Consider the following 144,179-nt stretch of genomic DNA (forward strand, 5'->3'; position numbering starts at 1 on the left):
ATATTTTATTTTAAAACACAACCTCAAAATCAATTACTGTAAGGTGACATTGGTTTAATGTTGGGAAATATTTTTAAGAAAAATAAAAAACTGAAATATCTTGCTCGCATAAGTATTCAACCCCCACATATTAATATTTGGTAGAGCCACCTTTCGCTGCAATAACAGCTTTAAGTCTTTTGGGGTAAGTATGTACCAGCTTTGCACACAGTGTCGGAGTGATTTTGGCCCATTCTTCTTGGCAGATTTGCGATTTTGGCCCATTCTTCTTGGCAGATTTGCTCCAAGTTTTTCAGGTTGGTTGGACGATGCTTGTGGACCGCAATTTTCAAATAGTGCCACAGATTCTCAATGGGATTGAGATCAGGACTTTGACTGGGCCACTGTAGGACATTCACCTTTTTGTTCTTGAGCCACTCCAATGTTGCTTTGGCCTTCTGCTTGGGATCATTGTCCTGCTGAAAGGTGAATTTCCTCCCAAGCTTCAGTTTTTTAGCGGACTGAAGCAGGTTCTCTTGCAGTATTTCCCTGTATTTTGCTCCATCCATTCTTCCTTCAATTTTAACAAGATGCCCAGTCCCTGCGGATGAGAAGCATCCCCACAGCATGATGCTGCCACCACCATACTTCACTGTAGGGATGGTGTGTCTTGAGGCATGGGCAGTGTTAGGTTTGCGCAACACATAGAGCTTTTTGGCCAAAACTCAAAGCCCTATCTTGGTCTCATCTGACCAAAAAACCTTTTCCCACATCGCAGCTGGGTCACTCTCATGCTTTCTGGCAAACTCCAGACGTGCTTTCAGATGGTACTTTTTGAGTAACGCTTCTTTCTTGCCACCCTCCCATACAGGCCAGTGTTATGCAGAGCTCTTGATACGGTTGACTGGTGCAACATTACTCCACTCCCAGCCACTGAACTCTGTAGCTCCTTCAAAGTGATTGTTTGCCTCTCTGTGGCTTCTCTCACAAAAGTCTCCTTCTTGTTTGAGCGCTGAGTTTTGAGAGACGGCCTTTTCTTGGCAGTGTCTGGGTGGTGTGATGCAGCTTCCACTTCCTGATTATTGATCCAACTGTGCTCACTGGGATATCCAAACACTTGGATATTATTTTGTACCCTTTCCCTATTCTATGCATTTGTATTACTTTATCTCTAACTTCTGTAGAATGCTCTTTGGTCTTCATTTTCCTTCAGATTCACAGCCTGACCAATGATCCTTCAACAGTGGGGTTTTTATCCAGCAAATGTGACAGCAACTTTAATGGTTCACAGGTGGGGGCCAATGGTAAGGTAACTGTGTCCTTGTTAGGGCAATTTCTTTCATCGGTGTAAACTGGGAGCTTCCACAGCACAGGGGTTGAATACTTATGCAAGCAAGATATTTCAGTTTTTTATTTTTCTTAAAAATATTTCCCAACATAAAACCAATGTCACCTTACAATACAATAAGATTTTGAGTTTCAGTGTTTTAAAATAAAATATCAAATTTCAATGTACCATTTGTAATTCAGTAATATGAGAGAATTGGTCAGGGGTCTGAATACTTTTGCAAGGCACTGTGTGTGTGTGTGTGTATATATATATATATATACATATTTTTTTTATTATTATTTATTTATCTATCTCTAGGGGCAGCGATTCCAAATAATTTATATAATAGGTCTGGCCTCAGAGAGAAATTCGATCTGAACTACCTCAGCAGGACAGTAAAATGCTGATAAAGGCTGCTCACATTCCCCATTAATGTCCAATTATAGAACTCGGCCATATCAAATTACATGCATCATACTGTACATTGATCCAACTCCAGGTGAATCACTGTGAGATTGCAATTGCTTTGTGCACTAGGTCATATCATTCCAAAGGTCCACTGCCACCTTGCTCCATACTGAAAAATCACCTTTAAACATTTAAAGTCTTTCTTAGAAGAATCAGCTTTACTAGCATAAATTCAAGATATTTCAATATGTCAAATACAACTACTGGTAATGCTGGTCTGATTGCAGACAAGCTATTGCAGTGAGTTTGAACAACACGTGATTAGGTACCAGGAAGCAGCATGCTTTCGTCTGTATTCCAAACTGAAGTATAAATACAATCAATAGCAGAAGGGCGGCCTCTGAATATTGCTTGTGCCAATAGGAGGTTCCTGGTGTATGCGTGTCTAAAGGCTGCCACACACTGGATGTGATGCAACACTGCTATGTGACACAAATAATAGAGCCTACTCTTCTGATAGGAACCTTTCACACCCTAGACTGCAACACGACTCTGGGGTGATGCAGCACCCTGTTTATTGTGAATATGTAGCACAATCACAGCTCATCCAGGAAGCGTCATTCATTATTAATTAAAATGAATGAAGAATTTTACTTTAAAATTAATCCAAGCTATGAAAGGGAATTACATTTACAAGTACGTTTCTTTTCAATCAGAGACTATGATGGTCATAGACAGTGTTTACATTCACGGATTATGAAACCAGAAGATGAGGTGAAACGTTTTCTATTGCAGGTTTTCGGTGCCGTGCCTGTCATTCCGTAGTGAAAGGGTTGGGTTGCCCCACCAGGATTTGCATGGTGTTTGGCGTGTGGGAGCCGTAAGCCATGTCCTACTATTGGCTCTTTTAGTGCAGCAGTAGTGCAGGGGAGCCTCAAGAGCCTGATTTAGCATCCCGTCCCAAGCGCACAGCATTCATTGCACCTTGATACAGCTTTGTGCATGGTTCTTTATTTTTAAAATAGATACCCAGCCAAATCCAGGATTACTTGATCATGCAGTGTGGACATGGGCTTAATACCAGTCTAAAGAGTACAATTCAGAGAGATGTTTCAATCCCTTACCATCACCATCAGGGTCAACAGCTCTAAAGTTCAGTTTGTTCTCCTTCACCGCCTCCTGGAAATGCTCCTCAGTCTTCTCCATGATCCATCGCTGCATCTCCTTAGCACTGACACTCTTATCCTTATTGATATCCACCCTGCACAGAGGTTAACAAACACCACATATGTATCAATCTGATACCAGGTCATTTGAAAAGTATACCATGGCAAAGGACAGTGTTAATATGCATTTCAAAGGTCTGATGACGTCTGTTACTTGCTATGTACAACCTACACTGGAAATACTGAAAACAATCTTCAACACCTGTGCCAGCAGAGTGCATTTCATTTGCAAAGACATGCATCCCTACAGTATTGTGGAAAACTGATACATACTTTGGAGACAATGCACACAAATCCTACCAGTCCTTATATTTACACATGCAATAGTTCCCCAAAACAGCAATCCAACCACGTGACCTTCAGCCAAGGTACCAGGCTGCAGCAGGTTTTCTTTATAGTTTTGTATTTGAAATATGAATAAAACATTTTTAATAACACAAAGAAAGAACCACAACATTCTCAGGAAGAATGCTAACAAAGCCAAAACATTTTATATGTTAAAGTATTGGCAGGTATGTGGTTACAATCCCATCCCTGCAAATACCACGTGCAGAATGTGGCCAGGTTCTAACTGATTGACTATCAAACAGACCTGTCCACACTATGAGACAGCAGCCAGTTCCTTTGTTCTGGGCTACTTCGTTTTGACAAAGGAACCGGAGCAGTAGGCTGTAGGCTGTGCTCTCTGTCCAAGCACCGTGACAGCCAGGGAGGTGGAATTAGAAAAATAGTACATAAAGTTGACAACGCATTTTATATTTTTTATTATTATTTTTGTCATTCCTTGCCATTGCTGTTTCTTCACAGTAAACAGTGGCCATCGACACGTTTTCATAAAGTAATAACATGAGGTTTACTTGTGCCTTTTATTGCTGAACAAACAAACTGAAATTTTACTTTAAACGCTTCAAAATAAAACAAATGTGGAAATGGCATTGTAATAAACATTCTGGTTTATTACATTCCACACAACAAAAAATATATAATATATACAATCTATATAAAAATCACTACACAACACTTCCAGCAAGCTGGGTACTGCTTAAGCGAGGCATTTCAGAATGACGTGCTTGCCTTTTTTCTGTCCCATGAGATTCTGGATTCTGACTCGCTCTAAAGCAGCACAACGCTTTTTTGACCCAGGTGGCTTTCCATAGAGATCACTATGCATGCATGGGCATAATCTGGTTTGTTTACTTTTTGCTGTCTGGAACTTTTAAATAGAGACTCAAGAGCTGCTGTGTGTTTTCTTATATATATATATATATATATATATATATATATATATATATAAATTGCACATATCACAGGGAGCTCTTTTTTATTTGCCATTTTTAAAACTGTCACGCAGCTTCTGGTGAGGCGGTAAATAAGTTCAAGGTATTTTGGTCACTTCTACCGAATACAAATATCAGATTTTTGTATCCGAATACACGTCAAAAGATATATGTTCGAATATTCAGATATTTGTCCGAGCACTAGTTTAAAGTAAAACGTGCCGTAGTGAGCAAACACTACAGTCCCTGGAATAGTTCCATGACATCAGCGTTTAAAAATTATGCTTTAAATTTGAATGAAGTGCAAGAAAAAAAAAATAAGACCTTCATCTTTCAACACGGGTTCACTCGCATTTTGGAGATGCTGCTGAACAGATTATACCCAAAACTGACAAAGCAGACAGGAACTATAGCTGAGTGAAACTGCACGTGAGCTAGTAGAAAGAAAACATAAAAAACCTTTGTGTATTGCACAGTGGAGATTTGCTTTGCAATGCAATGGAAATGTCAACAGGACACGTAACAACAGTCTGACAATGTTTTGTTTGACATTATGGAGGCATCACTGACATGCAGATCATGGAGGAAGAAGAGGGACAAAAGGCCAGGGTCAGATATCATTGGTAGATTACTGACCACTAGAAGAAGTGATTTGAGTGCTGTGTGCACAAAAGAAACCAGACTGCAAATTCAATCAGCCACATGACTGGAGGTGCCCAGCAATCACTTTTCAGAAACCAGAAACAAAAATGTGTAAATTAGAATGACATACTTGGAGAAAATGTCTTTCAGTTTCTTCCTGTTTCTCCTGGGCTCTGAATCCTCTTCAAATTCCTCCAACTCTTTACCAAGAAAGACTTCCTGGTGGAAATCTTTATTGAGGTGCCCGTCCATCTCCATCTTCAGCCCATTCAAGTGGTCCGGAGGCAGGATCTCATTCTCCTCCTTGCTGTTGGGGGATTTGTCTTTATGAGCCGACATATTGGCTGGCCTTGCGTTGACGTCCATCATCAGAAAGATTAACAGCAGGGCCAGGTACACTGAGCCCAGCTTGATAAGCAGTGCTTTTCCTAAGATCATTGTTGCTCTACTATATTCTGATCACTGTGTACTGCCTGAGGGGGGGGAAAGAAAAAAAAAAAGCTGCAGTTAAAACATTTTTTATACAGATACAATCCAGGTGATTTTCCACCACTTCTAACACATTAAAACACAAACATCTTAAAAGGAATGAACCGACTGAAATCTTTAAAATCTTAAAAGAAGTTAACCCTAAAATTACTATGAATGCAACACCCAAAACAGGACCAGACAGAAATTAGGTGGAGAAACATAGGACAGAGGAGACACTTCTTCACACACAGAGTGGCGAGGGTATGGAATGGGCGACTTAGTCATGTTGTTGAGGCTGAAATCACTTGAATCCACAAAGACGCAACTTGACAAAGTTTTGAGATCAATCAGCTACTAGGAACTGGACAAGCACAGATGGGCCGAATGGCAAATATCAGATATTGTACTACTTGAAGAGAAATCTGAAAACCTTACCTAGCCTGTATTCTACTGGGAGTTACGGGAGGTGTGTCAAATGATTATACAGTTATTCTGCAATCTTTCTTTTTTAAAGAATGTCAGAGTGACCTTATTACCTTACCTACAACCTTTTTTCTCATGGATTAAAATATAGTGATGATAAGTGTCAAAGGTAGGCACAGGTACCTGAAAACTTAGGTTCTAAGGCGATGCATCAATTTATCCATCGATAGTCAAGCCTGTGCATCGTTTGTGTGTAAAGGGTTTAAGCACAGGAACGTTTTTATTTTTTATTGAATTTGGAATCGTCAATTATTTTTTGCATTAAGCGCAGATTTTCTCTGCTCCCCTCAGGTCTAACTCACTGAATCTGCACGCGATTGAGCTCACCTTCTTTTTTTACCCTTTCATAATGTTGATAAATCGATGCATCTGCTTTTTTGGAGAACGATATATCGATAGTGTAAAATTAGGCCTCGCCCCAGCCTTACGAGGTTCCCACCCATTGAATGAAGGAATATTATGATGAGGTTGTATAATGCACTGGCGGGCTGCACATACTGTGTTCAATTCCACTAATCACATGATCAAAGGTACACTGCAGCCCTAGAGAGAGCCCTGAAACCCTGAAACGAAGAGCAACCAGACTGATTCCAGACCTTAAAGCAGTGTGCTTCCAGGACAGGCTGGAGGAACCGGGAACAAAGAGGAATTAGGGGGAACTTGAATGAAGATCTTAAAAGAGTTGATAAAGCACAGCACAGCAACCAGGACCAGCGGATTGATCTGGAAAGTGTGGAGATAGACTCAGGGTAGAGACTAATAGCACAATCTTTATCAGTAAAACTTTTTTTTTTTTTTTTTTTTTTTTTAAGTCAATTTTATGTAAAGCAGTTTTATTGTTAAAGCTGTATTTGCAGTTGTTGATTTACATAAAATCATGAGTCAAAGCAGCAGTTGCTGTGTGCTACCGCCTCCTGTTCAAAGCAAATAAGCTATTATATTATCATGACTACATTTAGTGTTAGCACACAGATTCCTGCTACTGTCTGTGTTTCAATCACCAAATGACTGCTGTAAATAATATTCCCTTCCATTATTTTTAATGTCACCATATAAACATACTGTAGAACAAGATGTCCTTTAGCAACTTTAAACAGTTATAAACCTTGAGGTGCTTTTATAGACTGCAAGGGAGTGTAGCTAAAGTGCCATTAAAGGCAGGGAACATTTTGGAAATTTCCAGTTGTTACTGGATGCAAACTCCTGACCTTTCTGATCCCCACATCCCTTTGCTATTTCATGCTACAGTAAATCTTAACAAGCCTGTCAGATTCCCTCACCACCGCTGTAAATTCAAAATATGAGCCATCAGTAACACCAGGGTTATCACCATTATCTATATCCACGGTATGAACTTGTAAAAGTACAGACAAACAAGGGGCCGCTATATACCAGCCCAGGTTCTGATAGTCTTCATAACCTGTGTCCAGTTTCATGACATTGGGTAAGCAGTTCTCTGGACAGACAGCCTCCTGTACACCCAGATTATGATACACTCAATGACTTGCTAAAGAAGGTTCTTAGCAAGTTTCATCACACTGGAAAAGTGGTTCTCTAGATATACAGTACTGTGCAAAAGTTTTAGGCAGGTGTGAAAAAATGCTGTAAAGTAAGAATGCTTTCAAAAATAGACATGTTAATAAATTATATTTATCAATGAACTAAATGCAAAGTGAGTGAACAGAAGAAAAATCTAAATCAAATCCATATTTGGTGTGACCACCCTTTGCCTTCAAAACAGCATCAGTTCTTCTAGGTACACTTGCACAAAGTCAGGGATTTTGTAGGCATATAGTCAGGTGTATGATTAAACAATTATACCAAACAGGTGCTAATTATCAATTCAATATGTAGGTTGAAACACAATCATTAACTGAAACAGAAACAGCTGTGTAGGAGGAATAAAACTGGGTGAGGAAGAGCCAAAGCCAGCTAACAAGGTGAGGTTGCTGAAGACAGTTTATTGTCAAAAGTCATACACCATGGTAAGACTGAGCACAGCAACAAGACACAAGGTAGTTATACTGCATCAGCAAGGTCTCTCCCAGGCAGAAATTTCAAGGCAGACAGGGGTTTCCAGATGTGCTGTCCAAGCTCTTTTGAAGAAGCACAAAGAAACGGGCAACGTTGAGGACTGTAGACGCAGTGGTCGGCCAAGGAAACTTACTGCAGCAGATGAAAGACACATCATGCTTACTTCCCTTCGCAATCGGAAGATGTCCAGCAGTGCCATCAGCTCAGAATTGGCAGAAAACCGTTGGGACCCTGGTACACCCATCTACTGTCCGGAGAAGTCTGGTCAGAAGTGGCCTTCATGGAAGACTTGCGGCCAAAAAGCCATACCTCCGACGTGGAAACAAGGCCAAGCGACTCGACTATGCACGAAAACACAGGAACTGGGGTGCAGAAAAATGGGCTGGAGAGCGGTACACGAATGAGTGTCTGCAGGCAACAGTGAAGCATGGTGGAGGTTCCTTGCAAGTTTGGGGCTGCATTTCTGCAAATGGAGTTGGGGATTTGGTCAGAATTAATGGTCTCCTCAATGCTGAGAAGTACAGGCAGATACTTATCCATCATGCAATACCATCAGGGAGGCATCTGATTGGCCCCAAATATATTCTGCAGCATGACAACGACCCCAAACATACAGCGAAAGTCATTAAGAACTATCTTCAGCGTAAAGAAGAACAAGGAGTCCTGGAAGTGATGGTATGGCCCCCACAGAGCCCTGATCTCAACATCATCGAGTCTGTCTGGGATTACATGAAGAGAGAGAAGCAACTGAGGCTGCCTAAATCCACAGAAGAACTGTGGTTAGTTCTCCAAGATGTTTGGGCCAACCTGCCGAGTTCCTTCAAAAACTGTGTGCAAGTGTACCTAGAAGAAATTATGCTGTTTTGAAGGCAAAGGGTGGTCACACCAAATATTGATTTGATGTAGATTTTTCTTCTGTTCACTCACTTTGCATTTTGTTAATTGATAAATATAAACTATTAACATGTCTATTTTTGAAAGCATTCTTACTTTACAGCATTTTTCACACCTGCCTAAAACTTTTGCACAGTACTGTATTTAACAATCTAAGCAGACAGGCAGCTTACATAAAACCAGAAATTCTGCGGCACTCAATTTGAGCTAAAGGTGGTCCTCCGCAACTTTCAGCACTATTGGGCAAGCAGGGGATGACTACAGTAAGACACAAGTAAAAACAAACAGTCTACTATTCAAAAGGGTCTAAAAAGGGTCTAGAGGACAGGTCCATCCCCTTACCTTTTTATTTTACTAGAAACAACAACTAGTCCGCTTCCCAGAAGTGCTCTCAAAATTAATAGTAAAACTGTGTGTCATTGAGTGCTCAATAACGATCCTCAACGGTTTACTTCCTCAAAGCAATGAAACATTGTATTATTTACAGTGGCACGACTTCCTCATTGTTGCAAAATATGTTTAAGCACACTGCTGAAAATAATGTTTGGCTATAGCTAAAGCAACAACCATTTTCAAACACAGATGTTGGACTATATTCATGAAAATGAAGTCTCTTAGATTAAACAGGGATTTGTAAAATGAAAATAAACGTACAGTTGCGAAAAGGTTTCATGAACTGCAAACTTGATTTAATTCAACAAAAAGTTCATTTAAAAAAATAGTGTGGTGCAAAGCATTCCTCAAATAGCATGTCCTGCTCGATTTAGACGTGCCACTAACACTGTATTTATACACATACATGTAGTCATATACAAAAGTAACTGCATCTTTTTAAATAGTTTCTGACTCATCCAGTAGAATGTAATGTATGGGTCACCAAGAACGAATCTGAATAATATCCATACTAAAATACTGTTCTCTTATTTAGAGGTTTGCAATTACACTTGTTTCTTATGTATTTCCTATTACAAGACTAAAAACGTTACTATAGTCATACACTGCATAACACAACACTAAGAGAGTTATATAGTAATCTTAAGAATATTTCTTAGGCTTCTGAATGTGGCCACGCTGAATGGATAGTAGCAGTTAATGTATCTTGAATACTATGTTCCCAATTGAATGTAAATATAACGACTTGCTGTTTCGTGGGGCTACATAGATTTTGCTTCTTCAAGAACCATAACATCCCACCCATTGTTGATGGCCTATTTAGTACTGATATACACGTAGTTCCTGGTTAAACACGCGACTGGTGAATATTAAAACACTGTGTTTGAATGGGAAGTTGGAGTTAGGAATAAACGGTATCGGATCTGTATTTGACAAAGCCGTGGCGATACACTACAATTTCCATGATGTTTGAACGTTAATTCCGGAGTTGTTTTTCTCCACCCTTCCCAGTACAAAGTAGACAAGTCTGCGTGACTTAACTACAGGTCAACAGAACGACAATCAGACAAACGTGTAGGTTTCAATCATGACGGTGACATTATAAAACAACGCTGATAGATTTTAAAATGACTAAATAATATGCATTAGATACAGCAAGCACTGTACTACAATAGCTCTACCTGTTTAACGTGTCCCAAATGGCGTCAGGCGCGTAGGCCAGGTATTGCTGTGCTTGTTCTTAGCTATGCCCTAGCTGATATGCATGGTATGTAAACAGACAGTATCCACGGCTCCTTGTTCGGATGGTTGTTCTCTTAGTCCTGAGGCTGTACACGTGGCTATTCCGCTGATGTTATGGACGAGTCCCTCCCCACTGTGCAGGATCCTATCTAACCACATTAACAGAGCAGAGAAAGCGAAGACACCTTTAACACAGTTCTCGTGTCTGAGGTTTATGACACAGACCCCGACCTTCTGCGCATGTGGTGCTTGATCGGTCCTCTATGAGCTTCTTTTTATGACGTATTTAACAGTAACTTCTGGCTGTTCTGCGCATGTAATAGTTTACAGTTTTGTCAAAAGCAATTATGGTAATTTATTCTGAACCATAGAAATTATTGCTACTCCAGTCCTCACGTATTATTATTATTATTATTATTATTATTAATAAACTAATTTACAAAGGCGTTATTATAAAGCATACTCAAAGTTTCAGTATATTTATGTTTTAAAGGCTGGATTGGTCTCTTAACCCTATGTAATGCAGTATTATAAAGAGCAAGTTGTCTTTGTTGAAGTTTTAAATCCAAGGATTTAAAGTTGGTTGCCTATTGCCGATTGCCGATTGCTTTTTCGTTTAAAGGCATTTCAGTGTACAAGGTGAGACTAATCGAGTTCAGATTTGCCGATTACTTTTTCAATTACAGATAGTGTGTAAGGAGAGACGAATATATTTAAGATTTGCGATTGCTTTTTCAGAGATTTCAGTTAACATGAAGAGAAAATAGATCAGATCCGTTTAGTAGTTTTGGTTAAATTACATAAAATGCGCTTTAAATAGTTTTAACCACTTCAAAAAAAGTTTTAGCCACCCAGGAACGTTCCTATTCACACTAATACATAGATAGTTTTAGCCACCCCAAGAAATTGACTAATCACACTATACATAGGAAAAATTAATGGAATCAGCTTTAAGTAGTTTTAGCCACTTCAAGACTAACTCCATTTTGATGTTTTTTGACTACAATCTTTATACCATTTATGCAATCTCTGTTTAATTAGAGACATATATGCAGTAATCAAAATTGCTGCATTTTCCAATTCCTTGAACGTTTGGTTGAATTGTTTATTTTTAATTTTAGCTGTTGGTTTTTTGGTGATATGTGGTTTGCAATGCTCAGCCAAACAATTTTACTGTTGAAATCCCAGTCTACTAGCTCTGTGTCACACATAATTGACTGTGCACAAAAAATCACAAAAACACCCCAATCACAACTGTTTTTCTGCTGTGCAATGGCAGCATGGACCAAGAACGACACCAGGACACCCCCTTCACCCAAATAGAGCGCTGGGCTCTACTTTTATGTGATGTGGCTGCTCCCAATTAGCACTTAATCATTCCATTAAGGAGCAGCCACATTCTCACATGTTTTTAGCAGGGATAGGAATTAACCCCGTCCATGCCAGCCACCACCAAAACACCCCACTTTACAAGCAGGGCCCTGCCCTGCCACACAGAGACATTCACAAGCTTCCATTCAGCCATAATTTACATTTAATACATCTAGATTATATTGCTGACTAATTTCCAAACATTTATAAATGAACAATGTACAAGTAGAGATGACCGCTTCCCCTTTAACAGATGACATGGTCTTCTCATAATATCGTTCAGACATTAGACACCAACTGATTGGAAACAAGTGTATTGTCTAATGGCAAGTTCCAATTATAGGTCCAGAATTTGAGCTAAGATACAGTATACTAATGGATTGTTCCAGTGATAATATATTCTCAGGTTGGGAATAAAGGGTCCAGGCTATTTTTGCCATTTTTTTTTTTTTTACTGTTGTTAGATTTGTGGCTATAACTCTTTAACTATAAAGGTTACAGGTACATGTTGTACATGAAATGGATGTGCACACACTAGGCTTCCATAAAGAAAGTGAAATAGTCTGAGACTCACCCTGTTTAATACAGATAACAAAAAACACAAAACAGAGGAGATGCTTTTTAGAAAAAAATCATTATTTATTGTTTCTAAAATTTATTTTAGCATGGCCAGCTCAAATCTGACAATGTACATTGAGACTTCAACATGATGGAAACATGGGAAAAACTGTGAACAAATTGGATAATAAATAAAAAAAAATATGGCTATATATACAAAAAGTACAAAAAAAAAAGAGAGAGAACAATTGAAAAATGTGCAAAATACAGTCGGTGCTGCTTTATCGGGACACCTCAGCAGAAGTAGAAATATCGCTCAGAACGATAGGTTGCGGATGCAACCCCGGTTCCCTGAAAGAGAAAATAACCATCAAGGTATGGGACATTGCCGTCAGGCAGTAGGGATTGGCTGAGCTTTATGTCAAAGCTGCCGATAGGCCTCCGCGCAAGCTGCCGTGTAAGCCCGCCCCCCTGGGAGCTTACTATACGCAACGCGCGGAGAGTCACTTCCTCTTTTGCCCTTCAGGCCATGAAGGCTTCCAGAGCGACCTCGCGGCTTGATGGTTATTTTCTCTTTCAGGGAACCGGGGTTGCATCCGCAAACTATCGTTCCATTTCATGTCGAAAATAACCATCAAGGTATGGGAACAGCGTACCCAAGCCGTCGCAAGGGAGGATTCTCAGCAGTAGGACAGACTTACGTCATAACGCAACTGCGTAGGCAGTACATCTACGCATATGCGGAGCTGCGCCTCAGCGTCTATGCTCGCAATGACACCTGTCCTAAGGTGGAATAGTCACACCATATTGTTAACCACTCTACACATCCGCAACCTGAGGCGTCATAGAGTGTAACACAGATGCTCCAAATGACGGAGCAGAGGATTCCAGTACATACAACCGGTAGAACCTTGTAAAAGTATGCAGTGTAACCCAACTGGCTGCAGCGCAAATGTCAGACATCGGCACCCCTCTAAAGAGGGCCCAGGATGTTGCCATACCCCTAGTGGAATGTGCCTTCAACTGCCCTCGTGGCGGAAGGCCCATAGAATCATATGCTAACTGAATAGCATCCACTATCCAATGAGAAAGGCGTTGCTTAGACAACGGCTGACCCAAAGTCTTAGAACCGTGGCATATGAACAGCTGTTCTGTTTGCCTCACAGTCCGTGTGCGGTCAATATAACACCTCAATGCCCGCACAGGGCAGAGCATGTGTAACCACTCTTCCTCTGGGGAAGAAAAAGGAGGAGGATGGAACGCCATCAACTCGACTGGTTGGTTCATATGAAACGGGGATATGACCTTGGGTAAAAAGGCCGGATTTGGACGCATGGAGACCTTAGAACAGTCTCCTGCGAAATGAGTACATGATGATTGCACCGAAAGTGCATGTAACTCGCCCACGCGTTTTGCTGATACCACTGATAGCGAAAACGCAGTCTTTATAGACACGAACTTCATATCCACACTGTGGAGAGGCTCGAACGGTGCCTTGGTAAGGGCTTCTAGCACCACATCAAGGCTCCATGACGATAAACTGGTCGTCCTTGGAGGCCGCAAGCATCTTGCGCCTTTTAGGAACTGAAGTGCCAGAAAATGGCAACCAGGTGATAACCCTTCAATGCGTACATGGCAAGCCGAAATGGCAGCTAAATACACTTCAGGTGTAGAGGGAGCTTTCCCTTAATCTAGCAGCTTCTGCAGAAACTGTAATATCACTGCCATAGGGCAGGAGACCGGGTCATGGCCCTCAGCCAGACACCAACTTTGAAACAATTGCCACTTATACGCATACTGCGACCTAGTAGAGGGCGCTCTCGCACTCTGAATAGTCGATATAACCGCCATCGAAAGCCCTAAGGCTGACAGGCGCTCCCGCTCAGGGGCCAAGCCCATAACTGCATGAGTTTGGGGTTTGGATGCCATAGCCCTCCTTGGGCTTGGGACAACAGGTCCGCTCGCAGAGGGAGCTCCCTCGGGCAACAACTGCACCAGGCTCGGAAACTATATTCTCCGAGGCCACAGAGGAGCGATCAGAATCACTGTCGCTTGCTCTACCCTGACCTTCTCCAAGAAGGCAGGGGGCATCGGAATCGGTGGAAATGCATACAGGAGCCCTGGCGACCATTCGCGAGCCAGTGCATCGACTCCTAGGGGGCTGTCGAGGTCCTTCACCGAGAACCATAGGGGACAGTGCGTGGTCTCTCGCGAAGCGAAGAGATCGATTTGCGCTGTGCCGAACCATTCCCAAATGCGCTCTACCACCCGAGGGTGAAGACGCCATTCGCCTGCAAGAGGACCTCCTCTGGACAGGAGATCTGCTGCGTAATTAACTCTGCCCGGTAGGTGAACCGCACGCAGAGAGGCTAAACGCGGTTGTGCCCAAAGCTACAGCCGTTTTACCATCCGCTGAAGACCGGGGGACCGCAAGCCGCCCTGGCGGTTGATATACGCCACTACCGTGGTGTTGTCTGACCGCACTAACACGTGCTTGCCTAGAAGCACTGGCAAGAAGTGCCGAAGGGCAAGGTCCACCGCTCTGAGTTCCAGAGCATTGATGTGGGCCGACCTCCAGGGTCCTGACCACACTCCGCGAGTCCCCGACCCGTTCCAGACTGCTCCCCAACCCTGGTTGGAAGCGTCGGTCGTAATAACCTCCCTTCGGAGGATGGGACCCAAGTGTACGCCCTGGCGGATGTTCGATGGAACTTTCCACCAGCGCAGTGCTTCCCAGCAGGTTCGGGATACCCTCAACCTGCGGTGTTTGTCTCTCCATGGATGCAACGCGAAGGCATTGAACCAGGCCTGCAGAGGTCTCTGGTGTAGTAAGCCCAAAGGAAGGTAAGGTGGTAAACCAGTCGCCGTGCCGGACAGACTGGACAATGTGCCTGTGCGTAAGCATCTTGAACGACAACACCCGTAGGTATTTGTTCAGTACCCGCAGATCTAAAATAGGACGGAGCCCGTCGCCCTTTTTTGGCACTAGAAATACTTGGAGTAGAACCCCTGGTCGGTCAGAGCAGGGTCTACTAGTTGAATGGCACGCTTCTTGAGCAATGCCTGTATTTCCACATTCAGAGCTGAGGACTGAACCGAGTCCTTCACTGCAGTTACCACCACTCCCCTGAAGGGGGGGGGGGGGGGGTTTAACTGGAACTGAAGGGTGTACCCGGTGAATATAGTTTTGCGCACCCAGATGTCATTGGTGCATTGTTGCCACAACAGGAGCTGTGGAACAGTGTAGGGGTGGGTTAACGACTGCCTGGGTTTCTCAGGGCTGCTTAGGCTGCGCTCGCTCACGAGGGGCCTGGCCAGAGCCGCCTTGGCTGGAAGGGTTTGCTTGGTCACATTTCTGCCAACTGCTGCGACGCCTCAAGCGCCTTGACAGAGCGTTGCAGCATCTCCTCAACCGCTGGGCCAAACGTGTGCCCCGGTGATATCGGAGCATCTAACAATGGGGCCTTATCAGGCTCCTGTACCCTCGCCTGCGACAGCCAGAGCTGCCTTCTTGCCACCACAAGAGAAGCAATGCTCCTGCCCTGTGCTCGCGCATTCAGTTCAGCCAGCTTAACCAATAGCTGCGCAACTGCACCCAGCTCGGTCCTAAGGGCAACAGATGGGCACTCAGGCAGATCACGGATGAGCGCCGCCTGGTAGACCGTCAGGAGGCTGGCCACGTTAGACAGCCTAACTGCCTCTGTAGCCGCGGCGTACCCCTTTTTTAGGTGGGCCTCCGTAATCCTACACTGCCTGTTAGGGCAGGAGGGGTCCTTAGCCAGCCCCGATAATGTTGGCGCCTTTACCAACGCGGCGAACGCAGCGCCCACTGGTGGAAAGGACGCTAACCCAGCTTCGCTCGCCCCGTGCATGGTGAAGGCCGAAGCCTTGCGAGAAGTTGCAGGTGCGGAGGCCGGGGCCCCCCAGGTGGACTGCACCTCCTTAATAAAATCAGGGAATGCCGGTAGCATCCCGGACTGAAGGGGCGGAGCTGATGGCGACTCAAATAGAGAGCATCGTGTTGGCTCTAACGCAGGCCAGTCCACGCCTAAGTGACGGGCTGCCCTCTCCACCACTGACCACATAGGGTCGTTAGTATCCAGCACTTCAGGGTCATCCTGTCCAGAGTGCTGGGATGCCACCTCAGGCTCCGTGCCCTCTTCAAATAGTGGCTCTGCGTCAGACGCGTCCCTTGAGACAGCATCGACATCCCACACTTCCTGGGGTTGGCCGTGAGGCACTGGTGGAGGAACCACCGGCTGACTAGCGATGGGCCCGCTTGTTAGCTCTGGAGCCCGAGGTGCCACATTCGCTAGGGTCATGAGGAGGGATTGCTGTCCCATCATGACCTCCATGAACTGTGACATTTTGGAGGTGAGCTCAGCCACTCCAAATGTGTCCTGATATCGCCTGCCCCTTCGAGGGGAGCGAGAGTGCCTTCTACGGCGAGGTGATCGAGATCTCGATCTAGACTCCCGACGGGGATGTGCCCCGCGAGAGGAGGGACTGCGGGAACGTTCCCGAGCACGTCTGGCTGGGGACCTCTGACCAGCTGTAAGCTGGGAGGATGGGCTCCGGGGGAACTGTGACGTCACCGGCGGCGTCAAAACAGATGACGGTGGGGCCGAGACGGTATGGGACGACCCCTAGGATGGGGAACGACCCCCAACCGCCTTCCTAGCTCTCTGGCGAAGGGTGCGTGTCTGGAACCCCGCACATAGATGGCAGTATGCCCTATCTGCCAGGGCAGATGCGGCATGGTCCGGCCACAAACATGTGGCGCAGTCCTCGTGTGGGTCACTGGCAGGCAACGTCGAGCGTCGAGCACCGAAGCGTCGAGCACCGAAGCGTCGATCACCGAGCGTCGAGCACCGAAGCGTCGAGCACCGAGCGTCGAGAACCAAAGCATCGAGCACCGAGCCCCAAGTGCAGAAGCACTAAGCACCAAGCACAGAAGCGCTGCACAAAGCGCCGAAGCGCTGCACCAATTTAGAAGCGCTGACACCAAAAGCGCCGGAGCGCGAGCACCGAAGCGCAGGTACCGAGCGTGGAACGCTAGCACAGCGCCTACGCGTCAGCTGACCCGCCAAGCGGAGACACCAAGTGCTGGTACAGTGTCTGATGCTGTGCAATACTTACCTGATGGTGCTGGGGATTTATCTTCCTCTGTATAGTGAAAGGGACATTTTTTTTTTTTTTTTTTTTTTTTTTTGGACGCTGCAGCAATATACAGAATAATATATAGCAAGAGGGTGTAGTATACAATTACCACGTGGCAGGTAGAACGCGCCGCGGTGGGGAAGGAAGACTGCAGAGCAGACTACACGCACACACACGGTCTAGCCTAAGTGAGACCGAGGATGCAGATATGCGCGTGGCCTAAGGCCAACGCAACACGCGTCCTAAACAAAAAATATATATACAATATATATAAACAATATATATTACACACAATATTTTACAAAAACCCAACACAATAATAATAATAAACAGAGGAAAGACGGGGAGACCAAGAAGAAACACGATGCCGAAGCAAAGCGTGAAGGAAATATATAATGTAAAAACAATATATAATCCTAAAATAATAATAATAATAATAATTACTCCGAAGAGTATAACTGAAATAAACTCGGAGAAGGGGATAAACCAGCTTCTCAAGCCGAAGTTTATTGAGTATAATCAGTTAACAGCTCTAAGTCCTACCGCTACTGAGGCTGAAGGCAAAAGAGGAAGTGGCTCTCTGCGCGTTGCGTATAGTAAGCTCCCAGGGGGGCGGGCTTACACGGCAGTTGCGCGGAGGCCTATCGGCAGCTTTGACATAAAGCTCAGCCAATCCCTACTGCCTGACGGCAATGTCCCATACCTTGATGGTTATTTTCGACTTGAAAGGGAACTACATTTCCCATCACCCTCCTGCTCACATATGTAACTGAGATGGATTTACCAGTGAGCAGGGGGATGATGAAATGTAGTTCTGAGAGGTCCATGCAGGTACGCGTGAAGCCATCTTGAGGCAGGGAATGCAGTTTAAAAGTTTAATAAAAAATAAAAATGAATTAAAATTAAAAAATACACACACCATACGTAAACAGTTGTAGCAACACATGGGAACATGTAACACAATAAAATAAAAAGGTCCTTATGTACCCTTTAAATCAATTAATTGAGGGATTATTTTACCTGGCGGATCTTTAATTGTCACAGACGATGCTTTAGGAATTTCTTTATAATCCACACATTTTAATGATTATATCGACTTTCAATTAGTTCTGTTGACGGGCAAAAAAGAAGGTTTTAAAAATATGATTTGCCAAAGATATCCCGTTTAAGGATAGTTGTTGTTTTTTGTTTGGGTGCTTAATAAAAGAAGCTGCATGAGCGCAACGAGAGCCGTAGTTGTATGTATGGTACAGCTGTATTTTGTTTTACTATATTTTTGTAAATAAGTTTAGAATTCTTTTTATTTTCACTTTTTTTTCTTTATATTAATAAACTTTCTCATTTCTGACAAGATCTTCCTGAACACTTCGATCTGCCCACAGAGAAACAAGAGCCTGCACTTCCTCAGCGTCCCAAGGCTGTACTTTCCTCTCATCACACTCGCTGCTTGACACGTTGTTTGTTGTTTGTCTTTGTGGAGTGTACTGACTGATGGAATGTAATGATGAAAATCCTTAACCCCGCCACTGGCCCAGCTCAGCTCCAAGCCAGATTCAGATGTCTTGTGAAGCTGGAGTTTCACTGTTTGATTCTCGCTCGGCTCGACAAATAGCCAGTGGAGAACCACCCGTACCCGTACAGTACCGAGCCTTCAAGGTCAGATGTGCCAGTGAAGAAGAGGTACATGATGCACCTTTAGCAGTACCTCAACAGGATGGACTTGCTGATGGGCAGTGTGGGATGACATTGTAAACAATGACTTTTTACATTGATGTTTCACATGAAAGATATGTCATTCTCCTACATCTTCATATACACAGCACACACACAAGTTAAATAAATAAACATTTGTGTTGGACTGTGGCAATGTGCCCTGCCCTTGTGTGCGTTTCTGTGCCAGCAGGTATAAACAAATAAATATGTGAAGCGTGTATTATAATACTCTATCTGGACATATAGTGTGTGTTTACTATCAAAATTCAAACAAGATATCTATGTTATGATTATTTAAATGTTACACCTTCACAGTAGGATCAAAATGATTCTAATATTTTGAATAAAAGTAATCCTGATCTCCTCTTTAAATTCAGTCGTTTTGAAAAACCCAATTTCACAATAGAATCCCGGTCAAATGCGGAAATCGATTATTGAAGTTTTGAAAAACCGTCCGTGTACTGTAAACGCTTACCCATTTCAAGTGGTAGCGTTTTTCTATACCTTGTATGAGCTACACAATTTTGTTTAGAGATTCCAGTTAATTAGAAAGCCGACTTTGTTGCTGTACAGGTTGAGCGGTATGTTTCAAATCATATGGGGGACACAGTGGGATATGTGGAAAAGGGTTAATGTGACAGGATGGACCGAGGTTTGAGACTCAGAGACAGTTGAAAGTTCAAAAATAAAGTTTTTAATAAACAAAAATAATCAAATAAATAGGCACAAGGGCCAAACAAAAAGATTTCAAACACAAAATACAAACACAAAACAAAAAACTTACAAAATAAAGTTTCCAGGCTGAGCGTTGCCTTCACTGGAACAGAAAAACACAGCACAAACAAAACACTCCTTCTCCTTCCAAAACTCTCTCTACAACTCTCCAACTCTCTCTCCTAGCCAGGGCCTCTCCCCTGGCTTTTATCCCCTGTGGCTGGAGCCCAATTATTCAATAATTACTGATTAGTCAATTAGGGCTCCAGCCACATTCTCACATGTTTTTCTGGCAGGGAGGAATTTTAACCCCCTCCCTGCCAGTCCCAACATTGATCATAAAGACGGGGCAGTACCCCGTCACATATCCCCCCCCTTGTGCCAAGCACAACATGGCCTAAATGGCCACCTCCCCCCTCAGTCTCAGTCCCGGAAGAGGGGGAAGCACAGTGTCCATGGGGGTGGCCATGGTGGGACGTCCGGCACCACCCAATTCTTCGTGGCCAGCAGCTCCCCTCCGTGGGGCTCCGGCCATAGTGTAGCGACCCCAGGCGAAGCAGGATCCCTGGCAACCCCAGGCGACGGCAGCAGCAGCGGACCCTCGGGAGGCGTCGGCAGCAGCAGCGGACCCTCGGGAGGCGACGGCAGCAGCAGCGGACCCTCGGGAGGCGACGGCAGCAGCAGCGGACCCTCGGGAGGCGACGGCAGCAGCAGCGGACCCTCGGGAGGCGACGGCAGCAGCAGCGGACCCTCGGGAGGCGACGGCAGCAGCAGCGGACCCTCGGGAGGCGACGGCAGCAGCAGCGGACCCTCGGGAGGCGGAGACGGGAACGGCGGCCCGGCTCCCTCTGGTGGCGGAGACGGGAACGGCAGCCCGGCTCCCTCTGGTGGCGGAGACGGGAACGGCGGCCCGGCTCCCTCTGGTGGCGGAGACGGGAACGGCGGCCCGGCTCCCTCTGGTGGCGGAGACGGGAACGGCGGCCCGGCTCCCTCTGGTGGCGGAGACGGGAACGGCGGCCCGGCTCCCTCTGGTGGCGGAGGCGGAAACAGCAACTCGTCTCCCTCTGCTGGCGGAGGCGGGAACGGCAGCTCGTCTCCCTCTGCTGGCGGAGGCGGAAACAGCAGCTCGTCTCCCTCTGCTGGCGGAGGCGGGAACGGCAGCTCGTCTCCCTCTGCTGGCGGAGGCGGGAACGGCAGCTCGTCTCCCTCTGCTGGCGGAGGCGGGAACGGCAGCTCGTCTCCCTCTGCTGGCGGAGGCGGGAACGGCAGCTCGTCTCCCTCTGCTGGCGGAGGCGGGAACGGCAACTCGTCTCCCTCTGCTGGCGGAGGCGGGAACAGCCTGTATTCTTCCCCTACAGGTCCCTTCAGCCCTAGGCCTGTGGGCTTCCCCTTCTCGGGCCGTTGACGCACCGACTCCTCCCTCTCGGGCTGTGGACGCACCGACTCCTCCCGCTCGGGCCGTGGACGCACCGACTCCTCCCGCTCGGGCTCCTCCCCCTCGGGCTGTGGACGTTCGGGCTCCTCCCTCTCGGGCTGTGGACGTTCGGGCTCCTCCCTCTCGGGCTGTGGACATTCGGGCTCCTCCCTCTCGGGCTGTGGACATTCGGGCTCCCCCTCTCTGGGCGACGGCAGCGGCCCCCATTCTGGCTCTCGGGACGGCGGATCCTCCCCTTCCGGCTCTCGGGACGGCAGCTCCTCCCCTTCTGGCTCTTGGGACGGCAGCTCCTCCCCTTCTGGCTCTCGGGACGGCGGCTCACCCCTCTCTGGCTCTCGGGACGACGGCTCACCCCTCTCTGGCTCTCGGGACGCCGGCTCCTTCCCTTCTGGCTCTCGGGACAACGGCTCCTCCCCTTCTGGCTCTCGGGACAGCGGCTCCTCCCCTTCTGGCTCTCGGGACAACGGCTCCTCCCCTTCTGGCTCTCGGGACAGCGGCTCCTCCCCTTCTGGCTCTCGGGACAGCGGCTCCTCCCCTTCTGGCTCTCGGGACAAAGGCTCACCCCTCTCTGGCTCTCGGGACAAAGGCTCACCCCTCTCTGGCTCTCGGGACGATGGCTCACCCCTCTCTGGCTCTCGGGACGATGGCTCACCCCTCTCTGGCTCTCGGGACGATGGCTCACCCCTCTCTGGCTCTCGGGACGACAGCTCCACCTTCTTTATTGGAATGATTGGGGCGTCTCCCATATCTACCGCCAGGTAATTAATGACCATCAGGGCCAGCTCTGCGAAGGACGCCGGGTGATGCTGTTCCTCCCACTTTTCCCACCTCCCCCCATCTCGACGCCACAGCGTGTTGACAACTATGGGGAGGTCGTGGGAGAGGTCTGCCTCAGGGTGCATCAACCAGTCCCATATTTCCTGGGATGGTGGTGAAGGCGGTGATGTAGGAAGTGGTGGGGTGGCTGCCGAGGACGGGGTTTGCAGCTGCTCCTGGTCCCGATTGTGGGGGCATCCTGCCCAGTTGTGGCCATCCACCTCACAGTACCCACACCAGTCAGCTGGTAGCCCATCTGGACAGGACCTCCACTGATGATCCTCCTTCCCGCACCAGGAGCACCAGGGGAAAAGACTGGCTGGGTCCTCCAGCTGGGGTGGCTGTTGTTGCAGCAGCCTACATTTCTTCGGCTGCTGCTTCTCCTGCCTTTGCCGCTGTCTGCTCTTCCCCATTTTCCAAAAAAAAAAAAAAACTCCCAAAATTCAAGAAAAAAAAAAAAAATTACTGCTCTGAGCCTCCAGGTGGCGCTCTCCCGTTTCTGACACCAACTGTGACAGGATGGACCGAGGTTTGAGACTCAGAGACAGTTGAAAGTTCAAAAATAAAGTTTTTAATAAACAAAAATAATCAAATAAATAGGCACAAGGGCCAAACAAAAAGATTTCAAACACAAAATACAAACACAAAACAAAAAACTTACAAAATAAAGTTTCCAGGCTGAGCGTTGCCTTCACTGGAACAGAAAAACACAGCACAAACAAAACACTCCTTCTCCTTCCAAAACTCTCTCTACAACTCTCCAACTCTCTCTCCTAGCCAGGGCCTCTCCCCTGGCTTTTATCCCCTGTGGCTGGAGCCCAATTATTCAATAATTACTGATTAGTCAATTAGGGCTCCAGCCACATTCTCACATGTTTTTCTGGCAGGGAGGAATTTTAACCCCCTCCCTGCCAGTCCCAACATTGATCATAAAGACGGGGCAGTACCCCGTCACAGTTAAGTTTTTAAATAGTTACTGATTCACTTCACTAGGAGTCAATGAACAAGTCAGCTCTTTGTTTATATTCATGGTTTGTAGAAATGATTTCAAAACTATCACGTGGGCTACTTATGTCTGACATATAGACCTACATTTTTATCAGTATACGAAACAAGAAGCATATGGAAAACGAGTTTGTTGCTTCACAATGACCCTCAGATGGCATTCATAAGCACCGGCTTTACCTGTTTAGTTTGAACGACTGTATTAAAAAGAGTGCACCCAAACTGGAACTGCAACATTGTTTTGTACACAATTGAGCGTGTCACTGCTTTAATTTAAAGATGTGAACAGCAGATAGGTTGAAGTTGGGCTGTAGTCGTGATCACGGCCCTTTAGGTATTACACCTAAAGAAAAATAGCATCCATTTTTTGGGACACAATGAACTTTATATTGGGCAGTGATCGAGTAGCTTCACAACACACACACAAAGTGAAGCAAGGAGTCAGAACCTTATATTAAAACCACAAGTTAAATTTAAAACAAATACCAAATGAATATTCCCCAAAAAAGAAGCAATATGTTCTTCAATAATTTTATTGTATTAACCACAAAAAAATGCAAACAATTAACACTGGGTAAAAGGATTTGAAGTCGGTTTTCAAAGAAATAGCACAAAAAGGATTCTTAGTAGGCTTTGTAAATAGCAAATAGTCAATAATACTTGTTTTGTGATTGGAAAGCGTTTTTATCTCTTGCCCCCCCACCCCCCCCCCGGGTTCTAAAGCAATGTTGATGCTGAATTCTTATAGAATTCTTATCTTTCACTGTATGTGTGAGTTTTACACTTTCCTGCAGAATACTTTGCAACGTTCAACTGTTAAAATCAGACCTGCATAGCGTAGCGTTTCACAGGAGGCAGACAAATAAAACAGACACGGTTCTTTCAAGGGCTTTATTTAGCACGCTTTTCTCTAGACACACAGAGTCCAGCCAGGCCCAGCCCCTTCTTATACCCCTCACTCCGATCCTTATTCAGATCAGGGTACCGGAGCTAACGCACATCCCATTGGTCCTCAGCTGCACACTAGGACCAATGAACACAGACAAACAACAGCCAATGGGCCAATGTTCGGATTACTTGTTTTGACAATGGTGATCACTTTACATTTTTAAATGAGTCTGTCGTTAGCTTTGACTTGATCGCACCATGCTAATGAAGTATTCATTAACCTTTCTCTCAATTTGTTTAAAATATTCCTTCAAGAAGGAATGTCCTTGGAGCTTAACGACACATGTCCGTTGTCTCTTATGAATGGCAATGGTGGTTGAAAAAGCATCTCTGGTGGAAATCCGATCATGTGCTCCTGTTTCCCCTTACGACAGCCGTTAACCCTTTATCAACAGACCCCTAAGGGAAAGCAGTGATTGGTACCTAAATGTGAGACAATGTCTAGCTTCTGGGAGTTTGAGTTCTTTTAAAGGGCATAAATAGCAAACATGTAGAATGTTTCTGTCTTTTTTACATTTTTTTTTTTTTTTTTTGGATAATATACATGTTTTAAACGTGCTGAGGGGAAGAGCCATTGCAAAATGGAAAAGGCCTCAGGATGTGATGAAGAGAAACAGAAAATGATGTACAAATTGATTCTTAAGAAGAAGCATTCATTAGTTAAGATACCCGTGATACTTTAGACCTGTACCAAACTACTTTTCTTTTTTTTTTTTTTTAAAGAAATTTGGAATTGACGATTGTATTTTAGCCCATTTTTTCCCCAATTTGTAAGCTGGCTCACTGCTGCAACCCCCGCACTGATTCGGGATAGATGAAGACGAATACACTGTACCCACTTTACAATGAAGCATCTTCTGAAGCATGTGCCGTCAGCCGTCTGCTTGTTTTCACTCTGCAGCCCCGCCATGCAGCTACCTCAGAGCTACAGCATCGGCGGACCACGCAGCTCTGGGCAGCTTGCAGGGGCCCAGCGAGTCTACAGGGGTTGCTGGTGCGCGGTGAGCCGAGGACACCCTGGCCAACCTAAGCCCCCCCCCCACTCGGGAGCCCCTCTAAACTACTCTTTAACATGTGTCTGTATTAACTGCTCAGCAAAATGATAAATCATAGTTCACCTTTACTTTGACCAGTTACTTTTATTAACCATATACATTCAATATTAATGATCACATTCATGTTGTATTTGCCTTAAAGGACATACAGCTAAAAAGATCAGTCCAGTAAATGTTAACGAATATGCATTACCATTACTTTGTGGTCCTGTAAGAAGATGCACATGTAATGGTAAATATTGTTTTGGTATTCTTGAATGAATAAAACTGTGCCGAGTGTACCCTGTCATGATCCTGCGGACTCCAGGCAATGGCATCTGTTTTGTAGTGCTGTTCAATTGCTGTTACAGTTGTTTCACTGACAAAAAACAAATGGATGATTGGAATGTTCTTCTGGAAGTACTTGAACATATCCATTGGGGTGAGAATTCGGTCATGATTTAGGAATGCCGTTGTCATCAAGGGAACACAGTGATTACATTGTTTCAACCCCATTTCTCAGAGTCTGGTGACAGTCTTTGAATTGAGTCAGGGCTTATTCTCCAAAGCTGAGAGAGTTAGCTTGAGTGTCAAAGCTGGTGCTCGGGAACAGAAGGATAAAGTTCATGACTTTAAAGTAGGATCATACATATATATGACACTATATTCTGGTTTGGACTGATTGAGAAGTCAGAAGAATTTGCTGATTACCTCATCAGATTCAAGCACCCAAGTGGAATATACCCAGTATCACTGGCCAGAGCGTTATGCATACTGGATTCCTTCTAATAATTTGTTCTATGAAATTCAGATTCCCAACATGACCGCTTCCTCTACCAGGAAATACAATATCAGTCAAGCAGACATGCAGAAAACAGTCAGGTTACTCAATGTGCATAAACATTCAGAGATTATTATTATTATTACCCAGGGTGACTTACAGTTGTATACAGAGATGGGCACACCTTTATAATTCTGCCAAAGTAATAAAGCAAACTGTCTCTGAAAATGTGTTATCCTTTAGTTAATATTGTAGCGTGCATGGGGGAAGGCAGCAGCAGGGCTGGTAGGTGACGTTATCACACAAAGACATAAGCTCCTTGCAAAGGAGCCGGCTCTTTTGTACAGCGGTATCGGCGCTATGCTTTAGTGCAAGAGGTCCCGGGTTTGCGCCCGCCCTCCGCCTGTGTGTGGATTGCCTCTCCCTGTGTGATGCGCCTGCCTGCATTATCCGAGATCACTACAATATGTTCAAGTTTGCTCATTTTTTTCTTTAGTTTTTTAAAGGAGAGGAATTTTGCGATAGTTAGAGTTAAAGGTCATTCACTTTTCATGTCATCAACATAGTATTTTAATAAATTAATACATTTTTAATAAATTAATAAAATCTGTGTTATTATGCACAGGTCGGCACTTACCTTGTATTATTATTTACTTTTATTTAGTTTTTTCTTCTAAAACAGTCTGGTGACCTTGACAGAAAGTGCTTTATAAATATGACTCTTCAAAACTACATTAGAATAGAATACAAACGTATAGTATAGTAGGACCTTGATAATATTTTTGTTTGTTTGGTGAATCTCCACAAAATTTTGCTTTATGCGTATGTAAAGACCTTCTTCTTGTCATGGTTTTGTGCCACAGAACAATTTAGTGAACAAAACGTTATCATAAAAGCAAACAAACCGAAAGAAAAGCCATAGCTTAAAATTAGGTCATATGTTCAAGTTGTGTGAATGCAGGACCTTTTTTCTATCATTTTTAAAAGCCAGCAAAAGTGCACATTTTTCATTTAAATGCTGGATATGTAGACTGCTCCGGTTTATTTTTGCTTATTAATAAACCTATTTTTATGCAACTTGTATAATTGGAAAGAAAATGTCTCAGTGCTGCTAAATGCACCACCGGCAAGCCACCCAGGCCTTGTCTTTCTTCTGGATGTCTTTAGTCGTTTAATTTGCAATCACATAATAATGGATACTGCTGCACCTCATAAATTAACTTTTTGTCATCCATGATTAACTTGTTTTGAGGCGTGACATGTTTTGAGGCGTGTTTGACGTGTCAAGGGTGTTGCTTCTGATAGGTTAGTTTCATTCTAGTTGTGTGACGAGATAAAAAAATAAAAAATAGAAACAAAAATAGAAACATTTTGTGTCTCTAAAATGGAAAGGTTCTGTTTTAGAGATACAAAATGTTCTCAAAGCGATGTCGCTCGCTGCTGGTGTGGATACTCCCATTTGACTGCAGTGACTTCTAAATGATTTGAGGGTTGAGCAGCTTTGTAACTGCACAACTCTTAGAGGTTGTGTACTTCACTCTTTCAAGTCCAATTGAGGCTTCTTTCCTGTCATTAACCAACCATCTGCTTCCCTTATTGACTGACATGCTTTCAGCCAGAAACATTTTCCCAAGGCAGTGCCGAAGTGAAATGACCCAGGAAGTACAAACAGATAACCCGAGATTAAGGAATAGAATCTATGCGCTGCTTTTAAAACCAAAGCAGCAACAGATAACAGGTTTTAAAATAAAAATGTGTGTGCTGTAACATGTGTTTCTTTCAAAACTGCACAACAGACCAAGTTAATTAAGTGCAGAACCGGTAAGAAATGATTTTGTTAGCTACAAATACTTTCAAGTCATCCATTCTGAGCATGTATGGATTTTTATTAGAGTAGATTGGACTACAGCAGTCTTTGACAACGGTTATTTTAAATAGCACTAGCAGGATACAAGCAGCCAGTGGGAAAGTCAACAGTTTACCAGACTGTGGCACCTCAGGTGATAAAGTGTGTGTCTCTCATTTGTAGCAATTCTCTCCGAGTCCATCCTCCAGCAGCTCAATGCCAGTCCTTGTTAGAGGCATGATCATGAGAATAATGTACATCAAAAACAAAGCTCTGGCATCCTGGCCATACGCAACAAAATTACCTATAAAAGCTGTTTCTTATAGATCAGCAGGACGTGAATGCAGCTGACACGTGCACACACAAACAAACAGCAAAGTGGAAATAATATTATATTTTAGCCATTAGCTCCACATACTCACTCGAGATGATTTACAGCTAGTTTACAGATTAGCGCTAATCTTGGACTACCTAATGTAACGCTAGGTGAAGTAGTCCAGCGTTAGTTCAATCAGGGTCTGTGAAACCAGCCTGTTGGAGTGGATCTGATGAACCTGTAAAAACAGGGGCTTAATGAAATCCAGGGAGATTCCCCAGCTTGGACAGTTATTCAAATGCATTTGGTGAAAATATGTTTATGACTATGAAAAAAGATACCATGAAAGGGTAAATGTCTGAAATAAAAATTGCACATTCAACAAAAGAGTGTTTCTCATCTAAGCACATCTGGTGAGTTGCCAGATTTTTTTTTTTTTTTACTGGAATAGGGTATGAATTACACTTTTGTTTTCAATCTATTTTGAAAGCATATTTGTACATTAGAAAGCCATGTTTGTCCCAGCACTATAAAACCCAGAGGTATCTTCATCAACTCAATCCATTGGTTTGTTCTACATTTGCCATTCACTTTTGTATTGCTATTCAAAATTATCAGAACGTTAATGAAAACCAGGCAAAATAAACAGAATACAATTGTCATGCCATACACAGTGGTGAAGGGGCCTGAAAAGTAAAAACAGAATCCCTTGCAACATCACGACATGTAGTTCACAATGAAGCTGTTAAAAACACTAAAAAGCTTATTTGGCAAACAGTGATACTGAACTCAAAAAGCACACAAAACAGTAGCAGCAGCAGCACACTCTGTCAACATTTAAATTAAACAACTGTACGTTTAGCACGCATTATATATTTGAATATCAGTAACAAAGATGATATGGTCCATTATATCACCTGTTACATTGTTAAGATCAGTAATACAGCTATAGTATCACACAAAGTTAAAAAGTTCCCATTATATATATAATGTCGTCTGAAGTGTAGCCTCAACCTAATTTGAGAATTTCAGAGTACAATTCTCCATCAGTGGAGAAGAGTATCAAAGAATGCCGTCTTTCCTTTGGCAGCACTGAGAAGGTGGCACGTTCCAGTCGTATATATAAGACAGTCGAAGCTTGACTTCCTCTTTACACAGTTTCCCTTCTCTGATCAGTGTCTGGTGCTTCTCCAGCATATCCTCAATGCTCTGTTTGTGGGTCACAATGTATTTATTATTGCAGCCTCTGGATTTGAATTCTGTGTCAAATCTGGGGTCATGAATGCGCTTCACATCCACTGGTCCCAACCACGCCCCCAATGAGACATCTTCACTCTGCCAAAACTTAAGGTAGTCCCTGTTGATCCTGACATAGTGTGCCAGATCAGCAGATAAGACATAGCCACCTCCAAACGCATATGGTAGGTAGTAGTCACAGAGTACCCAGGTGCTTTCTTTCCACTTCCCTGTAGATTTAACCCTTCCCCTGCCATAGAAGAACCCCCAGTACAGTTTCTTGGGTTCCTTAGCCTGCAGCTCTTCTTTGATTACATCAAGTCGAGCAAACGTGTCGTCATCAGCCTTTAAGACAAACTTGCAGTCCACATGCTGGTCCAGCCAGGAATACATGTGAACGAGCTTGCTGGTGAGATTGTCATAGGAGTCCTTCAGATCTGGCAGAAGCAGCAGGTCATGGTGCCTGGCGTTCTCCAGGCTCAGGTTCTGGATGTCCTCAGGAAGAAGGCCATTGGTACCAACCACAAACCTACACAGAATGTCAGGGTCATGCTTGGCGAGCCAGGTGCTGCGAATGATGCTCCGTCTCTCTGTGTATTTGGGTCCGGTGGTGATGAGAACGACGAGGAAAGCGGACAGCTCCTTGGTCTGTCGCTGTTGGGGTTCATCTCTCTTTTCTGCGTGATGAGGGAAGCCCGATTCTGAGTGTTTCAGTGTTTCCGACGTGCATTTAGCCAAATACAAGAGGACCAAGGCAAACAAAGAGAGGCTGCCGAGCCCAAGGGCAGTTTTGTGGCGGCTCAGAAGACGCACAAAATTCATTCTGTTAAGCTGTGATCTTTAATGGAAACTAAAAGAGAAAAAGAAAAAACAAATATGCCATTGGCAAATAAGTGAATTAGAAAACTATACTGGAAATAGAAAACCACTGAAGAGCACCAAAGAGAAGACCTGTCAACAGTGAAACCGACAGCAAGAAGGAATAAGAAATCATGGTTATGTGCATAAAAATGGACAAATTTACACATCATTTGAAAGGCATTTACCAGAGTAGAGACTGAAGTATGTATAATGGGGGTGAAAGTTGGGCATGACCTAGCGACTTCACACCCTGCCAGCTATTTAACTACTATAGAAAAGAGCTGGCCTTGTAACGGCAGTGCATCTCACACACACACTGCCTGCTACACATGCATGGCTATTTTAAAAGATGTCTTTCTTCTCACGCACAGTGCAGTAGCTTAAGGGTCTGAGTTATAAAAATAGTTTAATGGAATTGCGCAGACACTCACTTCACATTTGGTTTCATAGGTATTACTGGTAACATTTTGTTTTGACAATGCTGTTTGATACATGAACCACATCCCATTAAGAAAGGGGTCCTGGGGTCTCTCTGCACCTGCACAGTGATTTATGTGTAACATCGCAAAGATGTTAAAAAGGTAAAAATGCCCATTTTGATGATTTTTGATTTATTTTTATTCTCCATATGGCGCATAACCTAGAACAACAATAATTTTAAGCTTGTTTCACGGGCTTTACAACAAAAACATAATTCATTCCCTTATCTTTTACATTAGGAATCAAGTAACCCTCTGATCCATTTAAAATGGAATTAGTATTCTATGAATAACTTTCCAACAAATCTATTGCGAGTCCAGCATCATCAGCCTCACAGCTGGGTAAACATGTATTATTGTTATTTACATGTCTAAATACAACAATACTATAACCGTAATCTTTGCATACAAACATACAATACTATAACAGTATACTATGTGCATACAATCACTGTAGGCTATATTTACCGAGAAAGACTTCTGCTTGAAACGTCCGTCATGTCATGTATTAAGTCTCTTTTAGTATTTCTAAATTCAGCTCCATTAAGAGTTTTATAGTTATGGTGGAAGGCTGAACACAAAACGCATTGTCGATTTGCTGAATTGTATCAGTGTTTATTTTAAACTTTGTATAGAATTTTGAAGCCGGTAATATGTATATAGATGTGACGTTGAATATGTACCTGAAGCGGCGTGTTCCGGGCATAGCTCAGATAGGTTGATCTGTGGATCCTGCAACCAAACAGAAACATTAAACACGCGCGACCAAAAATGTTCTCAATGTAATTCGTGCTTTATGATAAATATCTGAATAATTATTAAAACAGTAATGTCATGTTTCTCCAATCAGCTAACAATACTTTGTGAATATATTGTACACCAACTTCATATGCCAAAAAAAGCCGTCAGCTGATCAGTTTAGTGCATGAATAAAACTGTTAAGATGAAAAATAACAGATATTACCTGTTATAAAGACAGACACAGTGTGGGGGGCCCATCTCTTAATCCGCCTTTTACTGCTTTATTAAATTCATATTCAGATGTTCTATAATCTAAACAAGGCATTTTTAAATAATGTAGCCATTTTCAATATTGTACTGATCTTCACTGATCAATCAGGCGGCCCAGCTAGGAAATAAATCAGCGACTCGGTCAGTATAATTATATTTACCACCTACAAACATAATCACTATTATATTATGCGAAGACATTTCATTGATTCTGTATCAGTACGAGCATCACTCCTAAATGTGCCGTATAACTCATTTTATTAACGCGTAAGAGAAAACGTAATTTTGAAACAGTACCTTTAATACATCATACAAATATGATCGCTGCTTTCAGTGATATCTTGATACACCCGATCTGCACAAACAGCAAACACCGTCTCGTCTGTAGCGTCTGGAATCAGACATCGCTGCACATTAATACAACACATAACGGAAGTGCTCGGTATAAACATCAAGCAAAACGAACCGGTAAGCGGTTGATATTCCTTAGTTTGATTAACCAAAAACGTACACAGTGCATTCTAATCTATGCATACTGACAGCTGCCAGCACCTTCTGTGATCGCATTCAGCTTCTGTAATGAATTGAGAATCGGCACCAGAAATTCCAGCAAGCTGCATTTAGAGAACTCTGTTAGAGATTAAAACGAACAGGCGCCCTCTATGGACTGGAAGAATACATTATTTATTGTTAGTAAAAAAAAAAAAAAAAAAAAAAAAAAAATTATAGGTCTCTATATGCGGGAAAATATAAAGTTAGACTATCTGTAAATAACAGGGGACCGGTTTGATGAACTTGAAGAAAAAAAATAAATAAAAAAAACAGCTGGGTGCTTGATGCAATACTCAGATTTAAATATTTTAACCCAATTCCTGCTGTTTCACCGGTCTGTGAGGCCTCCTCAGAATCAAGGTACATTTGTTTGTAGACTTTCTACAGACATACATTTTGTATGTAGTGTATTTATTATTTTACCAAACACAAGCATAAACAGTATGTGTCATGTCTTTAAGACATCAGTTTAATCAGTTTGAAGGTTGCTAATAATAAAGGCATTCTTAGATAATGTCTGCTGCTCTGTTTTTGTAGGTACAGTTTTGGTTGTGCATTATACAGTATATTAAATCTGAATGCAAGTTTTAAAACTATTTAGTAATGTTCTAAAATATATATGTAATGGATTGCAACTGCACTTCCATTCACCTGAAACCCCTCATTGTAATTGAATTTAAATGCGTAACGTTAGTGGATCACACACACTGCCTGCTACACATGCATGGCTATTTTAAGAGATGCCTTTCTCCTTATGCACAATGCAGTAGCTTAAGGGTCTGAGTTATAAAGATAGTTTAATCACATTTGGTTTCCAAGGTATTGCAGGTCACATTTTGGCTTGACAATGCTGTGGATGATACATGTACCACATCCCATTGAGAAAAGGGTTCTGGGGGTTCTCTCTGCACCTGCACAAAGATTTCTGTGTCCCCTATATTGTGAAGAGCTGAATACATTAAAATATTGACATTGCTAGTGTGCACTTTAAACACACACACAAACATTAATTTGTTGTTGCTGCTTTGAAGTGGAAGGGTGCAATTAGTCAACTACTGGTTTCTGAGGCTGACTGCTACTTTTCTACTCTGACCAGGACCTCAGGCGTGCAGCAACATTATCTTCCAACTCCACCCAGCTGGCTGTAATCGAGTTCTCCTCTGAGCTCAGGTGGACTCCAAGATATTTAATACTGCTTATGCGCTATTAGAAATGCTGGAGCACAACAGGAAGGGAGTCCACCTACCAGGGACCTACCAATAGCCCAGTTGATTCTGGTAGAACAGGCAGAGTAAACACTTGCCAGCTCTGTATCCTCTCCAGATGAGCCAGATCGTAGGCCACTAGGAGCATGTCATCAGCATAGGCTGAAAGGACTATCCTTGTGTTTGATCTGTCGAGCACCACCCCCGTCAGTCTCCTTCACAGGAGACACAGGAAGGTCCTTTAGCAGACAGGTGCCTGGTTTTCTGCCCTGCCCTTCCTCTGGGATGGTATTGCCCCGTTTGCAGCTTTCCCACTATCAGGTGGTGCAGAGGATCCGGCCACTTCAGGGGTTTCCTCTCCTTTCCCCCCCTTTGGATGTACTTGGAAGGGGGGCAGGTGTTTTCTTGTCCTGTACTGCTGGACTGGAGGGCTCTGTCTCATCTGAGGGGGAGGTGTCCGGTGGGGCAGATGTTTTTCCTCTGCATGAGCTTGGGGCACTTTGCAGCCTAGGAGGAAGGGTCAGAGGTCAGTCTATCTCCCCCAAGGCCTGTAGATGGGGCTTAAGCAGGTCATCCTATAAAAAAAGTTTGCACATTGTGTAAACAAACAACCTTTAAACAAAAGGCCAACCCAATATTCCCAGAATCTGAATAGGCTCCTCCCAAAGACCACTTAATAATACTGTCAAAAGTAGATGACAGAAAGGCAGATTGACAGCAAAAACAGGATCGCTAGGTTCGTTGAGTGCAAACAGTTTAATTTCTGAACCACACACACAAGCACACGCAAAACTGGAATACTTATCAGAGTAATTCTATAAACACCAGTAAACTAGGTAAATATCAGACCCGTGAGCACAGAACAAGGTTAGAAATGTCCCGTATGTGACAGTCCTGTACCCCATTCATGAAAAATAATCCAATAGAAAAACGCTGTAGTAGTAATACACAAAAAATATCCAAACGGATTTATAATCCAAAAACCCAAAGCAAAAAAAAATATCCAAAGAAACAAGACAATGCGCGACATAAACAAGTAAGAATAATAGTAATAGCAATCAGTTCGGTCTCACTGGCTTGCGTGGCTCTGTAGGTGATCCAGTTGGCAAAAAAATGATAAGAAAGTGTGCAGCAACAAAATATCTGGCTTGTTCCAGATAAACGGCAAGGTAAATATCAGTGTCAGCAAAGTTGCTTAGTAGAAGAAAATGTTTCAAACCTGCACTAACAAAGCAAAAGCTAACCAAAGGTATTGACCTTAATGCACTTCTACACGAAAATAAAATCTGCTTAACAAACCTTAACACTGTTCAAAAATCCCGCGGCAAACCTTTTGCAACAACCAAAACATAAGAAACTCCCAACCAGAAAAGGTGACGCAATATAGTGCATTCGTGCAGGGTTTAAAAAGGTCAAGGTCCTCCAACACGTTTAAAGAGGAAGCGTTTCCTAAAACCAGCACTTAACAGGGAAACAGCAAACATACTTTTAAACTGTAGTTTTTTATTCTTAGAACCTAAAAGAGGTGCGCTTCAATGGACCACTCAACTAATATCATTTTGTGTGATGGGTGTCACAACTGGACAGGATCACCCTGGTTCCCAGCCCCACGAGGGGTTCAACAGGGTGAACATCCCGCTATAGTCAGACCCTTTCAATGGTGGTTTGCGGAAGCCTCTGATTTTAGGAAGAAAACTGCCTTCCTTTACATCTTTTAGAGGCCACCACGATGGAAGATGGTCCCACCACCTTGGCCATGGCCTTTACAAAGGCTTTAATTGAGAGGGTGTCTTGAAGGAGGCACCTGACCCCGTGCCTCCTTGTGATGTTTTTGAAGGGGGCTGCATTACCTGCAGCTACCTGTGCCCACCTTTTCGAGGGCTGTGGCTGTTGTGACTCATGCAAAAATCACCAGTGCAGGGACACACAAAAGAAAACAACCCCCCCCCCCCCCCCCCCCCAAATAAAAGGCAAAACAAAAGGAGAAAATCAAAAGTTAAAGGAAAAAAACACAATATAAAAATAAAAATGCAGTGCAAAAGGGAAAGACTGCTGTAACTAAAGCACACAGCCTGTCCTGCTTGTGATCACATGGTGAGTAATGTGATGCGCAGGTATTGTGATCACCACTGGTAATGTGATGCGCAGGTATTGTGATCACCACTGGTAATGTGATGCGCAGGTATTGTGATCACCACTGGTAATGTGATGCGCAGGTATTGTGATCACCACTGGTAATGTGATGCGCAGGTATTGTGATCACCACTGGTAATGTGATGCGCAGGTATTGTGATCACCACTGGTAATGTGATGCGCAGGTATTGTGATCACCACTGGTAATGTGATGCGCAGGTATTGTGATCACCACTGGTAATGTGATGCCCAGGTATTGTGATCACCACTGGTAATGTGATGCGCAGGTATTGTGATCACCACTGGTAATGTGGTGCGCAGGTATTGTGATCACGTGGTGGGTAATGTGATGCGCAGGTATTGTGATCACCACTGGTAATGTGGTGCGCAGGTATTGTGATCACGTGGTGGGTAATGTGATGCGCAGGTATTGTGATCACCACTGGTAATGTGATGCGCAGGTATTGTGATCACCACTGGTAATGTGATGCGCAGGTATTGTGATCACCACTGGTAATGTGATGCGCAGGTATTGTGATCACCACTGGTAATGTGATGCGCAGGTATTGTGATCAGCACTGGTAATGTGATGCGCAGGTATTGTGATCACCACTGGTAATGTGATGCGCAGGTATTGTGATCACCACTGGTAATGTGATGCGCAGGTATTGTGATCACCACTGGTAATGTGATGCGCAGGTATTGTGATCACCACTGGTAATGTGATGCCCAGGTATTGTGATCACCACTGGTAATGTGATGCGCAGGTATTGTGATCACCACTGGTAATGTGGTGCGCAGGTATTGTGATCACGTGGTGGGTAATGTGATGCGCAGGTATTGTGATCACCACTGGTAATGTGGTGCGCAGGTATTGTGATCACGTGGTGGGTAATGTGATGCGCAGGTATTGTGATCACCACTGGTAATGTGATGCGCAGGTATTGTGATCACCACTGGTAATGTGATGCGCAGGTATTGTGATCACCACTGGTAATGTGATGCGCAGGTATTGTGATCACCACTGGTAATGTGATGCGCAGGTATTGTGATCACGTGCTGGGTAATGTGATGCCCAGGTATTGTGATCACCACTGGTAATGTGATGCGCAGGTATTGTGATCACCACTGGTAATGTGATGCGCAGGTATTGTGATCACCACTGGTAATGTGATGCGCAGGTATTGTGATCACGTGCTGGGTAATGTGATGCACAGGTATTGTGATCACCACTGGTAATGTGATGCGCAGGTATTGTGATCACCACTGGTAATGTGATGCGCAGGTATTGTGATCACCACTGGTAATGTGATGCACAGGTATTGTGATCACGTGGTGGGTAATGTGATGCGCAGGTATTGTGATCACCACTGGTAATGTGATGCGCAGGTATTGTGATCACATGGTGGGTAATGTGATGCGCAGGTATTGTGATCACCACTGGTAATGTGATGCGCAGGTATTGTGATCACATGGTGGGTAATGTGATGCGCAGGTATTGTGATCACCACTGGTAATGTGATGCGCAGGTATTGTGATCACCACTGGTAATGTGATGCCCAGGTATTGTGATCACCACTGGTAATGTGATGCACAGGTATTGTGATCACCACTGGTAATGTGATGCGCAGGTATTGTGATCACCACTGGTGATGTGATGCGCAGGTATTGTGATCACGTGGTGGGTAATGTGATGCCCAGGTATTGTGATCACCACTGGTAATGTGATGCGCAGGTATTGTGATCACCACTGGTAATGTGATGCGCAGGTATTGTGATCACCACTGGTAATGTGATGCGCAGGTATTGTGATCAGCACTGGTAATGTGATGCGCAGGTATTGTGATCACGTGGTGGGTAATGTGATGCCCAGGTATTGTGATCACCACTGATAATGTGATGCGCATGTATTGTGATCACCACTGGTAATGTGATGCGCATGTATTGTGATCACCACTGGTAATGTGATGCGCAGGTATTGTGATCACCACTGGTAATGTGATGCGCAGGTATTGTGATCACCACTGGTAATGTGATGCGCAGGTATTGTGATCACCACTGGTAATGTGATGCGCAGGTATTGTGATCACCACTGGTAATGTGATGCGCAGGTATTGTGATCACCACTGGTAATGTGATGCGCAGGTATTGTGATCACCACTGGTAATGTGATGCGCAGGTATTGTGATCACGTGGTGGGTAATGTGATGCGCAGGTATTGTGATCACCACTGGTAATGTGATGCGCAGGTATTGTGATCACCACTGGTAATGTGATGCGCAGGTATTGTGATCACCACTGGTAATGTGATGCGCAGGTATTGTGATCACATGGTGGGTAATGTGATGCGCAGGTATTGTGATCACCACTGGTAATGTGATGCGCAGGTATTGTGATCACCACTGGTAATGTGATGCGCAGGTATTGTGATCACGTGGTGGGTAATGTGATGCGCAGGTATTGTGATCACCACTGGTAATGTGATGCGCAGGTATTGTGATCACCACTGGTAATGTGATGCCCAGGTATTGTGATCACATGGTGGGTAATGTGATGCGCAGGTATTGTGATCACGTGGTGGGTAATGTGATCACCACTGGTAATGTGATGCGCAGGTATTGTGATCACCACTGGTAATGTGATGCGCAGGTATTGTGATCACCACTGGTAATGTGATGCGCAGGTATTGTGATCACGTGCTGGGTAATGTGATGCGCAGGTATTGTGATCACGTGGTGGGTAATGTGATCACCACTGGTAATGTGATGCGCAGGTATTGTGATCACCACTGGTAATGTGATGCCCAGGTATTGTGATCACCACTGGTAATGTGATGCGCAGGTATTGTGATCACATGGTGGGTAATGTGATGCGCAGGTATTGTGATCACCACTGGTAATGTGATGCGCAGGTATTGTGATCACCACTGGTAATGTGATGCGCAGGTATTGTGATCACGTGGTGGGTAATGTGATCACCACTGGTAATGTGATGCGCAGGTATTGTGATCACCACTGGTAATGTGATGCGCAGGTATTGTGATCACCACTGGTAATGTGATGCGCAGGTATTGTGATCACCACTGGTAATGTGATGCGCAGGTATTGTGATCACCACTGGTAATGTGATGCGCAGGTATTGTGATCACATGGTGGGTAATGTGATGCACAGGTATTGTGATCACATGGTGGGTAATGTGATGCGCAGGTATTGTGATCACCACTGGTAATGTGATGCGCAGGTATTGTGATCAGCACTGGTAATGTGATGCGCAGGTATTGTGATCACGTGGTGGGTAATGTGATGCACAGGTATTGTGATCACATGGTGGGTAATGTGATGCGCAGGTATTGTGATCACCACTGGTAATGTGATGCGCAGGTATTGTGATCACCACTGGTAATGTGATGCGCAGGTATTGTGATCACATGGTGGGTAATGTGATGCGCAGGTATTGTGATCACCACTGGTAATGTGATGCGCAGGTATTGTGATCACCACTGGTAATGTGATGCGCAGGTATTGTGATCACCACTGGTAATGTGATGCGCAGGTATTGTGATCACCACTGGTAATGTGATGCGCAGGTATTGTGGTCACCACTGGTAATGTGATGCGCAGGTATTGTGATCACGTGGTGGGTAATGTGATGCACAGGTATTGTGATCACATGGTGGGTAATGTGATGCGCAGGTATTGTGATCACCACTGGTAATGTGATGCGCAGGTATTGTGATCACCACTGGTAATGTGATGCGCAGGTATTGTGATCACGTGGTGGGTAATGTGATGCGCAGGTATTGTGGTCACCACTGGTAATGTGATGCACAGGTATTGTGATCACGTGGTGGGTAATGTGATGCGCAGGTATTGTGATCACCACTGGTAATGTGATGCGCAGGTATTGTGATCACCACTGGTAATGTGATGCCCAGGTATTGTGATCACCACTGGTAATGTGATGCCCAGGTATTGTGATCACCACTGGTAATGTGATGCCCAGGTATTGTGATCACCACGTGGCCCCGGAAAGAGTCCAACAGAGAGCAGGCAGACTAATCCCAGGTTGTCCAGGAATGAGCTACGAAGAAAGAAATGAATATTTCTGGCCAGCACAAAGACGAATTAGGGGTGGCTCTAAAGTGTTTAAACTCGTAAATGGAGTTGACAAAGATAACGCTAACCTATACAGCACAGCACATAACCCAGTTCTTTTTTTATATTCTTATTATGTGTGCCTCTTTACTATAGGAATATGTGAGATCTACAAAGTGATGGTAATACATGTTACATTTACTGGAACTATTTTGATACCCTATACTTATAAAGAGGACATGCCACAAACCTTCATTGAGCAGGCCCTATACAAATAGTATTGAACTGAGTTACAAACAAATCACTTAGTGCCAGAGATAAAATAAACTGGAATAAATCCTGAGCACAATGTAAGGACCTAGCATCTCTGATAAAATGGTTTGTGCTATAGCTAAAGTCTGATTTTAAAAATGCACTTTGCCATCCATTAAAATGACATTGAAATGATTTCAAATTAAGAACATGGAATTGGGCAGGATCTGGATACTAAGCGGGCACTCCAAAAACTTTACACCTTCTTCTTACAAGGTGCAAACCATTATAGAAGCAAGTAATTAAGAGCTGTACAAAAGCACACACCTGCAGAGACCTGTCACTGGCTTCAGGATGACTGCTGTGGTACACTTCCTGATGTAGCGACACTTGGCATTTGTTGAGGAGAGGCAGGAACACGTTTGGAGGACGCTTTGTTTGGGATGCCGGAGGATGCGGTGCTAAAGCATTAGCGTCTCACTCCGCAGGTCATCCTAGACCTAATAGCTGAACTAAGGGATGAGCTAGACCCCTGCATCAATCTAGGGACCACTATCCCTGCACATGTGAAAGTGCGGTTTTCTCTGCATTACTCCTTTTAGACCACAGTTGGAATGTCTGGAAGGATAGCCCAATCCTCCTTTTCCAGTGCTAGGCACATTTATTGATGTCATGCTGGAAAGGGCAGGCCAATACATATCATTTCCTATTGATACTAGCATAGCTGATGTTGGCTAAGGCTTTTCCAAACAACTAAAGCTGCAATGCAATTTGAATTTTGCAACCACACTTATTTGCACTGCGCCTATACTTCCATCTACCCCAATATCTCAATGCGTCCAGAAAACTGAATATGAAACCAGCATCTGAAATGGTTTATGGGATATGAAATGTCAAGAGGCAACCGATTTACTAATTCCTATAAGACTGTATAATGCACTGCTGAAGCTGCACTTCTGTTCAATTTGAACCCTGGTCACTATTGTAAGCACAGCACAGAGACCGGGACCAGAGGACACGTATACTATACTTGAACTGGTCTTTGCAGAAGAGTAAGTCACAAAGTTTCTTTGGTAATTCTTTGGTGTAATGCAGATTTGTTTCCACTAGATGGTGCTGTTACCTGCAGAATAAAAACAACTGAACGGTCATGCTGAGTTTTTTTAGTCATCTATAGAGATGTTCATTCACAGGTTTTACTTCCAAACCTGTCAGTGTTGTTCATGTCGTTCTTGTACTATTTTTGTTTCTCCTGTGATGACGGCTCTTGTGTTTTATTAAACTGTGTACCAAACACTAAGCTTTGTAGACTTAAACTGGTAAATTGGGAAGGCAAAGAAATGTTACTAGTATTAAAATAAAACATTGAATAATTAATATCGCATTAGAATGTTATGAAATAACAGGAATTTGCTATTTTAAAAGGTGTTCCCGTTTTGATTATTGTGAGTTGTTAGACAATAGTCTGAATGGACATGCACACTGATAAACAGTCCTGTTCGGAACTCACACTCGTTTTTTCGATAAATGAAGCTCATCAGTGATCTGTGCAAAGCAGATATTTCACTCACAGGTCTTCTCAGTTCTAGAAAAAAAACACTTGATAAGGAAAATGATAAACCTCCTGGATCATCTCAGCCAATCAGATTCCAGCTGAGCACTCATAACCCTACAGCCCTAACAACCTAACAGGACTGTAGAATCGGGAAAGTCGATTTAAACTGCAACCATAGCAACACATTTAAATAATTGTAGCTAACTACATAATTCCCCACATCTTACCATTGTGCATTTCCATTAGATATATAGGTCTCAAGTGTGCAGTTTTGAAAGAAACACACTACATAGAAATCATTTGGTTTCTATTTAAAACAAACATCTGGTAGTACCCTTAATTCTTTGTTAGCTTTCCTTTACTTCCTTGCTCATTTTACCCTAGCAGTTGTCTTCTGGGTCATGTTTCTGGCTGAAAGCATGTCAGTCAATAGGGGAAGCAGCTGATTGGTTATTGATAGGAAAGAAAGGGTGGGGACAGTTTCACCCTCCAGGTGAAATGACACTGGAAGTGCAAGATAGTGCATGGCTTGCAAACAAGATATTTCTTTAACCCAGATTTTTAACAATGAAACTATGTATTTGCTAAAACATGTGTTTCTTTCGAAGCTGCACATTGAGACCTATATAATGAATGGGTGTGCATGGCTACAAATGTATCATACACAAAACATGTTGGGTTTATAATAGCATTGATGAGCCTTGCAAGGGTCATGACCTGTGGAGTAGACTTCGACTCGGGACACCAAACCGTCTCCGCTGTCAGATATCTAGTAATGTGTAATTTATGGAGAGGGGAATTCATTATTGGTTGTCATTGAAAGCAAAGTCTGCAACTAGTGGATGGATGAAAATGCGAGTGAGGTTTCAGTTCTCATAGATGCCTGCTCTCAGCTTAACCTATTAGAATAATTGTGCTTTTTGTAAATAAAATAAACTGGATATGATTTAAAACCTGTGATTATGATAGAGGTGTTCAGCTCCAGTTTCACCACTAGGGGCCACTGTTTCATAATACAGGACTGGTGGCAGCACAGTTGGAACCAGTATCTTCATGCAGCCAATCTTACTGTAACTAATGTGATGTGGGACCCTTGAGAGATGCTACTGCAAGATGATAGGCTGTTAACACGTCTTCTAGTTCTGCTTTGAGAAAAGTCATAGGTCGTCTACAACTGAACTGAAAAGGGGGAGAAGTACAAGAAGGCGCTGATGAAGGTTCAATATTAGCATATAAAGATGGTTTTCATTGGAATGTGAGGTTAAGAGTCTTGATTACCTCTGTAACTGTTTAAAGACTATTGTGGTATGTTGAGATTCATTAGCAGGTCATTACTAGAATAGTACATACATGTATGCACTCAGATAACAACAGTACAAGTACAAGTCTAAGTAGGTCAGAAAAATACTATAAAGAACAAATGGATACACTTCCTTAAAATATCATATCAAAAGTAAATCAGATTTTTAACAAAAACCAGAGAAGGCAAAATCCCCCCAAAAACTGAGCAACCCTATAGTAAAGAAATAAGGCAAGTATATGCCTCATAAATGTTTACTGCTCTAATGTTTCTGTTCCCATGCTTTTTCCATGGTTACACTGGGTGTTTACCATAGTTTAGCATGGTTCGCCATGCATTTTAATATGCTTTACCATACTGAACTGTTTACCTATGCTTTACCATACTTTCACTATGCTTTATTATACATTGCTATGCTTTTACTATGGGAAACTTTTGTAAGGGGTTGTCCTGACAATTCCAGTAGTCTCCACTGTCATAGATATAACATTGCGCAATCACCATAAAATGTGAATATCAAATACAAAAAATGTCCTTTTGGTGAAAAACAGAACACAAAAGAATGTATTTCAGGTCTTGCATTTGAATAAGTGATTGTGGAGCTCCCCACCTGCCAGATGACTCCCATATGAGACCTCCCCTTTTCTTAAAACCCATGGAAAATGTTTCAGGAACTGAGTATTTATTCAGTGAGGTAAAGGAGTGCTAGGAAGTGATTTGCCAATTTGCTGATGAGGAGAAAGACAGAGAAAAAATCAGGTGATAAAAACTGCACAGAAACTCCCTGAGAACTCATTCTTGAAAAGAGAATTCAGAGCAGACAGCCAGCCAGCAAGGAATGCACACCCTGTCTTCTGCTATTTACAAAACAAGGAGTGATTGCCAGTCCCATTCAAGTAGAGATTTAAAAGCAGCTCAGAGAAGTTTGCTAGCCCTTAATGGATTCAGCAGCCTCTTGATGTGTGTGTGAAACCTCTTAAGGATTATTCTTCAAGGATCTAGCACTTTGTACTTATCGTGGGCTGATTTGGGTTTGTTTTCTCTCGTCCGTCTAGAAAAAACAGGGAGGCCAAAGGCTAAAAAACTTGTGCTGCTGCAGATGCTCTGGGCAATTCCTTCTCAGCCACATGTGTGAGTGACAGAGAGGACTTTGAACAGCAAATCCCCCGATGCAGTCATCTTTGGGAAGGAGTGTCATGGATGTGACACATTGCGTCTGATCGCCTAACTGAAAGAGAGTATTTGGGGATTTTTACAAGACGTTAATGAAAGAAGGTGAATGACCCCCACTGAGTCCAAAGCGTGAAAAATCTCACTAATGGGTTTATTTGCTGTCAGATCAGTGCAGATCAGTTGCTGCCTGGGGCCATTTCACTTGGTATATTTCATAGTCGAGTAGGTTTGCACTCAAGATCTTGGGCACTTTGCTGGAAACTATTGACCTTTCATTGAGAAGCCCTTCCAGCAGCAGCAGCAGCAGCAGCAGCAGCGCTACATGGACTGAATATTTATACAAAGGAAAGGTGTCTGTTTAATCCTACGTTTGTACTTTTCTGTGTGTTTGAAGTTGTGGCCATTTCAAGACTTGGAAAGGTTTGTAAAGCTAGACTGGAGCACCTCTCTAAAGCATATTGAAGTGGTGATTTTCACAGGATTTCTACAGCATCACAGTTCAGGATGAGGTGCTGGGTGCTGGCTTTCCTGGCTACCACCCTATGGCTACAGCTTGCCCTATTTAGGGATGTGACTGCAAAGAAGGAAAGAAAAAGACAGAAAGAACCAAGCCAATATACTGAACCTTACAACGCTACACTTTCTAACAGCGAGGAGGTGAGTGGCAGTACCAAGGTATGTATAGGGACATTTCTTGTGATTTCTTATGCATGTTGTATGAAAGCTGTCAGGCTCTTTAATATCAGTTCAGGGGGTCAACAATGGCTTATATGGCTTTATCAGGACTTCACCAATAACCTGTCAGAATAAGCATTCAAACACACAGAACAGCAAGTGTGTTTACTGTGGAGCTCAAATATAGTACTAGATATTGCATTGATTACAGTATACATTCTACAACGATGTATAAAATAATGTAAAACATAGACATCCGCATTGTGGTGCTGATACGTCAGCATAGCAATACTGCACATCAAGTCATTTACATGTAACCCTTCCAATCTTGTGCTTGAATTCCTGAGTGAAATGAGCAGGGTGGAAATCAGTTGTATGACTGTTCAATGTGAATGCAATTAACCGGAGTGTGATAAGAACAGGTGGTATTATCAGGAGCTTGTCCCCATTGACTCCCAGGACATTTCAACGTGGTGATAATACGCCCAGGGTGCATTAACAGGAGTGGTGTTAAGCAGGTTTTACTGTACTTGTTTCTTTGCATTTTAGAAATGCAGATCAGTTGTAGGGCTAAACTGCTTGGCACCGAAAATATTGGAAAACAAAGCAGGAAATCGCTGCTTTCAAAGTACTGAAATATTGTGACGGAACCAAGTATGGCTAAAGACACTGTTTATTAAGTTTTAGTAGCTGGTGCTGAATTTATAACAAAGCTATGTTACCTTGGCAGGTGATCATGTAACTTGTTATATTAAATTAAAGCCTCAAATGCAGCTACAGTATAATTAAGAGACAGACTCCTTCTGCTGTTTCCCTTTATGTCAACTACTACAGGCAGAGTAAGCACCCCATCAGCACAGCCCTTATACATTACCATGGTACTGAAACACCGTCTGCAATTGTCTTGAGTTTGTACTTCAATTGCCTTAATATTACTGTAATTGCAATGCCTTCACCCCTCATAGTTAAAACAGGTTTAATGTTTCATTTGAATGTGTAAGTAAAGACTACCAGAAAGTGTACAGAAGTGCTCCAGAACCCCCTGCTGTGTTTAAAGAAACACATTCATTCACCTTTGCTGTATCTCGGGTTATCCATATTGCAGCATTTGTTTTACAAATATTCTTGAGAGTTTTGATAGTTTTTTGTTCACACATAGATAAGTTAACTAGGGAATTGGTTGTTTTCAACTGACTCGCGCTTCCTCCTGCAACAGTACTGGTGCTCAGATTGAAATGACTGTTGAGAAATGTATTGCTGTTGATTTAGGACCCATGATGTGTGGGCAATATGTTTAAAAGTATACCACTGTGATACGGACAGCACAGCCACAGCAAAGGCAATGTGATGCATTTCTTGTATACACTGCAGGGGGTTCTGTAACACATTTAAACAGATTTGATGAAAGAAAACTAGCCCAAAAGAAATCGAGTTCTTGTGCTACGGACACCCTGAAATGTATAGCCAAGTTATTTATCCCTGACTGCAATAGCTCACATGTTTACAATTATTCAGAGATGCATGTCCTGCTGCCTTAATAATTCTACTGGCACCACTGAAGGCTACACATTTAACATGGAAATGCTTCCAAAACAGAAGTATTTTCCAGTCATGTTTGATTTTACTTAGACTTCTTTCTTGAAATGAAGGCTTGGGGTTTTCTTTGGATCAGATATCTGGTTTGCTGCTACTGGCGCTATTAATGGAAGCAGTGAAATCTCTGACTCGCTTGATGTTTCAGTGGGGTTTTGTTTTGCAGTGTGAATTCTGTAGATGGCAATGTCATGATGTCATGCAGTAAAAGTTTTTAAAGACCTGTGATTAGCAGCAGGTTCAGACTGTCACTCGGTGGTGTGAATAGTGGATCAGTCTATCCCTCAGTCTGGGCAATTCCATAGCAGTATACACTCAGGACTACCTATAACCACAAATGTAGGTCTTGTGCATGTTTGTCAGAGTATTAAAGCACATGTCTGAAGGGAAAGCGAGCTCCCTGCAGTGTCTCCTTGCACTTTCCTAGCTTTGCTCTGGTTAGCTGGGAATCACATGGTTTACTGCACCTGAAGGTTGCTTGGGAAGCATTTAAATGCTAACAGAGGCTTTCAAATACAATTTCTTACCCCTTGTTAACATTGGCAGTATTATCACTCAACACCCTTTTCTTGTGTTGAAGATTTTGGTCATGCTTTATTTTATAAAGCACTAATTGTTTATTATCTGTTACAACAATCTTACCGAATGCATTAACAAATGATGTGCATTTTTTGTTAGTGGTTAGTTAATATGTAGTAGTATTCAAGAACGATTCAAGTCGATTATATCATTGAAATGAAGTTTGTTTAAAAACTGAATAATTATGTTACTATATTAACGTTTAGCAAATGAAATATGTTTTTATGTAAGCATCCTTTGTTTATTAGTTTAGAATTAGATAATATATATATATATTAACTAACTGTTAAGACACAATGAATAATCTTTGTTACTTTGTTACTAGTTGTTAATTGTACTATGAAAGTGCTCCTACATTTTGTTCTGCTGTGCTTGTATTGCTTCCTGGTACCAAATCACTTCACACGTTATAGTTCAAACTTTTTTAACCAATGGTTTGTTTTATTTTTAAATTTGTGAAAAAATAAATCAGATTGTTGAACCCCCGCTCTCCAGGAGAATATATGAACATTCCTGAGCAAGAGGAGGCCGTTCAGCCCCTCAGTGCTGATCTGGAGAGGAGGCCGTTCAGCCCCTCAGTGCTGGTCTGGAGAGGAGGCCGTTCAGCCCCTAGGCGCTGGTCTGGAGAGGAGGCCGTTCAGCCCCTCAGCGCTGGTCTGGAGAGGAGGCCGTTCTGCCCCTAGGTGCTGGTCTGGAGAGGAAGCCGTTCAGCTCATCAGCGCTGATCTGGAGAGGAGGCCATTCAGCTCATCAGTGCTGGTCTGGAGAGGAGGCCGTTCAGCTCATCAGCGCTGGTCTGGAGAGGAGGCCGTTCAGCTCATCAGCGCTGGTCTGGAGAGGAGGCCGTTCAGCTCATCAGTGCTGGTCTGGAGAGGAGGCCGTTCAGCTCATCAGTGCTGGTCTGGAGAGGAGGCCGTTCAGCTCATCAGTGCTGGTCTGGATAAGAGGCCGTTCAGCTCATCAGCGCTGATCTGGAGAGGAGGCCATTCAGCTCATCAGCGCTGATCTGGAGGCCGTTCAGCTCATCAGCGCTCGTCTGGAGAGGAGGCCGTTCAGCTCATCAGCGCTGGTCTGGAGAGGAGGCCGTTCAGCTCATCAGTGCTGGTCTGGAGAGGAGGCCATTCAGCATGTCAACTTTTTGCAGCATGTCAACTTTTTGACTAGGTTTCAAATTTCATACAAAAGATCATTAAAAAGCTAGCTATGAGAGATTTACAACCCATTAGACCTATACAGCAGTATCAGAGTTTGTCAGCCAAGTGAACCACTGATTTACAGTCATCTGCACACCACACAGTAATGCATACTATTATGTGGAGAGCTGCTATTAAAAGTACACGTGCTGTGGCAGAATGACAGAGGTTTGAGGCTCAGAGACAGTGGAAGGGGCAAAATAATGATCTTTATTAAACAAAAATAATCAAATAAATAGGCACAAGGGCCCAAACAAAAGGTTTAAACAAAATACAGAAATGTAGGCTGGGCATTAGCCTTCACTACAGTTTCTTTCTCAACAAAACACCACACCACACCACACCACACCACACCACACCAACCCAACCCAACCCAACCCAACCCAACCAACTCACCCAAAAAAAAACCCTCTCATACAAAGGGTTTCACCTGCCCTTTTATAGTCTGTGGCTGGAGCCCAATTAACTAATAATTAACAATTAAACACTTAAGGCTCCAGCCACATTCTCACATGCATTTTACAGGGAGGAATTTAACCCCCTCCCTGCCAATCCAAAATAAAACAAGAATCACAAAAACATAATGAAAACAGTAAAAATAACAACAATAACAAAACACAAATTTATAGGGGCGAGCTAGCACCCCATCACAGGTGCTAACAAGTAATTCTAGTAAATCTTACCTAATATACATTGTCTTCACTTCATAGGTCTCACGTTTCCTATATAAATACCACACACATTACAGTATGATAAAGGTGAAATAGATGTTTTAATGGTAATTTATTTGGAGCTGTGGAGAAGAATATATCGAACGCTCCTTGCAGATAGTTCAATGCAACACTTTCGGTCAACTTTGTAAGGTGGTAAGAAGGAACTCTGTTGACATTGAAAACTCGTAAGTCATAAGAAATGCAGTGATTGGTACTCAAATGAGAGTCATTGCTTCTAGATTCTGGGATTTTTAGTTGTTTTAAAGAAAATAAATGACAAAGATTTAGAACACAGTCCTGGAGGGCCATTCCACTCCAGGTTTAACAGGTAACATGAGATAATGAACTCCTTCAGGGTCTGGATGGAGGTGATTGCTCAGATACATCAGGATTAATATTACTATCAAGGAGGCTGTGTGGTCCGGTGGTTAAAGAAAAGGGCTTGTAACCAGGCGGTCCCTGGTTCAAATCCCAGCTCATTCGCTGACTCACTGCGTGACCCTGAGCAAGTCACTTAACTTCTTTGTTCTCTGTCTTTCAGGTGAGACGTTGTTGTAAGTGACTCTGCAGCTGATGCATAGTTCACACACCCTAGTCTCCGTAAGTTGTCTTAGATAAAGGTGTCTGCTAAATAATAATATGGGATAGAAATAGGTCATTTAAAGTCTAACAGAACCCCCTGCAGTATTCACCTTTGTTGTCCATTATGTAACATTTTATTTCCAATAGATTAGATTTTTTATTCAAATATCATAGGTAGTAAATAAACTAGGGAATTACTTTTTCAACTTTTACTCAAATACGTTTGTTCTAACCCTGGCAGTGTATCCAGTTCGTGCTCCCTCCTGCAATAATGGTGGTGCTGTGTTTGGAATGAGTGGCATGTTGTTGGACCAGCATTGTTGCAGGAGGGAGCATGATGGCAAATTAAATGTAATGTCAACATATGTAAAGTGTTACAGTCGGTCACAAAATATGTACAAACAAAATGCCGAATAGATTAGACCAGGCTCACCAAGAGAAAGACCTTGGCGTTGTAATAGACTAATCACTGTCAGGAACCACACAGTGCGGAGAAGCAATAAGAAAGGCAAACAAAGAGTACAAATCCAAGAAGGTTATGATGAAGCTGCGACAGAGGGAAGGAGTGGTGAGGGGATGGAATGGATCACCTAGCCATGCTGTGATGCTAAATCACTGGGATCCTTTAACACAAAGCTTTGAGATCAAGATGGGCCGACTGGCCACCTGCCATTCATAAATCTTATGTTCCTGTGCTCTCAAGTAATATAACTACACTGCATCTGGTTTGAGGTCACTGAAATACATTTGTTTAGTGTTTTTCTATTTACTTAAGTGAATATTTTACAGGTGAATTGAAGACAGGTGGGTGGGTTGTGGAGTGATCCTTAATCCACAATAGCCATTCTCAGTTCTCCAGTAGTACATGCATGTGTATTTACTAGAGTCAACAGCACAGCTCTACACAATCAATAGCTTTTAAGCGGACAGCCGATCAAGGGGTGAGAATTTCACCAGCTATGATCAAATAAACATTACGTGCACAACCGCATTGTAGAAACTTCACGACCCTTTTGTTTATTACATATCCCACTGATATAAGTACCCGTTTCTTATTGCATAATGTTGGCTAATATTAAATAGGCACATTTCCAATGTATTTCTGTTCGGATTGATATCCTACAGTTCAGAGCAGATTTATGGAAAGCCTTTAAGCTAGCCTGAGTCGCATCATGTGCAAGTCATGTTATGATTTATTTGTCTCTTAGCCTGTTATGCACAATATGTAATAAGTGTTCATTTTCAACAATGCCCTGTTGGGAAAGGATCAGGAATTAGAAAAGGAGTCAGACCCACTTAAAACAATGTGTTGTCTGCTGAAACATGATACCGTGTTCCCATTTTGTAAAGGTGTTTTACTTTGCATGCAATTTCCACTACTGTGCAGGAAACAAAGCCAGTACAGTAAAAGCTAATAAAGTGATTGTAGGTGACAACATATTTCCATAAATCTTACCCGTGTTGCACTTCCATTGGCTACATGGCTCTCAAATTTGCAGTTTTGAAAGAACATTTTCATTTTCAAACAGATATCTGTTACAACACTCAGTCTGTTACTGCACTGGCCATTTCACCCCAGCAGTGTTGTCTGGGTCAAAGCATGGTACTGACTGAAGGCATGTCAGTCAATATTATAATGGGTATAGAAAAACTATTGTGATTCTATCACAGCATCACGCTTCATAGTGATTCTGAGGTACTGTCACAGCCACAATGTTGGAATGCTACTGTGATTCTAAACAAATAAAGACACTTTTAATATCTGTTTGAAAATACATGTTTGCCATAACGGTGTAGCCAGTTCACGCTCCCTCCTGCAGCAATGCTGGTGCTGTGATTGAAATGAGTGCTGTATCGTGGGGACAGAAAACCAGCATTGTTGCAGGAGGAAGTGTGATCTGGATATTTCATATATGATCTGGACTTTTTTTTTTCTCCTTGTGAACGCTCCCGAGTAAATGCTGGTCTCAACTTTACAATGAGATCATTTTCTTTCCATGCTAACATGTACAAAAAACAAACACAAAAGCCTGGTAATAATACTGCAGGAAACTGATTCAAAATAGATTTCTCCTCGGCCATTTCAAAATGTTTTAGAACAGTAACATTTTACTGGGAGTTTTCATAAGAATCGTTTTCATCTTTGGAAAGAACCCCTGGCTAAATCTCTTCAGGATTAAGATCACTTGTCACGTGTCAACCAGCCAATCAAGGTTGTCCTTTAAGGTGGGACTGGTTGGCTGCAGAAGAAAGCCTCATGAAAAATGTGCCCAGGAGGTGGGAATGTTGTAGCGTGTGCTTGCAACACACATGAATCTGTTCTGTAATGTAATACCTGCGGTAGGTAAAACTGAACTATACAAGCTTCACATTTTTGTGTTCTCTGGTAAATCCTTTAAGAAACGGCAACTGTTGATGCTGTTATTAAGCAACAATGAGTAAATCTTCCTGAAGTTTTTAAATTGCATTACAGGTATTTCTACATCTTGTGGCACCAAACCATATTCAGACAGTTTGTTTTTTATCTATACAGTAAAACCTTGCTATATATAGAGAGAGACCACCTCACAATTAAGCCACTTTTCTACAGTCCGAATTTGCTCCTGTTGACAATATAAGTCCTCCTCTGTTCTGTATTAGGGCCACCATTTCCAGTCCCAAACGTATACTGTAAATATAACTCCTTTTCACATATATTAATATGTAACTAATATAAACTAAAACAGTAAATCAGAACAGTTTCAATAGAGGCTAGCATCTTAGTAAAATTCTTGGGCAAATGTTTTGACTGTACCTTCAGTGGTAAGGCCACCTTCCTTGTAAGGCCACATGGGGGTCCCTTCACTGGGCTGAATAGAGAGATTTCACTGTAGTTTTATAGTGTGTCGTGTAAAAGCCCTTTCAATTTGCTATTCTTTGAACCTTCCTGAGACTATGTGGTTGAACCCACCAAGAAAAATATGTTTTCAGTGAAGGTGTTTGCCGTGCTGGATATCATCACGCCTGAGTGCACTGTGACAAGCAATGATGTCCAGGGCCAAGGCTTGAATGCCATTAGAAAAAGGAACATTTTGACCTTAAAAAACAGTACCACTGTTGTTTGTCACACTGGTAAGTTCATTATTGTAATAACCAATGATACTAGGAATTCATTTGATGCAGAATGATGGAGAAAAATGCAGATTAGAGAACTTTTACATTGTGGGGGAAAAAACTGAATCAACTACAGTATGATACCAAACTAGGGGGAGTAGTGGACACCTCACCCCAGTTAATTCAGAAGGATGTGAACCTTCTCTGCAACCTCCTTGGATTTGTACTCTACCTTTTTGGCATTCTGTTAGCCTTCTTTATTATTCCCTGCGCTGTGTGGTTGCTGACTGAATCTATCACAACACAAGGTCTTTCTCTTGGTAAGCCTGTTCTAGTTCTATCCCACCCATTTGGTATTACATTTCTGTGACCGGCGTGTAACATTTGTTGACATTGAATTTCATTTGCCAGGTTTTGCCAAGTTCTGTATGTCCTTTAATACCAGGGCTAGTGGACTGAGCTATGAAGATAGGCTGAAAGAACTGAATCTATTTAGCCTAGAACAAAGAAGAACTCTGATTGAAGTTTTTAGAGTTTGCTTGGAGTTAACATAGAAAACTTGAACCAATATTTTAAGCACAGTACAGAAACCAGCACCAGAGGACACAGTTGCAAATTAAGTGGAGATAGACTTAGGACAGAGGGGACTCTTCTTCACACAGAGAGTGGTGAGGGGATGGAATGGGTTACCTAGTCATGTTGTTGAAGGAGACTCTTCTTTACACAGAGAGTGGTGAGGGGATGGAATGGGTTACCTAGTCACATTATTGAAGGAGACTCTTCTTTACACAGAGAGTGGTGAGGGGATGGAATGGGTTATCTAGTCACGTTATTGAAGGAGACTCTTCTTCCCACAGAGAGTGGTGAGGGGATGGAATGGGCTACCTAGTCATGTTGTTGAGGCAGAATCACTTGGATCCTTTAAGATACAACTTGTCAAAGGTTTGAGATCAATCAGCTACTTGGAACTCGACGAGATTAGATGGGCTGACTGGCCTCCTCTGTTTAGTAAATATTCTTATGTTCGCATGTTGTTGTATTGTGTAAAAAAAGTCCCCTCTTTCAAAAACTCAGTTGAAATTTGGAGTTCTCTGAACCACCTTTCTCCTACTGTATCTCAAAGTCAGACATAAGGAGCTCTTATCAGGTACTGTGTGGCAGCAGCTTCCCCTGTATGCATGCAACTCTAACCATCAACTGTGCTAGCACTGCCTGTGTATTAACCAGTCAACTTACAATGAAGGAATTAGCAACATAATTAAGAGATACATGCAAAAAGGGAAATGTTTAAAATGACACATCTGCCTGCAAGCACTCTGCTAATAGTCTGGTTAAGTTAGAGTGTGTTGAGTAATTAGAGAAATGTGCAGCACGATGGAAAATCTCCTGATTGCAGTTCCCTTTGTTGAATTTCCTGTTAAACATTCACCACTTGGGAACCTGCCTGCACAGAACCATTTGTTTTTGCTACATGGTGAAATCAAAACCTGTTGATCTACAGAAATGGGTTGCAGGTTAAAAAATTATTTAAATTGCATCTGTATCAGAATATTTTGATAGAAATGTACGGTGCAGTGCTATTAAAGTAATTGTATGTAACAAAATAGTTTTATAAAAAGGGGATGGAATAGGATACCTGGCTATGTTGTGGAGGCAGAATCAGAAGTTCTGAGATCAATCAGCTACTAATAACAGGACGAGCACTGATGGGCTGAATGACCTCCTCTCGTTTGTACATTTCCTTATGTTCTTGAAGGTTTCTTCTACTGGTGTGCATTTCTGAATAAGGAGTTGCATGCACTGCATTTGGCTTGATGGCTGCATTAATTGCCTGTTTGTATGTGGTTTGTGGTATTATTATGTTCTGATTGCTTGGTTGTATCTGAATTGTTTTTCAAATGCATTTACATTCTAACTGTATCTTAACCTATTAAATGATAAATCTCATCAGGGATTGGTTGTAAAAATGGATGACTATAACTGGCATTACCAGCCTGGAACTAAATAAGACAGAACTCCAAAAAGAATGCTTTAGATGTTAAATGTCAAGGCACTATAAGTGCAGCCTAGTCATGACAACCAAGCAAACATTATAAAATTCACATGGCAATGGTTATCTAATGTGGGTGCGATACGAGGGTGACAATACAGACGTGCTCAAATTTGTTGGTACCCCTCCACAAAAAACGAAGAATGCACAATTTTCTCTGAAATAACTTGAAACTGACAAAAGTAATTGGCATCCAGCATTGTTTATTCCATATTTAATAGAAATCAGACTTTGCTTTTGATTTTTTATTCAACATAATATTGTAAATAATAAAACAAATGAAAATGTCATGGACAAAAATGATGGGACCCTTAACCTAATATTTTGTTGCACAACCTTTAGAGGCAATCACTGCAATCAAACGTTTTCTGTAGCTCTCAATGAGACTTCTGCACCTGTTAACAGGTAGTTTGGCCCACTCTTCCTGAGCAAACTGCTCCAGCTGTCTCAGGTTTGATGGGTGCCTTCTCCAGACTGCAAGTTTCAGCTCTTTCCATAGATGTTCGATAGGATTCAGATCAGGACTCATAGAAGGCCACTTCAGAATAGTCCAATGTTTTGTTCTTATCCATTCTTGGGTGCTTTTAGCTGTGTGTTTTAGGTCATTATCCTGTTGGAGGACCCATGACCTGCGACTGATACAGAGCTTTCTGACACTGGGCAGTACGTTTCGTTCCAGAATGCCTTGATAGTCTTGAGATTTCATTGTGCCCTGCACAGATTCAAGGCACCCTGTGCCGGGCACAGCAAAGCAGCCCCAAAACATAACCGAGCCTCCTCCATGTTTCACTGTAGGTATGGTGTTCTTTTCTTTGAAAGCTTCATTTTTTCATCTGTGAACATAGAGCTGATGTGACTTGCCAAAAAGCTCCAGTTTTGACTCATCTGTCCAAAGGACATTCTCCCAGAAGGATTGTGGCTTGTCAATATGCATTTTAGCAAATTCCAGTCTGGCTTTTTTATGTTTTTCTTTCAAAAGTGGAGTCCTCCTGGGTCTTCTTCCATGGAGCCCACTTTTGCTGAAAAAGCGACGGATGGTGCGATCAGAAACTGACGTACCTTCACCTTGGAGTTCAGCTTGTATCTCTTTGGCAGTTATCCTTGGCTCTTTTTCTACCATTCGCACTATCCTTCTGTTCACTCTGGGATCGATTTTCCTCTTGCGGCCGCGCCCAGGGAGGTTGGCTACAGTTCCATGGACCTTAAACTTCTTAATAATATTTGCAACTGTTGTCACAGGAACATCAAGCTGCTTGGAGATGGTCTTGTAGCCTTTACCTTTACCATGCTTGTCTATTATTTTCTTTCTGATCTCCTCAGACAACTCTCTCCTTTGCTTTCTCTGGTCCATGTTCAGTGTGGTGCACACAATGATACCAAACAGCACAGTGACTACTTTTCTCCATTTAAATAGGCTGAATGACTGATTACAAGATTGGAGACATGTGTGATACTAATTAAAGAAACTAATTAGTTTGAAATATCACTATAATCCAATTATTTATTATCTTTTCTAAGGGGTACCAACAAATGTGTCCAGGCCATTTTAGAATATCTTTGTAGAATAAGCAATAATTAATCTCTTTTCACAGCTTCTTTGCTTTATTCTATGACATACCAAAGGCATGCAAGTATACATGATAAAATAGCTTTTAATTTCATCACTTTTCAGGAGGAATGAAGCATTATTTCAATGAGCTGTAAGGGTACCAACAAATTTGAGCACGTCTGTATATAACAAGGGAGTAATTCATGCTTTTTACCCTAACCCTAACCCTATACCCCCAACACTGCATACTAGTGTCTCCGGCCCAATATCTCCAATGTCAGAGTTCCTAAGCTACCTATTATTATTATATAAAGTTTGTTAAGTGTTCTTTTATAAGGGTTCTGAGGAGCACCAATACACCACCAATGTACCGTATGTAAGATTTATTTTCACATTGTATGTAAAATAAAACAGTGGGCGGAAACATTGCAAAAATATATTGATACGCCATTCTAGGGATGGACAGGGTGAGGCAGTCCTATGCACAAACTCAGTGCCTATTGCCAGCCCAACATCTTCAAACCTGTTCAAAGGAGCCAGGCGCTTGGACATGAAGTATTGAACACTCTCTCTGCAGCTTTCTCCTCAGACCCCCAAATTGTGCATGCTACTATATTTAATAATGCAAAAGTAAAGCTGTTTTAACAGCTGAGATACGGTACACTTCATTTTGGATACAAGTTAGACTTGTACGTGTGAGCAAAGCTAAACATGTTGGAAAGGCAGTCTCAGACATAGATTGACTTTATTAAACAAATCTAAATCCTTAGGGCTTAGCACTAATTATTTAATTGCAATGGCATGCGCTAACAATACAGAAAATTACTGTACATTCCTGCTTCTTTGGCATGCAGTGTGTATAGTTATATTTGAACAAGCTCCTACTAGATTGGTGGCTATGACTTATTGCTGAACATTCTGCAGAGCTGTTATGATTCCATGCTCATTAAAGAGGCAGGAACTTGTGTATATTTTACTCAAAGGTAGGACAAGAAACACTGTTGCATATAAAAATACTCAGATGTTCCCAGTCAAATCAATCAAAGCAATCAAATTTACATTTAATATAGAGTCCCCTATACATGGGGAGCGTCTCGGGGCGCTTTACAATAGTCAGCAAAGGAAAATGCAAAAACCAAACACTTTACAAAACCTGCAAAAAAATATAATAACAAAAACAGAGAAAAAACAATATACTACAATAAGAATTTTAACTAAAAACCTGATCAAACAAAAATGTTTTTGTATGTGTTTTAAAAAGTGGAAGAGAGTGGATGCTTCTAATGTCCCTAGGAAATTCCATAGTGTGGGTGCTAGATGGCTAAAAGAACGCGATCCATACGTGGCAGTTCGAATAGACAGAACACTAAGTAGGTCAGCCTCCGCAGCACCCGACTAGGAACATAACAGAGTATGAGATCAGAAAGATAGGAGGGTGCTAGGCCATGTAATGTTTTAAATGTAAATAATAACATTTTGTAATTTATTCTCTGAGTGACTGGTAACCAACAAAACGGGGGTTTTGTGACCACAGGACTTTACACGGGTCAACACTCTAGCTGCCGAATTTTGGACTAGTTGAAACCTGGAAATAGCACCTTTTGGAAGTCCAGCCAGAAAGGCGTTGCAATAATCAAGCCTAGAGGTAATGAAGGCATGGAGCAAGGTCTCCTCTGCAGACGGTTCCAAATAAGAGCAGACGTGTGCAATATTTCTAAGTTGGAAAAAGAAGATTTACAAATAAATTGGACATGTGCATCAAAGCGTAATTCAGAATCGAACAAAACTCCCAGATTTTTAATGACAGGGCTAACAGTAAAGCAGCAGTTTCCCAAGGTCACATTTAATACAGAGAGAGAGAGCAAATTTGTATGAGATCCAACACACATAACCTCTGTTTTGTTAACATTAAGTTGTAAAAAATGTTGGCACATCCAGTTTTGAATCTGGGTAAGACACTCCGACAGCACTGAACCCGCCCCCGATAAATGGGGTTTTGTGGAAACATAAAGTTGGATATCATCCTCATACATATGGAAGCTAAGGCCCCTATTTTGTAAGTCTTCCAAGAGGTAACATATAAATCAAAAAGAGAATGGGACTCAGAATAGAACCTTGGGGTACTCCAGAAGTCAAACCAACAATTTGAGAGGAACAGCCCTCAGCTGAGACATATTGGCTAATTTAAGGCAGTACCAGAAATACAAGCTTCGTATTGCAATCGTAACTGTAATTGTAACAAGATATGGTGATCTACAGTATCAAATGCTGCGGACAAGTCCAAAAGAAGCAATATAGAACACGCACCTGAGTCACAGTTTAACAAAAGATTATTTAAAACATAGACAAGAGCAGTCTCAGTGCTATGAGAAGATCTCAACCCGATTGAAACCTCTCATGAAGGGCATTTGTAGCCAAATGTGCCTGCAGCTGCAAAGCAACCACCCTCTCCAAGACCTTAGACAGAAACGGAAGATTTGATATTGGGCGGAAATTTGAAAAAATATTACTATCAAGATTAGGTTTTTTAAGTAATGGCGTAATAATAGCTAATTTAAAATGTTTCTGGAACTTTTCCAGAAGATAAGGATAAATTAAGAATATGCAATAAAATAAAGCAATTTTGTCTAGTTGAATCTTCAAAAGAACAGAAGGAAAAGGGTCCAGAAGATATGTGGTAGCCTTCACAGACGCAAACACACTGGCAAGCACAACAGGTTAAAAAGTTTGAGAAATGTGATGTTATTGTTCTCAGAGAAGGTAACTGGGGGCAGAAACAGCAGCAGCATCACGGATAGTTAATATTTTTGACACAAAGAAATCCATAAGCTCCTGGCAACAGGCATTGGGAAAAGGAACGCAGAGTAGAATTTACAGGGGGTCACAACAATTTACTTATGGGGAAAAAAGGACTCTGGAGTTGCCTTGATTTTCCTTGATGATATTGGAAAAATATCTAATTTTCTCAGCCCTTAAGGCCTTTCTGTATTCCTTTAGATGCTCGTGCCAGATCTGCTCATGGATCACTAAGTGGGATTTCTTCCAAGCTTTTTCCAATTTATGAGTTTGAGATTTCATAACCCTTAGCTCATCTGTGACCCAAAGGGAATTGTTTAGTACTACAGAGCCAGGTCATCAATTATTTCAGAAAGAGAGTGATTATAAACATTTATACACCAGTCTAGATCTGAGCTAGCAGATAATTTCAAGTTTTGAGACTGCATTACATTTTGAAAAGCTGTTGAAACAACTGCCAGATCCAATCACCTTGAAGAGCGGTGGGAGATAGGTCAGACGGCTGACTGAACAGTAGAAACTGAAATCTTAAAAAGTAACAAAAAATCATCAGAAAGACCCAAGTCAGAGACAGGGACAGCAATCAGGGACAGAAAGCACATATCTAGTGCCACGATGGGTGCTATAGTTCCTGTTTAGCAAACCCAGTGCTTTACAAAGTTTAAAAACATTAGAGGGAATCTTCCGCGCAGCCCCGCTCCGTAGAGAAAGGAGACTGTAAATAAATAAAAAGAGTTTCAAGTCCATATCAAAAAAGCGTGGCAGAAGGGCAGTCAAGCAAATACAGCTTGGCACAGTTTTGTAAAAACAAGCACCAAAGCGCAGCAGTGCAAGCCCAGACAGGCAAGCGGGCAACCAAGCACAGCAGCCACCAGGTAGCAGAGCAGATGCAACAGGTAGGGCAGGCAAACAAACAGAGCACACAGGCAAGCAAGCCTGCGTGCAGCCAAGCATGCAGACGGAGAGCCAAGGAAAGTCTTAATCAGGCTGGACAACACGCAGTATACAGCAGCATACACCAGGCAAGCAGGCAAACAGGCAGGCCAGCCACCATCTTTGTAAATATAAGCTGTGTCTGTTTGTTTAAATTAACCTCCCCAACACTGTCCACTTATAAGGGAATGAATTGATAAAAGAGACTCAAATCGGCTATTTGTAAATTAAACAAATTGTTCTAAAGTTGTTGTAGCCCAAATAGTCCATAGTTCTTGACATTATTTTGGAACTATAAATGACAACCTTGTACAGGGAGCTGACTAATGCTGATGTAAGACCATAAACTTTGCCTTCATCCAATTTGTATGGCTAAATATCCAAAGACTTCATCTAATACCCGCCCTGCGTTAGGCCATTGTCTAAAGCGGCCAATTTCATTATTTTTATGGACTTTCAATACCATGCAGTCCAATGTCGGACAAATTATTTCCATTGTCAGCCTTTGGAATGATGCCAGCTCTGGGTGTAACATATAGACAGGTTGTTATCAGTAGGGATTCACATATAGTTAAAGTAAACTATATCTTGCATGCCAAATACATGCATTCCTTAATACAAAGCTCACTTCAGACGAACTGCATTATTTAACCTTTTTATCTTAACCGCAGTCATTTGACATGTGGGAAGGGGTGGGGTAAGATTCAAATCATATTTGTGGTTATAAATGTTCATATCAGTGGAAAATAGTATAGCTTTGAGAAAATACTGAACGTGTGGAGGGTGTGGAGTAGGAGATGGGTTATCAGTTCAGAAGTGATCCAAACTGGGTGAAATTAAACTGGTTTTGCTTCTTCAAGAACACAGGGCCTGATTTTACACTGTGACATTATGATAAAGTATTTATGTGAAGCGATTGTGGTAAACACAAGAATTCCATGCACTTTCCATGCCGTGCACACCTATTAACTATATAGGTCTGGAATGTGTTAATTGTGAAAAAAATCTGTTTTAGCACATGTATTTTCATTTAGAAACGTGCTGTCTGGTACTGCAGGTTAAATAAATCTCTTTCACCTAGTGTACTACCAGATTCTTGTACCTAGTGTACCAGCTCTAGTGTACTACAAAATACAGGTAGTGGACAAAAAAATGGAAACACCTGGGTAAATGAGGGACACCAAGTATATTGAAAGTAAGGGCTTGCACACAGGTGTGGCCCATGCGTTAATTAAGCAAATAACATCCCAGCATTCTTAGGGTCATGTATAAAAATGCTGGACATGGACAAAATGCATATAATTATGGCTGCAAGAGGAGACCTCAGTGACTTTGAAAGAGGGGTGATTGTTGGGGCGCTTTTGGCAGGAGCTTCAGCGGCCAAGACAGCTCAACTTGTTGATGTTTCACAGACTCTCTGCGTAGAGCAGGGTCTGCATCTGGGTTGGGAATAGACTCTTTCTTATTTATGTTGTGAAAGTGTTAATAAGTTTTATTTGCTATTTGTAGCTAGGATCAGGGGCTCGTTTCTGTATACCAATACAATGTTGCATCATGCTATTACAATAGGCCGGGGCACTGTGCAAGTTTTTTTGTCCAATTAGTCTGATCATCAGCTAAATGTATGTATTTTGGGCTGAAAAATCGATTGGTGGCATTAGTTTTCATTTAGACTAAATACCAATGTCCTACCACCCCCTAAAGGTCCAAAAACATAAATCACGTCTATATTCGTATTCCAACATTGATAAATGCACAATTAAATAATTATACCTGGAGTTATTAATGATGCTAAATCCATTGGTCACCTTAGATTTATGATCTGAGTGGATATACTGATCCTACTGCCCCCTAGAGGACAAAACCCCCTAAAAGCCATACGTTTCTTGATCTAATTGTTGGAATGTAGAACAAAATGGAAGAAAAAATACACTAGTGTCATAAGATTTTCATCTTCTTCCATAAGCTTCAATTTGATAATGTCACCATATGCAAGCAAATGTTTTTGGCAGATTAGAATTGTTCTGGGAACAAGCTTAAGAAAGAAACTACTATTCCATCAATATTTGGGTCAAAGTTGCAGTTTGGCACCAGAACGTTTTTTATTGCCTTCATCAATACTTCACGGCTGAAGAGAACTTTTCGCCTTCGGTCTTCTTTGTCCTTGACCATACTCGCCTCTTTCAAGTTTGGAGTGAGCAGAGATATCTAAATTCTTGAAGGACCTGTTGATCAGTTAAGGTATCCAAGATCTGCACATTTTCTGCAGCCACTGGTCCACCATGCTTTCCACATGCAATAGCTCACTTGGCAATGAACTGATTCTTTTTTGGTTTTGCCTTGTGCCTAACATCTGAAGCTGCTTGTTTCATTATTTCCACCGTGGAATTGAATTCTTCAAACAAAGCCTTTGCTTTTTTACCTTTTCTTCTTTTGGGAAAGAAAGAAACTTTTTTATTATTTCTTCACTTGATAGGTCCTTCCATGAATCCTGGCTGAAAATATCATTTTGTTCAACGATTCAATGTTTCTGTAGTGTTTCAACAGGTGCGTTTCCTCCTGACACCTGGATCCTGTTGTCTAATCTTGCCATCTCTGATTCTAAATTGGTAAGAGGAGCATACTTCATTTTATTGAGCGTTTCTTCTGAGATAGCTGAATCACTTGAGAAAAATTCCATGGACTGAAGCTGAGTAGAGATCTTCTCTCTGATCCTTTGAGTTTTCTGAGTTGCTGCTTACCAACACTCACTTCTTGAGGGAATGACATTTTAGTGTGTTCTGACAATACCTTGAGTTTGGTTTTCCTCCTTTCCAGCTCCTGTCCACACAAGTACATTCATTCTCATCATCGATCTCCTCATTACAGAATGTACATACAGGAATAACCCCTTTCTTCACATTAATACCATGGAGATTTAACAAGGGAGTGACAAGACGCTCTTGAAAGTAGGAAACTACTTTTGAGCACAAGATGACCCATGGAGATGTGACATATGAGTAGACACAAGCATAAAGTGTGTTACTCAGAATACCAAGCTCTTCATTCATGAGCTCTTCTCAGATGGAGATCTGCTCAGCTGTGTGGCCCCGCCTTCCAAAACGGTTTGAAGAAAAGCCTCTCCAGTCCGATTTTTTTCTCAGGGTATTGTTTGGCCAGCCATTTGATGAAATGTGTGTTGGCTATAAACTGAAAGTATGACTTCCAGAAAATAACTTGCAGATGGCGATCTGTGCTAAGCAAGAGACACTGGTTGTAGAATTACCTTTGTAAGCTAGTATCAACAAGCTTTATTGACTGAGTGACTGACAGAGAAGGAGAGAGTGTGCATCAGGTAGCTGCTTTAATAAAACTGTTGAACTGTAATCTGTCTGCATCCATCTCATTTCTTTAAATAGGAGTTATTTCACCACCACATCTGAACCCCAACATTACACAATTAATCTAATATTAGCAATGTATTTTTCAGCATTGATTACCCAAGGTCCTTTTTGATAATTATTCTGTTAAGCATGTATCAATGCTGGGATATATATATATATATATATATATATATACGCAAAATTTAGGGTTTTTTGGCCTTTAGGGGGCGGTAGGACATTGGTATTGAGTCAAAATGAAAAACAGATGTCGCCAATCAATTTTTTAGCCTAAAAAACATATATCTAGCTGGTGATCAGTTTTATTCGTAGAGCCCCGGCCTAATTACAATTTCTGGAGCAGAATATGTGAAATATACACAATTATGCAATTATGGAAATTATGCAATTATGGTTGTTTCATGCATAATGACAAAGAGACCAACAAAGAGACCAAACACTACAATAATGAACCTCACAGATGATAACTCAATAGTGTATTTTGGATGAACCAACGACTACATTAAGTTGATTGTCGCAAAGTTTTGTACCACAAGCCATGGAATGCCAGCAGAAATGGGAAAGGATACAAAACAAATAGTTTGTGGTAGGAGCCATGCTGAAAGGGGGGTTTACAGCAACCTCAGAGCTGTACCTGTATTGGAAAGAACTGGCACACATCTCTGAAGAAAAACAAATGGAAGAACATTTGTACCCTGAATAAACTGCATGTTATTAAGTCCTGAATAATGTATTCCAAATCATGTATTTTTAAAAAGAATATATTCTTCTTCTGTGGCATTTAAAATGTACTCAAATTCCGAGACACCACAGATAATGATTATGTGCATTTTCAAATGTACGTCCAGTCATTATCAAGTATACATCTATATTTTTCAGAGCGTGTGCACATGCAGTGTTGGAAAATAGCATTGTGATAGGGGAGACCTGCACTGGCTATGAGGCACGTACATGATCCTGCAGGGGAGAGGTCGGGAGCCCCATGGGATCCGCCTGCCAATCATGGCAATGACACAGAGAGGTTGGGTGAGGGTGTGTCGCGTCTCTCTCTCTCTGAGTGGTCGGGAGGCGGATCTTGGGGGGTCGATCGACCAATAAAAATGACACTTTGTTTTTTCTTTGCTCTTACACTTCTAGGAAAAATGATTATTATTATTATTATTGTTATTATTTATTTCTTAGCAGACACCCTTATCCAGGGTGACTTACAATTGTTACAAGATATCACATTATTTTTACATACAATTACCCATTTATACAGATGGGTTTTTACTGGCGCAATCTAGGTAAAGTACCTTGCTCAAGGGTACAGCAGCATTGTCCTCCACCTGGGATTGAACCCATAACCCTCCGGTCAAGAGTCAAAAGCCCTAACCACTACTCCACACTGCTGCCCCACAATGACAGCGGGAGCTCTGTTCGCTAACCTGTATTAAAAACGAGAGAAAGCCCGGTTGAGGAAGACAGCCGCTACAAAGAATTAGTGCTTTACCATGTACCTCTAGTGGGACATTATTAGTTTAGCTGGGGAAGTCTGGGCAACCCCTTGAGTGATAGTGAGGGAATATCAAAGCATAACTGAAGCCCAAGCCGCCCCGGATAGCGGAGGCTGCAGTACACTGCAAGTAGCAGCACCTTTTGTTTGTAGTTTTGTTATTGTGTTTTATTTTCCTTCTTGCTTTCGCCTTTTGTTTTTGGAATATTATTTTCAGCACCTGTGAGTGCAACCCGGACTGTGTTCACCCCTACCATTGTCGGTATTCGGGCCAAGGCATAAGAGCGACTATCCTCAATCGAGTGGGGGCTTCTAGAGGAAATTTCGAGAGGAGGTCTTTCCCTGGACCATCGCTCATCGCCTGAAGGATTACACCATGGGATGGCTGAACCCGGATGTGACCACCAAAGCCAGGCTGGTGGAGGTGACTATGGTTGAGCAGTTCCTGGAATGCTTGACTCTGGGGGTGCGCCTGTGGGTGCAATGACAGGCACCAGCCACATTGGATCAGGCAGTACAGCTGGTGGAATGGTACCAGACTGCGGAACCAACGCCCGCTAAGCCGCCTGGAAAAGCCGGTACTCCAGCATCACCCACATGACTGGCACAAGGGAGGGCGAAGGGACTGGGGGAGGGGTAGCCAGGTATTTGGTTGGGGCTTGATGGTGGGAGCTCCCGGCCCAAGAATCGGGGCAGGGTGGGGTCACCAATGGGCTGTTGCGGTGTTGGACCGGGGTCTCGCACGGCCACTGTACCGTCGAGCCCCTTTGATGGCTCCTGTTTTCCAACCTCCTGGTGAAGCTTCAAGCCGAGAAACCAGTCCACTGAGGTGCTGGAAATGCCAGGAGGTGGGCCACATTGCTCGGGATTGCCCTACTATGGAATGTGACCTCACCTGTCCAGGTAAGAATGTTCAATTACCTCAGTCACTCCAGCAGACACGTTTTGTCATTCCTGTGACAGTGGTTGGTACACAAACCCAAGCTTTCTTGGATTCAGGGTGTGGTCAGTCCCTAATACAAGAAGGGTTAATCTCACCGGGTCATAAACAAATAACGGGACAGGTTCATATTAAATGCATTCACGGGGATATGTGCACTTATCCAAAGATTGCTGTAAATTAAAAAATTGGCCAGTAGGTCACGCGAGTACAAGTGGGTTTGTGTCCTCGCTTGCCAGAGACTGTCATTCTGGGGCGGGATTGCGAGCAGTTCAAAGATTGGTTGGCTGCTGTGACGGCCCTGTCCTCCCTATTGGCTTAGAAGGAGGAAGTAATTGGAGAGATCTTTACCTTTCACGACCCTGTGTGGTTTTGCCATAGATTTAAACTCCGAAAAACGAAATGGGAATGCCGGGCCGCTAAGAATGAGAGTTGGCAATGGAGGGAGTCTGAAAAGTTTCAGGTGGGGGCGATTGGTGAAGGTTCTGGGGGGCAGGCCGAGGAGCCAGCACATCGACCTGATCCCGAGCTGGAAGCCAAGGGTGCTGATTTTTTAGCTCACTCCCATGACTTCCGACTCGAGCGAGGGTGTGACGACATGCTGGGCAGGCTATTTGACTAAGCCGCTGTGATCAATGGCCAGACACCCCGCCATGTACCAGTTGCTCATTCCTCAGCCTTTCAAGGAGGATTTATTGCAGTTGGCTCATGCTATTCCCCTGTCTAGTCATTTGGGAAGGGACAAAACCAAAGCGAGTTTCGTGACATGGTTCTATTGGCTGGGGCTGGATGGTGATGTGAGGCATTTCTGTGAACGCTGCAGGGAGTGCCAGCTGGCCAGCCCTAGAGCCGTTCCACGAGCCCCACTGGTGCCGTTGCCACTAGTGGAAGCTCTGTTTGAGCGTATTGGGGTGGATATAGTTGGACCGCTAGAGAGGAGTGCGCCGGGATACATGCATCTATTGGTCATTTTGGATTACGCTACGCATTATCCGGAGGCTATTCCCATCCGCTCTGCGTCTGCTAAATCTGTTGCTAACGAGTGATCCCCAAGGAAATGCTGACAGACCAAGGTACCAACTTTATGTCATGGCTGTTCCGCGGAACATGTAAACTTTTGGGGATTAAGACCATCAGGACATCAGTTTACCACCCCCAGACCGATGGGCTTGTGGACCGTTTTAATAAAACCCTGAAAAACATATTGCAAGTGACGTGCACTACTGGGACCAGCTGATTCCTCCCCTTCTCTTTACTATCAGAGAGGTGCCCCAGGCTTCCACTGGGTTTTCTCCATTCGAGCTGCTGTATGGGCGGAGACCCCGGAGCGTGCTCAATCTGGTCAGAGAGATGTGGGAGGAGCAGCAGGACAATTCGACCAATACAGTCCAGTATGTGTTGAACCTGCGCAAACGTCTTGAGTTTGTGGAAAGTGGGCGCATGACAATTTGCTCTGAGTCTAAACTTCTGGCGAAGTGGCAAGGACCTTTTGAGGTTACACGCCGGGTTGGGACGATGGACTATGAGATCTGCCAGCCGGAATGGCAGAGAGAAAAGCACATTTATCATGTAAACCTCTTGAAGCCCAGGATGCAACAGGAGGCATTGTTAGTGGTGCAAGTCGATGACGTCACAGACCTGGGACCTGATCTTTCTGTTGTGGCGAAAACTGGGTCAGTACAGATTGGAGACAATCTGACACCAAAACAGAGATGTCAGACTCGGGCTCTGGTGACGGAATTTCCTGATGTGTCTCTCCAGTACCGGGACAGACTCAAGTAGCCCTGCATCACATTGAAGTTGAGCCGGGGGCGCAAGTTCGCCAGAGGCCATACCGTATATCTGAACGGAAATGGCAGGTAGTAAAAGTGGAAATTGACGAAATGCTCAGGTTGGGGGTAATAGAGGAGTCCCAAAGTGACTGGAATAGTCCAATTGTTTTAGTGGACAAGCCAGATGGGTCGACTCGGTTTTGCATTGACTTCAGCCGAGTCAATGAAAAATCGACGTTCGATGCTTATCCCATGCCCTGGGTAGATGAGTTGCTGGAGCGTCTAGGCACAGCACACTTGATGACGACACTGGATTTAACAAGGGGTACTGGCAGATACCCCCAACCTTGGAACAGCGGGTTATACCAATTTAATACCATGCCCTTTGGGTTGCATCATGGAGCTCCAGCCACTTGCCACTTTATATACATAAACAAGCAAACTGGACTTTTACCAACACTGTAAAAATGATATTTAAAATACTCACAGTGGAAAATACAAAACAGTACTTGAAATGAAATGAACCACAATTACTTACCCTAAGTAACAATGTAGTGCAACTAACAGACCACAAAAAGTATTGTGTAAGTACAAAGTGCAAACATATCCGAGCACCTAATGCTTTCTCCTAATACTACTACCTCAGGCACTGTCTCCAGGCTGCTGGCATCAGTGATCTCCAAACCTGGTCCTGGAGCTGACAGAACTAAAGTAACATCAGCACTGGTTGCCAAGGTTACACTTCATCACTGTACTGGAGTTGACAGAACTAAAGTAACATCAGCACTAGTTGCCAAGGTTACACTTCATCATTGTACTGGAGCTGACAGAACTAAAGTAACATCAGCACTGGTTGCCAAGGTTACACTTCATCACTGTACTGGAGTTGACAGAACTAAAGTAACATCAGCACTAGTTGCCAAGGTTACACTTCATCATTGTACTGGAGCTGACAGAACTAAAGTAACATCAGCACTGGTTGCCAAGGTTATACTTCATCATTGTACTGGAGCTGACAGAACTAAAGTAACATCAGCACTGGTTGCCAAGGTTACACTTCAACACTGTACTGGAGCTGACAGAACTAAAGTAACATCAGCACTGGTTGCCAAGGTTACACTTCAACACTGTACTGGCTAACGGCATAAGCATATGTCATTTATTCCTTTCTTGTTCTTGGAGCACCCTGTGCAGACCCACAGTCTTTATCAAATTATTTATTTGCAGCAAAACCATTACAAACATATATATTTACACTAAGACATATGATTTTAGATGTATGTCTACATTTCACATGACATATTGCACAAGTGTGCTTCCAGTGTTGTTACAAATGATTGGTACATCTAGAGTTTGTATAAAAAGATTTCATCACTGTCACAAAGACGGCCGGAGTGGGTGGCGTCAGACCAGAAACAGGAACACAAACGACAGAGAGATGGGGTTTTGGTGAGGCTGAACGCGTGATCGCGTTCAGCATTTAATAAACAGAACAGAAAATAAAAGGTTGGAACAGACAAAAACACTGGACACGGCACTATAGCCAAAATAAATAGACATACAAAACGACTAAACACTAAACAGACGGTGCAGGACAGACAGACGAACAAACACGGTGAGTGAAAACACTTAACTATTCTTCTTATTATTATTATTACCTCCGTCTCCAATCCCGTTCTCCACTCACTGAACACCAACCCCCGACTGAGTGAAAATGTGCATCTATATATACTGTTGTGCTGGGATTCAATTACTAATTAATTATTCACTTGAATCCCAGCACGTGAATTAATTCTGTGCAACCCCGTGCTCACATATTACATTTTAAATGCACGTGCGTGATGTGCAATCCCGTGCCTAAATACAAATATACACTTTTTAAATACACGTGAAACACAGACCCGTTTATATCCCGTGTACCAATGACTATACACCAACATTTACACACGCACGCATACAACACACAATTGCACACAGAGGCAGGGCACATTGCCACAATCACTTACCTAAAACATTTGACAACTTCCTTCCAACAAAAGTCGAGAGATTGAAATTTGTATTCTATGTTGCTGGCAGTTTCCTCCAAAATCATTATCAAAATACAGTGATCAGTTTGTCAGTTCACACTAAATGAAAATGAACTGACTGTATTGCATTTAGTGGAGCTGTGAATAAGATGATAAGCATGTAATAGTGTAGCTTTTTTTAGGCAGCAGTATAATACAATCAGAATCTATATAAGTTATATTTAAATATAAATGATGCTCCATTGACAGTGGAGATAATAGCCTTAATACACATTATTCTGTTAACCCTGTGTTTCATTGCCTAACTTTTACTCTGCTCTTCGTTTGTTTCTATTTTTTCTTGGTGTCTGGAGATTTGTAATTTATAAAGTACTTCAGATTTGTGCTTTCACTACAGAAGTGAAATGATTTGTGGCAAGTGACAAGTGACCAGTATATAAAACATGACAGAATTGACAGCATTTCATGATAATTAATAAATGAATAAAGACATAAGAAAATGTAGTTAGGGTTAGGGATAGGGTTAGGGATAGGGTTAGGGTTAGGATTAGGGTTAACTCTGTCAGTAGGGGTTGATGAGATATTGGGTTGTAATTTTGGATCCTTTTGACATTTTTAAACATGTTTGGTGCTGTTTTGCTTCTCGTATACAGTAAGCCTGTATTTGGTGTAATGTTTTTGTAGAGCAGTAATATCATGACATTCTGAGCTACACAATTCAGAATACAGGTAGAACTGAGGGAGTCCTCGGCTCATGACATTCTGAGCTACACAATTCAGAATACAGGTAGAACTGAGGGAGTCCTCAGCTCATGTGTGATCCATCGCTCCTTCCAGTCCTCTTCGAGATGTCTCACGAAGGAACGAAGTGAACACTGAAAACATGCCAGTCATAGGAAGAGCAGTGGTCTTTTTTTAGGGGTGAGAAATATATGTATATTTAAAAATAAAAAAGCGCTTAGAAAGCGTCATTGTCTAAATAAATGAAATTCTGCATTTTCTTTCCTACAAGGATTTCCAGAAGCAACTCAGGTGTATCGGCTGTGTTTCTTCAACAGGAGGAGTAGCTTGGGAAAGAGTGCAAAAGACTTCGCCAGTTTCATTGTTCACAAATGCTATGAAAAGAAATACCATTCAAAATGAAATACACTTTTAACATAATGTGTGCATCTTTCATATAGGAAATGTGAGATTTACAAAGCGATGATGAGAGGTATTAGATTTCCTGGTTTTGATTAGTTCTGTGTATATTAAGTTTAAGAGTTTAAGAGTTCCCTTTTCTCAGTCACATGGGTGAATACCAAATAGGTTCCTGCTTAAATTGAGTGTGAATTGAAAGAGGTGTACACTGTTTTCTGTAATGGTTTTAAGGTAGAGGAATTTTAGAACTATGTGTGAATAATGTCCCTGTGTTTGACTGTTCTTGCAGTTTCTTTCTGTCAGGACAACATTTGAAATGAGATGCCAATCTCACATTTAAATTAATAGATATTTTTATCTGTGTAGCTTCCAGAACCCCGAGATCACCGCCCAGTGGACCCTCGTGGCTCCTGGTTTGATTTTGTAAAGAGACCCGAGGAAAAAAAAGAAAAAAAGAAATGCAACGGAAAGGGGAGGAAGCCATTAGTAAGTTAATTCTGTTCTTTTTTGTTTTGTTCCCTTGAAAACATGACTAGACAAGATCAGGACAGGGTTGAGGGGCTTGACAAGCTCAGGACAGGGTTGAGGGGCTTGACAAGCTCAGGACAGGGTTGGGCTTGACAAGATCAGGACAGGGTTGAGGGGCTTGACAAGCTCAGTACAGGGTTGAGGGGCTTGGTGGTGCCGTGGTGAGGGGAGGGGGCACTTGATTAATGTCTTTAACATCTTAACAGGAGTTGCCATATAGTTAACCTGAACCAATCCTTTAAGTGCAGTGCAGAAACCAGGACCAGAAGACACAGTTGGAAATGAAGTGAAGACACTTAGAAAGAAGGAGACTCTTCTTCACACAGAGTGGTGAAGGCATGGAATGGGTCACCTAGTCATGTTGTTGAAGGAAACTCTTCTTCACAAAGTGGTGAAGGCATGGAATGGGTTACCTAGTCTTGTTGAGGCAGAATCACTTGGATCCTTTAGGACCCAACTTGACAAAGTGTCTTATGTTCTTATATGGAGACTGTCTGTCCTGTATGTCGCACTTACATTTTTATATATACCTAGAAACGGCTCATCCAATTGTAATGAAACACTTGAACCTCGAGGTCACCGTCCAATTGCACATGCTTAAGCAGAGTCTATTCTTAGTATAAGAATATGCAGGTAATACAAGCTGTTAGTCTGTATGTCACACTGTATGTCACACTTATCTCGAGAACTGCTTTTTATAGTACATATACAGTAGCTAACAAAACAATTTCAGTACATCTTATTAGATATGTATGGCATCACTTTGTGGATCTCACATTTTCCTAATGAGAGACACACATTCTGATAAATGTGTATTTGATTTGTAAATCTTTTTTCATAGTATTTTTAAACAATAAAATGGATGCATGTATTTTGCTGTCTTTTTAATGCTGTACTTCTCGTTGAAGGAATGCATCCGACACATGTGAGGTGCTTCTGGGAGTTTGAGTCCTTGTAGGAAAAACAGTTATCAACATTTTGTTATTTTAAACTCTTCCTAAATATATACAGACGTGCTCAAATTTGTTGGTACCCCTCCACAAAAAACGAAGAATGCACAATTTTCTCTGAAATAACTTGAAACTGACAAAAGTAATTGGCATCCACCATTGTTTATTCCATATTTAATAGAAATCAGACTTTGCTTTTGATTTTTTATTCAACATAATATTGTAAATAATAAAACAAATGAAAATGGCATGGACAAAAATGATGGGACCACTAACCTAATATTTTGTTGTACAACCTTTAGAGGCAATCACTGCAATCAAACGTTTTCTGTAGCTCTCAATGAGACTTCTGCACCTGTTAACAGGTAGTTTGGCCCACTCTTCCTGAGCAAACTGCTCCAGCTGTCTCAGGTTTGATGGGTGCCTTCTCCAGACTGCAAGTTTCAGCTCTTTCCATAGATGTTCGATAGGATTCAGATCAGGACTCATAGAAGGCCACTTCAGAATAGTCCAATGTTTTGTTCTTATCCATTCTTGGGTGCTTTTAGCTGTGTGTTTTGGGTCATTATCCTGTTGGAGGACCCATGACCTGCAACTGAGACAGAGCTTTCTGACACTGGGCAGTACGTTTCGCTCCAGAATGCCTTGATAGTCTTGAGATTTCATTGTGCCCTGCACAGATTCAAGGCACCCTGTGCCAGGCGCAGCAAAGCAGCCCCAAAACATAACCGAGCCTCCTCCATGTTTCACTGTAGGTATGGTGTTCTTTTCTTTGAAAGCTTCATTTTTTCGTCTGTGAACACAGAGCTGATGTGACTTGCCAAAAAGCTCCAGTTTTCACTCATCTGTCCAAAGGACATTCTCCCAGAAGGATTGTGGCTTGTCAATATGCATTTTAGCAAATTCCAGTCTGGCTTTTTTATGTTTTTCTGTCAAAAGTGGAGTCCTCCTGGGTCTTCTTCCATGGAGCCCACTTTCGCTCAAAATGCGACGGATGGTGCGATCAGAAACTGACGTACCTTCACCTTGGAGTTCAGCTTGTATCTCTTTGGCAGTTATCCTTGGTTCTTTTTCTACCATTCGCACTATCCTTCTGTTCAATCTGGGGTCGATTTTCCTCTTGTGGCCGCGCCCAGGGAGGTTGGCTACAGTTCCATGGACCTTAAACTTCTTAATAATATTTGCAACTGTTGTCACAGGAACATCAAGCTGCTTGGAGATGGTCTTGTAGCCTTTACCTTTACCATGCTTGTCTATTATTTTCTTTCTGATCTCCTCAGACAACTCTCTCCTTTGCTTTCTCTGGTCCATGTTCAGTGTGGTGCACACAATGATACCAAACAGCACAGTGACTACTTTTCTCCATTTAAATAGGCTGAATGACTGATTACAAGATTGGAGACATGTGTGATACTAATTAAAGAAACTAATTAGTTTGAAATATCACTATAATCCAATTATTTATTATCTTTTCTAAGGGGTACCAACAAATGTGTCCAGACCATTTTAGAATATCTTTGTATAATAAGCAATAATTCATCTCTTTTCACAGCTTCTTTGCTTTATTCTATGACATACCAAAGGCATGCAAGTATACATGATAAAATAGCTTTTAATTTCATCACTTTTCAGGAGGAATGAAGCATTATTTCAATGAGCTGTAAGGGTACCAACAAATTTGAGCACGTCTGTATATTTCTCAAAAAATAAAAAAAGGAAACATTACAAATTGCTACATTTATTGCTTTAAAAGAACTCAAGCTCCCCGAAGCCAGATGCATTGGCTCGTATTTGAGTACAAGTCACTGCTTGTCCATTGACTGATGTGTTTCAATGTTAAATCCTTCATGTGACTTTAGGAAGTTCACCAGAAGTACAGCATTGAGGTATCTGCAAGGAGCCTTCAATAAATATTATTTTTCAACAGCTTCAAATAAATGACCATTTAATAAATCAAATCCACTGTACGGCACACTAACATTTGTATCTATTTCTGGAGAATCATTTATCCCATTGTCATGCAAAATGGTATTAACGCTATTTAGCATTCGTAACTGAGAGGATCAGATTCCAGGGATATATGGAGGTCTGTCCGTTCATCCCTCCGTAACACTGATATTTTTGCATCTATCTGAGGAATCGCTTATTAAATTGCTCATTCTTTTTCTGTTCTGAACACTGTTGCTATATTTCATGGTCATGATCCTTTTCATCGTAATGCCAGCTCTCCTGGTGGATTCCCAGCCGTGGTGTGGGATACATGTAAAGGACATGCCTGTTTGGATGTGTCTCTGCAAACCCACAGCTACGCGCATGTTTAGTAAAGTTAACCTCAATTAGGCCAATATTAACAAATGGAATTTCTATCACTTTGGATACGAGAGAGCTTATTTAGGTGATAATGGGCTTACATACACATTATAGCATCCAAATAGTTATATTTTTTAAACATGGTATCTAGTACTGTTTCTGGTTAAGGAAAGTTTCTGACTTATTCTCAGCATATCTGTTACGCTTCCTGGGTCATTTCACCTCAGCAGTGCCTTCCGGGTCAAAGCATGTTACTGGCTGAAAAGCATGTCCGTCAATAGGGGAAGCAGCTGGCTGGTTAATGTCTGGAAAGATACAATTGGAAGGGTGGGGCAATTTCACCATATACAATCAACTCTAATTATTACACATTTCAAGGCAGCAGCAAAACAAAATGGTCTTATTATCAGGAGTCTAAGCCAAATCCATCCTGTCAGTTTGTATTGAAGTTACAGTAACACTGAAATCAAATTGCAATTACAGTACAGTGAAAAGTATTATACATTTAAAAGTACTGTCAATTGTATTGAAAATATGGTTGTGAGTGAACTTTTAAAAAACATATATTGTAACTTTATATTTGCATGTCCCCTTTTGATCACTGGCATTTTTAAACCACAAAGGCAAGGCACCCTCCACATCAGAACGGTTGAGAAAGTGTTCGTGGGAATGTTGGAATCTGCAGCAACATCTTTCTTTCTCTTGTAGAGTGGTACATTAATATCTACCGCTTTCAACACCTCCACTTTTGTTTGCAATTTTTTAGCGCTGGTCACTCATTTCTATGCTTTATGGCAATGGCGTGTGCACAATGGCAACTCGGAGCGTGTCATTGGATCAGTAGTCCCAAAATTAGCACTAAATACAGAACAGAGATGCTGATCTGGATCCAAGCGAATACATTTCCCAATACCCTTTGCACTCAGCTGTTAGAACCAGGACAGTTATTTTTATTTATTTTTGTTTTCCCTGGTGGGCTCCAAAAGGAACTTCATCAGTAATTTACAATAAAAGACTGCTAAATGTGGCCATGTAGAAAAATGTGTATTATCAGGAAATCTGAGTTTGTCTTAATGAGAATTGACTGTATCATGTTTCAAATAGAAAAACATGTTTACTATAGCATGTGTGACTTTCAAAAGTGAATATTTGATGCCTAATATAATGAATGAAGCGAACAACAGCTTGTGGAATTATTTTACAATCACTTTAAGGCAGGACTTCTCAAACTCTGTCCTGGGGACCCCCTGTGTCTGCTGGTTTTCATTCCAACTGAGCTCTCAGTTACTTAACTAGACCCTTAATTGAACTCATAATTTGCTTAATTAGACCTTTTTACTTGTTTTCAGCTCTTGAACAGTTGCATATTTCAAGTTAGCTGTAACATTTGATAAGTAACTTGAACTGCAACTCTTTAAGAGCTGTAAACAAGTAAAAATGTCAAATTAAGCAAATTATTAGTTCAATTAAGGGTATAGTTAAGTAATTGAGAGCTCGGTTGGAATGAAAACCAGCAGACACAGGGGTTGAAAAGCCCTGCTTTAAGGCTTTGGGTGTGGGGGGGTGGGTTACAGGCTGCTCCCAGACCTGTGGATACATTTACTGTTGCAATCGCACAAATAAGCTGCTGAAGCCCCGGATGTTTTCTCTTAGTTTACAAGTGCAGTAATGTAGTCCTCAATAGTCATTGAAAGACTGACTGGATTTATAGATGATTTGCCTGCATACAGAGTATCACGTATTCTTCTCCTCTGTTATTTCTCAAAGGTGGGAGACAGTAGCACTGGTTATGATGAGGCACAGGGCTGGCAGGGCTTCCTGTCTCAGCTGTACCAGAACGCCAATCTCTGCTTTGGCAGCTTTAATCAAGACATGCCAGTGGTGCTGAATTGTATGGTGCTTGTGATGGCACTGTAGTCACCTGGGGGCTAGGTTGAAAGCTAGATTTGAATCATGATATCTGTCTCTATATTTTTATGGTTGTACTCTATTGAAAATTCTCAGTCACACACAACTTTATACACATTTTTTCTTGCTGCTTTCATAGCCTGGACCTGCTGGCCCCCCAGGTCCCCCAGGGCCACAGGGCCCACCCGGGCCCCCAGGAGCCGAGGTGACTCAGGAGGTCTTACTGAAGGAGTTCAGAGAGATGATAAGAGGTAGATCATGCTCGACATCTTTGTCATACTGCTGCTATGTGAATACATGGTAAAACCTGAAGAAACTGCCATCCATCCATGTGCTTTCTCATTTAGCTTTTAGACTAAAACCTTCAATGCACTGGAAGTTCTTTAGTAGATCCCACTGGGCCAGTGCAGTCTCCAAGCTCATTAAGATGTTTTTATTGGAGGCAATGGAAGCACTTAACACAACCAAAAATGTATTTCTCCACAGGGGAAAAACTAACCAAGTTTTACTGGTAGACGTTGTCTGGCATGAAGTTGCTTGGGGTAAATCCACACATGCTGTGACTTAGTGCTGAACTGGCAGGCATAGAAAAATCACAGAATGAGGGTGCAATCAAACAAATGTCTAGAGGTGGCACTTTTGAAACCTCAAATGGTTTATTAACTGGTGAATAAATAAACTGAACCCTCAAACATGCTGCTTTCAAGTTGTATTGTGAATTGCTTCATCAGTACTTCCTATTTATCAGCGACTTTATTCAAGCCCTCATGTACCCTTATAAAAGTTAACCACAGTAAAAGCCAAGCAAAGTGTAATAAAGCACAGTCAACGCATGGTAAAGCATAGGCAAGTATTGTAAAGCCCAGAGAGATATGGTAAATATTTTTCTCACCCTAATGCTGATTGTTTCCTCTTCCCCTTCAGAGGCTACAGAGAGACGGGAGGCAGTGAACACCCAGACAAGCCCCAGCGCCGCACCCCCTCCTCCTGTCATTGCACTGGACAGCATTGCATCCTACAGGAGGCTGGAAGAGGCCTTCCACTGCAAACTGAAAGGACCGCTTATCGTAGACAAGAAGACCCTGGCGGAGCTTCAGATGTTTCAGACAGTAAGTGTTGTAACGGATTCAGTTCAGTGGGGTGCTATTTGGGTAAGTGCTGTAATGGATACTGTTCAGTGGGGGGGGGGGGGGCCTTACTCATGTAGCTGCGTCTCCTTTGTTCAGTGGGGAGGCTATTTGGGTGAGTGTTGTAATAGATTCAGTTCAGTGGGGAGGCTATTTGGGTGAGTGTTGTAATGGATTCAGTTCAGTGGGGAGGCTATTTGTTTGAGTGTTGTAATGGATTCAGTTCAGTGGGGAGGCTATTTGGGTGAGTGTTGTAATGGATTCAGTTCAGTGGGGAGGCTATTTGTTTGAGTGTTGTAATGGATTCAGTTCAGTGGGGAGGCTATTTGTTTGAGTGTTGTAATGGATTCAGTTCAGTGGGGAGGCTATTTGTTTGAGTGTTGTAATGGATTCAGTTCAGTGGGGAGGCTATTTGTTTGAGTGTTGTAATGGATTCAGTTCAGTGGGGAGGCTATTTGTTTGAGTGTTGTAATGGATTCAGTTCAGTGGGGAGGCTATTTGTTTGAGTGTTGTAACAGATTCAGTTCAGTGGGGAGGCTATTTGTTTGAGTGTTGTAATGGATTCAGTTCAGTGGGGAGGCTATTTGTTTGAGTGTTGTAATGGATTCAGTTCAGTGGGGAGGCTATTTGTTTGAGTGTTGTAATGGATTCAGTTCAGTGGGGAGGCTATTTGTTTGAGTGTTGTAATGGATTCAGTTCAGTGGGGAGGCTATTTGTTTGAGTGTTGTAACAGATTCAGTTCAGTGGGGAGGCTATTTGTTTGAGTGTTGTAATGGATTCAGTTCAGTGGGGAGGCTATTTGGGTGAGTGTTGTAATAGATTCAGTTCAGCGGGATGCTATTTGTGGTGAGCTTTAAGTGGTTGTAATCTTACCTGTGCTGCACTTCCATTCACTATATGGGTGCTGTAGTTTTAGCAAATATGTATATTCAATAAAGGAAAATTCTCTGTTTTCTAGGCTTGGCAGCCAGGAAATGTGTTACACTTGTACATCCTAGGTCATTTCACCTGTCTTTGGGGTCAAAGCATCTTGCTGGCTGTAAAGCATGTCAATCAATAGGAGAAGCAGCTCGTTGGTTAATGACAGGAAAGATTGAAGGGGTGGGGACACTTTCACCATCCAGGTCAAATGACCAAACAAGTGTAACCCTAAGAGAAAGCATGGCTTGCAAACAGAGATTGTTTTAAAATAAAAATGCAAGTTTACTATGACCTGTGTTTCTTTCAAGAATGGACATTTGAGACTTTTTGAAAGTACCCAACCTGTTAGAGTTCTGATTTATGAAAGCACACATCCTGTTAGAGTTCTGAAGTTATCGTGTTAGCTACAATTAACATATAGTTGAATCAGTAGATTACTGTCAGAGAAGTGCCAGATAGTCTCAATTCATTTATTCATATTAGGACTTGGAATCGCTCCAGCCATAAGACTCAATCTGGTATTAAATCGTGTGCCTCTCCCTCAAGTACTCAGTCATGAAAGACATGTTCAATAGAAGTCAGTGCTCTCTGGTTCCTAGCTGACAGCAATGCTAGGTTTGTGAATTAGCTTGCTGTGCCACCCTGCCCTTGTGACTGTTCATGGTACTGACGCCTTTTAAAGAACTCATATGCTACACAGAACTTTATTTTCTGTTACTAAATTCTTTCTGCAATTCCAAAGGGTGATCCAGGCGTCCTAATAGCTGTCATTATCTCTTTAACCAAGGCAGAAATGCATCAAAAGCTATCATTTAATTTGGTTGGAAATATTAAGGGTAAAGATTGGGTTTGGAGTTTAAAAGAAACATTTTCCTGCTCAGTGTTCCAAGACACAGTATATGAACAACACACAAAAGCTACTGTGTATTTCACTTGGAAGTGTCATTTTGTGTCAGTCTGTTACTCCAGATGTCAGAACGATGCCAAAAACGACTAAAATGAAAAGAGTGCCTGACCTGGACCCACTCTAACTGATCTCTGAGCCCAGTACAAATTGAACCATAGTACTGTTATGCACATTCAGTTCCTATAATCTTATCAAAATAACGCAGCGCACCCTTTTACAAACTGTAAAAGCATGGCAGCGCACTGTACACAGGATGTGTGTTATATACAAAGGCCCACAGTATACTTCAGTGCAGTTTACATGTGTATTATAAGATGTAATCTATATGAATACTATATATATATATATATATATATATATATATATTGGAAAACAACAACTGTTTACCTGCAAGTCTTTATGAAGTGTTGCATTTCAACACAGGCATTTTAAAGCTTGTTGTCCACTGTGACTTGCCTAGTCTCTACCTCTTTACTAGTTTCTCCCTATGGTCCAGCAGTGTCTTGTCTGTTGTAATCTGCACCCTCGGCCCTCACTTCCATGTTAATGTGCTCACCTAGTGTGTTGGATCTCTTCTTGTTTAGATGTAGTTCCTCCCTCTTTATTTCGCTGTCTGATGTGCACAAAAATATATATATATTGAAAACAGTGAATTATTGAAGACACACAGGATTTTTCCAATGTACTGTCAACATGGTCTAACAGTAAATGAGTGCATTATTGAATGGTGAAGTGCAGAGGGAGCTCGGTACACTTGCTGGCCTCAATGATTTCCCATACATTGGATCAGACAGCACTTTGTTTCTTTGTAGCCCCCAGCGAAGGGTGCATTCCTTCGAGGGACCGGGATGAATCTATTGACAGGCCGCTTCACAGCACCAGTACCAGGGATCTATCAGTTCTCTGCCAATGTTCATATCGGTAAGTATCTCACTCCTTAAACTGGAACATTATGGGCTACATTTTCAAAGATATTTACTCCAAATTGTCATTAGCACACTTGTTTTTACTGAAAGGAAAAAAAACACCAATTACAATTTCAAAATGAATCAGAAACACCTTCTGATTGCTTAACCCTTTATGCTAACATTGTGCAAATGAAGATTTGAAGTAAAAAGCTTCATTTCACTGTAGAATTGGGTACGTGGTCTTTTAGGGTCTTTTACTATAGTAAATTATGCAACAGCCAGACACTGCTCTCCCATTGTTTTCTATGGAGGCCAATCGTTCTGTTATTTCTCAGTAACTGAACAGATGACACTAATTAATGACACCTGTTCTAAAACCCCTGCTTACTGATGAAGCATTTCACAGGGACGCCCGAGTCTGCTTTAAAGACTGATTATTTCAGACAAACAGAGGTACATAAATAATTGTAATAATGGCATGTTTCTTACTAATAATGAAACTCCTTCATTCAAATAATGATTTATTGACCTGGGGAGTTGCTTTATTACCTTGTAACATGCCACGATCCCTTAAATACAAATCACCTAAAGTAATGCAGTGCATAAACTGGGGTGTTAATGTTATGATGTTGGGCTGATTTCAAGGCCTTTCTTTCCAAACAGCAAATTATATCTTTTTTTTTTCCAGAGAAGAACAAAAAGTTAAAAGACTAGACATAAACACAGTAGAAATGTAACTTAAAACACTTTAAGTAAGTTAGGTTGTTTTTTTTTCACTTTGAAAAAAATTACTCTTTGGCGGGAAAGGCGTTGAGCCCCGTTGACTTGGAATGATGTAATTATGGAATCAATATGGATTCTTGGTATGTCAATATACTTTATATTACACCACCTCTGGAGGTGTGATATACATGTGAAATACATGTGGCAACCTTGACTGGGTATGCTATAATGTGTAGGCTATGCTCAGGGTATGCTATAGTGAGTAGGCTATGCTCTGGGTATGCTATAGTGAGTAGGCTATGCTCTGGGTATGCTATAGTGAGTAGGCTATGTTCTGGGTATGCTATAATGAGTAGGCTAGTTTGGATCTGAATCCTACTAGTTAGTATAGGATTGGTCCCTTCAGTGGAAGAGCAATGTAAAGAGAGACATTGCCAGCAGTGTTGCCCCCTGAGACCCTGCATGTGAAATTCTGTTAAGCCTCTTCGCCGCCACTTCTCTATGGGAACAGACTTGCGTATAATATATCCCAAGTGCCCCAAACCATGCGAGAGCCAAACACGCCGAATCACTACTGGTCACATTCTGTGTGCTTCTACTAACCTAAACCTTCTTTAAAAGGGTTTTATTCTGGAGGCCTGGAAGCTTGGAATCTCAGGCTTCTAACTTCCGTTGTGTGTTTCTAAGTGTTCGGTGGCTCCCTCTAATCAAGCACAGTGTAGGCCTATTTCCTGCAAATGAAGCAGACCATGGAAATCCTTGGTAATGCCTTGTATAACCATGGGGAAACTGAAATCATTGGGTAATTAACCTACATTCTCCTGGACTGCAGTGCTTTTCTCCTTTCTTTAATACAAGTATATGATGGTAACCCATGTTCAACCAAGCACTAACAAAAGTATAACTGTCATTTATTTATTAATGATTAGCTTTTATTATGAAGCAGGTGACAGATGTGTCACTGAAAACAGATTCTATATATGTATTTTTATAAATGATATATTAATAAATGAGGGTGACTGTCACTTGTCCAGTCGACTAGTCGATTATTCGGTGCTACTCTTATAATATAAACATGAAAAAAAACGGGAAACTGCAAATTTACCATACAAATGTACTGTGGTAAACTGTAAAGAGGTGCTTGCTGTTATACCTTGCTCCAAACATCACTGTTGCTAAAGAGTGTAATTGGTATATATCTGTTGTTGTTTCCAACAGACCACAGTGAGTTAAAAAGCAAAGGCCAGCTGCGAGCGAGAGACAATGTGAGAGTGCTGATCTGCATTGAGTCCCTGTGCCACAGGTACACGTAAGTGCTGCTTTTCTAATAAAACTGTCCTGCTATTCCTATCAGTGGTCTATGTGATGGGTGTGTTAGTTGTTTTTCATTTTGAATGGCCTCCCTCATAACTATTGTATAATGGCAGTAAAGCACTGAAGGGTGTGTGTCGCTGGGGGTACTGTCTTGTCTTGGGCTGGATGAAGACACTCTGCTACTCCTCGTGTCTCACAACGATACGTGTTGTGATATTAACGCATCATTGCACCACTATTATCTGCTGTTTCTAGACATGATGTCATCAGTAATCACAATTACCACAAAGGAACAAATAATAATGCATGATTTCGAATCCCTGAGACTCTCCATTACAAGACAAACTTCATAAAGAATGTGCAGAGCATGATCAAAGCATCTTAGCTTTCAATCACCTGATCTTCAGAGTGTCACATGAGCCAGACATGACTTCAAATGATGACTTAAACGGATGGGTGATTGCTGGTATAACAATCGGGCATTGTTGTGGTTTCATTGTTTTTTGGATGGCATAGTGGATGAACAAGTTGCTTACCCAAATGATTTGCAGAGTTGTCAGTTTTCAGGCTATAACTGGAATGTGGTAGTCTAGCCTTTCTGCCAAATCAACACTTAACATTTTTTTTTTTACATTTGAAAAATTTAAAGAGAAACATGGAAGTCAACTAAAGTAATATTCTTGTATAGATCCAGTTGTTATAATGTTCTGTTTGTCACATCCTGGTGTCTTTTTTTAAAAGTTCCGCTGTTGCCTCAAAGTAGTTCTTGGAATTCGGTCTAACCTATAAGTACCGCTGGCACACCAGAGTTTAACCATTAACATGTCTTGGTCCTAGTGTAGCTATATGTACTCTAAAGCTTAATAGTATCAAAACGTTCTCTTCATGCACCATAATCACAAGAAAAAAAAGTATGAATGTGTCTTTTAGTCTAGGTTGACTAATATTTATTAGCTGTGAAGCGTGTTGTCTGTTTTACCTTGTATGGATCCATTTCCTGTGTAAAACACTAACCAGGTTTTTAAAAGGAAGTACCATTAACCTTGAGATGTGTTCCTGTGACCGGTAATCTTGCATCTTCACCTCTGACCCATGGGTTGCCATATTGTTTAGTGCCAGCAACATGCACGTGGACGAGCAAGTAGAGTTCTGAATACACTACAGTAAATACACATGAACGAGCAAGTAGAGTTTTAAATACACTACAGCTAAATACACGTGGACGAGCAAGTAGAGTTCTGAATACACTACAGTAAATACACGTGAACGAGCAAGTAGAGTTTTAAATACACTACAGCTAAATACACGTGGACAAGCCAGTAGAGTTCTAAATATAATCTGCTTATCCACTGAAGATCTCCAAGGAATGTTGGCTTTATGCATCTGAGTATTTAAGCTGGAGAGAGGTCTCTCTGTATTATTACAGGGTCATGGCAGGAGGTGTGATCTTGCAGACAACTCTGATTTAGAAAAGGAAAAAATAGACAAAAGGAGACAGAAAAACAAGCCAATTATCCTTAAGAGCGTCAGAGTTTAGGCTGAGGGGCACACGTTCCAGTTGGTAATTCCTTGATGTTTAAAAATGTAATGGAATTATTGAAACAGCGTGCAAATCATTTGATCAAATCATTTATTATTTCGTTTTCACACTGGCTCCAAATACATAGGGCAAAATATTAAAACATTTTATTTCAACATGTATGTTATTGGGTCTATGACACCAGTTCACATTCCATTGCAAATGAATGATTATTACACGTGTAAAGTTTATACAAAAGAATCTATAAATATCAACTTTGAGAATATGGAGATTATCCAGCTGCTAATAAATTGAGACATTAAAACTTGTATTCTGTGTTGCTGACAATTTCCTTCCAAACCATTATCAAAACACAGTTATCACTTCAACTGAATTCAAATAAACCGACTAGTAGTAGAGCTATGAATAGGATGATAAAACATTGTATTACTGCTGCTTTTATTAGGCAGCATTATAATACAATACTAATGCAATGATGCTAGTGCTCAGCCTGTGTGTTTAACTTTTCGGCTGCAGTGCCTTTTCTACTGTTTCTTGACAAAGCTAGTTGTGTTTTTACCGGTTATATGAAAGCCATGAGGAATAGTCTCCCGATGTAAAATGAGCGAGAGAGACTGGGCTGCAATGCAGTTTCTCATCTTTCACAGACCTTGTTTCATTGTATTCTTATAAGTAGGTCTATAAATCAGTCCTGGGGAAAACTCCACCAGACATAATAGAAGGTTAAAGTGTGTCAGTGTTAAGATCTGCCACTGTTTCCTACATCACTAAAGAGGTTGCAGCCAACAAAGTACATCAATCCTACCTACAAAACTACAAATTAATATTTCGCCAAAGTATATTACAAAACAAAACTATGTAGGTCTCAAATGTGCAGTTTCATTAGATATTGCAAACATGTATTTTTTTATTTTAAAACATGACCTTTGCATTCTTTTGCCAACATTTGGAAACTGTTCAGCGGGACGCTTGTCTCCAGGGGGGGTCATACGCATCTGTGGCAATGTGCCCCGTTCCTGTGTGCATTTGTATGTTGCGTGCGTGTGTTAATGTTGGTGTATAGATTGGTACACGGGATATAAACGGGTCTGTGTTTCACGTGTATTTAAAAAGTGTATATTTGTATTTAGGCACGGGATTGCACATCACGCACGTGCATTTAAAATATAATATGTGAACACGGGGTTTCACGTAATGAATTCACGTGCTGGGATTCAAGTGAGTAATTAATTAGTAATTGAATCCCAGCACAACAGTATAAATAGATGCACGTTTAGTCACTCGTGGGTTGGTGTTCGGTGAGTGGAGAACGAGTGTGGAGAAGGAGAGTTAAAATAAGAACGGAAGAACGTAAATATAAAGTAAATAGTGTTTTCACTCACCGTGTTTGTTCGTCCCTGTTTGTTAGTGTCTGTCCGTTTTGTCTACCTGTTTATTTTGGCGTGAAGTGCCGTGTCCCGTGTTTTGTGCTGTTTTCAACCCTTTTATTTGTTAATAAACGCTGAGTGCAGCCATTGCACTCAGCTCATCATCAACCACTGTCTTTGTTTTGAATTCCTGTCTGGTCTGACGCCACCCACTCTGGCCGTCTTTGTGACACGTGGTGTCCTGCGTGGGATCGACAGCGCCTCCAGGACTCAGGCCAGAGCAGGAACCGCAGTTTTGGATTAAAAAAAAAAAATAAAAAAAAATAAAAAAAAATGGCAGAAGACGCCATCAAAGTGCGGGACTGGATGCTGGAAAATGCTGGGCTGGAGGCCCAGTCTATACCAGTAGTCGTCCAGTTCCTGCAGTTTATGGACAGAGAGCGATGGGAGGCATATGCGAGGGAACAGACCGTAAGCACCTGGGAGGAAGGTGTGGGGTTGGTCCTCAGCTACCTGGAGGCAGTTATAAGTGGAACAGCAGCCCAGGTAGCAGGTCCACCAGCAGAGGAAGAATGCCTGCTGTCCCCGTCTCCACCAGCAGAGGAAGAATGCCTGCTGGTTTTGCCTCCACAGCCCAAGCGGGAGGAGCCTGAGCGTCCACAGCCCAAGCGGGAGGAGCCCGAACGTCCTACGCCTGAGTGGGAGGAGCCCGAACGTCCTACGCCTGAGTGGGAGGAGCCCGAACGTCCTACGCCTGAGTGGGGGGAGCCCGAACGTCCACAGCCCAAAAGGGAGGAGTCGGTGCGTCCACAGCCCAACAGGGAGGAGTCGGTGCGTCCACAGCCCAACAGGGAGGAGTCGGTGCGTCCACAGCCCAACAGGGAGGAGTCGGGGCGTCCACAGCCCAAAAGGGAGGAGTCGGTGCGTCCACAGCCCGAAGAGAAGGAAGTCGGGGCTTCCACAGCCCTAGGACCCAAGCTGCCAGCAGAGGGTGAATACCTGCTGGTCCCACCTCCACCAGCAGAGGGTGAATGCCTGCTGGTTCCACCTCCACCGCAGTGGGAGGACTGCTTGCCCCTCCCACCTCCACCAGCAGAGGGTGAATACCTGCTGGTTCCACCTTCACCGCAGTGGGAGGACTGCTGGCCCCTCCCACCTCCACCAGCAGAGGGTGAATACCTGCTGGTTCCACCACCGCCAGGAGCAGAGGAGCTGGAGCTGCCTCTGCCTCCACCACCGCCAGGAGCAGAGGAGCTGGAGCTGCCTCTGCCTCCACCACCGCCAGGAGCAGAGGAGCTGGAGCTGCCTCTGCCTCCACCACCGCCAGGAGCAGAGGAGCTGGAGCTGCCTCTGCCTCCACCACCGCCAGGAGCAGAGGAGCTGGAGCTACCTCTGCCTCCACCACCGCCAGGAGCAGAGGAGCTGGAGCTGCCTCTGCCTCCGCCACCGCCCGGAGCAGAGGAGCAGGAGCTGCCTCTGCTGCCCGTACCTCCGCAGGGAGTACAGTGGCCGGAGCCCCAGAAAGGGGAGCTGCCGGCCACAAAGAAGGGGGAGGAGGTCTGGAGACCACCAACCCCAGCAGCAGTTTCGCTGCCGGAGAATGTGGGGGAGGTCAGGAGACCTGCTCCCACTGCAGCAGTTTCGCTGCCGGAGATCGTGGGGGAGGTCTGGATACCTGCTCCCACTGCAGCAGTTTCGCTGCCGGAGATCGTGGGGGAGGTCTGGAGACCTGCTCCCACTGCAGCTTCTTCGCTGCCGGCAGTACTGTGGTCGGAGCCCCACCAAAGGGAGCTACCGGCTACAAAGAAGGGGGACGAGGTCTGGAGACCACTTTCCCCAGCAGCAGTTTCGCTGCAGGAGTTCTTGTGGCCGGAGCCCCACAGGAGGGAGCTGCCGGCTACGAAGAAGGGGGAGGTCGGGGGACCACCTGCCCCCGCAGCTTTTTCGCTGCAGGACGGGACCAACAGGCTGTCAGCCGTGCCACTACCGGCAGGGGTGCTGACAGCATGGCCAGCCATGGGCCCACTGAAGCCTCCCTTCCCAGCCCGAGACTTTGTCCTGGACTGCTGGATTTTTAAGGGGGGAGGTGGCCGTTGAGGCCATGTGTGCTGCGCACAAGGGGGGGTATATGTGGCAATGTGCCCCGTCCCTGTGTGCATTTGTATGTTGCGTGCGTGTGTTAATGTTGGTGTATAGATTGGTACACGGGATATAAACGGGTCTGTGTTTCACGTGTATTTAAAAAGTGTATATTTGTATTTAGGCACGGGATTGCACATCACGCACGTGCATTTAAAATATAATATGTGAACACAGGGTTTCACGTAATGAATTCACGTGCTGGGATTCAAGTGAGTAATTAATTAGTAATTGAATCCCAGCACAACAGTATAAATAGATGCACGTTTAGTCACTCGTGGGTTGGTGTTCGGTGAGTGGAGAACGAGTGTGGAGAAGGAGAGTTAAAATAAGAACGGAAGAACGTAAATATAAAGTAAATAGTGTTTTCACTCACCGTGTTTGTTCGTCCCTGTTTGTTAGTGTCTGTCCGTTTTGTCTACCTGTTTATTTTGGCGTGAAGTGCCGTGTCCCGTGTTTTGTGCTGTTTTCAACCCTTTTATTTGTTAATAAACGCTGAGTGCAGCCATTGCACTCAGCTCATCATCAACCACTGTCTTTGTTTTGAATTCCTGTCTGGTCTGACGCCACCCACTCTGGCCGTCTTTGTGACAGCATCATACACATGGGAGGAGTCATACACAAAAAACACTCATTATCATATAATAGACGTATCCCCCCCCAACTCAACTCAACACGACCATCATGACAGTAAAAATAGACATAATGAAGCGTTCTTACCTTTATAAGTTAGTGATCAGCCGGTGTGTCAACTGCATGAAGAGCACAGTGTGTGGTTTTCACTAACTCTACTGTGCAGAGTAAATGCTTTTTTCTATGGATAAATATCGAGACTTTCTTCCTATGCATCGGGACGCGGGACATTTGCTAGGAAATCGGGACTGTCCCGACCATATAGGGACTGTTGGCATATTTGCCTTTGGTACTGCACTAGGTAAAAGACAGTTCTCATTTTGATGGTTCCCTTCCAGGTAACATGTTACACTAACATGCTTCCTAGGTCATGTCACCTCAGCAGTGAAGTCATACGGGCTACAAAGCATGTCAGTCATTAGGGGAAGCAGCTGGTTGGTTACGAGCTAGAAGGGGGAGGGGCAGTTTCACTCTGCAGGTGACAATGACATGACTATCAGAAAGCCTGCAAACAGATAATTCTTTAACCTAGTGTAGTTTCAGATATAATGTTCTAAAATGCAAATACAATGTAAATAAACATCGGAGACCTGAATAGTAAATGGATGTGCATGGTGTGTAAATGTTATGGCATTGTTTATCTAAGTTACAAATTACTTCAATATACCCAAACATATATTTATTAATGATCAGTTAATAATGAAGCATGTATTTATTACAATTTAGGTATTCGACATTTTAATTCAGATAATGTTGTTTGGTCTATGATAACTCGTGAAAAAATCCACACTGAGCACACACCAGATGGATCATGTCATTACATTGTTTTTTGAAGGAGGTTTCTCTAAGCATCTTAGCACAAAGATTGTTGTAAAACCAAAATACCAATATGTGAAAAGCACAGAGACGGATATTCGAGACTCATAGAGCCAGGTTGTATTACAGTGAATTGAAATATGCTGGTAATTTAACATTTCAAAGCATGATTGATTGTTATTGCTCTGTGCCACACACAAAGCTCGGACGAGATTGCAATGTGACTCCTGCACCAATTAACACCCTTTCAGAGTACATTCCCACCTCAGCATGGTGTTCCAGATGCAAGCCTTTCCGTGGGACTGGGGTCTGTGCAATTGTCCTAGACGCCGGCAGACTGACGCCATTGAGATCATTAAAATAAGGCCCTCCCGATTCACACCAAGCACTCACTCGCACTGTTTTTCTGGTTTTCAAACCTTCAACCACATTTTAATGCTCTGGGCGGAAGCATTATTCAGATCCACTGTTGTCTAGATTAAACCTGTAGCTTTCAACACATTCCAAGGTATTTTAATGACATGGTGTGCTCAATTCCTACCAACTTGGAATTGTTTGCCAAGCAGAAGCCTTAGTTTACCTGGGAAGGAAATCTCAAATTATTAAAAGAAACTTTTAAAACAAAAATGATAACCCGCTGCTATAGTGAGGGTTTATTAATGCATGCATTTATTAAAAACACATTCTGAACTTGCAAGCTCCATCCTAGTTTGACCATGTCAAAAAAAAAACACAAGATCTTTTGCTGGTGAAAGCAATGTATTTCTTTAATTATACAGCATATCTCTTATCGTATGTGTGACATACGTAAGTACGATCGCATCGAAAGGTGGGGGGCAATAACCCCCACCTTTCAATGCGATCGTACTTACGTATGTCACACATTATTGCAGAATCGCTTATCCAATTGTCATGAAACTTGGTTCTAACATTATTTAGCATAAATTACTGAGATTATCAGATTCTGGAGATATAGGGTGCAGTCTGTCTTTATACCCGTCCACATATCTGGAGCATTTAGTGGTAATGCATTTTTGTGTTACCTGAGAATTTTACTACAATTGCATTTACTGCAATTTTATTTGTATTTATTTATATTTTTTAATTAGATAAATTCTCAGGAACGGCCTAGAAAGATTGCTAGAACAGGGCAGCTGATCATTCATAAATTTCAGGAGCACACAAGAAGGAATTTGTCTTTACACATGCCTCAGTTTCTGTTGAGCGCCTGCGGACTTGCCTGTAAGCTGTCCTCCGACGCTGCAGCTCTGAGGTGGCTGCATATTGGGCCTGCAGTGTGTAAAGAAGCAAGCGGCTAACGGCACACGCTTCGGAGGACAGTGTGTGTTTGTCTTCGCCCCTCTCGAGTCAGCGCAGGGGTGGTAGTGGTGAGCTTAAAAAAAATAATTGGACATTCCAAATTGGGAGGAAATACCAAAAAAAAAAATTGGTTAAATAAAAAAAAGAGGTTTGTGAAATTGTGAGTAAATCCCTCTTTAATATGCTTGATCTGAAAGTAAAGCTGTGAGCTGACAGAGTCATTAGACAATGTCAGGTATATATGCTCTGGGTATTTACACATAGTCATGTCAAGGTGTTATTAAATATCCTTATGATGCAACACTAAAACAAAACATGAAAAAGTATTAACTTTCACCTCTCATCAAGAAAACCATTGTTTGAGCAGGCTGCTCTGAGCGCCTAAGGGTTATCATCACCCTTCAAACCGAATGCCTCCCTCCGTTTCAAAGAGTTCTTATTCCAGTCAGGCACTTTGGAGAACAGAGACAAGCTGCTGGTAGATACACTTTAACAAAGGGGGTTAGCAATATGCTTGGAAGACTTTTGTTCAGATAATAGTTTTTCTTCTGGTGAAAGTGTTGTTTCATCAGCTTGATAAAAACACTTCACATAAAAATGACTTGCAGCCAATTTGGAGAGCTTGTTTTGTCTCTTGAGGGCTTATCCTAATAGTTTACATAGAAGACATAAGGCTGTAGCTATGACCTAAGCCTACTTAATCAGAAATGCTTGGGTTTACCATCACGTTACAAAGATGAGATCATAGTCCTTTAGGTGTGATAAATGTTCCAATGCAGGGAGCAGTGAGGGTGAGTAGCTTGTGTAAGGCATTACATAGAATTTATAGAGCCTTCTGTTACTTTGATGTTCCTTTTAATAAGAATAGGTGTTCATGATAACATCCACTGTGTGATTTGCTTCCCCACCTATGGATAGGGGTTATATATATATAATCCAGGTCTGGCAAAACAGAAAAAAGTACCCTTTTCAGGACTGGCTGAAACAAAAAAGAAATTGACTGTGGAAAATGCATACCTGTGACAGGATACTCGTGTCACGTGTGTGGGTAACCGCTGATATGAAAGACAGAGAGACATGGGAGTTGGAGTTGAAACGCTGCTCAGGCGCGCAGGATTTATTAACACACAAAAAACAGAAAGTAAACAAACAGGTCATGTGACCAGCGATGGTAGCACACAGAGGACACATACAGTAGACTGTACAAAAGGCAAAATGAAACACAGTATAAAAACTACAAATAAAAGGTGCCACACAGGGCAAGCGCTAGCCTTACTGAACAAGGCGTCCCGCTCCAGGAACCATGCACATGGAGAAGACTATAACATTTCAAGCTACATCAGTCTCCGAGCTGGAATAAACCACTGTTTAAACTAAAACAAAACAATATACACACTCCCCCCGACTTCGTCACGTGAAATAAAATCTTTTTAGCGGTTTGTAAGCACTACACAAAACACAAAAAGACACTTCTGCACATTATCCTCTCTGACACAGACCTTTAAAAAATATTGAAATCCGAGATGGCATTGAATTTATTTGTAGGCCTCCCATTTGTTGTGTGTCTTGTACTGAGAGGAAAAAAAAAACTCCACCCCCTGATGTATCTTTTCAATGGCAATGTACACAATATCAAAAATAAAGATTTTTACTTTTGCATGTTTCAATTAAATTAATTTACTCAACTTAACCTAGTGTGTAGTTCAAAGTTATAAATGGAACTACTTTAGTGGCATAAGAATATTTAATAAAAAAACAAATAATTTTTTGCCGTAAACATAATTTAATGCTTTTTATTTTCAAATCCAGTGTTTGACCTGGATTATAAATGCAATAAGGCGCTTCAGGGTCGTCCGAATACATCGACTATACGGACATCTTGGGGGTTGGACACACAACTTCCCGAGGCATCTGTATATTTGACGTATATGGACACCCTGTCGGGCCTTACATATATTATGGGTAAGTCAGAGCACAGCAACTGCAGACATGGTTCGCTGACTTTTAAAACGCTGTGAATGTAGAAGCCTTTTGGCGACTTTCACGCGATTTGATTGGCTCTTGTAATGCTGGAATTTGCATATCCTGATCACCCATAATTCTATAGCTACTGCTTTCTCCCACCTTAACTCGAAAGCTACTAGTATATATATATGAATGTAAAAAGAAAACTAGTGTACAAAAACATGCAAAACTAAAAAGAAAAAGGTAATGTAGGTACACAAAAATGTGAATAATTGATCAAAAATCTATTATATCAGGATGTTTCAGACTACACGTCCTTCTTCAGCTGGATGGAAAAAGCAGTGCTGTAAACAAACTGTTGTTCTAAACATATATAAATATATGTGTGTCTGTAAAACCAGCCGAATGATTCTTTGAGACCTGGCTTAACTGCATGCCTTTAGAATTAGGTATTAGAAATATTGATTTACCAGTCACCACTATTTTAATGGTCTGGAGAAATCAGTTACTGTACTGTGCTGTAAAGTAAGAACATAAGAATATTTAGGAACGAGAGGAGGCGATTTGGCCCACCCATGCTCGCCTGGTTCATACTGTATAAGCTGATTGATCTCAGAACTTTGTCAAGTCGGGTGTTAAAGGATGCATGTGATTCTGCCTCAACAACATGACTAGGTTGCCCACTGCATCTCCTCACATTCTCTCTGTAAGGAAGTGTCTCCTAATAAATAACCCCTGTATTGTGTAGAGAAGAATGTTGCTTTGTAGCATTAGAGGGTGTAGTATCTTTCGAATGAAGGAAGTGTACATATTTATTAAAAAGACCATTTCAGCTGCTATTTCAATCTAGTGGGTCACTTAGTGCAAGTAGTTATTCTCTAAGTTCTATGACTAGGGCACAGCCTCAATGCAATCTTACAATGAAGCAAGGTCACAGAGCCGTTTTATATCTATCAATGAGGAACGTGAATGCTTTAGGATTTAAAATGGGGTGAGAAGGATCTGGCATTCCTGAAATGTTCCTCAATGTGAACAGGGAAAGCGATACTGTGGAAAACCTGAAATGTTGCACAGCTTCTGTGCCAATGAATAAACTGGAAAATGTGATTATGCCCATTGCATCTGTACTGATAACCTAATGGGGCGGTCTGATTTTTGTGTTCTTTTAATAGTTGGCTTGCTGAGCTTCCAAAGGAGAGCAGTAGCTTAGTGGGATACTATGCAGTGTAATTACTGCCCTCCCTGCCACCCTGGTGGTATTGTGAGGAATTGACAGTGAAAGCCATGGTGTCTTGACCTCAATTAAATCCTTCTGCTTTCCCCAGGGTTAGCAAGTGATTAGTTTCCACTATTTACAGTAAAGAGGGAAAAATGGAATCTCCCATCTTGTTGTCAGAATGGCTATTTTGATTGGATCACCAATAATACTTCCACCAATCAGAGGGTTGCATACAGTACTCGTAGCGATCCCGCCCTCTATCAGACTGGTATACAGAACAGATTAAAGAAGTGCTGGACAAGGGAAAATGTGTCAGATATCAAAGTGGATATGAGAATGGCAGTGATGAATTAAATTTGCTTGAAAACATTAAAAGTAGACCGGACATTTCCATCAATGGATTTAAAAAATCTGGAACTGATGATGCAATCAGAAACCCAGAGGCAGTGTAAACTGCTGCTACTGTAGTAGGACTGTTCTCTTTTATGTTGAGCATTTTTGTGTTTTTTTTTGTTTTGTTTTGTTTTTTACAAGGGTTTAATTAACAGTCAAAATTGTTTATGTCAGACTTGTTGAAAGTCTGTAACAAAACGGTTGATTGTTATTGTTGCTCCGACTATTAATGCAGGCATAGTGCAAGTATTGCAAAGTCCAGAAACAAAACAAAACGTTAAAACATTTTGCACCGTATAAAACTGAGCTGATTTTGCCCGTGCTTGCTAATCTATTAACCAGTTTGAAATGATTTCGAAGCAAATAAAAGCATTTCCGTTTCAGCTTTATTGTTAAAGATTTCACACGTGGCAATACTGCCCTACAATTACTGCATGGTAGTACTGTGACCGTGCTACTGTGTTATGTTGTGAACCATAGTTTTAAAGCTGAGAGACAGCAAATGCTTATCATAAAAGTTTACTGGTTCTTAAAATTAAGGGCCATATAAGAACGATAAATACTGTAGCTGATTAGAAGGCCTTCTTTGTTGTTCTCCAAGTTGCTGCAGTTACATTGTAGATGCTATAACGAGTTACTGTAAATGAGATACTGTTTTAGCAGACATGTTTAATTAAGTAAAGATTTATTTAAATGTTTTTGGAATTAAAAAGTATAAATGCAAAACTGTGACTTTTTTTTTGTGAACGTGCTGTAAAAAAAATCTCCCAACGTAACAAATCCGCCGAATTTAATAATTTAGTATATATTAACTTAAAACAAATCTTTATGCTGACACCTCCAGGCATGTCAAAGTGTGTAGATGGCGCTGTGCATCTGACTGGTGCTTTTTACGCTTGCATATTTTTGGATGAAGTCCGGTGCCATCTGATAATGTATGTTGTTTATCAGCTTACTATGTAGTAAGCGTTGGTCACAATCGATAATCTGTCATTTGCAGTGTTAAGTGCGCTCTTATTACGATGGATCGATGGCTGGTTCGTGCAAAAAAAAAAAAAAAAACAACAGCTGTGACATGCAGAGTTGAAGAGTTGTACGTGTGTGTGTGTGTGTGTGTGTGTGTGTGTGTGTGCTGGGGGGGGGGGCGTCAAGTACCACAGACAAAAGGAAGGGGGGCGCGGCCCAAAACGATTGATTTCCTTTGTTCTAAGCAACACAACAAACTGCTCATGATGGTGTAAACATGATCATACTGAAGTGTCATTCTGGGCCTGTGATCGGGGAAACGTTAAAAAACGCACTTCGTTACTTTGACTTGCTAGGCCACCATAATGTGCAGTACAGCTTGTTAACGCACATCATTGGATAGGGGAGGAATTGAATTTCACTGCCTGCTTGTTTGTTTTTTCATGGGACGTCACTGAGACAGGCATTTCATTTCTATAAAAGGTGGAGACAAACATCAATACTTTTCAACAAAACTTTCAGGAAGTATTGTAAGGTCCCTCGGGTCATAGAATAACACATTTTTATACATGAATCCCTAAGCAGAATACATAATAAAAAAATACTTAACTTTTAAAATAAATAATTAAAAAATGTAATATTGTGTTGAAAAAAAAAACCCAAAAGTTTGCATGGTTTCTGAAGTACTTATAATGTTCCCAGAGTGTTCTGAAAAAAAGGACACCAATTCCATGATGGTACTATGAAAAATAGATGTTTAGTGAATTTTTATGGGAAGAGAGCCAACTACAGTAATTATAAGTAATGTATGTAGTGTGCATTTTTTCCCCTTTGTGTAATTTTTTTTATTACAGGTGTGTTTATAAATTAATATTACAGCTTCATTTGATGCAATACCAAGCATCGCCTTCAAAGCCGCCATTAACTGAAACAGCTTTCTTATGTGAAACAAATACTAAATAACTGTTACACATTATGAAGGCACATTTACTGCTTGTGTTCATTATTCAGGAAAACAAAAAAAACATAATTGCATAAAAGTAGCGCACTGCATTGAATAATCCTAACTCGGTTGGAATGAAAGAACCATTAAAACCACCATTTTAGTACTTTTCATTTTCAACAGTATGAAATATGTACTACAGTGTTGCCAGGGATATAGAACTGTCCTGATTATTCTCATAGTATATGTTTTTGGAAAGGTTAGCTGGCTATAGTAACAGAAGTTAATGTGAAACAAAAAGAGGCTATATTTGTAGCTTGACTTGACCTGTTTCAACTCTCCCTTATTTGCCGGGACTCTCCCGTTATTTGGACATGCCTCTCGGACAACTCCCAGGACAGATTTTCTCCCGTATTTTGCTCAAAACTCTACTGTTAAACCGCTTTATGTCAGCAAACCTTGAATTTCTGCAAAAGGCATGTACGCTCTGTGCAGGGGTATGGTGCTGCGGGGTCAGCCGGGGGCGATGACCCCTCACTTCTTGAGCACCACTTCTGTACTTCACATGTACAATATGTAACTGTTTTGCTCCCATTAATATATGGAGATAGATATACATGTGTATAACCTATACAAATAAGCAAAGAATACAATAACCGTAAGAAACCCTTGAGAGATAAATAATGAGAAAGTTTGAATACAGCATGCCTCTGGTCTGGAACAACGGGTGTGAATAATGAGTAAGAGAGGTGAAGGGAACCTGTATCAACGCTGTGCTGAGGTGTCAGCGTTATCAATTAGATGTAATCATTGGAACAGTTCTTATTTCTAGACCCATATATCTGAAACCAAGTAGATACAATAAGCTAAACATTTATTTAAAAGATAAAACTCAATTGCAACAAACAAATAAAGGGTATCTGTGGCCTTACACAAATCTTTTTTTGCAAACAGATGCACCTCTGTTTCAAAACCTCAGTCTCATTCTGGACCAAACCATTCAATATACGAGGGGGAGTGTTATGCATAGGATTATTAATAATAATGATGGTGTTTTATTCATGTGTGTATTAGTGTATGAAACTGGTTATGAAAATATGTATTTACTTATTTATCTATAATATAATATAAATAGCTGTAAGTCTAGTGCATTGCATATATATATATAATTTATTTCTTAGCAGACGCCCTTATCCAGGGCGACTTACAATCGTAATCAAATACATTTCAAGTGTTACAATACAAGTAATACAATAAGAGCAAGAATACAATAACTTTTGTTCAAGCAAGGTACAAGTGTGACAAACCACAATTCAATAATACAGCAGATAATAGTGATAGTTACATCAGGATATGGTTAAATAGTGATAGTTACATCAGGATGTGATTAAATACAAAGTACTACAGGTTAAACACTTGGCAGATTACAGTATTCTGAAATACAGGATTAAATGCAGTAAAATAGGGGGCAGATAAGAGCAAAATAAAGCACATTTACATGAAGGGTGATAGTGTCCCAGGATACAAACAGAGGAGTTCTACAGGTGCTCTTTGAAGAGGTGAGTCTTAAGGAGGCGCCGGAATGTGGTCAGGGACTGGTCAGTCCTGACATCTGTAGGAAGGTCATTCCACCACTGCAGAGCAAGGGTGGAGAAGGAGCGGGCTCTGGAGGCAGGGGAGCGTAGCGGAGGTAGAGCTAGTCTTCTAGTGCAGGCGGAGCGGAGAGGTCGAGTGGGGGTGTAGGGAGAGATGAGGGTCTGGGGGTAGCTGGGTGCAGTCTGGTCAAGGCATCTGTAGGCTAGTACAAGAGTCTTGAACTGGATGCGAGCGGTGATCGGGAGCCAGTGGAGCGAGCGGAGTAGTGGAGTAGCGTGGGCAAAGCGAGGCAGAGGGAACACCAGGCAGGCAGCAGAGTTCTGGATGAGCTGGAGCGGACGGGTGGCGGACGCAGGGAGGCCAGCCAGGAGGGAGTTGCAGTAGTCTAGGCGGGAGAGTACCAGGGCCTGGACCAGGAGCTGGGTAGCATAGTTGGTGAGGAAGGGTCGGATTCTTCAGATGTTGCTCAGGAAGAATCGGCAAGTGCGTGCCAGAGTGGAGATGTGCTGGGAATAAGAGAGGCAGGGGTCCAGGGTGACTCCAAGGTTCTTAGCGGAGGAAGAGGGAGAGAGTGTGGTAGATTCCAGAGGAACAGAGATAGAGAGATCAGAGGAGGGGGAGGAGGAGGGAAAGAAAAGGAGGTCAGATTTAGAGAGGTTGAGTTTGAGGTGATGCGAGTGCATCCAGGAGGAAATAGCAGACAGACAGGTAGAGATACGGGAGGAGATGGTGGAGTCAGAGGTGGGGAAGGAGAGGAAAATCTGAGCATCATCAGCATAGAAATGGTATGAGAAACCATAGGATGCGATGAGGGGGCCCAGGGAGCGGGTGTAGAGAGAGAACAGGAGAGGACCCAAGACTGACCCTTGGGGGACTCCAGTTAAGAGAGGGTGAGGTGTGGAGGTTGCTCCACGCCAGGTTACCTGGTAAGTGCGGTTGGAGAGGTAGGAGGAGAACCAGGCCAGAGCAGTGCCAGAGATCCCCAGGTCAGCAAGAGATGATAGTAGAATAGAGTGATCAACAGTGTCAAAGGCAGCAGAGAGGTCGAGGAGAATTAGAACAGAGGAGATAGAGGCAGCTCGGGCACATATACTATTGCTTTACAATAATACCTCAATACCTGATAGTCTGACCCAGGGGAGCCCTGTGGCAGGCATGTGTATTCAGTAGTTGGTCATCTACAGCGAGTGTGATAAGCCCTCCTGGCCCGGTAAAAAAAAACAACATATATATATTGGTCCACATGTCAAGCTTCTGGACCACAGCATAATCCTAAGCAATGCTGGAAAACGACATACTTTCTATGAAAGGACTGGTTTTAACAGTGGGACATGGACGCAAGAATGATGATGTTTGTGGTAAGCACGAGAGATCACACAAACACTGAAAAGCCAGTGATACTCAGAAAACCAGTGCTTCAATAACATCTTTCATTGCCAAAGGAAGAACAGAGATCAAGAAAGTTACAAATACATGTTGTGACTGGTTCAGCAAATCTGTTGTAGACATGTTCCCAGACCCACACATTGAAGTATTCTGCAGGAAAGTCTAAAATCCACACACATAGTGAAAGATAAGCGTTTCTATTACAATTTCAGCATCAACATTGCTTTAGAAATTCAGATTGATTGATAACATGTGTTTTTAAAGAGCAATAGTGTGTTAATTTAAAATAGAAAACAGATGACAATGAAATGTTACTGACAGTGGTATTACTGATTTGCCACATGTGTAATGAATAATGTTGCAATACCACATTGTTATGTGTTCTTTTTTAATATATATTTTTTATGATGGACTTATTGAATGTGGTGTTTTTTCTTGTTATAAAGTAGGTGCTGTAGCTTGTCCTTTGATGATGAGGTCAATGTGCAGTACCAAACTCAGCCTTTAGGTGTGTTGTGTGATGAAAGTAACATCATCTACTGTGTATGCTTTGCTGTCGTGCAAAATCAACTACAGTGGACATGTTTACAAAGCACTGGCTGTTGCCAAATGCGACGCCTACAACTACAGTGCAATAAGAACCACAGGGGCCAAGAGAGAATTGGATTGTGAAACATCTCATGGTTGTTTTTCTGTTTGTATTTTTCCTTAATAAAGTGAAATAGTTGTATGGCTTTGTTTTGTGTAGGTATTCACTTCAATTCAGGCCACTAAGATTTCAGTTTACAAACGCTCCCTTATTTTGAAAACTCACTGTTGACAGGTATGGTAGTGTGAATGACCGATTTCAGCTCCATGTTATCAGATGGCTTTTATTCAGCCAAGTTTAATATCTCACAAGACACAAGGAAATTCTCTCACCACTACTGGAAATAATGTGTTCTGATGACGTCATATTTAAAATGCTATATATCCTATCGACTGTGCACCACCAATCCCATTTCATTTCCACATCACAGCCCACCAGAAGTGGTATGTAACATCCTGTACACTCTCCAAACATTATTTAATTTTTCAAATTGCTTCCCACACCTTGTCTTCTGGTGTGTTTTTTATCTGTACATTAAGCGAAGTTGGCGACTCAGTGAGTGCAATAAGTTGTGTTAGAAATTGATAGATTATTTTGCTACACGAGGTAACGGTTGCGGGGACCAGCACTGGTATTTCCATTTACTGGATACGAGGACGACCCAAACCCCAGTGCATTATTTGTCAGGAGGTTTTGTCAAACAAAACTCTTAGGAGTAGATGTACTAAAGTGTTGTGCCTGTCGCTATAGTCACAAACCAGTTGCAAACGAGACAGAAATCTTGAGTGAAATGTACCAAACAAGCACAATGCTATTTGCAACTTTTTAGGGAATTCTTTGCGGCAGCAGTTTCTGTTTGCGGTTCAAGCGTAGATGAATATGTAATTATGGGCGTTCCTGCATAAATTCACAAAAAGGGGGCAGAGATAGTGCAAATGAGGGTTCTCAAATATTATAATGAGATGTACGAAGCTGAAGGCAGTTGCGACACTTACAATTGTATTAATTTGTTAAGAACTTTTGAAAGCACGTTTTAAACAGTCACAGTTGTTGCTGGCATTTCACAGTCCGCTTTTGTCTCATGTGTTGCCAGTTGTGCTCGAGGCGAACAGCCAAATACCTATTTTTCCCTAAAAGGTTTTGGGAAGGTTTCCCCAACATGTTGGGAGCAATAGACTGCACACATGTGCCGCTAACCCCTCCAGCTCATTCTGAACATCTGTATAGGAATAGGAAACACACCTATTCTATTAATGTGCAGGTGGTTTGTAATTGTGCACAATCTAGCACTGCACCACTGACTAATTTAAATAACAAAAGGACAGTATACATTTAGCTTATAGGCTACTAAAGATAATATGAATAGTATAATGCACAATTTGTTGCTGGTCCTTTGAAATTCGTATTAACGAGAAATGACTGTCCTCCTGTATGTATCATAACTTGTCAATGTGGCACCATGATCTGTTTTGTATTAAGTGTCTAGGCTGCCAAGTTAATAATAACAGCAGCATGATTTATTTTGTGTTACCATACCGGTAGCCTACAGGCTAAAGTAAAAAGAAAGTGCGCTAGGTGTTCATTTGAGTTTACTACTGTACTGTATATTGTATAGGCGTATTGTACAGATTTATATTTTTGTTCATAATGTAATGTGTAGCCTACCCAAAACACATTAGTGTTATTTCTGCGCAATGATTTCTACATTTAAAATACACTGAGTACTATAAATATATGTGTGTGCGATTTTATTGTAGTTTTTTTAAACCCGACACCTCCTAACAAAAACAATGTTGTTTTGATTCTTGGACTCTTGCATGTATAGATTTTATCCTTTGGGCACCCTCTTCTGCAGCAAACCACAACTCAGCTCACGCTATTTATTTGAATAATGCAGCACAACTCTCGCAATAGAGATCTCGATAAGAAGATGCAACAAATATTTAAATTAGTATATTGCTGCTCTTTTCATTAACATATTTTCTCTTAGTACATACAACAAAATGTATACTTTGCTAAGTGCTGCAACGAAAATGCAAATTGCGGTATGTTTTTAATCCTGCAAAAATGAGACGCTATTTATCTACAAAGCACAACAGATTTCCTGCCTGAAAACCTTGCACGCTTTATAAAGAAAATGACTGCTATGTGGACAATGAAGGATACAGCAAAGGTTACGTATGTGTTTCTTGTGAACAATGCAGGGAGTTCTGTGACACTTTAAGGTGGAAGTTTTTGGTTTGGTTGTTTTTTTTTCAAAATTAGAAGAGTGAATGAGATGTTTCCCTTGAGAGGAGCACTGACCATCTTTCCTAATCCAGTTATCTACTGCACAGGAGACTTGTCAAGACTTGGCTTGTAACAGTGAACCATTGTTCAAATCAAAAGTCTACAGGTACTTTAATATAGATTGAAGCAAAGCGTTTTTAATCTATGTTGTGTTAAAACCACACCCAACAAGATATTTTTTCCGCCATTAGACATGTTTACATATAACCATGACTACAGTGTGATAGCTTTCTGATTGAAGCTGTTGCGTCCGTACTCACACGCGGTTATTTTAATGGCTCATGGTTAAAGCTGTCTTTTAAAAGTCCAGTGATTGAAATGTCTACAATTTGGTTCCAATCAAAAGGTCTATAAACTTGAAGTAGTTATAAAGCAGTGAGGGCTGGAGGGTTATAATTGTGAATGTTTCATTCTGCCTTTGCTGATTTACTGCCTAAGCTGGGAAAAGGGCAATTCCACCCTTGGTAATAGGAAACGTCTGCAAATGAGAGGCAATTATGGCTCAAGATTGTGTTGGGGATTTCTAAAGGCACTTAACAGACTATTGGCTTTCCTAGTCCCTTTAGGTAGGAAATATTTACCAAGTACTGTGGTTCTACAAAGACACTAATTTCATAACAAAATAATAGGACCCGATATCATGTTTTAAAATGAAAATACATGTTTGCTTAAACGGGTTTCCTTTAAAACACTGGAGACCTAAATGGATGTGTATGGAGCAGAACATGCATGGAACTATTTTGTTAGCTACACTTATGGACCAGGCACGTATACAGCAGACCCAGTTGCAGTCAGATACTGGTGCACCACAATGTGGGGCACATAGGTTTGGTTTACATGCAAAAGTCTCACTTTTTTGTCACATTATTTTGGTGGTACCTTTCGGGCAGTTTGAGTTTACATGCATGTAGTTTTCTTTCGCTCCTATCACAAATGAAGGAGCCTAGCAGAGTCTACCACGGCCACCGCAATCCCCAGATCTCAACCCATTCAGCCGTGTTTGAGCTGATCTACACATTTGTCACAATTGTGTGAATTATTTATGACTGCATGTATTAATATCCCTCCAGACACCTTCCAGGGCCTTGTGGAGTCTATGCCACATCGTTGTAAGGCTGTGATCAGGACAAATGGTGTCCCAACCCAATACTAGGTACAGGTCCTTATGAAGTTGGTAGGCAGTGTATGTTACAACCTTAATTGTTTATCACATTTCCAAAATGTGACGGTTTCTTAAAACTGTTTTAAAATAAATGAATTAATAATACTGTTCCTTTTTTTATTTTCCTTTCAGGTCGTTAGAAATAATAGTTGGACTGGAGAGCAACAGTAAAATTTTCACAGTGCATGTTCACGGATTACTGGAATTGCAGGTAGGATGTTTCACAGTGCATGTGCATGGATTACTGGAATTGCAGGTAGGATGTTTCAGTGCATGTGCACGGATTACTGGAATTGCAGGTAGGATGTTTCACAGTGCATGTGCATGGATTACTGGAATTGCAGGTAGGATGTTTCAGTGCATGTGCACGGATTACTGGAATTGCATTTAAGATGTTTCAGTGCATGTGCATCGATTACTGGAATTGCAGGTAGGATGTTTCAGTGCATGTGCATGGATTACTGGAATTGCAGGTAGGATGTTTCAGTGCATGTGCATGGATTACTGGAATTGCAGGTAGGATGTTTCAGTGCATGTGCATGGATTACTGGAATTGCAGGTAGAATGTTTCAGTGCATGTGCATCGATTACTGGAATTGCAGGTAGGATGTTTCAGGACACAAAGGGGTAGATGTACTAAAGTGTTGCATCTGTCACGATCGTTGCAAACCACGTGCAAACCAGAAGGAAGTATAGCTTGAAATGTACTAAACAAACACAACGCTGATAGCATCATTTTAACAAATGCTTTGCAGCAACAGTTCTTATTTGCGCTTTAGCCTTAAATGAATATGTAATTCTGGGCTTTACTGCAGAAATGCACAAAAACAGGGTGGAGATGAGAGTGCAAATGAGGGATCAGAAATATTGTAATGAGATGCACTAAAGCTGCGGGCAGTTGCGACACTTACAATTGCATCAATTTGTTAAGAACTTTTGAAAGCATGTTTTAAACAGTCGCAATTGTTGCTGGCATTTCCCAGTCCGCTTTTTCTCGTGTTGCCAGTTGTGCTCACTGTATTTGAGACGAACACCCAAATACCTAATCTTCACTGAAGTCAGGGTGTAATTACAAGCCTTGAAAACAAATTTCTATGACATTTCTGGTTTTCCCAGCGTGTTGGGCGCAATAGACTGCACACATGTGCCATCTGTATAGGACCATGATCTATTGTGTGTTAATTGTCTAGGCTACTAAGTAAAGCAAGTTAAAAATAATAATAATAATTCAAATAAAATAAAAAATTTAAAATAATCTTTTATTCACATTGTACACCAATGTGTTCAATGCAGCAGCATGATTTCATTTGTGTTACCAGTAGGCTAAAGTACAAAAAAAGTGTGTTAGGTGTTCATTTGATTTTACTACTGTACTCTATACTGTATAGCCCTACTGTACAGCTTTATATTTTTACATAATGTAATGTGTAGCCTACCCAAAACACATTAGTGTTATTTCAGTGCAATGATTTATATTTAAAATACAGAGAACTGTAAATGTATGTGTGTGTGATTTTATTGTATTGTTTTTAAACCCGACAGCTCCTTATGTCGGACAAACATGTCCGTTTTAGCGAGGGGCTACTGTATGATTATGAAAAGCTTTTTGGGGGTGAAGGTGGGGGCCCCACTATAGAATCTGATGGGATTAAACTGCCTTTCATTTTATATATATATATATATATATCACAGTATTAAAATAGGTAAAATGAAGACCTAACAGAATGCATTGTACAGATTAACAAAAACAATGTTATTTTGATTCTTGCACCCTTGCATGTATAGACATTATCCTTCGGGCACCCTCTGCTACAGCAAACCACAACTCAACTCCTGCTGTTTTATTTGAAAAAATATCCCACAACTCTCGCTAGAGATCTCACTAAGATGACGCAAATAATATTTAAATTTGTATATTGCGTCTCTCTTCATTAACATATTTTTTCTTAGTACACACAACAAAATGTGCACTTTGCGAATTGTTGTAATGAAAATGCAAATTGTGGTATGTTTGCGCTGCGACTGGCCCATCTTAGTACATCTACCCCAAAATGTTTACCAGAAAATATGGGTTCTTTTTGTACATTTATAATAATGTCTTTACTTGGCATCAACGTTACACTTTGCTATGATATAAGTAGTTTAAAAATAGTCATTAGTTAAGGTACAATAAAATAACAAATGAATTGTGTTGTGCCAAATTGAAATATGCAAACAAATATGTCTATTCAGAGGCAAACAGTATGATATTCGTTTGTATGGCATAATTTATAAATCAGTTTGACAAAAAGATACTGTGCAAAGAAAACTAATGCAGGCTGTCTGATCTCACACACAACAGCAAAATCTGTAGGGTAAAAACAATCAATCAAACAATAATCAATAGGAACATGTGACATGCCATAGGTTTTTGGTTTATTTATTTGTTTAATGACTTTCTAAAATGGCAAGAATAGAGAGAGCAATCTCATTGGCCAACAAGTGTTCCATCCTGTGCAGATAGGTCACCATACTAGCATGGCTTGGAACTTTCAGAATCACGCTGCCTGATTGGCAGGACATCCCCTTCACTTTGAGAGGGGTGGGGAAGGGTGGGATGTGGCATTTTCTAAGGGTAATAACACACTGCATGGTCTAGAGTCCTCAGGCCCAGGCTATTTAATGGCATGTGGCCTTGCCTTGTGCCAAACAGCATCCCTTGCTTTCATATTCACAGTGCATGTTAATTTTCTATCTGACTGTTGCAGTTACTAACGGGTACATCTTTTCCTGTTCTCCAGGCTGGACAATACACTTCTATATTTGTGGATAACGGAGCAGGCGCCCCCATCACAATACAAAGTGGGTCTGACTTCATGGGCATGCTCCTTGGTGTATAGCCATTTCTGTGTACATAAGTGGACGTCATATTTAACAATGCATCTAATGGGATATACAGTTTGCACCTGGAATATGAAGCCAGCAAACCGCCTGACGAAGACGTATTGGATGAACCACAACAATTCCTTTGGGCTTCCTTTCACAGATTGCTGCTTTTGAGTTTTCACCGTTTTTGTAACAGCTAAAGAAAGACTGTATCTTATTTAAATACCTTTTTTAGCCTCAGAAGAATCATATATATATATATATAAAAATTAAAGTGTTGTATAGTTTTTTCCCCTGTGTTTTGTGAAACCATGTATATTGTATGTTTCAGTGTCTGCATTGGTTTTACATGTATTATACTGGAGTGTAATTCAAGTTGGATTATGATCAGTGTTGAGGGGCTTGACTGTGTCCCTTGGTAAACACCTTAAGGATTTTGAAGCCGGTTCAAATCCCACCTCAGCCACTGACTCATTGCATGACCCTGGGCAAGTCATTTAACCTCCTTGTGCTCTGTTTTCGGGTGAGACGTAGTTGTAAGTGACTCTGCAGCTGATGCATAGTTCACACACCCGAGTCTCTGTAAGTCGCCTTGGATAAAGGCGTCTGCTAAATAAACAAATAATAATAATAATAATCCAGTTATATAAAGATATCTTTCCAACAATGTATCATAACAATAAAGATGTATCTAGCAATGACGGTGTCCTTTGAAGCTCTTCTGCGCATTAGGTCTGAAATGTTTTCTTTTGTAAACAATAACCTGGTTGAAGTATTAAAAGGTTTTTCATTCTATGTACGTGCATCTTTTACAAGACAGAAACTGTATATTGACCACGTATACTGACCAGCAAAAGTAAGGCACAAGGTAGGAAAAAGCTTGCCTATGATTTTTTATTCCTTGATTACACTTACATCAAAGGCAAATGGAATGCTTTGGTATATAGCTATAAAAAAAGTACAAATCCAAGGTGGTTATGGTGATGTTGTATAATGCACTGGTGAGATCGCACTGAGAATACTGTGTCCAACTCTGGTCAGTACAAAACGGACTTGTGGCCCTGGAGAGAGTCCAGCAAAGAGCAACCAGAGTAATCCCAGGAATGAGCTACAAAGAAATGCTATGAGTCTATTTAGCCTGGAACAAATAAGAATCAGGGGGGATATGTAAGCCTTTAAAATCTTAAAATGAGTTGACAAAGTTAAGACCAGAAGACACAGTTGGAGATTAAGTAGAAATAGACTTAGGACAGAGGGAAAGAAATACTTCCTCACACAGAGAATAGTGAGGGTATGGAATGAGTTTCCTAGTCATGTTGTTGATGCAGAATCACTTTGATCCTTTAAGACCCAGCTTGACAAAGTCTTGAGAACTTCATATTATTAAAGTGATGGAGATTCTCTAACTTGTAACTTAAGATGTCTGCCCTTTTGGCTTGCTGCCGATTAGGAATATTTGCTCATTGGAATATTGGCTTTCCTCAGTTATTATCTGGGTCATTGACCTGTGGTCGTGTTACTTCAGTCTCTGGGGTATGGAGATCTCACTGTGCTGCGGATGGAAATGAACAAGCCTGATTTCCAGTCAGTCTCAATGGCAGATAGAAATGTGATATTTGTTGTTGGCAAACTGTCATTGGGAGAGGGCCACCATTTCCCCCCCAGCAACTCCACTGTATACACCACAATGAATTTAATATGAATTCAGAATAACATTTGTTTTCTATTCGTTGTGTATCAACAATATTTACAAATTGTTGATCTAAGCAGCCAGGGAATCAATGTTGCTCCAGACATTGTAATTATTATTTATAAATGCAGAATGTAGCTTTAAAACTTCCAGACTGTGGACAGAATGTTTATTCCACCTGTGACCCAAACAAGAAGTTATGTGGAGCTGCTATAACTGACACTATCATCACATGACCTGATGTTCAGGTAAGGAGCTGCTATAACTGACGCTATCATCACATGACCTGATGTTCAGGTAAGGAGCTGCTATAACTGACGCTATCATCACATGACCTGATGTTCAGGTAAGGAGCTGCTATAACTGACGCTATCATCACATGACCTGATGTTCAGGTAAGGAGCTGCTATAACTGACGCTATCATCACATGACCTGATGTTCAGGTAAGGAGCTGCTATAACTGACGCTATCATCACATGACCTGATGTTCAGGTTAGGAGCTGCTATAACTGACGCTATCGCATAACCTGATGTTCGGGTAAGGAGCTGCTATAACTGATGCTATCATCACATGACCTGATGTTCAGGTAAGGAGCTGCTATAACTGACGCTATCATCACATAAACTGATGTTCAGGTAAGGAGCTGCTATAACTGATGCTATCATCACATGACCTGATGTTCAGGTAAGGAGCTGCTATAAATGATGCTATCATCTCATGACCTGAAGAACAGGTAAGCTAGTTATTTATATTTTTACCAGTAAGTTTGCGTTAATGTAACTGTCTGTCAGCAACAAAACGCTAGTTTTTTTTTTTTTTTTTGTTATACTCTGCTAATATTACTTCAAGCCAAGTAGCTGAATATGCTTTAAAAAAGTTTTATTGTCATTCTTTCTAAGAGGCTGACATGGAAAGTCATTCGGGATAGGAGGAAGTCACTTTCTGCATTGGATTTGAAAGGTAATTTGGGACTGCAAATAACATTACATACTGTTCTTTTGTAGAAACACTGCTAACCAGTATCAACCTTTATAAAAGCTCCCCAAAGTAAAAGCATAGCAAAGTGTAATAAGGTATAGTGAAAGCATGGTTAAGCATTGTAAAGCCCAGAGAGGTATTGCAAAGCATATTAAAACACATGGAAAATGCAGAGTATATATTTTTTTTTTAACAGGCCACTATGCTTGGACAGAGATCAGCAGTTACACAAAGCTGATTATAATTCCAAAACAGTACTGAACGTTGTTTCAGATGAACCGGGAGCACAGGAGAACACATCTCTATATTTATAACTTATAAAGACATAATACTTGCTCATCAACCCCCTAACATGGCGTGCGGTAAGTGAAATAGGGTGATAATATGCATTAAGGCACATGTTTGGCCAGTGTGGTACATTATATAGACCTATACAAGGAGCTAAATCAGTACATTTTTAGCTCAGAAAATGTAACTATTTTCCTAAAAAACTATCAAATCAGTATGTCCAATTCTGAATTTTCAAACACAGAGTTGCAAGTAGAACACCCTTGTAAGCATGTTTCTACATTATTCATGCTGTAAATCTGTCAAAATACTGAAATTACTCTGGCAATCAGAAACAGTAATTGTGACAAGTTGGCTCTTGCAAATTATATATATTAGGTGCTGTTTGAAACTTAATATTGTAAGTGTCTGTTCCTATCTAGAGGTTGTGTAAGAGTGAAAAGCAAAGAACATGTATCTCCTTACCCAGTTGATGCAAGGACATCAAAAGGCAATTGTACATGTTTTGTAGCAGCTTGTGACAAATTTCTTTTCAGTCACTTAAGGCTGCTTTAGACCAAGCTGACACAGGTTTAATACATTATGGTGCTTTTGAAGCAGCGTTCATGAGGAGAGAGACCCAGCTCTATGGTACTGGTTAGTCTAGTTCATGAGGAGAGACAGACCCAGCTCTATGGTACTGGTTAGTCTAGTTCATGAGGAGAGACAGACCCAGCTCTATGGTACTGGCTAGTCTAGTTCATGAGGAGAGACAGACCCAGCTCTATGGTACTGGCTAGTCTAGTTCATGAGGAGAGACAGACCCAGCTCTATGGTACTGGTTAGTCTAGTTCATGAGGAGAGACAGACCCAGCTCTATGGTACTGGCTAGTCTAGTTCAGGAGGAGAGACAGACCCAGCTCTATGGTACTGGCTAGTCTAGTTCATGAGGAGAGACAGACCCAGCTCTATGGTACTGGCTAGTCTAGTTCATGAGGAGAGACAGACCCAGCTCTATGGTACTGGCTAGTCTAGTTCATGAGGAGAGACAGACCCAGCTCTATGTCACATCCCTCAGGGTATACATTCTGAATATTCTAGTCAGCCAACAGTTTCTTTTATAATTATAATTTGAGTGCAGGTTTGTCTATTAAAGTTTCAGAATTTAAGTTAGGTCCTAAAATGTACCGTTAGTCCTAAGGTTTCTTAGCTTTAAAAAAAATAAATAAATAAAAAATAGTAATTAAAAATATCTAGGGCCTACATGTGTTAATGGTGATCTTGCTGTTTGTTCAATAACTTGTTTACAGTGTATTCATAACGTTTATTCAAAGCCTCCTGGCTTTGTTAGAGAAGAGAGCACTGTGCCTGTGTTGTTATTATGACATGCTGAAATAGAGTTGCTGAAAGTAATCAGTCTGCATCCAGCTGTTTGATTTCTATAATTTGTCATTAAAAGGTTTGGGGTATGAATGCATAGAGCATGAACAATCTTGTCAGTTATATTCATTCCCCACCACGGCTGTAAATTCAACATTAGAGCCATCAGTAACATGAGAAAAGGTTGCCTTAATGACCTGTATTCAACATGTAAGCTTGATGGCTAACGAGTCTCTGAAACGCACACTACTCCTGATAGGTTATCAGTAATGAAAGGCAACAATATGATTAGCAGACCTGTGTATTGTAATTCCTAAAGTACTCACTCACCCATAAGATCATCTGAAAAGTTAGGTGCCCAACAATGTCCACATTAGCCTTCTTTATTGTGAAAAAGAACACTTGCAATAATGGGTACTGTATAGGGTAGAACGCTACTAAGCTGAGGTCAAAAATAGGTCAATAGGTCGACCAGTCACCACTTACATAAATCATGTAGTTCATGTCTGGTGCTCTATTTGTGAAAGTTCTGTTTCGTAACAGTTATTGCACTATATTTTAAAACTGCTTGGAATGTTTGAACTACGTATTATTGTTCTAAAATGTAATTTTTCTGTATGTCCTTTATTCCTGGTCTCTATGCATATGATACTGACTACGGTTAACTTTGATGAATCCTCACCAGTGCATTAATCAAACCCTGGACTGCATCATCTTCTGGTCCTGTTTCAACACTGCTATCCTGCTGTTCCTTGAATAGTGCTGTATTGCTTGGCTTCAGAAGTGTGGAACAGAGGATACTACAGTGCCTTGCGAAAGTATTCGGCCCCCTTGAACTTTGCGACCTTTTGCCACATTTCAGGCTTCAAACATAAAGATATGAAACTGTAATTTTTTGTGAAGAATCAACAACAAGTGGGACACAATCATGAAGTGGAACGAAATTTATTGGATATTTCAAACTTTTTTAACAAATAAAAAACTGAAAAATTGGGCGTGCAAAATTATTCAGCCCCTTTACTTTCAGTGCAGCAAACTCTCTCCAGAAGTTCAGTGAGGATCTCTGAATGATCCAATGTTGACCTAAATGACTAATGATGATAAATAGAATCCACCTGTGTGTAATCAAGTCTCCGTATAAATGCACCTGCACTGTGATAGTCTCAGAGGTCCGTTTAAAGCGCAGAGAGCATCATGAAGAACAAGGAACACACCAGGCAGGTCCGAGATACTGTTGTGGAGAAGTTTAAAGCCGGATTTGGATACAAAAAGATTTCCCAAGCTTTAAACATCCCAAGGAGCACTGTGCAAGCGATAATATTGAAATGGAAGGAGTATCAGACCACTGCAAATCTACCAAGACCTGGCCGTCCCTCTAAACTTTCAGCTCATACAAGGAGAAGACTGATCAGAGATGCAGCCAAGAGGCCCATGATCACTCTGGATGAACTGCAGAGATCTACAGCTGAGGTGGGAGACTCTGTCCATAGGACAACAATCAGTCGTATACTGCACAAATCTGGCCTTTATGGAAGAGTGGCAAGAAGAAAGCCATTTCTTAAAGATATCCATAAAAAGTGTCGTTTACAGTTTGCCACAAGCCACCTGGGAGACACACCAAACATGTGGAAGAAGGTGCTCTGGTCAGATGAAACCAAAATCGAACTTTTTGGCAACAATGCAAAACGTTATGTTTGGCGTAAAAGCAACACAGCTCATCACCCTGAACACACCATCCCCACTGTCAAACATGGTGGTGGCAGCATCATGGTTTGGGCCTGCTTTTCTTCAGCAGGGACAGGGAAGATGGTTAAAATTGATGGGAAGATGGATGGAGCCAAATACAGGACCATACTGGAAGAAAACCTGATGGAGTCTGCAAAAGACCTGAGACTGGGATGGAGATTTGTCTTCCAACAAGACAATGATCCAAAACATAAAGCAAAATCTACAATGGAATGGTTCACAAATAAACATATCCAGGTGTTAGAATGGCCAAGTCAAAGTCCAGACCTGAATCCAATCGAGAATCTGTGGAAAGAACTGAAAACTGCTGTTCACAAATGCTCTCCATCCAACCTCACTGAGCTCGAGCTGTTTTGCAAGGAGGAATGGGCAAAAATGTCAGTCTCTCGATGTGCAAAACTGATAGAGACATACCCCAAGCGACTTACAGCTGTAATCGCAGCAAAAGGTGGCGCTACAAAGTATTAACTTAAGGGGGCTGAATAATTTTGCACGCCCAATTTTTCAGTTTTTTATTTGTTAAAAAAGTTTGAAATATCCAATAAATTTCGTTCCACTTCATGATTGTGTCCCACTTGTTGTTGATTCTTCACAAAAAATTACAGTTTCATATCTTTATGTTTGAAGCCTGAAATGTGGCAAAAGGTCGCAAAGTTCAAGGGGGCCGAATACTTTCGCAAGGCACTGTATCTGTCCCCAAATGTACAATGGTGTTTGGTACCAGGTCAAATGTCATTCTCAAACTAGAAAGGCTTACCAAGAGAAAGACCTTGGAGAAGTAATAGAAATAGCCCATCTGAGTACCTGATTGATCTAAAAGTTGAGTCTTAAAGGATCCAAGTGATCCAGCCTCAACAACATGACAAGGTAACCCATGCCATCCCATCACCACTCTGTGTGAAGAAGCGTCTCCTTCCCTCTCCTCTTAATTTCCACCTGTGACCTGTGGTCCTGGTTTCAGTACCAAGGTTAAAGTATTTCTTAGGGTTAACAATGTCAACTCCTTCTAAGATTTTAAAGACGTCAATCATGCTTGGTTATATAGTCAAAATTGTAGAGTAGAAATCACAGGTTATGGTGTGGTTGTAAAACACACTGGTGAGACTGCAGAATAATAAACACTAATCATGATAAATCTGTACACACACAAGAGATTTGTGTCACTAATATTTGTGCAATGATCTGTTTCATCAGCAATGTCAATGGAGGTCCTGGGTATTTCCTGGGGATTATTGACTGGCTGGGAGAATTGGTTGCTATTACCCTTAGATGGCTATTATTTCCCGTGTGCAGTAACCAGTGGGCTTGTGGTAGTTTACAGCCGTGTGTAAGGCCTTTGTGCTTTGCTAGCTCAGCCTCAGCACTCTCTCTGCAGTGCGTGGAAGGAGGCCTCTATTGCCAGTGGGCCTCATTATTGTAACACAGGATTCATCTCAGAGTTCAGAGGGCTTTTTGAACAGAAGGAGAAATACAATAAAACATTTTTATTGCTATTATTTGCATTTTATGTACATACTATTTGTACTCTTGCACAAGGCGAGTGATTCAAAAGTAACTTTTACTGTCATGCACATCCCACGTTTTATCATTTTTCTCTCAGAAATGCACAAAAGGACTTTTTCATGAATCAGAATGTAGAAATGGAATTAGAAAAGATTAAAAGTAGATACAAATGTCTATAGTTAAGTGAAGTGTTGAAAGAGCAAGATGCCATAGCTTTCATTCAGTTATTTTTAGCGCTGGGAGTAACATGGAATTTTCATGTTCACATATTCTTTAAAAATTCAGACAAGTGCTCAAATATTCCATCATTTGCAAAAAATCAAAACCATTATGTGTAACACTGTATTACAGTAACACATCTATAATAGTAAGAATAGGTTGTGAAAGCCTTACTTTAACCAATGAATTAACTACAAAACAAAGGATGCCATGCAGTAGTGTAGGTTTTCTTTCAGGCAAAAACTGTGCAATAAAGTCAAATTAGACACCATATTTTTCTTTTACTTTGCCATTGTTGTTTCTTCGCAATAAACAAATTGACCAAAGACACATTTTCATAAACTCCTAACATTACTGCTTACTTGTGCATTTTTTTGCTGTTGGAGCTAACTGAACAACAAATGAAAACTGTCAATTTTAACTTGGATAAATACCTTTCGCATAATGAAAAAAAAAAATTTGGTTCTCTCTTATTACATTCCACAACAGAAAACAACATAAAGCAAACATCATTGATCCCTACACATAACATTTCCCTTGGAAGTTGGGCCAGTGTTGGAAAGCGTAAGGCATTTTGGAGTGTTGTACCTGCATCTGTATCACAAAGAGAAGCAGACCCCGATTTGAGGGGTGCAGGGTATCCCCATGTCCTACATCTGTATCACAGAGAGAAGCAGACCCCGATTTGAGGGGTGCAGGGTATCCCCATGTCCTGCATCTGTATCACAGAGAGAAGCAGACCCCAATTTGAGGAGTGCAGGGTATCCCTATGTCCTGCATCTGTATCACAGAAAGAAGCAGACCCCGATTTGAGGGATGCAGGATATCCTCATGTCCTGCATCTGCATCACAGAGAGAAGCAGACGCTGATTCGGGGGGTGTAGGGTATCCCCATGTCCTGCATCTGTATCACAGAGAGAAGCAGACCCCGATTCGGGGGTGCAGGTATCCCCATGTCCTGCATCTGTATCACAGAGAGAAGCAGACCCCGATTCGGGGGTGCAGGGTATCCCCATGTCCTGCATCTGTATCACAGAGAGACGCAGAACCCAGTTTGGGGGGTGGGTGATCGAGGTATTCCTCTTCCTCCAGAACATTTTGAACAATGATTAATCTGATCGAAATCATTAAAATTTAATTTAGAATCAATAAAAGAAAAAGAAAATAACAACATTGGTTAATTTCAAAATGATATAAATTGCAACTTAAATTAAGAACCCATCAATGAATGGAGTGCACATGCAATACATTGATAATGACAAACTTTTTTTTTCATCACCTAAACAGTGATCTTACATATCAGTTTGATTTTGCAGGTTGTACAATGACTGTCACGGGTCTGCAGTTTGTCAATTTGTGGGTCTGACCTATGAAATGCGGGTCACTTGGGTGGTCTGTTTTCCTTACCTTCTTTTGATTGGGTAGCTGCCGGCCCACCGATAGGGCAGGGAGGACGGGGAAATTTCCCCGGGGCCCAACGCCTCGAAGGAGGCCCAACGCCCTGAAGGGGGGCCCTGATGAAGGGGGGAACTTTTTTTTTTATTATTTTTTATTTAATATATGTAAAATATTTTAAAACAACTAGCCCTGCACAAGACCCTTTGCGTTCCCACCACCACATTAAAAAGAAAACCTCCCGTACTGCACACCGAGCCGATGTGCTTCTGTTGTGTAATGATTGTGTATCCAGGTGCTGTCAAACACTTCCTTTCACACAATGATTTGAACTTTCACATTTCATATTTTACTACACCAAAAAGCTGAAAAAAGGCATAGCAATTTTATGTATTTTTTTAAAGACTTTAAAAAACTTTAAAAGAACCCTAAATTTGCACAATATATACCACAGTATGAATTATTCTTTTATTAAGATCTATAATTTGCTCAAAACAATGTGGTGCAGCAGTTTGTTATAAAAATTGTATTGTGTAAAATAAATAAAGTACTTTCTTATATTGCTTAAAATACAAATATATTTACCAATGGAGGCTATTCGTTAAGAGCAGAGATGAGTGGTTTATTTTTGGCACAGGATAAATAAAATAGTGTATAGCAATACCATTAAAATGTAGTTTATGCTAAAAACCTATGTTATTTGATGTTAAGCAAGCTTCCAATTAATGACTATTACACATGGAGTTTGTGCAAAAAATATATTTATTCTCTTACTTTAAAAAAAGTTTGAATACTGTAAATAACTTAAACATAACTACTTTGAGAAAGAGTAAACTATCCTGCTGCAGATTTTAATTGAGATATTGAAACTTTTACGCGCTGTTGATAGTTTCCTTCAAACCCATTATCAAAATACTGTATCGGTTGAAATGACCTTCCTCAGACAATGTTAAGATTGCAAGTATCATTGCTTGGTTTAGAAGCTTGGTTTAGACTACAGTATACTACAAAGTCGGATGAATGTAGTACCATGGGGGTGGCGGCAGCAGGACATACCAATCCTTCCCCGGGGGCCCATGACGGCTCTCGGCGGCCCTGGGTAGATGTGGTTAACCATACAGCTTCTGAGGTAACCCTGGAAAAGACTGATGTATAACAAAGCAAGAATCCCTCACTCCCACAGGCATTACTGTAAGCCAAATTAAACTTGAGAAGTGTTGAACAGAGAATATTATCAGTGCCCAAATGTAGAATTAAGTTTAGTCCAAGTTCATTTGCTTACAGCTATGGCCAAACGTTTTGCATCACCCTATAGAATTAACTAATGTTGCTTCATAAAGTCATCTGAAACCTTCTGAATAATGGAACGTTAACATATTGAATTACATACCGCTTTGTAGTTTTACATATATTTAGAGAAAAACTGACCAAAATTGAAAAATGTGACTGTGACGGGGTACTGCCCCGTCTTTATGATCAATGTTGGGACTGGCAGGGAGGGGGTTAAAATTCCTCCCTGCCAGAAAAACATGTGAGAATGTGGCTGGAGCCCTAATTGACTAATCAGTAATTATTGAATAATTGGGCTCCAGCCACAGGGGATAAAAGCCAGGGGAGAGGCCCTGGCTAGGAGAGAGAGTTGAAGGAGAGATCTAGAAACAAGAGTGTGTTTGTATGTGTTGTTTTTCTGTTCCAGTGAAGGCAACGCCCAGCCTGGAAACCTTTATTTTTGTAAGTTTTGCTTTTTGCTTTGTGTGTATTTTGTGTTTAAAACCGTTTTGTTTGGTCCTTGTGCCTATTTATTTTGTATTTTTGTTTATTAAAAACTTTATTTTTGAACTTTACACTGTCTGAGTCTCAAACCTCGGTCCATCCTGTCACAGTGACATTTTGAAATTTAACATGAAATACTGCACTACTATTATGGCTTCTGGTAGACTTTTGTGATATAATTTTGTAGTTTCTTTGATTACATGACGTTAAATATAAGATCTAAATTATGTCTCAATCCTAAAATTCTAGACGCAAAAGTTTTGGCCACAGCTGTATTGCACCTCAAATACAGTAAAAGCCACGGAACGCAAAGCAGTGCATAGTATGGTAGCATGCAAAGCTATCATGCTTTATTAAGAACAGTGGAAAAAGGGACATGGTAATTATGCTAGGTTGTTATGCTGTAGTAGGTTATTTGTAGTCACTGTCAAGCGACATTCAGCACTAAGTAACCTTACAAGAAAGACTACTCTAGGAGAACTAATACAATAGTTCCAGTGTCATATACAGAAAAATAAATACAAATATTAGTAAATTGGAAAGACAGTTGTTAGTTTAATTTTCCTCTGTTCGACATAAGTAGACGTTCTAGATTTAACACATATACTGTATCAGACCTATTCCATTCATTCAGTGTGGGTTCCTTTGAGCCTTTTCCAGTAACAATAAGACAGTTCAGCACCAAAGAAGCGTGTAAGGAAACAAAAGAACACAAGCCCTGGATTTGTTTGTAGCTGAAATATAATCAATTTTATAAAATGTCACAGGCAAAGTAAGCGCTCTGGTTGGTTGTTCGTGATCACATGACTGTGCAGGAATTTTTGCACTACTGCACGGGTCAGAAGAACTTTTTTTTGCCTCCTCTCTTTTTTAAAACTTAAATCAACTGCATAAGATCAAAGTGTGTTTGGGTCAACAACTTTTAAAAGTTAATTTTGCATAATTATACATTATTTCAACACTCAAAAAGTAAACATAATAGCATACATTTAAAATGTTAATCAATTTCCTTGGATGATTTTTTTGGTTGGCTACAACGAGAAGGCCTTTGAGCATTCCTGTCATTAGTACCGAATGCTGCCGATCAGTAGTATCTAAAACCAGGGTAGAGCGCGGTTGTGTTGAACCTTAACAACAAAGAGATCACGTATGAAAAAACTGAATAAAAAACAATAGGTTTTGTACAGTGAACTGTTTTGTTTGTGTTGACTATGAGTGACACCCAGTAAGCAAGCAGGCCTGCCGGCCCCTCTGAGTTCAGCTGATGTTCTGAGCCTGATGCCTCTTTCCCACTGTACAACCGAGCCACGCCAGGGACGCAGGGAGCCCTCACGGTGCGGTTACGGGGAGCCTGGGTTGTTTTTTCACTGCAGAGCTGAGCCGTGTTACTGACATCACACGCAACGAAAGACAGTTGTTATTAATTAACTCAGTTTGCCAAAAGATGCGCAAACAAATGGTGTTCAAAAATTAATAGACCAACGGTACATCTGTATCTTGTATCGCTATATTTTGTAAATATATTTAGGAATGTCTTTATAATCCACAAATTTTACTGATTATATCGCCTTACTAAAGTTCAATCAGTTCTGTTGAAGGGGAAAAGAAGAAGGTTTTAAAATATGATTTGCCAAAGATATCCTGTTTAAGGATAGTTGTTGTTTTGTTTGGGTGCTTAATAAAAGAAACCGCACGAGCGCAACGAGAGCCGTAGTTGTATGTATGGTACAGCTGTACAGTATTTTGGAAAAGAAGTTTAGAATTGATTTATTCTAATTGTTTTATTTTCACTTTTTTTTCTTTATATTAATACCAAGGGAAACTAGAGCCTGGGCTTCCTCAGTGTCCCAAGGCTTTCCTCTCATGACACTCGCTGCCCGCCATGTTAGTTGTTTTTCTTTCTGGAGTGTCTAATGCAATGTAATGATGAAAATCCTTAACCCCGCCCCTGGCTCAGCTCGGCTCGCAGCCGGATTCAGGTGTCTTGTGGTGCTCGAGTTTCATGGTTTGGTTCTCGCTCAGCTCGACAAATAGCCGGTGGAGAACCACCTGTACCCCGTACCGTACCGAGCCCTCATGGGTGCCAGTGGAGAAGGGGTATGAGAGTGTGGAGCACTGGTGGTGAGAGGAAACGAAGGCTTGGCTCTTAAAATGTAAAGCTGCGGAGCGTCATTATTGTAGGGAGACGGTGATTTCAAACATCACATTTACATTCCAATGTGTATAAAATATGTAGGTGAGCAGTTTTATTCTTACATTTTTGGAGTTTTATAACAGAAAAGCAATACATTCATGCTACAGTAAAAAAAAAAAAAAATTGCATGTCTACAAAAATAAATGAACAATGAATTCAGCAGTAATAAGTTCTTCCAGACAATTTCTAGTCTCTACAGCCAAAGTATCAGGGCTATTTAGCAGTGGTGGAAGGGTACATTCAATAAAAAATATTTTAAGGTTTAAAAATCTAATTGTTTTTTGGGGGTTTTTTTTATATAAAATTAACATAAAGTAATTTTATAAACGCAGTAACACAATCCCAGGTGTGTAGTAAATTGCTGCACATCCTGGGTGGTTGAAGACGCCTGGCTTCGCCTTGTGTTCACAGCACACCCAGGGAGTGGGGTCATTTTATAACTACTGCACATCCTGTAGTGCAGGGGTGCACAATTCCGGTCCTGGAGGGCCGGATCCCTCCTGGCTTTTGTTCCAACTGTGTTCTAAATTACTTAATTAGACCAATAATTGGTAATAATTGGTCCAATTAAGTAATTTAGGGCAAGGTTGGAACAAAAGCCAGGAGGGACACTGGCCCTCCAGGACCGGAATTGTGCACCCCTGCTGTAGTGTGTTATTGCTTACATAAATCACATATCAGAAATCAACCAATCACAGAGAAGTATTTGCCAAAATTCCAGTACATCTTATCCCGTGTACAGAGGTCATCCTGTGCATAGAACACCAAACCCTAATTCTAATGTTCAAAAATCAAAACAAAACAACATATCTAAAATGGATAATCCTATAAACTTCACTCTTTCTTTACATTTTGATGAACTTGACACTAGTTTCTCCATGAAAATATTAACAAAATGATTACTTAGAAATACATATTTATTTGGCTTTTGTTTTTAATAAATGGTCTCACCATGACACAGCACTGTGTGCTGTAGTGTTTTGAAAATATAGTAACTGAAGTTGCATATTAAACAGATGTTTTTGCCAATAGGTTAGCACTTTGGAGACTGCAATGTGCTTTAGGGACAGCATAGAGAACTGTCTCGAAATGGACTGGCTGTTAGTGAAATCTATCACACTTTTTCAAATTAATGACTGTTGTAAACTAGTTGATAAGAATCTTAAGCAAACTCAGCCAGAGCTAAGTATTCGATTTCTATTTAGTCTGTTACAGTTTTCTTTGTGCTTTGATATCAAAACCCTGAAGGAGCCCCCTCTGATAAGAAAGGTACATGCTTGACTCATTTAATAGGATAATGTATTAGAGTTTGCTAAATGTTTTTAGGAGGGTTAGTGTTGATTGAGTTTGGACTAACCAGGCGTCACCCTTCAGCCTGGGTGAATATTTCTACTGGATTTAAGCAGGCAGGTTAGTTTTTAAGCCTCATTCCAATGTCACCCTTTAGAAATGATTTAGAATTTCCACTCCAGACTGACTCCATTGGTATTTATGAAGGATTAGTGGCTAATTGCCTTTCTTCACTTTTTATTATTAGGGAGTATGTAAACTCCATTGAACAGCAAGCTGTGAATCTTCAATAAATGACTAGCTGTCCAATAAAGCTTTATTTTTTTAATAGAGAAGAAATATAAATCATTACTCTAAAGAAACAAAGGTACATTCAGAGCCCTGGCTTTGAATTTGTACTGTGAACCAAACACAGGAAATATTTTACCAAGTGGTTAGCCTGAAGAACAATATACCTTTTATAATCATAATTTATGATTATTGGATTGAGATTGCACATTTTCATCACCACTTCAGTAACATATGTCTTGCTGGTATTCACAACAGAAACAGTGCCAGGCTTCTAACTGGCAGTTTCAGTATGCCTGGCATCACCCTTGAGTAGTGCAGTGCTGGTGTCCCGTAGCATAGGTAGTGCCCTTCTACCTCTATGATCTTGAGTGCAGTGCTGGTGTTTCCTAGTATAGGTAGTGCCCTTCTACCTCTATGACCTGATCGGCTCCAGAGCACAATGACAGTGGGATTTTATTTAGGCTGTTTCAGCCCAAGTGAAATGAATCTGTATCCCAAAGCAACCACTATTGTAATTGGCACCCAGCTGAGCAATCTCACTTACAGGGGGTTGAAATGCAAAGAAAACACGGATTGAGCTGGGGGTGTCCCGTCAAGGAGCTCGAGAATGGGTTTATATATTGTCAGCACACACTGAATTTCACATTGTCAGCTTACTAATGATTACCTACAGTAAAACAATGTGTACATATATATTACACAAATCAGAACATTTTAAATGGGAAATAGTTTCAGAATAAGTATGAATATAGAACAAATGATAAATTGTGTCAAGAGGATATTGTGATGCTGTTAAAGGGTTACTTTACCCTCCTTACCTGATTGAAGTACATGGTGCTAACAACATCATTCCAGTACATATTACCTGATATGCATTACCAGCAATTCTCACAGATCTCACAGTAAAGTGGAATTAGCTGCTAGTGAAGAAAATATATAAACTGCTCCGCGCAGACACTTCAGTGCAGATTCCAACTTCGAGATGTCGCTTGATGGAACTCAGTCAACACTGACTTTCAATAAAAAAGAAGAATTCAAAATCAAATACACGTTTAACATCATGAGTGCATCTTTCATGCATCAAAATGCGAGATCTTCAAAGTGATGGTAATATACATGAGATCAGGAGTCTCCAGCCTTGGTCCTGGGGAGCCCCAATCCTGCAGGTTTTCAAGGTATCTTTACATCATCAATGGCTAAAGATCTGGAACTAATTAAGCCAGAAATTGGTGCAATTAAATAACTGAGAGGTTGGTTGAAACAAAAACCAGAAGACCCAGTAGCTCTCCAGGACCCCTGCATTAGATCATATTTAGTAGAATTATTACCTCTGGGTACTTTAATATCCTATAAAGTGTGTAATTCTCCATTTGATGTTTCTACTATCATTATTGACATGCTTACTAACTTTTCCAGCAAACATTCATAGTTGAAAGAACTCCTTGTGGGTGGGGGGGCATATCCGAGTTGCACAGTGCTTCACCTGTTCCGTGCAAGCAGCCTAGTGGAGCTTTACCAATTATGAATCATACAGAACACACGTAATAGAATATTAAACAACAAATTAAATACAGCTATTTGGAAAATGTAGGAAATATTCCTTTAATGTTTACTGTATTTTAGGGAAGAGCCACTATTAATCCCTATTGTGCGTTGCTGGAAGGCCACACTGGCGATGAATATTTGAATTAATCCCTCTGACATTTCTCTAGGATCACCAAGTTCAGATGTTAACGTCATTTCCACGTCTTGGATTTTTATCCCTTGTTCTATAAAAACAGAACTGCAATCATGTTCAGGCGCAGCTCTCTTTGCTATATACTGCAGGAGGAATCCTGCATTAACACATGCCCCAGTCCCAGTACTGTTTAATATCAACCTGTTTCATATCACTCCGGTTCATGCCACCCTCTGCTTATTGTCAACACATTGAAATGTCCCTGATAGAATACAATGGGGGTCATATCTCTTTGGTTATCATCACTCTGGTTAAATCACTCACATTTAACAGCCATGCAACTGATTTCCTACCCACTTAACATGACTTTGGGAAATAAAAGGACCTGCTTACATGTAAGCAGGTGGCTGTGCATACAGAGAAGAATTAAAAGGAGTTGACATATGTGACAGGGTGGCTGGGCGGTGATGTCACGGCAGAAGCAGGAAGGAAGAACTCTGACACCAGACTGCAGTTTTCAAATAATAAAGACGCGGCGCGCCGTTTTTATTTAAATACAAAAATAAATAAAAGGTTTTAACAAAACACTTGCTCACAGAGCAAAATAAAAATGTTAAACAAAAACTCGAACACAAAGTATAAATAAACCAAAGTATAAATAAACCATACAGGTCAGGCTGGGCAGTCGCTGTCACTGTTCCTGTATATATATTTTTAGTTTTGTTTCTCTCACCTCACTCTCTACGCTCCTTTTGTACACCCACCACGAGCTGGAGAGCTGCAGGCTTTTTATACCGTGGCCGAGGGGTTTAACTAGCTAGCAATTATTCTATTACCCCTCGGCCACAATCTGCACAAGTTTTTCAATTACTGTGGATGGGGTTTCCCATCCATGCTACTAACCAAAATAAACATTCGGCTACGTCGTCACTAAATAAAACAATACATAAACAAACAAACAAATACAAAATAACAAGGGCGGAGGGGGAAACCCTGTTCTAAAATAAACACACACGTTTAGATAGCAGGCCTCTCTACCGCCCTGCTACAACATAGTTAACCCAAATTAATACTTTAAACACAGCACAGAACCAGAACCAGAGGACACAGTAGGAAATGAAGTAGAGATAGACTTAGGACAGATGGTAGGAGATGTTTCTTCTCACAGAGTGGTGAGGGGATGGAATGGGCTACCTAGTCATATTATTGAAGTAGAATCCCTTGGATCCTTTAAGACCCAACTTGAGAACGTTTTGAAATCAATCGGCTACCAGGAACCAGAGAAGTTTAGATGGGTCGAATGGCCTCTTCTCATTCATACACTTTCGTATGTTCTTTTGAAATGTTCCAGATATAAAGTATGACCGCACGATACAGCACCCAGAGCACTGCAATGTGTATTTGTACAGCTTTCTTATTATTTCCTATGTGTAAATTGAAAATAAATTGTATTAATGAACACTATTGTAACTGATGCAATACCTAGAACTGTATTAACTCAACTCCGCTTGTTTTCCCTTTTGTGGAGATGTTGAAGGTTTTGACTGCAGTTTGCCTTTTCTACACTACTTATCAATTCAGTACGGAGAATCCATGTGGATGATTTAAATTGCAATTGAACAGACAAATTAATGATGATAATGAATTTGGCTGGAGACCTTGGGGCCGTGGGTGCTGACAGTTATCTGCAATGTTGGCCGACTCGCAAAAACACGATGACATCATGTAGTCTAGTGCCGCGGATAGGAAGTGGCTTGTAGGGCCGCCTCCCCCCAAAAGACAAAGACGCCAAACCATGACTGGAAAAATGAAAATGATGAATGGTTAATGCAACAACTGTGGTGGCACAATGCCACCTACCCCCAAACATGGGAAAAGGATGAATGAAAAGTAAGCAGCTGAAACACAGGCCCACCCCCCGCGCACGAAATGCACTGAGGGAGAACCCAGCCTCTCCGGCCTGCCACGAACCCTGCAGAAACTAAATACGAACCGCTCGGCACTCAGGTAAGGAAAAAAAAAAATACTCGCTGGTAGGAGGAAACCTTAGGGAATCCATAGCTGAGGGTAGCCCTTCCTCCAGGCTCTAGACGGCCGTCTCCCTGTTTGGCCTTGCCGCGTGTGACTGAGAGGCCAAACAAAAAAGAAGCGACATGAATGCAAGCCACACAGAGTTTTTATGGCGCTTGGATATGTGTTGATTCTCCTTCCAGAAATACAACCGTTTTCCATTCTGTGTGGTGAACAGGTCACCAAAAATAGGTTATAAAAACCATATGCACATTCTGTACTTTATAACTGTATTTCATACACTGTATGTAACATAATAAAGTTTTGCTTCAGTCTTTCATTTAAGGGAGTTTGTATTATTTTTTATTAATAAAGACAAAATCCCTAAACATGCCATTCCAGATTGAGAAGGCACAGTTTAAATCTTAAAAGGAGTTGACAAAGCTAACCCTAGTCAATCCTTTAGGCACAACACAGTCTCCAGGAACCAAATGACACCGTTGGAAAATATACGTGGAGACTGACTTAAGAGACTTTGAGTGTCCAATTATTTAACCTCAGATTTTCTCCACAATTTAGAATGTCAAATTACGTTCCTGCACTGCAGCAAATCCTCACAGGAGACCTGAAGGTTCAGTGAGTGTCCTCCAATGCCATGACCAAGCCAACGAACTCTTTACACAGTCTTTCTGGAATCCCAATGAATACCGGTGACTGCACAGCCAGAACACGAACCTGCGCTCCCCTGACGGTATGACAACCCACACATTACGTGGCTTTTTCCAGGGATCCCTAAAGGGACTGTGGGTATGGAATGGGTTACCCAGCCTCATTGTCAATGCTGAATCATTAGGAACCTTTAAGATCCATCCTCAAATAGTTTTGGATCAAACAGCTTCTAGGAACAGGATGAGCACGGATGAGCCGACAGCCTGCTCTCGTACTTATGCTCTTATAATTATAAGCAGGTGCAAGCGTGGCTGTTCTTACTTTTATTTAGTTAATACCTTATTAATAAAGTCAAAAAGTCCATGATAATATTTGGGGATCAGAAACAGCTCATAGTGAAACTATTATAAAAAATGTATTTCATTTTAACTTTTAAGCCTACCATTGCCTTTAGTGATATTTGTATTGTTATTCATATCTATGATGTCACCCTTTGATATTTGAATGGATTATTTTCCATGTCAACCTAAAACTGTGGATTTGTGACAAGAGAATACAAAACTGTGAATTAGGTCAATTACTTGTTTGCCTCTGAAATAAATAAATAAATAAAAACAATATCATATTCATCAAATATTTTTATAACACTTCTACAAGCCAAAAGTACTGGAATTGAAAAGTCAGCGGTTCAGTGCATCTATTAAATAATAATGTTATCAGTGGTATTTGACAATAGCATCTTGAATGAATATCAGTTGAACTGGATCTGCTTTAAGTGGAATAAACAACTCAAAATGTGTTAATTATTTTCACCAATTCACCACTTTCAGTTGTTTATCCCTTAAATAGACTGCATTTAGAAATACTAAAAGAATGACAAACATTTCGACTAGTCTTTTTGAATGTCTTCGGTGTCTTGAAGAGCTGACACGTTTGTCATTACATTTCTTTCAGTAGTTCTATATGTAGCACTGTTGAGTGAACGAAGGTGAATTCTGTTAAATGGCAAGAGAAGGAATATAGTTCTCATGAGCAGTAAAAAGTGCATAATAATTCATTTTGGTGCCCGCAAAAATAATACTATTTCTAACGCATGACCTTTATCTGATCTGTAATAATATATGGGGCTGACATAAGAAAATGTAATTCCATTCTCTTAGGGATTGTAAAGCAAGAACTGTGCAATATTACACGATTTCCATCTTATTGAAATGATGTGGTCTAAATAGACTAAATATAATCTATTGCAAACCCAATGAAAGTGTAAAGGGTTGCACTAGGTAAGGTGTCTTTTTTTTACATTTGCCTTATCACAGCTTCTACTTACAACATTCTAATGTTACATAATGTAACATTAATTAGTGCATTTATCTACAATACACATACTTGGCATGCCTTATCAGCCCGCGTGCAGAAACTGGCACACTATGAGCAGATATGTGTAACTCACTGCCTCGTTTTGCAGTATAATGCGAAAACAAATCAAGATATCAAATGGAAACTACTGCAAATTCCTGCAGCAGCAATATCACATACACAATTTGTTGGCAAAAGGCATTGTAAACATTGAAAGAAAATTTGCAATGTTTTCCAATAATCTTTCATTTTTCTTTTAATATTGCTGCATATATTGGGTGTTGCAGTGCCTACAGTATTCACAACCATCGCTTTTTAACTCTATATTAATTCACAGGGTTTAAATACCAGCTCTTTAACTATATTAATTCAGCAGGTGTTACTTGTGTTTCACTATCTTAAAACAAAGGATACTGAGGTGCATCACTGGTCAGATCTTTCAAATAGATCCCTTAGGGTTAGAGGCAGAGCACTTGCTCCCTTATCCAGGGCAACTTACAGTTGTTACAAAGTATCACATTACAAAATATCACAATACAAAACATCACATTACAAAATATCACATTAAAAAATATCACATTACAAAACATCACAATACAAAATATCACATTACAAAATATCACCTTACATATTAGAGTAGTATGGGAAGCTGTGGCTGGGTGAGGTGTTGTTATTATGGTTTGTTGTAGTTTAGCAAGAACAGGGTCAAGATACTCTGACCCTGCATATACATGGGTCCCTGGCTCCTTCCAACCCAGTGAGAATGTGGCTGGAATAAAAGAACTGTGGGCCTTGATTGTTGGGCTAATCAATGAATCCATTGTTGAATTTGCTTTAAAGATCCAGGTATGTATAAAAGGCTACAGAAAGGCTAGTTAGTAGCAGAAGGCTGTAGAAATAGTTTAGAAGAGAAGCCGGGCCAGCACTGATGTAATGCTTGTGTTTTCACACATTAAAAGCCTGACGACAGTGGGTATTCTGTTAATATTTATAAAAACAATAAAGGTGTGCAAAAGCCCATATTACATGGTGCTGAAAGACAGCTCTAAATAAAACTAGGAAGCAGCAGTAAAACACTAGACTTGGAGAAAGCAAAGAGTTTGTCCATAGAGTTAGTGACGCTAACTGGTGTCAAACAAAATGTAAAATGATCTTTGGATTTTTGTCATGTTAAAACTTGATTGTCTTAATGCACAATATTTATGTCAATGTGATTTTCAAATCACGCTAATTTAAAAGATGAATGAAGTGCCATCCTAGATTACTCGTGTGTGTTCTAGAGCCAGTCTAGCTGAGATGAATGATGCCTACGCTAGTTTTACCATGTCTGAGGCAGGCTCAGTCCTGCCTGGGATTGGATCAGTACAAGACATGTGCTTGTCTCTTCCGCAGCAACTTCCAAATTGCCTTTTTCGTTCTTGAGATGTATGTTTTTGCTGCTATACTTGCACGTTGAATTATTGGGGTTAACTGTCTCAACCTCATGCACCAGAAAACAACATTGAAACTGCATCATTTATATAAACAAACTAACCGAGAAGGAGCCCGTAGCGTGAAGAACTGTGAGTGTTTTCGTGTCTGTGTCTAACCTCTGTGTGTCTTGTGTATTGTTTAGCCACTGAAGGATACTGAGCACGATCCGGAGCTGCAGCCGCAGGCCAGCGACAAAACCGGACTTCACCATTCACGCTTTGCACTATCCGAACTGTCTTTGTTTTCACTACTAGCACTATAATCACGCACTGTCAAAACTGTGTCTGTGTTTTGTGTTTTGTGTGGGTGACTGAACGGGACTTTGGGGTTACGGGTCAAACCCGTGGGATTACAAATCAGAAGTGATACACGCCGCTGTATCACTTCCAACACTATTATTATTTGCAGGTTTGCCTTAAGGCTCTGGACATTTATTGAATTAAATAAACACCCTTGCACCTGTACCAACGTTGTCTGTGTGATTACTCTGCACTGCACTCACCTGCACGTCTTTACCACTTTGCCACAATCATATATAAACATGAAACAACAGACATTGAAACTGCATCATTTATATAAACATGAAAAAACAGACATTGAAGTGATTCGACATGCATGCATGGAAATATTTATGGAACTATTGTGTCAGCTGTAATCACTGACACAAGTAAACATGTCTTTAGATGTGTTCAAGAAACATGTTTAAGCAATTGCACTTACTGTGAGAATAAGTCATACAGAACACACTGTATCAATTAAACTGTAGTCAAAACCACATTGCCATCCATAAATATAATAGAGATAGTGCTATAAATATAGATAGTGCGGAATATAGACATACTGAAAGAAACTCGACTAGAAATCTGTTTTCAGTGGTGGCAAGACATTAGAAAGACCTTTAGTGTAACATTTGTCATTTAAGTTTATTTTACTGTTTCTAAAAACCAAGCTGCCAGCTTAGTCACTTGATTAATGATTCACTCAAACACTCTGATTGGCTAACAGTTTCTGGAGGTATGTTTCTCAAAGCAGAAGTCAGGAGACATGTTGTCTTGCTTCTGGAACCTCGTAAACATCCATTTCCCCGTGTGGGCCGGGCTTTGGAGCTGTTGTTTGGAGTGTTTTCTTTTTCTTTTATTGATTCGAAATGTAATTGGAATAATTCAGGTCAGATTGATCAATAAAACTGGCAAACTATGTTTGCTCTCTTTTCCACGCTGCACTTGCTGTTGAAGGAACAAACAGGAGTTGCTTCTGGGAGTTTGTCCAGTTCAGTTCAGAACGTTTATTTTTTTTATTTTTTTTTGACAATGACTCTTCTTGAATGTAAAGCATTCAATATCAGAAGAAATATCAGTATTAGAGCAACAGAAAACAGAAGCACTGCAAATGATGGCAAACATCATAGGAAGAAAAGGACACAGAAAAAATACAGAATTTGTAGCTATTTGTTATTTGAATAGTTTTTGTTTGTTCTTACATAGGATTTAAGGAATTGTAGCTAACAAAATAATTGCATACAATGTCTCCACCATGCACATCCATTCATTATATAGGGTCAAATGTGCAGCTTTGAAAGAAACACGTAATGTAGGCATAACATTTTAAAACTGGTACTACACTAAGTTAAAGAAATGTCTGATTACAAGCCATGCTTGTAGACTGTCTTATTATTTATTTCTTAGCAAACGCCCTTATCTAGGCCGGCTTACAATTGTTACAAGATATCACATTATTTTTACATACAATTACCCATTTATACAGTTGGGTTTTTACTGGAGCAATCTAAGTAAAGTACCTTGTTCAAGGGTACAGCAGCAGTGTCCCCCACCTGGGATTGAACCCACAACCCTCTGGTCAAGAGTCCAGAGCCCTAACCACTACTCCACACTGCTGCCCTGGCAAAAGAAATGGTCCCAACCCCTTCACGGCCTTCTTTCTGTCAATAACAAATCAGCTGCTGCTTTTATTGACACAAGCTTTCGGCCAGTAACATGCTTTCACCCAAAAGACACTGAGAATAAGGTACAGAAACTGAGAGCTTTAACCTAAAGTAGTACCAGATATCACGTTTTAAAATTAAAAATGTTGCTATAACACGTGTTTGTTTTAAAACTGCACATTCAAGACCTATGTAACCAATGAAAGTGCAAAATGGCCACGATTTATGGAATTATTGTAGTGTACAATTACTTTAAGGGAATTACAAGGTGTTGTTAAAAACAGTACTATTTCACTGTAGGTGTTGCTCAGGTAAAGATTGTGCAGTGGCTGAAATTTTTGCAGCATGATTTAATTCAAACTCAGTATGATAACATTCTTTCATTTAATTGTATGAACATAATTTGCCAAGAATACTTTGTCCCAGTTGAAAATGTAATTGATATACATCAGCTAGTAGACACGCTGCACAAAGCACGTGTACTTTGCACTCACTTCATTCTGCATACCTCTGAGAATGAGACAGCAGTATCTGTTTCACATCAGAGCCCAGGCATCTGCTGTGATGTCTCGCAATGATTACAGAAGCAGGTATGTCATGAGTAACCACAATACAGTGATTCTCCTTTCTTTTCTCTGAGTCCCAGTCTAAACACTGTGCGTTCTGGGACTGGTTCTCTTCCTGTGCTTCTTCTTCTTTTACACCACTGCTTGGTGACGTAGATTACTGTCAACCACAGCCAGAGTGACTGAGTGTTTCTCTCCACTTAGCCAAGTGTTCCCAGAAGAGACAATTGCATAGCTTTCGAGAACCCCTGTAATATGCAGCCACTGTTTATTAAGCCCAGTTCATTGTTTCAAGTTTAACGTCTTTCTTGATGTAAATGACTGGTAAGTGTTCACAAATGATTGGTTTGGGATTAGAATTGAATTGCACAGGCCAATAAGCAGATTAATAAAAGTATATTGAAATCATAGTACATTTAATATGAGTCATAGTACTAAGTAGGTTTAAGAGAACCTATTACTCAAACTCAGTCGTCACTCTGAAAGTGACCACACAGTGCATTCATGTTTATTTAACAATGTTGTTTTTTTTGTAAATATATATATATATATATATATATATATATATATATATATATATATATATATATGGACAGGTGGCAAGAAAGAAGCCATTACTCAAAAAGCCTCATCTTAAACCACGTATGCAGTTTGCAAAAAAGCATGTAGAAGACACTGCAGACAAGTGGAAAAAAGTTTTGTGGTCAGACGAGACAAAAATTGAACTTTTTGGTCTAATTTCCAAGCATTACGTCTGGCGCAGGCCCAACACTGCACAACACCCAGTCAACAACATCCCAACTGTTAAGCATGGTGGTGGCAGCATCATGCTTCTCTTCAGCAGGGACTGGAAAGCTTGTAAGGATAGAGGGGAAAATGGATGGTGCAAAGTACAGGTGAGAAAAACCTGTTTGAGTCAGCCAACTAGGAACTGGGGAAGAAATTCACATTTCAGCAGGACAATGACCCGAAGCCAAATTCAGCAGGACAATGACCCAAAGCCAAATTAATTCTCTTCTTGTTCAACCACAGAGTGGTTGAACAAGAAGAGAATTAATGTTCTTGAGTGGCCCAGTCAAAGTCCTGACTTGAATCCAATCGAAAATTTATGGCGAGACTTGAAGATTCTATTATAGCCACTTCACAAGGCAGGAGCCAAGCCTGCATAAAGGGACTACTAGAATAAAGTCTAAGTGCTTGTGACTTTAGCAACAGAATAAGGGTTTTCCATTGACTACTTGAAGAACTGCCCTCGCTGAGGTGAGGCCAAACCGATCGACCTCCAAGGCCAGGAAGCGAGGAACTTCCCCCAAGGGGAAACTAAGGAAGGATAGAGGATGAACTAAGGTCTCCTTGGCTTACTGAGACGTCTAATTGAGAGAAGTCAGATTTGGCTGACGCTCCGAGGCCGCATGGAGGGTCATGATCTATACAGGGAGAACAAAAGCGCTGGAAAAGAGAATAAAGAAATAAACACATGAAGTGGGCCAGAGGTCTCCCCCTGCAGCTATAAGAGCCACCTTCGATAAGTTGAGTCAATGACTAGCTCGAAAGTTGGGAGCAAGCTTTGCTATCCGAAGGGGAAGACTGGCACGGGTGCAAATAATATATTTAACATGAGAATGGAAAACGAAATGTAGTTAAAGTTCACTTGCCCCCAAAAGAGGACTCCCGGCTCCCCGCCACTGCGCCACCAATACAAAGAGTTAAAAATGATAGTTAGTGATTAAATACAATTTTTTAAAAATTATTATTATTATTATTATTTATTTATTTATTTATTAAAACGAGCAGAGAGGAACCCCCCCCTTATTGTGGGAGGAAACCTCTGGTGGTCCAGATGGAGCGATGGCCCCCATTCCGGGCATGCCAGCAATACTTTGTTGAGCAGAAATAATATCAAGGAGAGAAGAGGGAATGTAAGATTCCACTGCAGAGGAAGACCAACGCCCCATTTCTTTAAATTAAGGACTGGTTGATTTAAACTTTGGCTGCTGATGTTGCTACACCTATACAGAATGAATGGGAGAATGCAATTGTGGAGGAAGACCAACTTTAGAAATGAGTGAGGAAAGATGAGTAGAAGGAGGCGATCAGCAGGGATAGATGAGAGAGGAGGACAGGAAATGCACGATAGGTGATAATGATATTGAATTCCAGCTAGTTAAAATTTGATAGTTCCCAGGGAGAGATGCAGCTTGTCTTTTGCATGAACAAGAAAAGAAAAAATGAAATCCTAGTTGAAGGGAGAAGGGGAGATGTTATGTTGCTTGCAGGAGGTTGTGAAAGTGGAATACTCAAGTAAAGCTGTGGATTTAAGCTGAGGAGAACATTTTTGATTGCTGGAACCACTGATTAAAAAAATTCTACCAAAACTGATAGAAGAAGCATGTGGGGGGCAGAAATGAAGTCATCATTAAACAGAGAAAGGCTGTTCCAGTTAGGGTTTGACCCAGAGAATTGGCATCTAATGTCCGGTTTTCAGTGAAACGCATAAGAAACACCAACCTTCCTTTAACCCTTTGCAGTCCATTTATTAAGTGCGTGTCAGGCGCGTCAGATCCAATTTATTTTCACACGTGCAGTTAATTTTAGATGCGCTGTTTAAAAGTATTTTTTTTCCACAGTCAAACGGGTTTAAAAGGCCCTGCATATGAACAAAGCACTCACTAGGCATCTCCAGCCCCGCCCCACCCTTTCGTTCACTATAGCTTTCACATATGCTAATAAATAAATAATAATAATAATAATAATAGTCGTACATACCGATCAATCATCTCCTGATCACTCGTTTTATCACCAACGCCTCAATAATGCGATCCAAGTCATTATTTTATTACTATAACATCTCAAAAAAGCTCTGCAAATGTCTGTGATATTCTCTGAGTGCTGATGCAGTAACAGCCAGCTTGTTTCCTTATGGCCGCCGTTATCTGATGCCAGGGGCAAGTATGACAATTCATGAGATACGCCCTTTTTTTTCGGCTTGTCTCGGCTCTTGTCGCTCTCACTCGGCCATTGAATGGTTTTCTCAGCTTTTTCCGGAGACAAAACGACTAGAAACCCGTTTGTTGCGTCTTTTTGATGATGTCAGACAGGGTCCAACATTGGACCCGATAGGAATAATTGCAATGTTGGACCAGGTCCGACATAGGACCGCAAAGGGTTAATATTTTCTTTGACATACCGTATAACGGGACATTTTGTGGAATTCATTTTGGCTTTATTGGCCGTCTGGATTGGATCGCCAAAAATACTTCCACCAATCACAGTGTGGCATACAGTGTTTGATCACGCCCTCTGACAGACTGGTGGTATGCAGCACAGACTGGACAAGGGATAGAATGTGTCGGCTATCAAAGTGAATATGAGAATGGCAGCATGTGATGAAGCCAATTTGCTTAAAAAAATTAAAAGCAGATCGGACATTTCCATCAATGGATTCAGGAAATCTGGAATTTATGATGCGATCAGAAACCCTGAAACTGTGTAAACTGTGCCTGCTACTGTGGTACCTGTAGGACAGTTTTTTTTTAGGTTAAGCAGTTTTGTGTTATTTTTATTTATTTATTTTTAATGTATTTATTTATTTTACAAGGGGTTAATTAAGTAGCAGACAAAATTGTTTTATTGCCAGACTAGAAAATTTCCTTTGGATTGTTAATGTCGATACGTGTAGATACGGTGCATTAGTTGCTTAAAGGATTTCCACTATCTTATTAGACATGTACTGTTTAGTAGTGAGCTGTACATGATACTGCCCCCAGCATTTGAATAATGCTTTACATTACATTGATCTGTGTGTGATTAAATACATAACCTTTACAGTATAATATGGGTTACTTACGATATATAATGGTAATTAAACCACATATATGCATGCGTGTATGTATAAACATTGCATATTTAGCGGTAGCCATTAGTAACATTGAAAAACTCAAACCAAATTTGAGTAAATTTTGACTCATTTTGTCTCTTTTTACTGACACAGAACCAATAGTGCCGTAGTTTTTAACGTCTATTAATAATGTTTGTTAATATTTTTTGGGGGGGGCGAAATTTGCCATGACACAATGGCTATAAAATAATTCTGACCGTCACAAATGGGCTTTTCAGGCTCAAATTATTTGTAAAAAAAAAACCCACGTAGACAGGATCGTCGCTTCAGAAATGCATTGATTTACTACAGCATTACTCATCACCACAGCTACTTGTCTCAGCTAAGATTAGCCTCTAACCTACCATGATATATATTTTATGGCTTGCAAGTTCAATTGCTAGGAATATCAAGAGCATAGTACTGTGTATACTGCATGGTTATTGATTTGTACCGTGATATGGTGGTATTGTGTTAAACTGTATTACAGTATACTGCAGTTTTGATAGAGCTAGGCTGACTGAGAAATATGTCCAGGTTTGGTCTGTGGAAAAGGTGGCAACCCTAGTTCCAGTGCTGTAGGAGAGAGGATCACATCCTAATGTCTTTCCGGGCTTCAGCTTGAGGAATGATGCGAATTGCCAAATTAAAATGTTCCCTTTAGAAATGAACTGGTTGATCGCAAAGAATTGAATGAGAGAGTGAATGCGTTCCAGTCTATTGGGAGGCAGTCGGGTTTCAAATCGGACAGTATCCAAAGTTATTCCTAAGAACTCAAGAGAGTGAACTGGACCGATGGTTTTCTCCTCTGAGAGGGGGACGCCGACTGCTGAGTGAAAAGAGATCAGTCAATCAGTGTATTATCCAGTGTTAACCGAGAAGCTGCTTTGGCTGAAAAAGCTTTATGATACTCTAAAAAATGGTATCGCCATATCTGACCGAGAGATCAACAATGTTAAATAAACATGAGTCCAGTTCTTGTTGTCAGTGAGCATAAACTTCACAAAGGACATCGCGAAAAACAGAAAATGCAAGCATGAATTCTCCAAGAGTATGTTTTTTACACAGCCAAGGATCCTGTGATTTTAGAGTAACAGACAGATCTCCACAGTCAACTACTCTGTGATCCAGAAATTCTGAGGTTGCAATAAGAATAGAGACCAAATTAACATCTTTACCTTCAATAATATTGCGTCTCAGTTGAGGAGAGCGAGTGGCGATGAACAACTGAAGCAGAGGAGGTTCCTGAACCAGAGGCGATCAATCCACCACTGCCATCTAGACAGCCGCTCAGTTTCAATGCCTTTAACAATGACAGTGCTGTACTGAGTGCAGCACTGCCTATGAGACTCAATTCCACTGCAAATGTAACATTAAAACCTTTCACCATTATCTCCTGGGTTGTGCTATTAGTTGTTATCTAGACCGACATAGTAGCATTATTATCTATAAATGAATACAATGAAACTTTAAACTTATTTCAATCCCCTAACTTGACATGTTACCCACGAGCAGTCTGCTGGTATTATGACCAGTGTGATAGAGCTGAGAACTCTTTATTCAATGGGTTACCCACGAGCAGTATGCTGGCATCATGACCAGTGTGATAGTGCTGAGAACTCTTTATTCAGTGTTTTTATTTAAAGATCATGACAGCAGCTCTGACATAAAGGACAAACATACTTTGTGTAGGTGCTAATATCTTTGTGCTAAAAGCATTGTTGTGTTTTTATGGACTCACCCCATTGAGTCTACTTGGCTGTTCACTGGACAGTGGCCCACAGGATCATTTTTGTCTTCCGGTTTCCATTCTCATTTGTTCCACGTTTGTGTTTCTTTTTTTTATTGGACGTGTATTTTTTTGTAGTTATATGTGTTTTCTATTTTTTTCAAATTTCTATGTTTTTTTCTAATTTGTATGTGTTTATATATATATATATATATATATATATATATATATATATATATATATATATATATATATATATATGTTTTGTTATAATTTGTGTGTTATTTCTGGTTTGTTGGTGTTTTGCACTTCAGGGACACTCCTACCTTCATTCCTAACTTTATCTCCACTTAATCTCCAGCTGTGTCCTCTGGTCCTGGTTTCTGTGATGTGCTTCAGTATTGGTAGGGTTAACTTTGTCAACACCTTTTAAGTTTTTAAAGGTTTTGATCAAGTTGGTTCTAGGCTAAATACATTCAACCTTAGCTCATTCCTCAAAGCCCTGGGGTTAGTCTGGACTAGTTGCCACTTTAAAAAACTATAATAATAAATCATGCACTTGATATTAGCTGGTGCTCTATTTGTGTGTGTACAGTTTTGTAACACTATGCTGTTTGTGCATTATCTTCTACAATTGCTTGGGATTTTTAAAAACTATTAATGTTCTAAAATGTCATTTCTATGTAATAGATTGCATCCGCAGCTGCTCTTCCATCCATCTGAAACGGCCCACTTCCCAATTACTGTGTGCTTCAATCCAAACAGCTGAATATAATTAAACATTGCATTGCTAGTGTGCTGCTAGTGTACACTTTAAACACACACACATTACTGTGCTGCTGCTGCTCCGCAACTGATGCGTGCGATTAGTCGACTGCCAGCTTCTGAGGTCGACTGTCTTTTTTCTGGTTGACTTTCCAGTATGAACAGGGCACTTGGTTTTTCAGAGTTTGTTTAGAGGACATCACCAAAAAAACAAACCCATAAGAGCCTCACCTTTTAGGGTAATGTTTGCTTTTGATTCCATGCTTCTGTAAAGTTGCCGAGAGAGTTAATGAAAATCTTTATTAAAATTGGATTGGATTTACTGAAAACCCCCAATTTATTTTAAAGAATCAATAGGCCCAAGGCACTGTTAAATTACTGAAACATGCACCAAACATATTTATTGAGATAAGAGTGGTAATCAGGCGTTCAATTGTAACATGATAGTCTGCATATAGCATTAAAGTACTATGGCCAAACATTTGCCACTTGTCCTTGATATTAAAGCCTGAAACTGTTATCTGTTGCTTATATCAATGTTTCAGAATTGTATAAAATACATAACTGTTCTTGTATATCAAATGTAATTTCTTGTTTTAAATTGCCTTTAGAGCAGCTATTTGGACATGCTGCAACGCATTCTGTTTAATATCTCTGATGAAAGGATGCCAGCACATTGCAACATTTCTCTCTTCTCAGCGACAAGAATTTCCTTTTATCAGTAACAAACGAGCTGAATGATTTCAATTACATCTGCTATAGTGCTACAAGCAACTTAAAATACAGAAAATTAGAGGAAATTTATGTATAGCTGTATTGTGTTCTCTGCCAGATCTGAATTGTGTAAACTAACATAGCTGGCCTGATAGCTAATAACACCTTAATTAGCAGATTCCACATTTCTGAACCACACATCTCTCGACTTTCCTTGAGGCAAGAGAACCACGTACCCGATCCTTAGTAAAAACAAGAACGCTTCTGACAAAACAGCAAATAAAAGCAATGCAAACTTTATTAATGGATACAAATGTATGAATGACATTGCTTTGCTATGCTGGACATCACAACACATTTAGCAGCCAACAAGGAGCTTTCCTTTTTAAGATTTCTGTTCATACTATAGCCCTACTACATGTTTTCTAGATTTTGGAAATGAATGTTAAATGGAGATCATTTATGAACAAGAGGAGACTAGTTGGCAAATATGTGCTGGTCTGGTTTCTAGAAGCTAAGGGACGTCCAGGATGTTATTTTGTGCAGGGGATGTCCAGGATGTTATTGTGGGCAGGTCCTATGGAATGTCCAGGATGTTATTGTGGGCAGGTCCTATGGGATGTCCAGGACGTTATTGTGGGCAGGTCCTATGGGATGTCCAGGACGTTATTGTGGGCAGGTCCTATGGGATGTCCAGGATGTTATTGTGGGCAGGTCCTAAGGGATGTCCAGGTTGTTATTGTGGGCAGGTCCTAAGGGATGTCCAGGATGTTATTGTGGGCAGGTCCTATGGGATGTCCAGGATGTTATTGTGGGCAGGTCCTAAGGGATGTCCAAGATGTTTTTGTGGGCAGGTCCTATGGGATGTTGTGGCAGGATGGCTTGCAGTGGTGAGGTGTGGTGACGTCACGGACCAGGAAGTACAGAAACCAAAACAATGGATGGGCGGGTGAAGCTGAATGCTACGGCACTCAGTTGAATTTATTAATAAACAAAACAAACATAAAAGATTTAAACAAACAACAAAACAGAAACCAAAGGGCACGAGGGCCAAATGAATCAGACAGACAAACAAGTAAGTGTCGTGCTGGCTAATCCAGCACGTTTTAGCAATTGTTATTTCTGTCTCCTCTCTATCTCCCCGTAACTCCTCTCTGCACCCAACCCCGCAGCACAGACAGCTGCAGGTTCTTATACTCTGGCCGAGGGGTTAACTGGCTGTTAATGATCTTATTACCCCTCGGCCACAGTCTGCACGCGTTTGGTAAGGATGCATGACTGTCAGCTAGTTAAATAATCAGCAGCTGATCAGTCATGCATCCTCACGGGTTTTTAAATATAAATATAAAAAACAATAACAAAAGACGCGGCGCAAACAAATACAAATAATAATAAATAGGGGCGGGACACTCCGCCACAGATGTCCAGTATGTTATTGTGGGCAGGTCCTAAGGGATGTCCAAGATGTTTTTGTGGGCAGGTCCTATGGGATGTCCAGGATGTTATTGTGGGCAGGGGATGTCCAGGATATTATTGTGGGCAGGTCAGATGGGATTTAGTTGATCTGCAACTAAATTCATTCTGTCCTGCTGAATGTACTGTTTTAGACTCAACAAAATGTGCAGTGATCCGCAACCCAACTATTTAAAACTTTATAAGCATCTTTAGCCAAAGTCTCTTTATAGTGTTCTGCTTAAAGAAGCGCCAACGTTTCTCCTTTACAGTTCTATTTGAATTATTAACTGGATTGAATTGGTAATGAAGACATTGTATAGAAATAAAACACAACTATACAATTAGTCTAAAAGGGTCATTCAAATACATCTATTCCAGGGAAACATATAGAAATTGAAAATATTGAAATATCAAAAATGTAATTAATAATTTATGAAATAATTCTGGAAGTTGACATAAAGCTAGTCATTTTAAAGCCTTGCCCACAAATGGTCATTGTGTCCTGGTACTCTATTGGGCCCAACCATAACTTATTTTCAGCTGCCACCCCAATTAATCTCAAACCCTATTTGATTACTCTTTTATAGCAGAATATATTTGATAAAACTGTGTTTTGCTATTTTAGTCTGTGTTTATTACATATTGTAATTAGTGGCAGAAATAGAAAACATAAGAACATAAAAAAAATGACAAACAGAGGAGGATCTGTCCCATCATAACACACTCTTGAGAATAAGTGTCTTCTTCCCCCTGTCCTGAGTCTTATCCACCTCATTTCCAACGTGTCCCGGTCCTGGTGTCTGTGCTATGCATAATGAATTGGTTTGGGTTAACTCTGCCAACTCTTTTAACATGTTAAAGACTCCATTGTTCAGTAAGACCTATGTAAAATATGACTGCTTTGAACGACCCCTTATAAAAATGTACCAAAGTAAAAGCATAGCAAAGTGTAATAGATCACTGTGAAAGCATGGTGCGACATAGATAAGCATTGAAGAGAACAGGGAAATATGATAAAGCATATTAACAAACATGGCAAACCAGGATAAACATTGGTCAATGCAGCTTATTACCATGAGAAAATTATGGTAAAACTGCAAAAATACTGTGGCAAACTTTTATAATGAGGGCTATGTTTGAGTTATTTCTCTTTTAATTTTGTTAAACTGTGGAGATCACATTTAAATATGTACCTGTTAAAAGATAAGAACACAATAATGGGTGCAGCACTTAATTTAATCTCTTAAATCAATAGCTAATTTGAGACCAGCGAATCCACCACACCTTTCCAAGCTGTGCGTATTGGACAGGTACAGCTTTCTTGACAATTTAATCCATGGATGGAAAATTCTCCATCATTTTGCTGCTGACAGCACAACTGAGGGACTTAAAACACACACGTGTTGACATATGTTTAAACTAAAAAGTCAAGGTATGTCTTCATGTTTTAAAGTACATATAGTTAAATAATTCCAGTAAATCATATCTAATATGTATTACCATCACTTTGTAGAGCTCATATTTTCATATATGAAAGAGGCACATATTATTCTAAACGTTCATTTATCAACAATAAAATTGGTGAACGTATCTTGCAATCTTTTCCAAGCTGTACTTCCCATTGAAGGAACGCATTCGACACAGGGAAGGTGCTTCTGGGAGTCTGAGGAATTCTGAACATTTAGCTTTTTAGACAATAGCTTTTCTTGAGCTCATTTTTACAAATGTCGACTAGTCAAATAAATATACTTATATTATAAAATCATATATTGTGAACATACTGCTTCATAACTCTTTCCGGTTTGTTCACAAAATATAAAAAAAATTTGGATTTTTACACCCGCCCATTTGAAACCGCACGCTTAATAATTAGTTCTTGATGCTGACAGTAAAATGGTGCTCCTTCCTCTCTCTCTCATGAATTCACAGTCCTTGATGCGGACAGTAAAATGGAGCTTTCTTCCTCTCTCATCTCACAGATTCACGCGGTGTGTGATTAGTCACCTTCCAGTTTCTCAGGTTTGCCTATCTGGTGTGGTATTCTTTCTTGTGTCAGATTACCTTACTAGACTGACACAACAAAGAGGTTGCTATGGAACACTTATAAATATATGAGAAAATGGACTGAGAAGTGTTGGTTGTTACTCCTTCTTACAGCTTTGTGAAAGGGCCTATTATTTCAGTTGTCAATGATGGTGCAAAATACATTATGCACATAATACTCAACAGAGCAACAAATAGCATGAATCATCCTACTTTAAACCAGGCAGAACTATCTCCCAGACAGACAGAATCAATGTATAGAACAATTAATTGAGGAAGCTGGTGTGTGTCAGTGATCGTAAATCTGTTACAGAAAGGAGGTATTCTTTTGACAACCACACCTTTAATTCCCAGACTTTCCCTTAAATTTCAGTTTCCAATAATTAATTTGTATTTCTTATTCTATTCTTAAGAACATGAGAACATTTTTACAAACTGTCCAGCTGTGTCCCTGGTCCTGGTTCCAGTACTGTGCTTAAGGTATTGATCTGGGTTAACTATGTCATCTCCTATTAAGACTTTAAATCATGCCCCCCTAATTCTTCTTTGTTCCAGGCTAAATAGATTCATTGGAGTCCTTTAAGTTTTGTGATTAGTCTGGTTGCTCTTCATTGGAATTCAGGGCCCTTTGATGCTGTGGTGCCCAGAATTGGACACATTACTCTAAGTGAGTGCTTTATACAATCTCATCATAACTTCCTTTGATTTGTACTCTACACTTTTGCTAATATAACCAAGTAATGTGATTTGCACCAAGACTTTTCTCTTGAATAGAATCTTTTAGTTAGTCTGTGGCCTTACATCCAGGGTTTTTAACCGGGGATACGTGTACCCCTGGTGGGAATTCGAAGGGTGATAGGGGGTTGTGACGGAAATATAATGAGTTCTGGTTGTAAATCTCCCTCTCGACCTGTGAGGGTACGAAGTAGCGAAAGGGAAAGGCTTTGGACAGGTTGTCCTGACAGTTCATTCCCTGGGTCTGGAAGTCAATCAGCCTGGAAAAAGACGAGACTCCAGTTCCCGAGGTAGCAGCTGCAGGCAATAGAATCAGCTGCAATGCTGGAGAATTGTAAATATTTTCCTTCGCTTTTGGTTTCGAAATAGACCCGGAAGGACCCGTGCACTGTGCATTGAGCGTATCGTGAGTGTTTGTTTGTTTGTCTTGTCTATAATTGTTACTTGTGTGTTTATAGACAGCTAACACGTTCTGGAGCTGTCGCTAAGAGCCAGCACTGAACCCGGAACAGCACTGCACTATTTGTCACTCTTTAAACTGTATCACCCACCACAAGCACTACAGCACGCACCCAGGACTGGTGACTGTGGTTGTATATTGTGGGAGAGATACTGTGTTTATTGTTTAGGGCTGCAATCCCTGTTACTGTTCTCCGTGTTTTATGCATTGCTGTGTATAACCGGAGTGTATTATTTGGTCATCAGACCTGGATTATAACAAAAATAAAACATCTATTTTCCATACCGGATTACAAATCTCTGTCTGTTTATTCCTGCACTGCATCACCTCTGCACCTGTACATAATCAGCAACCACTCTGCCACAGGGGTACACAGGATGACTCAAATAAAAATGAAAGTAAAAGAAAATAATGATCTTTAATGTATTTCTTAACGGTATCAAATACTATCGCTAAACCACTGTGCATATATATTTCATATACAGTATTTCAATATGCAAGGATAGTGCATTAGCTGAGGAACCAGTTATGTGATGCTGAGGTCAGGCAAGTCCAGTGCATAGTAGGAGGGGTAGAGCAAGAGATCTACAAGTGCAGTCTGAACAAGTGGGTCTTGAGGAGCTGGAGCAGTCCTGAAGTTCTCAGTTGCTGCTTCCACAACAGAGGGGCTACGGAAGAGAAGGAGCGGGGACGTGTGTAAACATACTCTCCTGTATTTTACTATTAATTAGGTCATTTTCATTTGGAAGGAGAATTTCTCTCCCTAAAAGAAAACTACATAGAAACACACACTACACGACAGGTTCTACGTAAATAGCGTGAGAAAAAGGTGAGACTTACTTTTATTTTTCAATGGAAACCCTGACAATGCCAGTTTCTTTTAGTATTTCCAAGTTGTAATGTATAATTGGTTTAAAATTGCAAACAACCTGGAAAAGTTGAATGCTTGACATAACAATTAGTAGTCTGTGTTTTTCTCTGATTTGTGTTTGGGCAGAGATTAATGTTTATGGAAGGTTTAAATATAATTCTAACCTAAAAATGTCAAAGAATAAAAACACAGATGTGGAAAAGTGGGTTAGTGGTTTAGTGCTCGCGGTGTAAATACAGTTTATCGTGAACAATAGTGTAGTGTAGTCCAGATAAGTGCTGGCCCTTGGCGGCAGCTCCGGATCATGTTCAGCCGTCTAATAATAACAAACAGTCATTTTAGACACGACAAAAACAAATAAAACACTCACGAAAACAACACAGTTTTTTCTTCTGGTTCGGCATAACCATACACAGGAATAGATCACTTCACTACGCCCCCTTTTCTACCGTCAATCATGACCTCTTGGTTAACTAGTACAACCGCTTCTCCAATCCGCAGCTGCCACGTCGTTTCCCTTCCGGGTGGATGATTTAGTGTATCGTAGCTCTGCCCCCTTTCTAGATGACCGACTTCCTTCTAACTCTGGGAATGAATTGCCATCCAGTCCAATGCACTCTGTTCCCTTTACACAGCTCCCTCACAGGTCGGGAGAGAGATTTATCACCAAGAATCATTCTGTCTCTGTCACAACAAGGAACGATTTCCATTACACAAGAGTAGATGTTAAAACTTCATGCTGATTTGAACTCGGCTCTCGCCAAGATAAGCACCAACTAAGACGTAGCTTTACAGTAAACTAATGTGATCCATATGTGTCTCCATCCATTTACGTTTCCTTCCATATGATGATGTAGATATCCTTCTGTCTGGTGTTAATGGCTGAAGTGTAATGCTGGCTCCAGGGATCAGCTTATTTTGCCTCCCTGGCGCATCAGCACACACAACGGCTGCGATGCTGGCTCCGGGGATCAACCACAGTGCGGCCTCCCCAGCGCATCAGCATGACAACCATCTGGAGTGAGCTAAGTAGGGTACATCTTTGGGGTTTTCAAGTGGGCACCTTCCATCCTCAGTGTTTCGTCGACTAGCCCACGACACCTCAAGAGGGCTCGACGGTGATTCTGGCGTCCCAGCATCACTCCCCTCCGTCCCCCACTCAACTCAGCCCAGCTTACTTACCTGTACATCAGCGTTTCTTTCTTTCTATTGTGCTTGAGATCCCCAGCCAGAATCTTTCCGTCTCAACCACAGCCAGTTGCTGCTCCTCTCTGCTGCTTCAGATAAGTTCTTCACTGTGCGACGCAACTCTTGGCCACTGAATCCGACGTCTCTGAGAAACCGGGTTGTAGAGTGTGCCACAAATCCTCGACAACCCACTTCCACTGGGTAAACCCGAACTCTCCATCCTCGCTGTTCCGCTTCAGTGGCTAGTTGAGCATACCGCAGTTTCTTCCTCTCATACGCCTCATCTACAGCATCCTCCCATGGCACTGTTAACTCTACCAGGTGAACAAGGCGTGCTGATCCAGACCACAAGACAATATCTGGTCAAAGGTTAGTGGTGGCAATCTCAGGTGGAAAAATAAGCCGTTGACCAACATCTGCCAGCATTTTCCAGTCTCTAGCAGCTTCCAGTTGTCCTGGGCGAGGATTGGTTTTAACACCTTTTCTTGGTGGTTGCTCTCCTGGGCGGAGAAATGTTGTCTTTTGTGTGTAATGTTTTGATGGAACAGGTGGCAACTTATTGGTCATGTTACGCTTGTCTTCTAATGCTAAGGCCAAACATCGCAGCACCTGGTCATGGCGCCAAGTAAACCGTCCTTGGCTAAGAGCCACCTTACATCCTGTCAAAATGTGCCTGAATGTTGCAGGTGATGAACACA

The 144,179-nt window shown here is 41.3% G+C and overlaps 3 protein-coding genes across 10 annotated transcripts in view; 1 reads left to right on the forward strand and 2 right to left on the reverse strand.

Moving 5' to 3' along the window:
- Nucleotides 1–10,635, reverse strand: part of LOC117425719 (45 kDa calcium-binding protein) — a 20,535-nt gene extending 9,900 nt beyond the window's left edge. The window contains exons 1-4 of one of the 2 annotated variants that reach the window (XM_058993454.1): nucleotides 10,319–10,635; nucleotides 6,413–6,539; nucleotides 4,993–5,335; nucleotides 2,842–2,978 (exon numbers count right to left, since the gene is read on the reverse strand). In XM_058993454.1, coding sequence (XP_058849437.1) covers nucleotides 2,842–2,978; nucleotides 4,993–5,300 — 445 coding nt within the window. In that variant the 5' untranslated portion in view covers nucleotides 5,301–5,335; nucleotides 6,413–6,539; nucleotides 10,319–10,635. The remainder of the gene's footprint in view (nucleotides 1–2,841; nucleotides 2,979–4,992; nucleotides 5,336–6,412; nucleotides 6,540–10,318) is intronic. The other variant, XM_034042931.3, reaches the window with a different exon arrangement.
- Nucleotides 10,636–27,779: 17,144 nt separating this feature from the next.
- Nucleotides 27,780–32,308, reverse strand: LOC117425319 (beta-1,3-galactosyltransferase 6). Of its 3 annotated transcripts, none has more exons than XM_034042164.3 (4): nucleotides 32,216–32,308; nucleotides 31,961–32,054; nucleotides 31,336–31,384; nucleotides 27,780–30,162 (listed from the first exon to the last, which is right to left on the reverse strand). In XM_034042164.3, exon 4 carries the CDS (start codon nucleotides 30,132–30,134, stop codon nucleotides 29,139–29,141), a length of 996 nt encoding a protein of 331 aa, XP_033898055.1. In that variant the 5' UTR covers nucleotides 30,135–30,162; nucleotides 31,336–31,384; nucleotides 31,961–32,054; nucleotides 32,216–32,308; the 3' UTR covers nucleotides 27,780–29,138. The 3 variants fall into 3 exon arrangements, with proteins under 3 accessions (XP_033898055.1, XP_033898054.1, XP_058849438.1); XM_034042163.3 differs by having other exon boundaries at nucleotides 32,175–32,308; XM_058993455.1 differs by lacking the exon at nucleotides 31,336–31,384 and having other exon boundaries at nucleotides 31,961–32,308.
- An 11,145-nt stretch (nucleotides 32,309–43,453) lies between these two features.
- On the forward strand, nucleotides 43,454–106,011 carry LOC117425524 (adipolin). Of its 5 annotated transcripts, none has more exons than XM_034042491.3 (8): nucleotides 43,454–44,603; nucleotides 70,805–70,924; nucleotides 76,274–76,385; nucleotides 77,059–77,243; nucleotides 79,902–80,010; nucleotides 81,939–82,029; nucleotides 102,490–102,568; nucleotides 105,138–106,011. In XM_034042491.3, the coding sequence occupies exons 1-8, from the start codon at nucleotides 44,433–44,435 to the stop codon at nucleotides 105,234–105,236; spliced, it is 966 nt and encodes a 321-aa protein (XP_033898382.1). In that variant the 5' UTR covers nucleotides 43,454–44,432; the 3' UTR covers nucleotides 105,237–106,011. The 5 variants fall into 5 exon arrangements, with proteins under 5 accessions (XP_033898382.1, XP_033898383.1, XP_033898384.1 ...); XM_034042492.3 differs by having other exon boundaries at nucleotides 81,939–82,023; XM_034042493.3 differs by having other exon boundaries at nucleotides 43,454–44,585.
- The last annotated feature ends 38,168 nt before the right edge of the window (nucleotides 106,012–144,179 follow it).

This window comes from Acipenser ruthenus, chromosome 20 (assembly GCF_902713425.1).
Source record: "Acipenser ruthenus chromosome 20, fAciRut3.2 maternal haplotype, whole genome shotgun sequence".
In the NCBI taxonomy this organism is placed as follows: domain Eukaryota; kingdom Metazoa; phylum Chordata; class Actinopteri; order Acipenseriformes; family Acipenseridae; genus Acipenser; species Acipenser ruthenus.

Coding starts and splice junctions, on each gene's coding strand:
- LOC117425319 (XM_034042164.3), bottom strand. CDS start 30,134: ATGAATTTTGTGCGTCTTCTGAGCCGCCACAAAACTGCCCTTGGGCTC.
- LOC117425524 (XM_034042491.3), top strand. CDS start 44,433: ATGAGGTGCTGGGTGCTGGCTTTCCTGGCTACCACCCTATGGCTACAG. Junction 77,244..79,901: donor AGCTTCAGATGTTTCAGACA/GTAAGTGTTGTA, acceptor GTTTCTTTGTAG/CCCCCAGCGAAGGGTGCATT. Junction 102,569..105,137: donor ACGGATTACTGGAATTGCAG/GTAGGATGTTTC, acceptor CCTGTTCTCCAG/GCTGGACAATACACTTCTAT.